The sequence below is a fragment of the Aythya marila genome, assembly GCF_965140915.1.
Source record: "Aythya marila genome assembly, chromosome: 3".
In the NCBI taxonomy this organism is placed as follows: domain Eukaryota; kingdom Metazoa; phylum Chordata; class Aves; order Anseriformes; family Anatidae; genus Aythya; species Aythya marila.
Window position 1 is genome coordinate 21,645,699 of NC_139044.1, and position 142,091 is coordinate 21,787,789.

Below are 142,091 nucleotides of genomic sequence, written 5' to 3' on the forward strand. Positions count from 1 at the left end.
TTGCCTTGCCTTGCCTTGCCTTGCCTTGCCTTGCCTTGCCTTGCCTTGCCTTGCCTTGCCTTGCCTTGCCTTGCCTTGCCTTGCCTTGCCTTGCCTTGCCTTGCCTTGCCTTGCCTTGCCTTGCCTTGCCTTGCCTTGCCTTGCCTTGCCTTGCCTTGCCTTGCCTTGCCTTGCCTTGCCTTGCCTTGCCTTGCCTTGCCTTGCCTTGCCTTGCCTTGCCTTGCCTTGCCTTGCCTTGCCTTGCCTTGCCTTGCCTTGCCTTGCCTTGCCTTGCCTTGCCTTGCCTTGCCTTGCCTTGCCTTGCCTTGCCTTGCCTTGCCTTGCCTTGCCTTGCCTTGCCTTGCCTTGCCTTGCCTTGCCTTGCCTTGCCTTGCCTTGCCTTGCCTTGCCTTGCCTTGCCTTGCCTTGCCTTGCCTTGCCTTGCCTTGCCTTGCCTTGCCTTGCCTTGCCTTGCCTTGCCTTGCCTTGCCTTGCCTTGCCTTGCCTTGCCTTGCCTTGCCTTGCCTTGCCTTGCCTTGCCTTGCCTTGCCTTGCCTTGCCTTGCCTTGCCTTGCCTTGCCTTGCCTTGCCTTGCCTTGCCTTGCCTTGCCTTGCCTTGCCTTGCCTTGCCTTGCCTTGCCTTGCCTTGCCTTGCCTTGCCTTGCCTTGCCTTGCCTTGCCTTTGCCTTGCCTTTGCCTTTGCCTTTGCCTTTGCCTTGCCTTGCCTTGCCTTGCCTTGCCTTCAGAATGCAAGCATTAACCACCCAGTCTTCAGTAATCCATGAGGGCTGTGCCAGCCACAGCAGCCTTTCTCCCCAGGGGTTACTGCTGCTCTGGGCCTAAAGCATGAGATCTGAGGACTGTTACAGAGAAAACAGTCAGGTACCAATGTAAAAGTAGTTGTGTAAGTCCTTGGACAGGATTATATGTTTTCTCACCTCATTAGGGCATTTCCATATTCTTTGATAACATTATTCTGAACCTAAATTAAGGAATAGCCATTTTCCAGTCATTAACATTTTTCTTGTTGCTGGCCACAGTAAATGAGCCTACAGGAAGCAAGTGATTGTTAAATATTAGTTCATGTTGTTGGATCATCCTCCCTAAACCGAACAACCTTTTCTTTGGCTTTGTGCCTTTGTATTTCATCTTCTCCCTGTTACTTGCTATGCCCATTTATTGCATCATTTGCATTTTAGACTGTCCTTCCCTTTGTCCTTCACTTCTTGGCATGCTGTGTACTGGTGATAATAATAACCAAGATCTAGATTCTGAGCCTGTTAGCAGAAGAATAAATCCGAAGCATCTGTGTTGGCCTCAGCTAAGGTTTACAGAGCTTGCAAGGACCAAGATCTTGACACTGAAGTTGCAAACATATAGTACTGTAGCATCAAAGCTTTTGTTTGTACGCAACCTTAAAAACACTAGGCTCCTGATCTCTAAGTGTTAAAACTAATGAGTGTTATAAAGAATTATCAGCACTCCTAATTAGCAACATAGCTACAATGAGAGTGGAACCTATCACCATGCACCACTTTATTATTATTACTGGGAATTAATGCTTGCTTTGGCCTGTAAAATGAGTCACACCAAGGTCTGTCTGCATTAGGGATGACAGGGAGCAGATTGCCTTCTGGTATATACTGGGACAGCCCCACTGGGGTCAACAGAGAGGAGCTGTCTCACAGCCCCAGGGGTGATTGCCTTAGGGACTCTGCCATCAGCCTCACTGGGAGCAGGCTGAAGTCTCCAGCGTGTTTTTCCAAGAGTGAAACAAAATGAATAGCTAACTAGGAACGAAAACTAGGGCAAGAAAAAAAAACACTTCCACAAATGTGCGGTTCACTTTCAGTGATTCAAGTTTACTGTACATGCTACATCAAAACAAACCTTTGCAATTAAATTTTTCTTGGGGGAAGGGAGGTAGTTTTTTCTGAACTCCTACACCCTTGTTAAAAGCTTAAAACAGGCCAAGTTGTGCAAGGATCTGTTGAGACTGATGCGGCAGGAAAGTGCGCTGTGACCACTCCCATCCGTGTGAAAGAAGAAAGGACCAGCTCCTGAAGTGAAGTCTGCCCTTGCGCAGCTTCATCTTCCTCCCACATGCTCGTGTCAGCAGTCCTGATGCGGGAGCAGGAGCCCTATCCAGCCCTTACTCAGCAACAACTGCTATGGAAATCAGAGGGAAGGGCGCGTGCTCAGCTGCTTTTTATCCATCAGGATTAAACTACAGTGAGTTTTGTTTCCAGTAAGAGCTCTGTAACAAATGACCAGAAGGCCTTAAGATTTGGTCGGGTGGACTTGTAATGTGCTGCTGTGGGACAAAATCAGCAATGCAGTAAAAATGCCAAACATTAGGCTTGAGACACAAATCTAACCTGAAAAATGTGTATACCTTTTTTGCAGCTGGAACAAACTCTGGTGTTCTCAAAGCTGGGCTTGCAGACCTTACCGGAAAATTGGTTTAGCACTCCAGTGAGATCTTCTGACCCATGCTTCATGCCAAGCATATCAGATCTCTGTTAAACAAACAAACAAACAAAACTATTTTCTTAGGCAAACCATTAGTTTACTAAACTTACTCTCTTCTATTTTAGTTATTTTTTTTAGCGCTCATAAGATGTGCTGGACTTTATGATACTTCAGCTGGGTGTCTTTCATTTATTTTACATCACTATCACTAGCACTGCTTAGCTGTGTTTTGAACAGGATATTCCAGAACAAAGACTGGCATTTTCCTCCACCCGTGTGATCACTGGCATCACCCCACAGCATTTTCCTGGGGTCTGAATGGAGCTGATGAGTTACAGAGGGGACAACTTCTTCTGTAGCAGCAGAGGCATACTGGGTGTCAGATAGTAATGACTGGCCATGCTCAACCCTGACGGATTTGAGTCGTGACCTAGATGTGGGAAGCAGCAGATCACCTAACAACATGAAATACAAACATAATCCATTACCTTTATTAAATACAGTGTTGCATTTCTTCCTACTACAGATATATAATGACCGTGCTGTGGGCAAAGATGAAAATAGAATGCTTGACATTATGCATTTATATAATACATAATAATGCTTAGCATACATATAGCACTGTTCATTTTCAAAACCCACAAAATCATTGAAAATTAAAAAAAAAAAAAGCAAGATATATCAGTATATTGGTTCATAATCAATTTCCCTCCCCCCTCCCCCCCACTAAAACTCACATGTAAATGCATCACATGAAGGAGTAATAGATCTATGGCCAGATTCTGATCAAATTTTTTTGGTGAAAGTATTAAGCATCTTTGAAGTCAATGGAAAACTCCCAGCAATATAACCAAAATCTGAATCTGGATCCTATTTCTACATGCCATAAAGCTGAGCTGTTATTGGATAGCATGGCACATCTAAAAATAAACTTTTAGGTTTATTTTTAGCTCATTCTGGAATTGTGTTGACATTCTTTCTTTCTTTCTTCTCTGGCTAATTTAAAATGTTAAATCCAATGCTGTGCTTCTTTTCTTGCCTTTCATGTTCTTGTATATGTTTCCATACAGCCTCCCTTCCGAGACTGGGTGAGCAAGATGATGTGTCTGTGCAAGACGATGGCACTGGTTGCAGACTAAAGCCCTGCAGGGTCACTTATCACATCTCAGGGGGGACATTTTAATATGATATTTAATGCACCCTGAAAATGCACAAGATGAGACCTTAAAGTACTTCTGGGCAACAAGGCTCAAGCTAGCAGTACGGTTGCTCGCTAAATGTTGTAAGCTCTTTGAAGGAGACCTCTGGAACCTTTCCTCCTTTATAACCATCACTAAAGCCATGACAGGCAAGGATATTACCAGCTCCGGCTCAGCTGCTGCTACAGGATGTCTGATGGCCTTTCTCTACTCCCGATAACCTCAGAGAAGACTGTACAAATTTCAGTCCAGCCTTCAGTCTGCTGTGAGACGCACTCAGTACAGTTCATGGCAGTAAGCAGTTGTTTGCCATTTTGTTCCCCAATCAAGTTCTGGGAGGGATAAAATTTACTTTCTCTTGTGGGAGTACCTCATTCATTTCAACAGGCCATTGTGGTTTAACTGTTAAAAAGTCCAAGAATGCCTGAGTCAGATATTTCCTTCCAACATTTTATTCCATCCTGTCATTTTGTCAATTATCTTTACAGCTATTCTGCCAATTTAATGCCGTCAGCATAAAACAAAACAGGAGCACTGCAATTTTTTCAGGGGGAGGTAGAAAAAAAAGTACCCAACTTCCCAAGACATTTGAAAATGGCAGAATGACTCAGTAAAAAATTAAACCCAGTCCACTCAGCAAGGTATCTTAACCAAATAAGATATTATAAAAATAAGTAATAATAGTAAAATAAAAGTTCTCCTGAATAGGTAAATAAATAAATTCACTCATGCAGACACACATGCTTAAATCTTTCAGTCAGAAGTTTAGCTAAAACCTTAAAGCAAGAAATAATCTTAAAATCTTCACCTGTGGCACCTCCTTTGGTCAGCTTATAATGGGAGAGAAAAGACTGCTGGAAGTGACACCGGACTCACTGGAGATTGTATAGGGTTTTTGCAGTAGTTAAAGACTTCCCTGCATCAGAATAATTCATTAGATTAATTCTTCCCAAACCCTGAAATTATTCGTAGATAATAATCCATTCTAGTTTGGATCTGAATACACAATGCTACTGCAGGATAGTTTTACACCTTTCTGCATCAACAAGCTCTCGTTGCACTACCACAACATGCATCTTTGGAAAAATCAGATCCTGACAGGGACAGCAGCTCCATTTAGCAGAGTTTCTGTTTCCACAGAAACCACACCACTGATGTCTGCAAAGGGCAGATGCAGAGTGAGAACATCTGTGACCACTTAGGTTAATTGCCTTTCCCAACTCTTCCCCCACTTTCGGTCTCTGATGGCCCTCTGAAGATCAATGGCAGATCACAAGGCTTCTTGTTGCAGGCATTCTGCCATCCTGCCCCATCTCCTGGGGTTATCTAAATCTGGTTTTAAATCTGTATCCTGAGGGTCTCAGAGGACTACTTATAGTCTGCTGTCTCCTTTGTCCCTGGCTTCCTCTCTGCTTGTCAGACCTACAGCTGTAGCAACAGCTAGAGAAGCTTCCCTGATTCACAAGACTAATGCACATTATGTCATATGTGGCAGGCTCAGGCACAGCTTTGATACGAATCACGCAAGTACCTGCTTTAAATAGTTATTTTACTCTTTAACTTACTTTCGTAGCAAATAAATATTTTTAAGATAAAGACACAACAAAGTGTTGCCTTATGTTACAGATGTTTCAAATGCACTATATTACCTAAATTTATCTTTTCATTGTTATTACTTGCTAGATTATGTTGTAGTTTTTTCAAAGAATGTTAATGTTTAAAAAAAAAGAAAAAAGATATAGACAGTGATGATGCATGGAAATGATTCAAGCTTTACCTCCTCTACCATTATACTTAATCTAAATTCAAGCTACAAAAAGAAAAGAAAATGAAACTTCTAAGAAGTGAGTTTGAAACCACCATTGAAACCCACAACAGTCAAAAAAGGGAGAGGAAAATGAAAACAAGTGCTTACATTCGTGCAGTTGTCATTGCCCCAGGTTTTGTTGTGGTTCTACCTCAGTGCTATGGTGGCTTGCTAGCTTCCTTTTTGAAACTCTTCAGATGTGGTAAGAAGTTGGCTGTGGCTGTAGAGACTGGGGGAGTCAAAAGAAAGATGAGATATCAAAGCTGAAGAAAACAATTTCAACTACTTACTTTTAGCAATGATTATTAAGACCCAGTACAAAGCTCTTTAGCAATGCAGGACCCATTTACAACCCTTTTCTGTTTTTCAGAGAAAACTGTTTTTCTGTTCATCAGAGGCACGCCCAGGGACAAGGGGAACCTCTTTACTAATGGTAGGTCCTTCAGACCATTGGCAATGAACTAGGACTGCCCTCACGGCTTGTTCCTCAAGGGTGCAGCTCATTTTTAGGTGCTCTTCCTTCTGTGAAACAGATTTGGTAACACTGTTTTAGAAGCTTTGGAGACTTACAAGTGCAAGAAAGCTCTGTAAATACAAAGTGCTTTTAGGATGTTATTGTATTCCTCACAGCAATCCAGAGCAACCTGTGATAAATGCTGTTTTTATTTACTGTTTTCACATTAAGTTCTTACATGGACATTCTTATAGCAGTTCCTTATAATGGTATGGAAACAATAAAATCTTCAGTTACCTAGAAAATGTGAAGAGACAAACTTAACTATAGTCAAATTTCAGTACAATTGACCTTGAGATGAGTTTTGGCCTGTTAAATCTGTGTAAACTTCTATTTGCATACACACAACAAAATATTTACAATAGGTATGTATTCCTATTAAACTCAAAACTGATCTTTTTTTTTTTTTTTTTTAATTTAATTTATATATACATATTTAAGATTTGTTTGGAGGCTTAAAGTATTAGGGGCAAGTTAAAGTATAACTTTTCACCAACACTGTACTTCCTAATGATTCTTGTGGCAAAAACAGAATCTTGACTGCAACTAATAATGTATTTACAAAGCCTACGTACATATAATTGTCGTCTTTCATGAAAGTAAACAATCCATGGAGCCTTGTATCTGTACTTGGTAATGACCTCAGGAGTTAATGCTATTGCAGACTTATTACATAAAGATAGAAATATATTACTTCTTACAAATTTTATCATAGAATGATTTGGGTTGGAATAGATCTTTAAAGATGATCTAGTCCAACCCCCCTGTCATGGGCAGGGACACCTCCTACTAGACCAGGTTGCTCAAAGCCCCATCCAACCTGGTCTTGAGCACTTACATGGATGGGGCATCCACAGCTTCTATGCGTAACCTGTGCCAGTGCCTCAACATCCTCATAAGCAAGATTTTCTTCCTCATATCTAATCTAAACCTACTTTCTTTTAGTTTAAAACCATTGTCCCTTGTATTAACTCTACACTCCCTCATAAAAAGTCCCTCCCCAGCTTTAATGTAGGTCCCCTTTCAATACTGGAAAGCCACTATAAGGTCCCCCAGAACCTTCCCTTCTCTAGGCTAAATTAACCCAGCTCTCTCAGCTGTCTTCATAGGAGAGGTGCTCCAGCCCTCTGATCACCCTCATGGCCTTTCTCTGGACTTGCTCCAACAGGTCTGTCTTTCTTGTGCTGGGGGCTCTGGAGTTGAATGCAGAACTCCAGGTGGGGTCTCACAAGATCGGAGTAGAGGGGGAGAATCACTTCAATATCTACCTGGATATTGAGCCTTCAAGCATGACTGTAAGAAAGTGCGACCATCCAGCTAATTCCTTACCCACCAAGCGGTCCATCCATCAAATCCATGTCTCTCCAAGTTAGAGGCAACAATGTCGTGCAGGACAGTGTCAAATGCTTTGCACAAGTCCACATAGATGATGTCAGTTGCTCTTCCCCTATTCACCAATGCTGTAACCCCATCATAGAAGACCTCCAGGCATGATCTGCCCTTAGTGAAGCCATGTTGGCTGTCACCAATCACCTCCTTATTTTCTGTGTGCTTTTGTACAGTTTCCTAGAGGAACTGTTTCATGCTCTTGCTGGGCACAGAGGTGACACTGACTGGCCTGTATAGTTCCCTGGGTCTTCCTTTTTTCCCTTTTTAAAAATGGGGGCAATGTTTCCCCTCTTCCACTCAATGGGAACTTCACAGGACTGCCATGACGTCTCAGATACGATGGACAGTGACTTAGCAACTTCACCTGACAATTCCCTCAGGACCTTCCTTTTTCAGGTCTTTCATTTTATTTTTCACTATATAGTAGATGTTCCGGTATAATGAAAGGCAATAAAGACCAAGATTTAGGTCTATTTTGTTCACATTCAAGCGGTCACACAATCACTGTGTTATTTCTGAGCCTCACCCACTTGATATTGAGAATCAGATTTGGAAAATTTGGGGGGAAAAAAAAGTTCATTCAGGTTAGTGCCTGAAATTGCTAGTACAGTTGTGGATAATACTCAGGGTTAAGGTGGTGGAACATCCACCCTCCAACCCTGAAGTTCAACCCAGTTACCTAATGCATTGTAAAAGGCTCCAGGCCATCCCAGGCAGATCCCAAGGCAGTAGGCTCATGCTGGGGAGACATTTCTGTGCTTGCGCTTGCCTGTACGTGGCTCCCAGCCGGCACATCCCTGAGAACACAAAGTAAAGTGGGCCTCAGAAGCAGCCAGCTGGCTTCTTGAAGGACAAGACATTTGGGCTTTGCTTCAACAAGACACAAGGCAATGAGTCCATTTGCCTATAAGCCAAGAAGCTGAAGCTGACTCACTGCTGGAGCTCCCCTTGGGATGGACAAGTGCCTACAGAGCCAACTGACACCTTAATTTCCTTACTAAACAAAGTTGTCTGGTCATAAATAAATGTGATATTTCTGGGAAAAATGTGGAGAATTAGCACTTTTCAGACTAATAACGGTGTAGGAGCTTACATCTTGTACTCTGCCTCCTCTCCCTTTGCCTAACAAGCAGCCAGGAATAAAACAAAAACAGGTACTCACCCAGGCTCGAGTAGGGGCCTATGCAAGTTTCTTAGAGCTTGGGCTAAAAGTTGAGATCCATCCCAAATCTGCCTATTTACACGAGTGTGTTCCTCTCACTTGTGATGAGAGAAGTAAAGACTTCCTCCAGCCTCTCAAAACACGGATCCTAAGAGCAACACTCCTGCTGCCTTCCCACCTTCTCCAAATGATAGCTTTGGGCTTGCAGCGTGCTGCTCGCAGCCCTCCGTCCCTGCAGAGGCTGAGTGCGGAGCTCTGCTGTTGCTGGCATCCCAGCCCTGCCTGCGCTTTGTGACTCACGCTGGGCATGGAGTGGGAGTTAATGCTGCTTGGAGCAGCAATAACTTTCTGCATATTTTAGGGCAGGTCTCTGACAGTTCAGAGCATCCTTCTTGCAGGCTATTTTTGTGCTCAGCCCATTGCCCATGTGGAGCTTTGTCTCTCCAGAGAACAGGTGAGGGATGGCAGCATTACCTCTGTAGCTGCTTGCTCCTCCATACAGCTCCTCAGCTGCCCTCTCTGCATTTTCTCACTGGAGGGTGGAAAGGCCTGTAATGATAACCAAAAAAAATTAGACCAAGCTTTTAAACAAATGGGTGACCTTATTACTGTGAAAGACGCAGGTGATAAGAGTAACAACCATGGCCAAAACAACTGCAAAGCAGGTCTGCAGGTAACAGGAATTATTATGTATTTTTAATTTCTGATGAACCAACATGTTCATATGTCTTACTGGCTGAAACATTCAAGCTGCAAGGCAGGAAGTCTTTCGAAGCTTTCCCTTAGCCAGTGGTGCCATTAAATACATTTAGAAAACATTTGAGTTTACACTGCTTTCTTCGCTGACCACAAGCACACAGACAAATCCATACCACGGCGGGCTGGCATCGGGGGGAGCAGTGACCAAGGAAGGGTTGCAGAGCCAGGCCCCACACACAGCCCTAGACACAGCCTTGTACTTATTTGGGATAAAAGTGAGCGCATTTTGATGAGCTAAGCAACCAAACTGGGTTAATATCCAGTTTGTCAACAAACTTGTTTTGGCTTGCTGGTGAGACCACGGTTGTTTACCCCGAGTAAACCCAATCTTGGCTTATTTTGTTCCCATAAAAATGAAGGGTTGTGAAAGTCTCCTCGCAGTCAGTAGTGCCAGCAATGATCTAGGAGCTTGCTGAGGCGCTCACCAAGATTTCAGAGGCTTTGAGCTGAGGACCAGCTGGGAAGCTCTGCCTTTCCAGACAGACAAATCATGCATGCTCAGAGCAACGTGATGCTGAGTGTGCAAAGAAAGACTGGGCTAACACGGAGATGTCCTCTGTGTGTGCGTGTGTCAGCAGCAGAGGAAGGGCTGTTCTCCCAAACATCTGGAAAACTGGTGTCGGCTGAGCAGTTGCTGAGGCTGTTTTTAGGCTTGGGGTACCTCCTGAATGACACCAGAGGTAAATCAGCCAGAACTAAACACATTTATAGGTAAAAAATAACAAAGTACCTCCTTTCACAAGTGTGTAAGGGCTTCCTGGAGACAGGTGTGCAGTGTATCAAGTGCACTCTGGAATATTTTGTAAATAGTTTTTGAGACTAAGGATTGTTTGCTGAGTTTATTAACACGTTTACAAACTCGGCTATGAAAACCCTGAGTCGTCGCAATGGAAATTCAGGCACACTGTCTTCCTTTTGGTTCTGGCGGTGGGGCGCTTTTTCATTTTCCCGGATTATTTTTAGAGGGGGCTGGCCGGTTTCGTACCAAACGCTGTTGCCGCGTAAACACCACCAACTTCTCCAGGGACCAAAACAAAAACAAAAACAAAAACAAAACAAAAAAAAAAAAAAAAAAAAAAAAAGCGTGCGTGTTTCTAATTTCAAGCCCATGAGCTCACCAGCTGAGCCTCCGAGGGCCCGGCCAGGAGCGGGTGGGCGGATGGCGGCCGGGGGGCACACACACGCCTAGATGCGGGCAGGTGCTGCCAGCCTCCTCGAGGCCGAGGCCGGGCAGCAGGAGGAGGAGGAGGAGGAGGAGGAGAAGGAGGAGGAGGAGGGACGGGGAAGGCCGCGGCGGGAGGAGGAGGAGGAGGAGGAGGAGGAGGAGGAGCCGCTGCCGGATGCTGCGAGGAGGCGCCGTGGCCGCCCTGCGCTGCCGGCCGCTCACCTGAGCGGGCAGCGGGCGGGGAAGGAGGGGCCGTGCGGCCGAGCTGCGCGGAGCCCGGAGCCCGGAGCCCGGAGCCCGGTGGCTGCGGCGGTGAAGGGGGCGGGAGGGCGGGCGCGGCCATGGCGCCGGGCGCCTAGCGGGGCCGGCGGGCGGCAGGAGGCCCGGCCCGCCCGGAGCGCCCGGCTGCCGGCGGGGCTGCGCGGCCTAAGCTGAGCGGGCGGCCCCACCGCCCCCTCCCGGCTCGCAAGATGTCCACCCGCACGCCGCTGCCCACCGTCAACGAGCGGGACGCGGAGAACGTGAGTCCACCCCCACCCCCCGGACCCTGCCCCTGCCCCTGCCCCCAGCCGCACCGGGGAGAGGCCTCCCCGCCCGGCTGCGCTGCGCCGCCCTTTGTTTGGGGCGCACCTTGGCGGTGGGCTGCTGCCGGCCTGTTGCTGCCGGCCTGCCGCTGCCTGGCTTTGTGTGGCGCCGTGGGGAGGCCGTGTGCCGTGTGCCGTGTGCCCGGCCCCGCTCCCTGCCCGCCGGCTTGTTTGGTGCCTGCCTTTGTGCTCGGCTGCACCGTCCCTGCGCCCTTCCTCCGCGCCGCGGTGGGGTGGCGGGCGCTTTGTGGCGGGGTTCCTGCGGGGAACGGCCCCGCTGCCTCGGAGCAGAGCGCCCGAGAAATCCCCCAAAGTCCCGGACTTTGTCTGGCCCTGGCCGCCCGGTGCGATCGCTTACCCAGGCGGTGGGATGGGAGGTGTGAAATGTTCCTCTTAGGTGAGGGAACCGAGATTAAACGAGGTATGCTCGGCATGCGCCCTCGATATCGTTAGTTGCCTTCGGGAAAAGTGGCAGGAGCGGCAGGAGCAGTCATATGAAATTTCACACAGGCAATTTTACCCGGCCTGTAGGTTGACGGAAAGCGATCAGTGAGGAGCGCGGGGAGGCGGGCAGGTGGGCCGCAGCAGAGCGGTCCTGCCAGGGCTGCGGGCTCCAGCCAGCGCCAGGGCCTGGTTGTGTGCAAGGCGAAGAGGCAGCGTCTGCTGAGTAGGTCACTGAATTAGGAGAAATGAAGAGTAAATAGGAGCAGAGACATTAGGAGGTGAAGGTACCAGGAATATAGTTAAAGGAACGAAGGCTTCAGTTTCAGTTGCTCAGTGTAAGTGTAATTGACGAGGCCGTGGCTGTGTGGTTCCCAGTTAAAGCTTAAAGCGAGCAGATAGATCCATTTGGTCTGTCCTTTCTATTCATTCATGGACTGATGAGTCCTCTATTAGTGTCAGAATGGAAGCAAGTCCTTGAGATGAAAATGAATATTTAGATTTAATTAAATGACAAGGCCCAAGTTTGAGTGATGCGTGTTACTTAGGAGTTTCCATTTCAAATGTATATAGGAATGTAGACAAGGGGTAGATGACAGGAAGAGATAAGAAATATTTATGCATGTATCCAGTAATACAGTGCATAAGACTTGCAAAGTGCGTTTACAGAAGGCAAATGGAAATATTTTCAAACATCATCAACTTCTGTAGAATGAAAACTTCAATTAAACTGTTGGTAGTTCATTTAGAAAATGTGCCGGTTTTGAATGCTCTATTTTGACAACCAGATGTAAGTAAGGATATTTTTTTTATTTATTTTAGAGAAGGCAAGGGTGTCTAAAAATCAGGTGTGTACAGGATATCAAAGTCCACAAAATTACACATTTGCTACTGAAAATCTTGCTGTAAGTCTGTAACCTAATACTAACAAATATAATACTTGGTCAGACAGACTGTAAAGAGCTGTGCAGCAGTACGTTCCCAAATCTGCACAAAGTGATTCTTGTGCTGCTGTTAGCAGGGTGTCTGCTGGGTTTTGGGGTAGGGTTCCTCAAGGCTTTTGTCACCTCTGCCCTCTGGGCATTGGGGAAGCCCCCTTGGGTACTGCTGGTTGCCCTTGCCCAAGAGCTTTGGCTAAAGTGGCAGGTGTGGGAAGAAGGAGCTGGCCTGTTGTTGACTTCGGGGACAGCATAATTCCTTGGTTTAAAATGGACTCTGTCAGGGTGAGGTGAGACGCTTAATTTACTCTTAATGTGCTTCCTCCTGTTAATAAGCACTAATGGACGGGCAGAGTGTTTGTGCTGATGGGCCTTGATGCTCAGAGGTTAGCTGGTGAGCTCTGGTAGCTGGGGTGGCAAGGCGCTGCATCTGCCGGGAGAAGTTACTTAAAAGAGAGGGGCTGGGAAAGCAGGAGTTAAATTAGAGCAGGGTAAGTCTGAGTGTTCTTGGCCTGGTGAACTGACTCCCTCTTTGTAGTGCATATCTGCAATTCCCAAGCACATATATTAGCGAAGCTCTCAGAAGTTGTGCAGTTAATGGTGATCTTCTGGGTAGCAATCTTTTCTTCCTTCCTTGTGGCCATCTCTCAGAAATGTTGCTCCATTGTGTGACTCTCAAGGGATAGATTGTAGCTCTGCATCCCGGAGAGAGCTGATTGATGGGTCTGAGTACAAATCTACGTCCGCGTCCAGCTGTGCTTTGCACATGGTGTGAGATCGTTGCATGAAATCATTGGGAGCTACCCTACCACTGCCACCCCCGGGCTCTTGGCAGCTGCTTTCCCTGTTCTGTTTTTTTTTTCTTGTTCTTAAGAAGAAAAGAAAAAGTTATGTGTATTTTTGTATATATTTCAATGTAAACTGTTCTCAATAAGTATGCAAGCGTGTGTTCTGTCATTTGAACGAAATAATAAAATTGGACAGAGCACCTGTCATAAGAATATACTCCCCTTGAAGAATTGTGAGAGTTCCTGGCTGGATGTGTGAAAACAGCGCACGGTTCCGTAACTGGTTGTGCCTTTTACACCGCAGTGCCCTTTGACAGTAGTCCAGAAGGGGTAGGGTCATGCAGCAGGTTACCTGATAAATTCTTATCAGCCAGCTTGAGTGAAAGGAAGGAGGACCAATGGCAATGGACAAACAACAGGTGGAGGGGAGCAGTCATCATGAAACAGTCAGTATGTGTATAACTGATAGGCCTGCATTATACAAATTCACACCCAATCTTTTTTTTCCTTTTTGCTGTTCTTTTCATCTCCCAGTGCGATGTTTAATTTTTCTAACGCATGTGCCCCTCAGTGTTTTGCGCTGGAAATTTTACTTCTGTTTCACCATAGCTATGTTTAAGGAAACAAAATATGGTATGATTGTCAAACATTTTTTCTTATTGAATGGTTTATTGGGAAAGCTGAGGAAAATTGATGGGTAGAGGCAGTGCATTAAACATTATTTTCATGCCTATTATCAGCTTTCTTTTTTTGAAAGGAGGGGTAAGAGTAGTATTGAAAGTAAACACTTTCCTGCGATTTGATTTCGTATGTGTAACTATGGTTTCCTCTTGATAGTGATGTGTAGGCTGCTGTAGGTAATGTTTCAGGGCATTCAGACAGTTGGAGTTGGGGTTAGTTTGGGTGAATGGAGCTTCCCATCTCTGCTGAGGCTGGAGGAGGAGAGGGATAAGAATCTAAAGCTCTGAGCTTGTTGTAGCTCTTTTGTTTTCATTGAGTTGCTATTGAGGCTTTTGTGTTTTCTCCTTCATATTGTACTGTATGAAGTGCTTAAATTGGGGAACATTCTTCATGAATTACAGTAAGAGAAAAGAAGGGTGCAGGTAATACATGATCTTGAATGCTTTCTGAGAGTTCTGTATAAGGAAAGACACGTGGAATTGCAGTGGTAGGCTGTATGCCACTTGCTTTTTAAAATTAATAAAAATGAGAAGGCTGTATTTTGCTTCTTCTGACATAAAGGCCTTGTAGGCTGGTGTATTATTTATTTATTTATTTAAATTTGTTGGTAAATGTCATTCAGTCTTTTGAAGCTCTTACTCTTACTTGTGGAAGTGTGCCGGGACTCTCTTTGTGCTGTGGCGTCACCACTCCCAGCGAAGGCCCAGGGAACTGTTTTGCCTTGTACTTTTCAGGCATGCAGAAGTTGGTACATCCTGCTCCGGAGATGGCGCGTGTTTACTGGAGGAGAAGGAACAAACAAGGCGGGAGAGCCAGCTGATAAGGCTGGCTGGAGCTGAGGAGGAACGTAGGAACTGCAGCGTGCCTTACCCAGCCAGTGCCCTGTCAGAGTGATTCAGAGATGTCATGGCAGGGGGGGGTTAAGGCATGATAACACAGCGACTTACAGTCATGCGATCAACTACATTATCATAGAACTAATTGTGATAATTCTGACACACGCACACCCCGCTGCAGGCTAGCGAGGGCAGGGTGATGTCTGAGATGCCAGCTAAAGCAGGTGTGGTGAAGGATGGCTCGCTGATAGCGGAGGCTGGGAGACAGCTGCATTTTTAGAGGGAAACAAATTGAACGGGGCAAGAGATAAGAGGATGGAATGAAGTGGTGAGGTCAGGGAAATAATAATTATACCATGTTTAATTTTTTTTTTGCCTGGATTTGCTTTTGCACAATAAGAACACATGGTTTTGATTTGGACGGAGGGGGCGTGGGAGAAAGTATCTGACAAGAATTCTTTCTTTCAGTGCCTTAAGCAGAAGAATGGCCTAGTTTCCAGGCCTTGTGGGTTCAAGAGTACAGCTGTATCTTTCTTATCCACAAGAGATGGGCTTTAGCAAAGTGGAGAATGTCTGTGTTTTTTCCATGCAAGATGAGTTTTCTTGATCATAAGAACTCCATTAGGCCATATGTTTGTTTGAATGGTAAGAACAGGGCATGCTCTCCTAATCTCACTTTGAAGGTTTGTGTTTTCTTTCTGCTTTTATTTTTTTTTTTGGTTCAAGTCTTGAGCAAGCTCCTACGTTGTGGGGGAAAACACATGTTTAGCTCCAGCAGTAAGCACAAAGGAGAGAGCAAGGTTCATTTTGTTACAAAGTGTGTTAACCGCTTCGCATTTAACCTTCTGCAGGAATCGCAGCTGGGACAGGTGGTGCACGTGTTTAGTGTCCTTCTTCTCCCTTCCTGTAAAGGCACATATTTTGGAACAGATCTGCCTGTGTACAATCTCATTTCATGCTTCAGTGTTCTTCCTAGGTGTCACAACTGAACGTGCTGTTGCAGTTTAGAAAGAGTTAATGCAGTTTGATTGTACTGCTGATGTCATTTCATACTTCATGGGTTTTTGGAGGTTCATAGGTAAACATAACATTGGATTGTTTGTGGCTGGTCTTCTGAAAACTAGACTTACATGGGCAGGGGAGTGAAATGCGTAACAAGAACAATGAGGTTAAGATCCCCGTAGCCTTGGGAAGGGTGCCTCTGCCATCATCCTTTCTTCATCCTGCAGACTTACTGTGTGTTAGTACAGCTTTTTATTTTCCATCTCTGCACTTAAAATGTTTTAATGATCAGTAAAGACAGGATTTTTTTTTTAATAGTACACAATTCTGTTTGGAAATTAATGTTTTTACTATATATGTGGTACACTGCAACTACATGACAGTTGCTGCTATCAAGCTGAAGGAGCTCCTGCTACATCCTGATACCAATAGCTTAAACCCAAGAAAAGTAGTATTTCATTTTTATTTTAAGTGCATGTTCTTGATCAGTGACTTTTATTTGCACTTGCAGGTTTCTTGTTCTCAGAATTTAGTGTAGATCTACTCTTGAAATCTTACTGATATTTGATAGAACTTCTAAAACTTTTTCAGCAGAGCAGATTTAATGAGAAACTATTGTGTAATTAGGACAGAGATTACTGTTAACGTGGAGCTAGAAATCTGTTTCAGGACTTTATTTGCACCACAAATTGCACTGCTAACAACTTGAGAGGTTGAGCAAACCTTTCAAATGTTTAGTGATATCACAGAGAAAGCATTTTATCACTGGTGTTTAGATATTATCTATTAGTAGCTATGACTCTTTTTCCCCTCTTTTTAAATATACGTTTATGCTCTATGCTGCCCTCCAGGTTAAATATGCTGCGACTAAGTTGCTGCAGACAGTGGTGTGTTTCAAACTTTGCTTATTTGTATTGTGGTCATGATGTGATCTGTTGATTTCTGTTGTTGGAAACAATGCTTGCTTTTTGTATATGATTTTTATCTTTCTGGAATTTCATAATCACCATTTTTTTTAATGACTTCAGTAATTCTTGGTCTTTAGTCTTGAATGTTTGCTCCTCTTTAGGTAGTGGTAAATTAAGAAGAAATGGTGTCCAGTCGAATATTTTTGAAAACAACAAAGAAAGCAGGAAAGTTCCATCGAAACATTCATATCCCGCAGCATAATGAACATAATGCAACTGAATCTGAATCTTAATAATAAGCTCTTTCTCCACAGTTACTAGCAAGCCTTTGCTTGTTAACATTTTTTCACTTTTTTCAGATTGTAAATCAACATTTTTATGTTCTTTCTGCTCAGTTCTGAACTGTGAATTTTAAATGCAGAAGGTAATATTTCATCTAAGAAAGAAGTTTCCTTGCTTTTTTTTTTTTTTTTTTTTTCTGTGACTTAATAGAATAAATAGCTAAAAAAAAAAAAAAAAAAAGTGACATTGAAGGATTGCTGAGATCTGTGTCAGTTTACAGCTCATTGGTGATGATGCAGTTTAGGCAAAGTTCCGGTGGGCATCCTAGTGAAGCTATGGGTAAAAATTCCAATTTCATTTCCAAATTTCATCTTGTTTTACCCAAGTAGTGACCAAACTTGCTTTAACAATCATGGTAAAATAGTTTAAGGCAGGAGCATTGGCAAGTACTCTCTCTGCTTCTTTGTGAACTGACATGACAGTAGAAAAACACACTTTTTTCAGGTGAGCATTTAGTCAGGGGTTTCTTTATGTAAGCTTTCATGGGAAACACCCACTTAGGCTGAAAAATGTGTGTTTACATTCGTAGTAAGGCATCCGCACAGTTAAAAATCAGCCGGGTTACAATTAATCTTTAAGGCAATGGGCTGGACGTGCTCGTGGAGCAGTGCCATGGGTTAGATTGTAATGAGCGATCAATAGAGTGTACTTATGTAAAACCCCAAAGTGCAGGTTTTCTGTGCATCTGTGGAGAACATAGGATCATTGTTATTCTAAAATTCTTAATTTTAACAGGACAGCTGATCTACCAGCACTTCTACATTCACTTAAATCGTTGGTAAGCAGGCTTTCTGTTCTGCTGAAATAAAGGTGGTGTCTGTGTGTTCACGTCTCTTTTGTTTTTTCTTTGCTGTTTTATTTGGATCCAGTAAAAGTCATTTTGCTTCTTTTATCTTGCCATTCCTGTGCTTGTGGAACACTTTAGGTGTAGGCTGTGGGTGAAACCATCAGAAGTGGCCTGCGCTCTGCTTATCTTGTTGGCGTTAATGTGGTTTTCCATCAAAATGACTTCTGTGAAGACTCCTGAGCAGATCAAGATACAAGGGCTCAGTATCCCTGCCTCCTGACCCTTTGTGTGCCAGCTGTTTCAAGTTCATGACATTTTGCAAAAAATGGAGGATGTTACAGAAACCTGCACTCATAATAAAACAATCCAATGTGCCAATGTGCTTTGGAAAACAAAAAGGAGGGGGGCTATGTTTTCAGTTCCAAGGTGTATATCAAATCCAAAGAAGCACATAGAAAAATGAGCAGTAAACCTTTCTTTAAATTAAGTCGTTTTACATGTCCAGTAGCTATATTAGCTGGATACGTGTAGTCACAGTCCCGAGGATTTCTCAGGTAAAGATAGATCAGCAAGGTTGACTTGCACTGAGGAGAGAATGGAAACCCTTCCACAAAACATATTATAGATTCAGCATGAGGAGCTTTTCCTAGTTGTGTTGCAGTACTGTATTTTAAACAAATATAGTTGTAAGGTCGATGGCTTGAAAAATTAGAGGTTACAACTTCTTCGCCTCTGACGGAAAGTGCTGTTGAGCTTACGGAGTTACTGGGTAGCCTATGGCAGTCCTTTGCGAGAGCAGATAATGCTGATATCACTGGTGACAGCCTAATTGTTTTTGTATTATAAAGTAATAGCAGTGCATGATAACTTTAAAATCTCAAGTAGAGACAAAATTAGTCGAGGTTGTTAGGTGCTATCTTGTATTAGCTAGATGTGGTTGGAGAAACCAGATGAGCTTTTGGATAGACGGGGCTCCAGCAGGGCTTGCAGGAAAGGCTCCTGCCCCAGGCTAACCTCGTGGCAGAACCTGTAGTGCTGCTGCCCTTCTGGGGGAGGACCCACGCCTTGCTGGCGGTGCACTGAACACACACACACACACCTTCAGAGTGAAGACGCAGCCTGAGTCACAGTGGTTGAGGGCTATTTTCAGCTGCCGTGGAGCCTTTCCTCCTGGCTTCCTCCTTTTGCTAATGTTGGGTTGCATCTTTTCCATCTCAGCCGTGTACTTAGCAAGAGAGTGAAATAAAAATAAAGAAAAATGCTTTTTACTTGCATTTAAGCAGCTACCTTTTTCAGAGTGGAGAAGGCCTCTTAATTGTCTTCTTAAGGGTTATTACTTGGAGCAGTTTTATTATTTAGTCCCTCAAATATTTGATCAGGGTCATTTTAAACCTAGTGATAGTTGCTAACCTGCTGTCACAGCCCCTTTTTCATGACATATTTCCCAATATCCATCTTTCTGAGATTCCGTCAATCCGTGTTCATTAAGCTGCTGGCCACTTAATACCTGTAATTTCCTATTTTTATCACCTTTTCCCCTCCCCTCTTTGTTTTTCCCTACATTTTGCTTACTTAAGTGCTTTTGTGCTGGAGATTGCATAGCTGTTGCCAACTTCCTTGTGCTTCTCACTCTTTCTGGGACCTTTTCCAGTTTTGCTCGTGACATAACCAAAATCAATAGAGCTTTACTAAAGCCGTGTAGTGTGTCTCCTGGTTATTCTTTGAGCAGCGTCCTTTTGTTTGGATCTCAAGGAGTATGGGAATGATCTGAGTCGCAAAGTTAAAGGGAGAGAATAAATGCTTTGCCTTGGGTTGGTTGGGGGGAGTTGGCTTTGTTTTGGGGGCAATTTCTGAAGGTACTAGCAAAAAAGATTATTACAGCTTTAAATATTTGCCTCTTAGAGGTACTGTATGTTTCCCACTTTACATTTCCTTTTGCCCCCCAGTAGGGTTACTGTGCTTTATTCTCTTAGGTGACAGCTGAGAGTAACCAAGGTTTTGTAATGATAAGTCAGGAAGGATGTACAATTTTATAATGTCCTCTGTGGAGGGAGGTTTCCATTGTGAACTCAGATGATATGTCAGGAATGTATTGTGAGAGAAGTGCAGAGCTAGGGGAGCTAAGTGTAGGAGATACTGCACTATGTGTAGCAGCAGCGTAAATTACTTGCGCTTAAACAGTAAATATCTGAAATTCCTTTCGAGAGTGCATGCTTGGCCTCAGTTGTATATAAGTATCTTTCTAATTCTTAGATGTTTCTGTCATTACTTAAAATAAGCAGAGGCATAGTTCAAAAACTCAGAGACCCTTGCACATTAAGAAGAGTCTGATTTGTGCCATGGAAATTACGGGACTGTGCTAAATGCTATGTTGAGTTTTTACAGAGGATATGGTAGTTTTCCTCAAATGGATTGCATGTGCAATGTACATGTATTTGCTCGTCTCTATTTCAGATAGTAGTATTGATTGAAGGCAATAGAATTCTCTACAGCACTTGGGTTTTTATTTAGAATTATTTATTTTTTTTTCTAACAGTAATCAGGTTTTCTTCCTCATGCAATTACTGTAGTAGGGACTGTCTACTGGTGGTTAAAAAAAAAAAAATCAGGAAAATATTGTTACTTGATGGAGTTAAAATAGCATTTTCTCCATAAGATCAGACTCTAGAAGGAGCGGCAATTGTAGTCATTAAACACAATGAAATTTATACAAAAATTATTAGCAATACTGTCTCCGAGCAGTCTTAACCATGTGTACATACATACAGTAGCTTTTCAAATTTGTTTCTCTTAATTCGGTATTAAACAAGGCTGCCTTCTTTTTAGAGTTCTGTCTTCCAGTGATGGACCATAAGATGCATATAGAAAGTATACAAGAGCACTTCACAATGAAAATCTTGCTCCGTCTGCTGCATAGTCCAGAGCAATCTTATCGATAGAAAGTTGGTATGAGCAATGAGGATCGATCTAATATAGATGCTGGAATTGGCAATTCAAGACCTTGTTATCAGAGTGGCTGCAGTGGTGTTTGTGAACAGGATGAGAGAAACCTGGTGGCTCAACCTCTGCGAAGAAAAGACGGCTGATGAAATAAACTGCATTTAAAGGTCCTTTTTAATAAAGTTATTCTCACTTATCTGATGGCTGCAGAAATATAGTGCTTATATCAAAATCAAGTTACACATTTTTGAAATGCTAGAGGATTTTATTTATTTTTGGTTGTGTGACCTTTTGGGGAAATTCATGTTTTGGTATTGTCTACCAGCTTTTTCAACATTGCTCACTAAATCCTTTTCCTACTGGCATGTAATATCTTGTTTAAAAAGAATTATTTTCAAAGTGAGTGGTGTCAGGAGTAGCACAGAAGAGACAAACTGCACTTCTGTATCCATCTGTTTGTTCTTTTCCCTTTCATATAATAGTTCTTAATCTGGAGAGGCTAAACTAAATGGAACAGTTGACTATCAGACTAAAGTTATGTATAATAAAGTGAAACATGAATGGTGCATGAGCTGTTTTCCTAATATTATCTTGGTTTCATTGGAGGTATTTCCAAGACTAGCTCAGTGGGAGAGCAGCAGAACAAAGAAGGAAGTGAATTGGGAGACTGGAAAGTACATTGACAGGTCGTAGTAAAGTTTTTACCTCCAGATAATTTTTGAGAAAGGACAGAAAGCTCTGCCTAGCTTCATGTCAGGTGGAACATGAACAGCTTCTTTGTTGTCTGCTTGGTGAAAAGAGAAAGATACCTAACATGAGAGCTCACATCCCTGGAAATGGAAGGCTTAGTAGTTAATTCGGTAAATTGAAGGAAGAAAATACAGACTGAGTTCAGTTAGCTTGCAATGATTCAGGCATTGCAACATTGTGATTGCATCTCCCTAGAGGCAAGGAGCATCTTAGGACTGCTGGTGGTAAGAGAGAGCATTACTGACTGACCCATCCCGAGGCTTGGAACAACGCAGTGATAGCCATCTCCAATGTGTGTAAGGACAGCTCTCCTTATAAAGTTTTGAGGATGGATTCCCAGACCCTGAAAGGGGGATTGGTAGTTTCTGTGACCTGCTGACACTGTCCTCAGGTTCCCGGGATTTCTGCTTTCCTCACTTGCCCTTCCTTATGACTGAATTAAATTAATTCCTGCTTTAATATGAGACACCATCTGATCAAGCAAGCCACTTAAACTGGAGAGTCCCAAACTGTAAAATGCAGTGCTGTACTGCTTGCCAAGCTGGTTCAAAGCATGACCAGTTCCAGAGATTGCCAAGAGCTGCCTCTGCTTACAGCGAGCTGGAAGCTGCCATTGCTGCTGCCAGCTATTTGCTGTCCCTCACTGTCCTGATAAAGGAGTCTGGAAATGCCTGACCTTGACATCTTGCAGGCAGGGAGTTAGTGTCAGAAGGCCGTGGCTGGGGATCTGCGATTCCTCACACACAGACTGTCAAGGACTGGAGAGAGAAAGCCATAGCAATTTTTTTGTAAAATATTTTTTTCTGTTGTTGGATTGGGTGTTTCTTTTTATGTCTGCGTTTGCTTTGAATAAGTGTTAGTTTTTGTTTGACCCTTTAATCAGAAATTCTTTATATTCTTAAGCTTCATCCATATATATATATATATATATATATATATATATATATATATATAAACACGCACACATATAACATTTCTTCCAAATTTTCTTACCTATTTATTTTAATGGACAGTAAATCCAGCATATGTTGTTTTCAGTATTTTCTTTGCATCCTGCAGTGTTTTTTCTTTCCCGTCTTTTGGTGAGTTTTGTAACCTGGACTATTTCATTAGTTATGCTCGGTCTTTCTCTTGGGCTTGGCTTTTGCATTTCTTTTCAGTGCTTGCACGTAACTTCTGTTCATGGCTTGAATTCAATACATTGACAGATGTCTGCAGTATATGTGTGCCTGTTAATATTCATAATCTACTGTATTACTGTGTCAGCCTGTTTAAAACATATAAGGAAATACTATTTTTAGCTATAGTACGTACTTTGCAAAATCTTTGTGGTATATTGCTGTTGGCTGCTTTTTTCCTTTTTTTTTTCCTTCCCTAAATTGTGGTAGCCTGTAATGTTAAATAACTGAAGCCCAAAGGTTAAAAGATGCATGATTGCATGAGTGTAGAAACAAGAGGCTCTGAGGAGATTGTTGTCTGAGCACTGCTCAGAGCACGCTCTTGGGTTGTAAGATATAAGCTGGTCCAAGGGGCAGACTGTGTTTGGACAGCTTAAAGTTAAGCGTAAATCTGTGCAAGTCTGGGAAGATATTTGCTAAGCTGAAATATGCTGTAGCATTACCCACATGTAGGTAAATTGTTACTACAGTCCAACTAAGTCCATGTTTTCTGATCTGATATTAACACTGCTATTAAAACAGACTAAATCATCTATCGGGGAGCCTTCTTTTAGAAGGCAGCTGATTTTCCTGAGCCAAAGATACATTATTTGCTCTCCTCAGAAAGTCAAACTTTGTATCAATGCTTACGAAAAAAATGTGTCTGCAGAATGCTGAGTCTGATAAAATCCTGTCTTAAAACTGCATCTTGGTGGCTGAGGGTGTCCAGGAGACACTTTGCACTTCAGTCCTCTGAGGCAAGACTTGCTACTGACATCAGAAGGCCTTGCTGCAGCGAGGTGCACCAGGAAATACTGGCAAGCCTGATGTGTAATGAAGTTAAGCTGGTAACCTCTAGCACAAAGGTCCATGAACATGCTCTCCCGATAAGGAAGGATCCTTTGCCAGTGCCCCGAAAGGCATAAAATACGCCCTATTAGTCCATGCAATGTTTTTCCTCTTCTAACTGTCAAAATTAACAGGTTGCCTAACTACTTTTGGATACGTTTGTATTGTGTTGTTTGAAGGGAAATATTAAGATCAGTCTCCGTACCCTTTAAACTGGATTTTCAAGCTCCTTAAAAGGAATGACAGAATGGTTCAGGTTGGAAGGGGCCTTAAAGATCCCCTAATTCCAACATCCTGCCATGGGTAGGAACACTTCCCACCAGGCCAGGCTGCCCAAAGCCCATCCCGCATGTCCTTGAACACCTCCAGGGATGGGGCATCCACAGCTTCTCTGGGCAACCTGTGCCAGTGCCTTACCTCTCCTTTGAATATCTCAAAGGTGTATTCCGAAATTATTCTAACATCCTCCTCAGTATTGGAGAACTGCAATTGAAATGCTGTGGGACGTGTGCATCAATCACAGAATCACAGAACTGTAGGGGTTGGAAGGGACCTCCACAGGTCATCAGGTCCAACCCCCTGCCAAAGCAGGTTCCTCAGAGCAGGCTGCCCAGGTAGGCGTCCAGACGGGCCTTGAATATCTCCAGAGAAGGAGACCCCACAACATCCCTGGGCAGCCTGTCCCAGGGCTCCATCACCCTCACCGTGAAGAAGTTCCTTTGCGTGTTTGTGCAGAACTTCTGTGCTCCATTTTGTGTCCATTGCCCCTTGTCCTGTCCTCACAAACCACTGAAAAGAGGTTGGCCAAATCCCTCTGTCTCCCACACTTAAAATATTTGGAAATATTAATAAGATCACCTATCAGTCTTCTCAAGGATGAACAGACCCAGGTCGTCTCTCAGCCTTTCATCATAGGGGAGATGCTACAGGCCCCATATCATCTTTGTGGCCATCCTCTAAATTAGCTTATATTGCTTTCAGTTTGGATACTGTAATTGGTCATCATGTCGCTTTTTAGCAGCAGGCTTTATTTTAGAAAGTTAATAAAACCTTGAGGTAAAATGGTCTTTTCATAAAAAGATGGCAACCTGTCTTGATAGATTCATCATTGGTGAATCCAGTAATGGGAGTGTAACGACTAAGGCCTACTGTCCAGCTTGCTGAAGGAATAACTTAATTTTCTCTTTTATGAAGTAGAAAAGTGATATGATAGGTTTTATTTTCCTGTTGTTCCTGCCCAGACAGTGTGATTCCACAAGAGGTTAAAATGGTGCTGGTGTGGTCCCAGGTTGGTGGTGGTGCTGCCTGGGGATTTCTGCGCTCAGGGGCTGGAGGTCACCCCACGTGAGCCTCCTGTGGCACGGATATGTCTTAGGTATCCAATAGACGAGAAAAAAAAATCACATTTTATAAACTCGGAGAGAAAGAGGTGGGATTTGGAGCCTGGCGCTAGTTAGCCGTGCGGATGTTCTTCTGCCTTCTGTCGAAGAAACCTCAGGTGGCCCAGAGGGCTGCTGTTTGATCGTGATCGAGGGAGATGCTTAGCTCTATGAACTGGTCACTCTTTTGTGAGTAAACCTTGCATCTTGCTGTTCTTCTCATCATTTGGAGGCAAGCCTTGGGTTTCCAGACTGTAGTCTGCAGGCTGCAGGAACAGCCCTTTCCCCTCAGTTTTGAAGTTGGATATTCAAGCTTTTTCCATTTCTCGTACTACTGCAAACACTTTGAGAAGCTCCATGTGCTTGACACGATCCTGAACTGTAAGTTGTTTCATGTTTCTTTTCGCCTGCCTTTCATCAGGCCAGCTGAAAAATGACCTGGCTGTGTCCTTTATAAGCACAATAAAAGCTCCTGCCGGCTTCCTTTGCCAGAAGTTTCTCTTTCTGGGTGTGTTCTTGTTTGGTTGGTTCAAATTAACTATCAGCATTAGCTTTTCATTCCTTTTTGTCCAACTGAATGTTTTTGAGCTACCTGTGGGTGCCATGCCACTGAGCAGTAGTGCCCTGTACCTGAGGATGTCTCTGGGCGCTGGCAGGGAGCTGCGAGTGCTCGTCTGGAGCTCAGCACTGGCAGGCTTGAAGATCTCATAAGGTAGGTCAGAAAACACTGGCAAAGCTAAACTGATCACCTCCTGAGGAAAGCTTGCAAGAGGCACTGAATGTTTTAAATGTGTCTAGTAGGCTGCAGCAGCAGCAATAACCTTTCTGCTTCCTTCCCCTTTTCACTTTTGATAAACCCTTTCTGTCAAAAATACGGAAGTCGTGTTAGGTTTCACATGTGAGGAACATTAACCATTTTATTTGAATTTTAAAAGAAAAGGTTTGCTCTTTTGCTTGGTAGGGCCTGATTGTAGCATCTAGGACTACACTGAATGATAAATAATTAGAAACTAGGAAGATTTGAAGAAAAATGGTTTTTTCCTCCCCTCAGCTTTTAGCAGGCTTGTCTTGATTTTCTTTGTGTTTAAGGTGGTGGGCTCTCAGCTGATTTGCTGTAGCAATTAATGGAGGTGATAACGGGCTGACTGTCCTAAATTAGCCCTGGAAAACATTGTTTGTGTGTTCGAGATGAGTCAGGAATGAAAGTGCCAGGTTGAAGTAACTGTGCCAATTCTGAGTGAACTAAAACAAACGCAGGAAGGTGCTGCTCTTCGGCACCTGCATGCCAGGCCGGGGGGTGGCTTCCTGAGGGGGAACGATAAGCTGAGGAAACATGTTAGCTGTTTGCGGGTTATGAGACCTGCTTTGCTGCCACGAAGATAATTGTTTTTCTGCAATGTTTTGACTGGCGTCTTTCCTCAGAGGGGGATGTGTGCATTTTTATTTTTTTTTTTAAACCTTTGAGTAGAAAGTATCTGTGATTGCATTTGATAATGAAGTCCACCCTTCTATATAACACCGTTGTGTTTAGAGAAAAAAAAGGGGAGAAAGCCTGCTGTAACATGGACAGGGTTTGTTAGTGTCACTGTATAAAATTACACGTGTTCTTCAGAGCTCCGTGTGCGCATCAGAAACGTGTTGGGTAGCTGTGCATGGCACCGTGCTCTGTCTGAGGCTGCTTGAAGCGCAGACCTGTAAACACTGCATCCTGTGACTAGAAAAACAACTCAGTCTCAGAGCTGGCAAACGTATTTCTGTCTCATGAAGCTATCTTGAGCATTTAAGACTAAAAAAAAACTGCTGTGGGACTCCGACACCTTCATAATGAGCATAGTGTAAGATGTGTTCTGTGCTCAGCACAAGCTTGCCTGTCACCAGCATATGTGAATGCTTCCAGAAAGCAATCCTTATAGTGTGTGGACATTAATGTATTGTACTTTATCTCACAACAGAAATAAGTTTTCGTATTTTCTTTGAACCTGTGTTTCCGAAATTGAGAAAATTACAATTAGGGAGAAGAGGAAAGATACCCCATCAGTTAATAAAATGCTTGCATATGCTTGACTTATCAGATGAGCTTTATCCAAACTTGTTTCTTATTGCTGATAGCTGCGAGCTCTTTTAAAAGTTCATGCCTGGAATTCCTACGTGTTATGTAAATCAGATATAAACAGAAAGATGCACACGCATGTGTTTGATTATTTTCTTTGTGCACTGCTGGAAAGCCTGTGTGAGCAGGGGGTTTTGTCTGACCCCCTTCTGTCTCTGCCATCCATCGGTCTTGGTCTCCAGTTAAAAACCTGTGTATTCCATTCCCTCACTATGTTTTTATTTGTTTGTTTTGAGCCCAGTCCTGCATATTGTCCTGTTTCAGTGGAATAGGTTGATTGCTTCATTTCTTTTAGTAACAAAATTTCTATACTGCATTCCCAGTCTAGTTTAATTGCTGGTAAGGAATGATGAAAAGAATCACGTGTGCGTACACACATTCTGTCTTTCTAATTGCTCCATCCAAAGTACTTTATGTGTGCCATATGAAAAGTTAGGGTAGAGAGTAGTAATCTTTTGATTGAGATTGGAGGTGGTGCTGTCATTTTGCTGCTGATTTGATTTTTTTCTGCAGCAGAAGGAAAGAGAGGCAGTTTGTGAGAAGCTCTTCGCTACTGAAGAAATAGTGACAGACAGCAAGCAGTTAAAGATGAAAAGAACTGGGCATACAGGACATGACTTCTAATCTTTCTCCCCTTTTCCTCCCTGCCCTGGTGTTGTGAATTAAAGCTGTTACTAATCAAAGCTGTATAGAAGGTCTTCTAAACCATTTAGACTCCTCTATCTGGGCTAGTTATTTTGATTACCTTGCAAAATATGACAGGTGTTACAAATGCTCATGTGTATGGCAGGTGCTTGAAAATGTTTGGGGTTATGAATATTAAAAACTTCTGCAAGGAACTTGAATTCAGAGCAGGAGATAACACGGAGCGAGGAAATGGGATGCTGTACCTTATCCAGCAATGAGTGTACTTTGATTCTGAGGGTTGGCTGTACCGAGGGGTTGACTTGCAGTAATGTGAGAAGGGGCAATTCAGGACTAAGAAGTTTGCTTAATCAAATGAGGCGTGAGGGTAGGCACCTTGATATGTCAAAGTTACCATGTAACTCAGAAGGACTTTCAAGCCTTACGTGTTTGCTTGAAAGAGAGTGTGGTTTGGTGGCCAGAGTATAGTTCTGGGGACTTCTTAAGACTAAGCTATAAGAACAGGTAATATAGCTGATGATATTTATGTTTATATTTGAAGATTAATTCAAGCGTGCAATTAGTGAGAATACCACCCCAGTGGCTAGCGAAGTGGCTAAAAGATGCTGAGTAGGTAAAGCAGAGGAGCACCCATTTGGCAGCTGCTTCGTGGTGTTAGCTCTTCGGCACTGCCCCAGAGGTGGTGTTGCTGAGCGTGGCATCGTCTTGCCTTTGCAAAGCTGCCTTGGGTAGAGAAGGGCAACGACAGCTTTGGGTCTTGGCAGCGGGACGTGGGGAGCAAGGGATGGGACTCGTGCAATGTGAGTTAAGATTGGCTTGCTGCAGTAATCCTAATGTGACTTGTCAGAAACAAACCCAGCTAGGAGCAGTAAGAGTTAATCAGCTCTCTTCAGTAGTAATGATCTAAAATTGAATGCCAGAATTACTACTTTTCTGTTTATATTTCTGAAAAGGTTGTTTTTAAATACTTGGCTAATGCCAAATACCTAAATGGCTACCTTACTCTGTACCGTTTAAGCTCTCAACATTTAGTACTGCCACAACTTTTTGTTTAAAATTGTTGTATGAAACATCTAATTTTGTGTTGATTTTTAGACATTTTACTGAACACTGACATAAACTGAACGTACAGGGAGCCTTGTTTGTGATGTACTGGGAAACAGTGCATTACTAGTACATGATACACGTCAAGGCAAATTAAAAGATATCTCCAGAAATGTGAGAACCCCTAATTAAAGCCCTGTGCAGGAAGCGCAGGTTATTAGCTAGAATTGTTATTAGGTGGCAGGTGTATCTTAAAGGGGAGTGGTGGTGTGGTGGATTTTTTTTTTTTTTTTTACAGCCCATTTGTTTCCACCATCCTAAAATTCTCAGAATTTAGTGGTGGTTCTTCTGAAATAGCGTTTTAAAATAGCCTCCTAGTACCTGATGCATAATGAATGAACGTGTAATGGACCAGCAAGGGCTTAAAACGATGTAGGCTCCCTTAGTCTGCCCAGTCCCGTAGTCTGCCACAAAAAGCCCAGCATCCAGACTCATCATGGCCATGAACCTGTGGTTGTTGTTTTTTTCTTCTTCAGACAGGTTATGTTGTGTTGTCTTCATGATTAAATATGATTAAATAAGTGATTTTGATGTTAAATGATCTCTGTGGGAAGCTGCCTTTATCAACGCCAGTGGCGTTGGTTTTCCTTGCCTGTCCAACTGCTTGGCTAAAAGATCCTTTCCAGTGCCCAGTGGAAGTAGGCTAACCCTATGAAACTGGCGATTGGTACTACGGGTAAATGCTTTTGGGAGGCATTATATTTCATGTCGGGGAGGTCTAATTGTGTGCAGAAATAGGCTTGGAGGCTTCTTAAAACTTGCTTGTCTAATACAGTGCGGGAGCTCTGGATGGGCTTCTACGTACAGCTCTAATATTCATGGTCAGCGTTGTACAAATATTATTAATAAAATATAAATTACCTTGCAGGGTGTTTTCTTAGGCAAGATTTTCATTTGGGCTCTGTTTTATCGCGTGTAGGGCTGGTGTCCTACCTTGAAGGAATGTTTCAAAGCCTCTTAGCCTGGAGCTGTCCTTCTGATCCTCTGAGTCCACAGAAAGTATTTTAATTACGCGCTTCTAAGGGATAAACACTACTGGCAGCGTGGTGCTTCGTGGCTGAACATATTCATCCGATACACAGCACCCGAACACGCCTGACTTCCTTGGTTCTGTGACAACTTGGGAAATGCTTTAGCTCTATATTAAGCAGCGGGGGAAAAGTAGTGTTTTGCAGAGACGCTCAGGTAATGAAAAGAGAAGCAGGAAATGATATTTAGGAGCGCTGTCCTGGCCACGGTGAATCATTACTGCTGATGGAGGTGATGTAAGCAGAGCTGTGCTGCCTTTTGGGAGGAACATTTGGGCTGTGCTGTGCTCCCTGCTTGTGCCGGCTTCATTGCAGCTCTTTGCTGGTTTTCCCAGTCCTCGTGGTGACCAAAGCGCTGCCTCCTGGCTCCGCGCTCAGCCCTTGGTCTGTGTCGGGCTCAGTGCTCTGCTCAGAGGAATGGAGACACCACTTCTTGATTGAAGCAGTGAATAACAGAGACAATACTAATGGATGTGGAGTTATGCTGTGCTTTATGCTTACTGAAAACTTGAGTCTTGGGAGGAGGCGGCATGCCTTGCTGTCGCAGATCTACACGTTCTTCTGGGAAGACGCTGTTTCTGCCTGCAGTACTTGCCATACTTAAAATCTGTATCTTAAAAGATTGGAGGCTAAATTTCACGTGTTAAAAGTCTGTGCCCGTTTGCTGCCAATACTATAATGCACCTGAAATACAGAAACTTTTACCCCACTTTGACACCTTCTGTTCTTTTGCTTTCTACTGGGAAGGTTTCCAGGACTCCTCTGTACCTTGCCCCATGTCCTTGGAAGTTGAGGAGTACAGAAGCAGTGCAAACTTCAGTTACTAACATTGAACGTTGGGTGCTGTATTGTATTAAATCTTGTATTAAAAATAACATCCTTTTAGTTCTTCAGACCTTTGAAGTTTAAAATATATTTATGAGCTTTATGGAGGTTTGTTTTTTCTTTGATAATAGATGACTTTTTAAATAAATACGTGGACTGTTAATGACTTGACTAAGAAATCCTATGGCTTACAGAAAGATGCAAACAGGTTTTGGGAACAAAGCTTGCTTGAAAAATACATATTTTCTCCTACTGTTACTTGAGATGAAGGAAGTTGGGGAAAAAATGAGTGAAATCTTGTTTCCTGATATGCCAAAATAAATTTCTTTTGGTATTATGTATTTATAAGAGATTAAATTTGGTTATGATTGTACCAATGTATCCGCAACAGTGGTGCGTAGTATGTAGCTTGGCATAGTTTCACATTAGAAAACAAATCTGTAATGGCTTAATGATTAGCATGTAGATGTCTGCAGTTTTACTTCTGGAGCTAGTAAAATCTTTGTGCAGACCTTTTTCTTGAGACATGCATCAAACCCCATGCAAAGGCAGCATGCTCTGCTTAGACTACTATCTAAAATTATCACTTATACTTGTGAAAAGCAAGTAAGTTACTCCTCTTCACACTTACTTTGTTTTTAGTCTATTCAGCTGCAACAGTCTAAAATCCAAGTGAGTTAATTACTAAATATTTTATTTGCCTTACAGCATACCTCTGTGGATGGATACACTGAACCACACGTCCAGCCTATCAAGTCCAGTAGCAGACAGAACATCCCCCGATGTAGAAACTCAATTACATCTACCAATGAAGAGCATCCTCACATTGGAAACTATCGCTTACTGAAAACAATAGGAAAAGGAAATTTTGCCAAAGTGAAACTGGCAAGGCATGTTCTTACTGGAAGAGAGGTAAGCCTTTGCAAAAACTAAGATAATAAAAGGCTGACATAATATTTTATATTCTCTTTGGCTATCTTTATATTAAGTATCTCTGCTCTTTTTTTACTTTTCTCTTCTGAATATAAAAATCCCAGTTTCTGTCATCGCAAAGGAAGATGGAGAGAGGCTGTTGCAGGCTGTATGAAAAATTATCCAGTGTACCTAAACTTTTTCTCCTAACCACACTCCTCTTTTGAGAATGTAAATTCTTGGAGAAGAGATGAGAAAGTCTGCCCATCAGAGAGGGTATTTTAGGTTTGGGAGGAAGTCCATTTCATCCCTCTATTTCCAAAGCCAAATTCAGAGAAATTGATAAAGTACCTCTGGGATGGGGTGGCTTTCTAGTGGACAAGATAACATTGTTCTGTCCAAATGCTGACAGAGGTATAAAATGATTCCTTTGTGATACCATCAAGTGGCAAAGTCCTGAACTCCTGCTGGTAGATCCTGATAGGTGAGAAATTTTGCTTGCAGAAATGCATAAAAGCAGACGTGCGCTTGTATGTGGCTTATAGGCACTTATGACATATATATGTTTTATACATAGACATATATGTGTCTTAGGCACATATATGGCTTTGCTCATAGATGTGCAATATACTGTTGTTCAGACTTTTTTTTTCTGAGATTAGTAATCCATGATTGCTGTTTTGTTTTTTTCCTGAAGGTTGCTGTGAAAATAATAGATAAAACCCAGCTAAACCCTACTAGTCTGCAAAAGGTAAGCAAACCATAATGTCTGAAACTCTGTAAACAGTTGAACTATGATCTTTTATTTCCTTTGCGAAAATATTTGGTCCCTTTATCTTGCTAAACAAGCATCTCTGTGTATCTGTGACCTTGGGGGACAGTGGTATCCTACTGTCTTTGCTATAACACGTGTGTGTGATTTGTTTGCTGGCAGTTACTCTATATGGTTTCTAACTAAGCACTGCTTCTTTGCTCTTCCTTCTTCCTCCAGCTTTAGATTCTGCTGACAATAAAGTTCATGTCTAATTATATACACAAATAACTTGTCTACATACTAAATCAAAATGAAATGCTATAAAGGACAGTGTTTTTCTTGGATTTTTCTTTAATGTAGTAATTGGTTTTTGTGGAGCTGTAAGAGTGCCAATTTCTGCTGCTCTAATGTTTTTTTTACCTTTGTCTTTGTTCTTTCAACTTTAATAAAATATTTGTTAACTCAAGGGACCTTAGACAATTACTTTTTGTGTATAGAATTGAAGAAATGGCTGAAGGTAATCAGAACATTCTGATTGGGTTTATTGCACTGTTGGTACCTGTAGATTGAAATTCAGAATCCCTTTGTAGGCATTGTGATGTTGTGTTCAATGTTTTTACCAAAACCCTGGATTGTATTTTTGTTTGTTTGTATGATTTAACCATGCATATGTTTGGTTGTCAGCTGAAGCATGGAAATCTTGTATTGTCCTGCTGGAGGTTACTTGTTTACAAACAAAAATATATGTATTTTTTTTTAAGTACTTGACTCCTGTTTGTAGCTGTAGAATAAGAGAAGCTCAGGCTTATTACTGCTCTTTTATCTCTGGCTGCTGTTACATTAATTTTATTGTGTAGCTTTGGTTATGGGGAGTTATGAACAGCTTTGTTTTATCTTCCTTTATCTTTAATTTCTTTGAGCTCTTTAATTTGTTTACTTTAATTTCTCTTCCGTGGTAGTTTTGTTTGTGTGTGGGTTCTTGAGGATTTTCTTTAATTCAACCTGTTGTGCAGGGTCCATGCAAAAGCTTTGCTGTCCTTGAGTCCTGTCCTGTATTAAGCAAATCTCTTTGCTAACAATGAGCTGGTGGAAAGGGACCCACTGAGGCTGACAGAGCATATTGGGGAAATCCTGTGCTGCTTGTGTAGCTTCCTACATAGCCTGGAATTTGTGCTGGGAGAGTTAGATGACCTTGTCTCATTGTTCAGCAATAAGAGGGTGAAAGACATACTTTCCCAGTGTGTTTTAATTGAGTTGCCTTTTAGGGTTGGGTGGTTCATCAGCATGCTCCAAATTACTAATTCTACTACTGGTTTGATATGTCATCTGTGTGTATATATGAAAGGTATGAGTTCTGTTCTATGAAGTCTCCAAGTTTCACAGGACAAAAATAAAAATACAAAAGTTTGTTTCTTTGTGCATTATGTAGTGTCAGTGTAATGGGAATTTTCAGAATTCTATCGTTGGAGTTGTACTGTGCATAAGACTTCAGCAGTCAATTTTTCTTCAAGATATGTTAGAAATGGGGAATGGTGATGAGTGCTATGGTTTTAATTGGAACAGGCACTTTTCTAATGAATATTCATTGATGAATGCTGAAGTAAGTTATAAGTAGGGTACAGAACTACCACTCCTGAGTTTTTACTCACTTAAGGTAGTGGTTGAGACTACCATCTCTAGAACCTTAATGCTGATGAACGGTATGCAGGTCGGCAAAACTGGTAGGCCGTCAATAACTTTTTGACATGCATTATTCATCAGACATTACAAATACATGGTGATGTTTTTAGGTTTTGTGAATGACCCTGTGCCTTTCTATTTCCATTCGCTACAGTAAAAGGGATACAAAGGGGAAGTAGGTCTCACATGTCCTGTTCTGTTATAAACAGAAATATTTGAGCATATAACCTCAGTTGCTAACCTCAGTCACAAAAGCTGGGTCTGTTGTTAGTGATGGGTATGAAAGCAGAGAAAGTTTACAGTGTCCTTAGCCACTTTCTGATGTTATTTATGCTATATAGTATGGACAGGCTACTTTGCAGGCATAGTAGCTACTTGAACTTAAAACATCAGATGTTAGGAGATGACAAAAAAAAAATGAATCTTTTGTTTGGCATCACTGAACATACAATGTGAAAATTTGTCTTAAACTATAATATCCTTCCATCTTCAGGACCTCTCCTTCATTAAATAGATAAGCAATATTGAATTACGGGCACTGCCTTTTACTTGGTTTTCTAGTTGTTCAGTGTGTGGTTCCCATCTTACTCTATGAGCACCTGGTTAAGAGTTAGAACTGTGTTTTTTTTTGTTGTTGTTTTTTTTTTTTTTTTTTTTTTTTTTTGTTTGTTTGTTTGTTTTTGGTAGACTTTTGTCCTGATGGTAGTGTATTGTACTGACAGCTTTTTCCACTGTCATGATGGTAATTTTTTCCCAAATGTAAGAAATAACTCTTCTATTTTCTGCATGTCTACTACATAAAGGTGTCTTCTTGTATTGACTTCACTGATGACGTTTCTGAAATAGCATTGTGCTGCTCTTATCTAAAAACACTGATGAAACAGAAGGTGCTCTTTTTTTTAATTGGTTTGATTACTGAGTGACATTTCCATGTTTTCAGGATGGTCAGTGGGGCCTTTTTTCTTTTTTTTTTTTTTTTTTTTTTACTCGCCAAGCATATCCTAGGCCTAGAACTTAGGTTGTGTTATTATTAAAACTAGAACAAAAGTAGTAGAAGTGGAACAATTTCAGTGTTTTACCTATTCAAAGCTCTGGGTTGTTGTTGTTGTTTTTTTTTTTTCTTTTTTTTGTGCATGCAACATCTCAGTAGTTAATTAGGGACTAGATTGACTCAATTAACTTAAGATTTCTAGTGATTTTTTTAGTGACTTATGGTAATAAATGTAGACGTCAACCTTACATCAAGCAGATGTGGTAGCAATAGTGTGACAGAAGATCTTTTGTATTTTCTGCAGCCTGTACCCTGAAAAATGAAACTGCAAAAGCAGGAGTCAAATTTTCAGGCCTTCTGCCTTTTCCACAGGTACAAGTACTACAAATTGAGTTTGATGTTGGCTGTCCTCTTCTATAAGTAAAGCTATAACCCGTATGCAACAAGGAGATGCTTGTTTGAGAGCTTTTTTAATGGTAACACTCTAAGACTGAAGAGCAGTTTTATACATGTGTGGCAAGCAGGGGAAAGGAAGTCAGAAAGCACTCTCACCTTTTGAGACAGTAGTATGCTGGTGCTCAAGAAAATCTGGTTATGCTTGAATTCTGAAAGAGTTTTTTTTCTTTTGACAGTAAAATAGATCATTGTATAATCCTGTAACTCAGTTTATAAGTGAAAGGAGACTTAATTGCATTATTTTGTCCAAATTTCTGTAAAATCAACAAACGTAGCTTTGTAGAAAATAATTATGGTCTGGTTGCTTTAACACATCTCTTTGCGTATACAAGAATGCTAGGTATTACTGAGGGGTGTGGTGGCTGTTGTTCAAAGATATATCTGTAAATACTTCAGTATTGACGTAAGTAATGCTAATGACCAACATACTTCTGCAAGGGGAGGTGAGAAAAATACAAGATTATACTCCGTGGAGCACTAATTTGGGATAAGATTTGCAATATAAATTAATCTACCCTAATACGTGTTTACAGTTTTATTCAGCTGTTATTTATTGTTCAAAGATTTTCTAGATTGTTTACTTCTTGGGAGAGAAAGCTGGAGGGTGGAGGAGTACGTGTTGGCATTTTCTTAGTTTGTATAAATGTTCATTTATACTGGACCACATCGAATCCTGAATATACACCAGGAATGTAGGAACAGGGTTGTGGGTTTTTTTTGCATGACTTCCATCCCACTCCCCTCTGTTTTTTTTTTTTTGAATATCTGTATTCAAATAAGGTTCTCTGCTCTTCCTTCCAAGTTCTTGAGACACCTTCCCATGTCCACTTGGGTCATATGGGCCAGGAACTATGCAAGCTGTAGCGTGGCTGTGTTTGTTGTCCTTTTTGTAGTACTCTTCCCTGATTTCAGTTGTTTGTCCTGGTTGGAAGGTATCTGTCAGGCCAAGCAACTTTAACAAAGCCATGTGGCTTAGTTGTCTGGCAGTATTACAGAATAATAAATACGGTGATCTGAGGTTCTGTAGTTTCAGTAGTGGACAGTTGTTTAGGTGGGAAGTCTTAGGAGAAGTACAACCACCAAGGTGTTCTTCATCTTTTCTCAGAGTGAAGAATTTAGTTATTAGATACCTGCAGATAGGTTCCAAGATCTGAGTTGCATATTTCTAATAATAAATGTTTTTAATTTTATCAATGATGTGACTCATGTTTCCTAAGAAATGTGAAGCATTTCTAGCTTCCCTCTCTAGGACTCTGCCGGTAATACTACAAATGACTTACATTCTAGTGAAACTGTCCTGGTTCACAAGATTCCTTTTCCTTTTGTTTATTCAGTAGCTGCCAACTTGACATTACTTACATTATTTTCTTTTCGAGCTAGTTAGATTATTTTCTTAACTAAGTTTTTCACATTATAACTGTGACCAGAAAGAATGAATGGATGCAGGTAGCTAGAGCCATGCACAGAAGATGATGTCAAGTTGTTGGTCAGAGAGATAAGCAGTGGTTTTGTTTCAACAGCAGGTTAACCTTTTCCATTTTTTTTCAGCCATAAAAAAATTGTTTTCGAGGTAGCTTTATAAATATCAGCAGCAAAGTGAGGCAGAAGAACATCAGAAACTGTACACACAAGTTTGAAAACTTGTCCCTTTCTGTTGTGTGCAGGCAGGCCCTAATTTTGGCCAGGTCAGAGTGGTGCAACGGGGAATATGATTATAAGGAAAAGTCATGAAAATATTTGAAAATAAATAGTTTAACAGAAGGGAAATTAGTTGCATGTGCAACAAGAGGATTAGTATGCAAGTACCATGTTGGGAAAATGTCTGTGTAGCAGCAGTGGGCTGAAGATAAAAGCAGAACAGAATTTCCTTAGCCTAAGAAAATGTCAGTAACTGAGACACCATCATTTCCCATGGGTCATGGAAATCTCATGGCCAATAAATTACCCTTTTTCAATTCTTACTCTGCTGATTTCTCGCTTTACCTGCTTTCATACAATTGTAGGGTGGCAGACACCATCCCAACTGTGAAATAAAATATCCAGTTTCTCTTCAGCTTGTGCTTGGCCTAATTTGTGTGAATGAGTATCATCCAAGATAACTTCTGCTGTTTCAGTCTCATCTAGTTATTGCTGTAAGCATGCACACACATCTCAACCAGCAGGAGAAATGCTTTTGAGTCACAAAAACAAACAATGAAAGCACCAAAACAAAACAACAACAACAAACCCACCCAGAAGTGCCCTCCCTGCCAAAACCCAACTCAGAGACATTCTCCAAGAAGGCATTACTCAAATTCACTTTGAGTTCATTCAGTTCATTTAGAATTTGCCTTAGAACAGCTCATTACTTTTAAAAGGATTGAAACTATACTATCCCTACTTCTTGACGTGTTCTTGGTGACTACCAGGCTTGCTTACCAGCTTTGATATGAGAACATTTGCTTTAGTTTTCTGAAAAATGTCTGTCAACAGGACATCTAATGCATGAAGTTGGGGGTGGTGGTGGTGAATCTGTTGGAGTTTGTATGGAATAAACGTAGGCCCATTCTTTGGGTCTTGGTGATGTCTTCTAATCAGAACCTGAGCAAGTCAGTGTTTCACATGACAAAGTGTATGCATCAGGCTAGTTGTCAGTAATGTTCTGTATAGAGGAAAACAGACTTTTATGTCCATTTCCTTTCTGGATGAAAAAATTGCATATGTAAAATGAAAGCTGTCGTCACTATGAAATCAATTTGAATCTTAAACCAATTAGTAAACTTTTAAATCCAGTGAAAGTATTGAATAGAATAATTCCATGTAAAATTGTGTTTCTTTAATGGTGTTTTTTGTAGATCTGAAATTATTTATAGAAATTTAATATTTTAATCCTACTTATTAAGACGTGTTCATTGCTATAACTTTTATATCAACTGTAGCACTGCTAAGGTGCAAAATAAGTCTTCTGGCAGGGATTGCAATTTTGCATATATCTGCTTAGTATTTCTTCTGAAGCTGTCGTATTGTGCAGTCTGTCGGTTTAGATTTGTTAGCTTCTGATGAATTCATTTACCTGAAGAACCTTTTTATTTTTTGTGCAACAAATTCAAGTACTTAGAAAAAAATAATGCTCAAAGATCAGCCTGATGTGATGTTTTTTTAACTGGCTTTGTGAACAGGGAAGAATATTTGCTAAGGTTCGTTCTAGTGCATTGCATTACATTTTGAATATGAGTGAACTGCATCATATTGCTCGTGTTGTCCCAGAGGAGTGCCTTTGTAGGCATTACAATATACAAACTAAAGTGCTACTCTTTCAGGAGGTGTTCGGTCTGCAGCTTGCATCATCGTGCCCTTTTGCAAAGGTAGCATCTGAATCAACGAGACTAGTCTTGAAACCGAGAGGTGTCCTCTGAGACATCAGACGAGCATAACAGCCACAACACACTTCTCCGTTGAGCCAAGTTTCTGTGTAAGAAGAACTGTAGTGCTAATACGTTTGCAAAATAGCTAAACATTATGCTGAAGACAGTGAGCTTTTGTCCCTGCATTTCAGCATCCTACTGGGATTAGAGAGCGTGCAGCATAGTGAGTGACTTAGACAGTGGGGATATGCTGTTCACTGAAGTAAAACAGTGCAGAGTCGCCAGTGTTTACAGCTTCAAATACAGGGTAGCAGAAATATGTTGCTGCTTTCGGGTTGCTTCTGTCTTCCCTTTGAGCCCCTCGGTTACTCTTGCTCCGTGTCTTCTTTAATTGGTAAAACCAAACTCAAAAATGCTAAAAATGCAAGAGCAGAAACCTCTTAATGCTCTATCTTCTTTCTGGTCTTAAATGTATATATTCAGGGCTGTAAGTTTTTCCAGTTGTTTTTAATTATGTGACTCAAGATCATCAAGCAGACTTCAATAAAAAAAAACCTTCCTGCCTTGGCAGGAAAGAGAAGGGAAAGGAAAGATGTCTGTGACCCAGTGTAGGATCGGGCACTTGTGAGGAAACGGAATTTGCTCGCTTCACCTCTGGAGCGTAAGGACTGGGATGTCAGGGTTCCCAGTCTATAATTCTGTTGTAACATTGATGTATGAGACTTCGTAGCTGTAGTAGTACACCTTGTACGTGCACCCACACTTATGTATGTACTCAGGGTAGTTAACTGGGCTTGCCAGCAACCAAAACTATCGGTGCAAAATTCAGTTATTTTTGGTCAATGGAAACTCTAAAAATTGTTACTCCAGGAAGGGCTATAAAATTTATCTGTGTCTGTGTAAAGCTTAAAAATTAGTGTGGCTTTGGTATAGATCTGGTAGTAATTTATGGTCCTAGCTATTACTGGTTATTACATAATTTATAATATGTGGATTTCATTTTTTGGACTTCAGTGCATTATATTTATGTACCCATTGGAATAGAACATTTTATGCTAATGTTAATCCCTATGGTTTATGCTTTTTCTTTTTAACATATGGAACATATGGTTTATGCCGTTCCTTATAAAATTGCTTATCTTGAGTAACTTTTCCCTAATAAACACTCTTTAAGAATGTTGTCTTGCTTCCTTAACAGTTGTTTCGAGAAGTACGAATAATGAAGATACTGAATCATCCCAATATTGGTAGGAGTCCTGCATTTCTGCAGACTTTTTTATTCTTACGCTGTTTATACTTTACTCTTTTGGCTTTATTTTGAGTATACTTCACAGCTATGCTTTTTTTTTTTTCCTTAAAGTTTTTTGAGATAATAGGACAGTAAGTGTTCATTGCCTCACCTACCTCATTGTCCCTGTTTGAAACAAGAGTTTTGATGTGAGGAGATAAGTTGTTCAGTCAAGGGAAACAGCATCACAGAGCACTCTGGTCCACTGAGGGCCCAAATTCCCCTCTTTACACTGAAATCACATGAGTTCCTTAGGTGAAACAAGGAAAGCTCCACTATTTCAGCCTAGGAAAGACTCCTACCGCCTGATATTTCCAGAAAATTAGAATTGCCAAGTATGTAATTTTCCCTTTCTGCTTTAGTTCTTTCACCTGCCCCACAGCTTCAGGGCCTTACTTTGTGATGACAATTCTTCTGGCTGAGGAGGGCTGGACAGTCTTGTTCCAGAGACACTTAATGCTCCTGAATCGGCCAGAGGGCTTGTTGCATACAAGGTATGGACAAGGCATACAAGTTCCTACATGCTAGGCACTCCCCTTTCATCCCTTGAGTCGTTTGTTGCTTTTCCAGCATTCTCAGCTTCTGCTGGTTTTTGTGGGGGGTGGTGATGAGGTTGTGTTTGTTTTAAAAGAGTGGTTACTGGTTGGCATCTGAGGAGAGACTGAGAACTCCTAACAGTTCTGGTACCTATTCAGCTTTTAGTTGGTCAGCATCTCAAGTTTCTAACTGGGAGCAGTTTACTAGTGGAACAGAGAAGGCTTGTATGATCTTGCAGAAGTCTGTCAAATTAAACACTAATTCCAGCATGAACTTGTTTGTATAGTGTGCATAAACTTCTGAGGAAATTGTAAATTAATATGCTTTATTATCAACCCTGAAATTAATTTTGCTTTTTTTTTTTTTTTTTTTCCCTCAAAAGAATGCTAACCTAAAGGTTATAAAGTTTTCTTATAGTGCAGTGTTCTCACTGGCAATAAATTATACTCACTTCATGAATAAGGCTTTTTTGTTTGTTTGCATTGTGCGTTTACTCCCTGCTGCAATCTCTCTCTCATTCATTTTTCTTGCAGTAAAATTATTTGAAGTTATTGAAACAGAAAAGACATTGTATTTGGTAATGGAATATGCCAGTGGGGGTAAGTGGATTCTTAATTCTGCTTTAAGGATAAACTGAAATACAGAAAGCCATGCCGGTTGCATGCCTAGGAACAATTTAAGGATTTTATGATTAATGGGCTATTCCAGTTTGCCCTTCACAACGATCCTAGCAGACCTCCCAGGGCAAAATCTTTTTTGCTTGCATAATGTTCTGTAAAGCAGCCTGTTAGTTTTGTGCTTAAGGGTAGTTACTGATCTGAGGTTTACTGCAGAAAACTTGGTGCCTATTCTGGGTGAAAACTTGACTTGGTACTGATGTGCTATATTTAGGCAAGCAGTAGTCCTCATTTTACCTTGAAAATGCATGCTAAAGCATTTGGAGAGGCAGGTCCAGGGGATGGAAATAAGGAACGAGAGAAAGGGATCATAGATAGCATTATGGACAGTGGGTGCATGCTTGGGAAGCTGCTTATCATCTGAATGGGAATTGTTTGAATGTGCGGAGGGAGTCCAGCACAAGACTAGTGACGTTAGGAAAAGCTGTGTTGGTCACATAGTGCAAAGATGAGGATCTGAAAGGAATTTGAGCAGCTTTATTGGAAAGAGAACAATGAGGAAGAAAAAAAGGAAGTAATATGTACACTGTGAAGTGAGATGGCTAGAGACAGGTGAAACAAATCTGATATATAAGAAGTGATTTGTTTCCTGGATTATTTTATATCTGACAAATATTTTTCATGATCACTTTTTTATGTTTTGCAGTGTTTTTAAAATAAATTAATTTTGAAAAGTTGAGGAAGTTTTAGTATGAAATTTTCAATTTTTGTATTTCTTGACTCATACATGTGTGAAAAAAGCAAATGAATGCAAACAGTAAAAAGGATTTTTTTCCTGGCTGCTTCCATTTCTCTCCTCTCTGGAAAAGGGAAGGGTTTGTTTTCAAGCATTGCTTGATTGTGCTTGACAGTCAAAAATAAAACCTGAGCACTAGAACTGATGTTTTGTCCTTCTCATGTTTAGGAGAAGTGTTTGACTACTTAGTTGCACATGGAAGAATGAAAGAGAAAGAGGCTCGTGCAAAATTCAGGCAGGTATGAAATTAACATTCACTCTTTCTTTTGTTTCTATTTATGGTATTTTTAGATAGACATGAGTGTGTGCGTACTTCTTTTGCTTAAAGAGAAGTTCATTGTTGTGGTAATGTTTATTAAAGCTGGAGTGGAAAAAATCCCTGAAGAGAAAAAATATCTGCTTCCTACGTAGTATCTAAAAATAGTAATAGACTGTTTTACATTCTTTTTAGTGGATGTTCCTAGGAGCCACATCTTTTATTGTGACTCATTTGAGGCTTTAATTCTTTTCTGAATATTTTAGTATTTAACAGACACTTTATCTAGAGGTGTTGATATTATTGCACGTATATTGCTGTATTATGTCACATTGTTTTGTATGACAGATATTCCATAACAAGGTTTTAGATTCTTACTTCCAAACGTTCTCATCCTAATCTTTTTTCTTGAACTGTTTTTAGTGATTAAAACACTTTTTGTGAAAAGCTTTAAGAAAGAAACAAACAAAATTTGGTATTTTTCAGAATTAACGTATATGGTTTACATGTAAAGAACCTGCTTTTAACTTGCTGTTTCAGACTTGTTTATATTATACATGTGTAAATATATATATATGTACACATATATGTATGCAAAAGATATGTATGAAAATGTGTAACAAACTATTTTGCTAACAGTTTAATGCACAGGTATGCTGCTATTTTGGAGTACAAAATGTAAGGTGGAATATACATCTCTCGTATTTCAGAAAAGAGAATTTTGATTTCCCTTTATAGCTATTGGTATGGTGTGATCAGCGTTTAAAATAGATGTTTTTCTTGTTACTTTGAGGAGTATATATGGAACTTTTTAATAACAAGATGAGCTGCTCTTAGGGATTTTCTAGTCTTTATATTTGAACTGTAAAGAAACTTTATGTATTAACTTTATTATGTTTTGCTGAATCATATCGGGAGCTAAAATTACTTGCTGATACTTAAAAACTGATGCTGAGGTTGAGCTAAAATATTTCACTGATCATCTTGTTTCAGATTGTATCTGCTGTGCAGTACTGTCATCAGAAATGCATAGTTCATCGTGATCTTAAGGTAGGCTGTTATTCATTCTTAGTTTTACTGATTGACAGTGTAGACTTAATTTCATCCTATATGCTTCTCCTTGCCATAGACTCTGAACATGTGAATGTTCTATCGCTTGTTTGTGTTTTATTCCTGATTTTCTAAAGCACAAATGTAATGTAGTTTGCCTGCTGAAACAGGCAATACAAGAATAGAACATGTGTTACTTTCATCCCAGTTTTGGCTCTAGGAGAAAAACGTGTTCTCTAAAGTATTATACCTGCTGGCGTAGATATCTACACATTGAAGCTGCAGAATTTCAATGACAGCAGTCAACACCACTTAATTAAAATATTTTCAATTAAAAAATATATCGCAAGATATGTAGACCATACATTTCTTAGTGATTAATAAGAAATATATTAGGTTTTTAATCAAAATCAATTTGAACTTCTGGTTTATACTTTATTGCTTAATTCAGGCCAAAAAATAAATTGAAGGTAAACCAAAATTACTGCTACTGCATGTGCAACCTAAGCCTTTAGTCTGAAGTTGTCTTCATGCCAAACTTAGATATGATAGGACTTGGACACAAGATCTTCGCCCATTTAAAAGTTTGTTTGTACTCTTGCTTTAATGACTCTGTGTTTAAAAAGAAAACACTGGTATAGTTGGTTTTTGTTTTTTTGTTTGTTTTTGCTAATAAATCTAAATATTTGTGAAAAGCTGAGCTTGAGTTATTCCTAAGTTTTTATTTCACCAGTGTATTTTCTCTAAATTCCTTACAGTACACTGCAGCATGCTTTCAACCTCTTTCTTACAAATCTCTTGTTGAGTTGTCTTCTTCTGCATGTGCATATGGTGCTGGGTAATGCATCGCTTTCTGCTGAGTCCTCCTTTCCTGGGACTGTTAGTATGTGGCATTGGAGGTACTATTGAATGGCCAGTGCTTCTAAGTGAGAATGGAAGGAAAGGGATGGATCTTATTAAAAGAGGTTTTTTTTTTTTTGTTTTTTTTTAATTAATTAAAAAACATCAAAGTTTTTAATTAATTAAAAAAAAAAAGTACTCTTCTTGCATGGGGGTTTAGCATCTGCAAATATTTTGTCAGCTCTCTGGAGCTTGCTGCCACCATTGCTTTTGGGCTTTCTAGAAGACTGTACTTGGAGATGTGTTGGTTGAGCTGAAGAAGCCCCTTTTCGCTGGCGATCTCTTACTACTTGTGACTGTGGGTAGGAGGGAGGAACCGGCCATCTCCTCGCCCTTATGTGGCACTTGTTTGTTCTGCCCAGCTATGTAATTAACTCTTGCTGCATTTATTTAGCATCCTGCATCTTGCTCTTTCTCATAGAGCCCGTTACAGCTTCCACTCTTCATTCATTTCTTAGTTGCACAGCACGCATACGCTTCTCTGCAGAGCTCACAAGACTATAGAAAACTGCTCTGCAGTATTCACATGATATCCCGTTTACCATCTGTCCTAAGTGCCCTGCTGCTGGTCTTCTTCCTTGTTGCAGAGCAGGCAGGCAGGCTCCAAAATAATTTCTTTGTTTGCTTTCCTCTCTCCACTTTCTCTTGGATGGAGTTATGCTAGACTCATTTGAAAAGTTCAGCGCTAGGTGTGATTAAGAGCTAGTCAGCCTAGCCAACGGAAAATACATTATCCAGAGTAAAAGAACTATACGTATGGTTTTGAGGATGTGCTCTCACTTCCTCTCTCCTTTCCAAACATTGTGTGTCATCTCTGTCTCACTTAAAACTCTTTGCATAGAGCTGGAGAGAAGGAGGAGGCAACTTTAAAGTTATCTGCTTCTGTTGCTTTTCTCCAAGTTACAAGCATGATTGACCAGTTTACTTCATTAGCACCGTCATGACTGAGGTCTAGTACCATGCTGGAGATTTGATAAGCTTTTTTTTTCGTTTTTATAAGAGAAGGGGTAAACTCTAATAAATGTAAGTTACTTCAGACTAAAGTGGGAAGAAGCATAAGAAAATCTGCAATTTTGTCCAGCCTATTCCGGCAGAAGAGGAGTGCAAGGCCCCTTGCTACTTAACCTGTCTCCCTTCAATTTGTTTCAGTGATCCTAAACAGCTTGCGTAGAAAGTGCTATAAATGAACCCAGCTTTGCTCGTACTGTGACGGACAAAGCTTATTGTGCCCTTTCTGTGTTAACGCTTTTGCTCTGAACATGTAACCAACAAGAGCATAGTCTTGTTATTTGGCCTATTAATAAGGGTTCTTTTTGGCTGGTTGTTTTTGATGTTTTTGTTTAAGAAAGAAACCTAAAAGTGCAGGGTGTTTGAGTAACAGACTACTGTTGAACTAGGAGGGCTATTGTAATCGCAGAGCAGCTGCACTGACAGTAATGTTTTCACCACAAGGAAAATGAAGTCTTTGTGCAGTAATGTAGAAGGCTGTCAAATCTGGAAAATAGCTCTGTGGGTCTGTCTGCAGGCATATCAGCTGGAACCAGCTGAGATTACAGGTCATGAATTGGGAAAATAAAATATTTTTTAGGAAAGTTGGTTGGAATTTAACCTTTTACAGGAATAAAATATAACTTGTTCTGTTTCATGTCTACTGGCTTGATATGCTGGTTGTTGATTCTCCTTTCCTTTTTATTTTTAGTAAAGTAAGCAACAAATTGTCTGCTGCTTCAGTGATCCTAAACTAAGATATTTGCGGAATTTGTTTTCTTGTCTTTGTTTTGTTTGTTTGTTTTTCCCTTCTCTGAGTAGAATGAAAGAACAGTTTTCCATCTGTTTCAAAGAGGGCTCAACTCTGAACACAATATCCAATGAGAGACTTCCGTGTTTGCTATAAAGCTGATGTTTGCCAATTAAGAGAATCCTGCACTTTGGCTAATGTCTGTCCTCCTATTGAAAGAGAAGGATTCTTGCACTTCTCAGTTACTGAGAAGTAATTGTGCTGTTGATATGTACATCTGGAGCCTGGACACGTCAGGAGCCTGGATACAGTTAGATGAACAAACATTATCCAGTTCTGCTGTGCACGTTGCATTCTTGTATCTTAAGAAATGCACTTTATTCTTTTCCAGTAAAGTATTAGTACGTCTCTAACCACGCTCTTTTTTATCTTCTGATGTTAAGTATAAGATGCGGTTCACTGATTGTCCAGGTTCTTGAGTGATTGCATAGATGTATATGTGATGCATTCCATGCACATGGTGGTTGCTGAATAGCCATTAATATGACGAGATGTATAATACATGCATTTTTCATATGCAATGTAATAGAGTATTAAATACCTTGGTGATGTTATTGCTAAAGCAAATGCTAGCAATAAAGGAGGGAGAATTTTTTTGGCACAGGATGCTAAGTTAAGGCATGTGGTGTGAAGTGTTTCATCTTGCAAGCAGAAGAGATCTTCTTTTAAATGCCTTTTATCATTTATCCCACCAAAATGGAAGAGATCTGAAATTTAGTACATGCTTCTTGGTGTCAGAAGTTGGCATGAACCTTTCAAAAGCTGAAATTGCTGTTCTGAGATGTCTAGATGCTTCAGTCTTAAACTGAACAGTTCTATTTTCCTGGGTAAATATAGTCAATTTTCAGTCTTAGCCGTGTATTAAGGAGGATTAGTTCCTTTCTTTCTGCAGGAAAGATACAGAAAATGAAACACTTTTGCATTTATTGATTAAATGATGTACTGTAGTGTATTGATCTTATACATAGCTTGTCCTTTTCCTCTTTCATTTTCCTTTTAGGCAGAAAACCTTCTACTTGATGCAGATATGAACATTAAGATTGCAGACTTTGGTTTTAGTAATGAATTTACAGTTGGTAATAAACTGGACACATTTTGTGGAAGCCCGCCTTATGCTGCTCCTGAACTTTTCCAAGGAAAGAAATACGATGGTCCTGAAGTGGACGTATGGAGCCTTGGGGTGATTTTGTACACACTAGTAAGCGGATCATTGCCGTTTGATGGTCAGAACCTAAAGGTAGGGTTACAATATGAAATCTTGACTTTTATTGTCTTTAAAATCTTCAATATCGTTTATAAGTTCATCTTTTAAAACTTTATTTTACAGGAATTGAGGGAGCGAGTACTGAGGGGGAAGTACCGTATTCCGTTCTATATGTCCACAGACTGTGAAAATCTACTTAAGAAGCTACTAGTACTGAATCCAATAAAACGAGGCAGCTTGGAAGTAAGTAATTTCGTCTTTAAGAAAAAAAGGTTTTGAAATTTAATAATGAGCAAAATGCAGTAATTGCTTAATGTTTCTATATTTACTCATGATCGGTATTTCCTGTTTTAAGGGCTGAAAGTTTTATTTGTGTTAACAAAACAAACAAACAAACACAAAACTTAGGAAACATCCCAGAAACAATGCAGCTTGAATATAAAGGTGTCAATTAAGGTATCTTTATTGCAGCTGACTAAAGACTGTCATTTCAGAGTGTTTCAAAGCGCAAAGTGCTCACGCTTGTTTGGATCAGATAATAGACTCGAAATGTGGGGAAAACAGGACAAGATTGTAAATATCTTTATCTTTGAGGAGTTTTTCAGAAACAGAAAAATAGCACCCAGCTGTACCATAAGCATTTCTGAGAATAACACCTACTTACCATAGAGATGAAAGTAGAGCAGGAGATAAACAGAATGCTTTTAAAATAGTATTTGCATGAGTTAATCACCAGTGACCTTTGTTTCTTCTTTCTGAGTACAGTTGTGCAGCAGTGGATAGTGTTCCAGAGATTAAATCCCATTTAAGCAGCTTTATATTTGTTTTGGTGTGACTTCTGCTTCCTGGCATGGATGCTACCTACCTGTTCAAGGAAGCATGCATTTACTGAGCTCTGTCTGCATGCAACTTTGAAGCTGACAACTCTTTTGTGACTTGATATAAATAGTTTTAAATTGAAAATAATCTGTATTGAAGAGAGTAGAGTTATGACGTGTGTTTGATGGATATTTATTAATTATGCTGTACTTATTACCGTCTAGAGGAAAGAGTGATAAGAGTTAGATCACTGCAAGATGGTGAAATATTTTATTTTTTTTCCCCATGTTGTTTTTCAGTTTTAGGAAAGAAATTTTCTTTTTCTCAAACTTCTCTGGACTTTCAGCTGTTTTTCTTCGGCTCTAATTTCACGTTCATTCTGGATACTATGGTGTCTTCCAATTCTTTTAAATTTCCCTTTTATCCCTGGAGAGAGGTGTTACACAGCAGCCTTACATGAAACTATAGTTGTCAGATTGTATGGAAGAGAGTAAGTAAATATTATGTGGCTCAAGGGTATCTTGAGTCAGCACTGGAAGTAGTGATGATAATTGTCAGTACACTAATGCAAGGGAAAGAGATATCACAAACTTGTTTTAAATGAGTGCTCATGAACTCACATTTGTTAAAGTAGAAAGCTATGGTACATGGTTTAGAAAGAAATGGTTATTCCTTCTGTATAAGCACTTTTAAAAATACATAGAATGTATTATATATATTTATTTGAAACTTTTGAGATAGAACAGGCAAGATTTTTATTAGCCTTGAAAGTCAAGGAAATCTTCATCAATAACATCTAGTTGGATGGAATACGGTTTGGTTTGATGATAGTCAGATCTTTAAATACCCTGACCAAGGCTGCTGTTCTGTAATCAGCTAACTAGAAGCCAAGTTGAACTTACATAGATGTAATATTGATCCCAGAATGGGATCATTTGTGTAATTTCCAAATGCTTGCTTGTAAGAACCTGTTTGAACAGTTGCACAATAACTCGGAATGTCTGTGAAATCTTGTGTTTCAAAGACAGAAGATAGCAAGAAGATAATGTTTAAGAAATGTAAACCTAGAGTAGCTTACACTGAACTGTAGAACCATATACCTGAGACATGAAATACAGTAAATGGGAATTGCTGGGTTTGCCTACTCAAGAAGGATGAAGAAAAGGAAGTAGGATTTGAGCAGTGTGATTTGTCATCCAAAAATCCCATTGTGCTTCACTCTAGATTTAATTAACAGTATTTAAAAACAAATAAAAATTGCCAATCGTGTAGTATTACTCTGGGAGCTTATCATGTTGCCACAAGGCTACAAGTAAATAACAGAATCTATTGTCAAGTAAGCTCGTGATATATGTACCAGAAATGCAATATAGCAATAAACATTCACAGTCCCTTCCCTCTGGCCCCCTCAAAAGCCCCCAAATCAGTTCTGTGGCAGAACTTTGAACAAATCTTTGTCATCTTGTAAGCAAAACGCTAACTGGCTCCAGTACAAAGTTTTGTATTGTACTTGTAAGGATACAGCTATTTGGGTCTGTAATTTGGCAGCAGCACTGCATACAAAGAATTTGGTTATATCAGTGGAAAATTGAGTCTTTCTCTCTTTGTGAGAGATAACTTAATTCGGTGTTTGCGAGGCATATTTGGAGCCTGTGGGAAACTTGACTTGTTGGCACTTGTTTCTCTCTTCTGTCAGTCTGGTGAGTGATATTAGCATCCGTCCCTGAAGAGACATGTATGCCTGTTGCTGTAGGAGGAAAATTGTTTTTAGCTGTGTGTTTTTTTTTTTTTTTTTTTAAGAAAAAAAAAAAAAGATGAATATGTTCTTAAGGAGAAATTGTAGTGGTGGTTAGATGTTCCAGCTGCTCAATGTTGCAGGCATACAAAAGGTCCAGGCCACAGTAGGAAATTTTCCAAGGAATGCAGGAGAAATTTTTAAAGTAAATATCTGCGTGGCACAGAGAGAGTTAAGAGGCATTTTCCCCACAGGCTGAACTGTGAAAGTCTTTAGTTCAAGTGCAGTGAGAAGATGCATAAGAAAAACACGAGCAGTTGGGATCAGGGTCTTGAAATGAATGACTCTGGGAAGCGTAGGCGTGCTTCTGAAATAGTCCTTAGTTTCTAAAATCTCAAAATCTCACTTTGTTATTACTTGAAGAAATTATTTATTGTGATATAGTTTTTATTGTAGTAATGTCCAGAGGCCTTAACCACGATTAGGGCATAAGTGTGTCAGTCTCTAAACTAGGCAAGATTAAGGGACCAATGGAAGTGAAATGAACAAAATGAAAGACTTGTGTTTGTTGGAAGTGCAGTCTTCTCATCGTTTTTTTCTGATGTTTCAGCTGGTTGCTTCTGTTTTAAATGGTAAACAAACAGTATAGAGAATGAATTAATGGGGAAAAAAAAAAAAAAAGAATGTGAAAGATCAAAGGAGAGACTGTAAGATGTTAAGGGGGAAAAGGTGGGAGGGAAAGAGCAGCACTCAAATTATTATGAATTTCAAGTTATCTTATTTCTCATTGTCTAGCACAGTTTTAATTGGGTACAGTAAATGGCATATTGAACCGATGCTTATTTCTTTACTTAGCAAATTATGAAGGATCGGTGGATGAATGTTGGCCACGAAGAAGAAGAGTTAAAGCCATATACTGAGCCTGAACCAGACTTCAATGACACCAAGAGAATAGGTAAGACTTCATCAAGGATGTTATGCATGGCTTACATAGGCAATTTTATCTTGTAAGTCAAGCTAAATTCTTATACAGAATTTCAGATACAAGCTCATCATACAAGTAATATGTTTTCTTTTTATTTAAATGAGAAACTTTATTATAACGCCTTCCTTATAGCTAGTCTTGTGACTGAGCTGACATGAATTTATATGCTCAGGAAAGAACAAATAAGATTACAGAATTCAAAAGGCAAAAGCAAACAGGCTTTTTTATGAGGGCAACAATTTTTTATCTGCCATGGTCAGAGAAAGATACTTTGGCACTATAGCTGTCATGGTTTCTATTTGCCAGTGCTTTATTTGTTGAATTACATTTAATAATGTTGAGATTTTTCAAGAAGCAGAAAAAAAAAACAAAAAACAAGGAGTTGTAACTTTTTTGATTTTGCACAGCAAAGATGCTCAATGATTTGAATTTTAGTTACCTTTTACGTCATAAGTTTGTTGATTTACTGTTTGTTTATTTTTAATGTTCTTAAAACTGAAATGTAATCCCAAATGCATAATTCTGCTAATGTCCCTAACTCTCTTTCTAGACATTATGGTCACTATGGGTTTTTCAAGAGAAGAAATCCATGAATCTTTAGTAAATCAAAAGTACGATGAAGTCATGGCTACTTACTTGCTTCTGGGTAGAAAACCACCTGAAGTAAGTGCTTGCATTTTGCATCTTAGCCTTAAAATATGTCTGGTTTGAATATTCTGATTGTCAATTATTTCATCAACTATTGTGGAAAAATATATATAAAAATAGTAATTTGGAATTGGTAACTTCAGTAATTTGTTTACCTTGTTTTTAATATCCTCTTGGATATCTAGTTAGTTCCCATCTGAAGGAATAGTCTGAACATAGTATCTTGGCATTTGCTTTTAAACATGTTGAACTGCTTTTTAAGGAAGTTAGCTGTTAATCTGGAGTGGTGTGACTTTTAAGTGCTGAGCCTTCCTGTTATGTCATAATTTACAGTTAAAATCTGAAATAGTTAAGAATATGACTAAATCACTTATTTTTCTAAGTTGTGTCATCCTTTTTTCTCAGAAATGTACTCATCCTTTCTCACTTTTTTATATATATATATATATATATATATTGCAACAGTATATAATTTCATTATAGCAATTAATACATAAGCGATAGAAAATCATTTGGCTTTTTGGAACTAGAGGTATCTGCAGATCTTTTTGGACCACAGGTATATTCAAGGAATCCAAGCTGAGACCAAGGGTTTCTTTTTTTTGAAGGATTTTTCTTTCTGCTGCTTCATTGACCTTCCTTCATTTCTAAGATAGTGTAGTTATGATATGAGTACGTTTTTCCCACAACATCTGTGAACCGGAATTCCCTTGTGATAGCAGAGCATGGGGAGAATAGGTCTAAAATGATTTTAACTTTAACTGCGTGGAAGAAGAGATTTCTTTTCCACTGCTCTTACAATTTATACTTCTTAGGTATCATCAAACCAGCACCTGAGTTATGTACCTTATAAAGACATTTCAAAGGCTATAAAGAATCCCTGGATCGATAATACTGGCTTTTTTAGACGCTGTGACTCAGTCCTACAAATTCTCTTTGAACTTATTAAAAAAAAAAAGTGGGGGGGGAGGGCAGGGAGAGCAATACTTTGGCTTAAGTTTTGAAGCAACACAACTTTTGCTACTGTCAAGATTCTTCTAATTATTTATTTAGACCATTTATTAACTTAGCTTTAGATACGTTTTCTAAAATACACAAAACACTGAAGTGATGAAATTCATCTTGAAGAAAGCTGAACTCCAAATACAATTTTAAATTTAAAAGATAGCATTTTTGATTGGAACTCTTCAACTTATTATGCTGTAAAAGTACTGGTAACAATGAATTCTGTTTATGCTTTGAAAAAATGTTTTTGTCGTAGTTTGAAGGAGGTGATTCCCTCTCCAGCAGCAACTTGGGTCAAAGGTCTCGTCCCAGCAGTGACCTCAACAACAGTTCTGTGCAGTCTCCTGCTCACTTGAAGGTCCAACGGAGCATATCGACTAATCAGAAACAACGGCGGTTCAGTGATCATGGTGGGGATGACATTCCAACAAGTAAAGTAACATACACAATTTAAGTCTGAATGTGCAGTGTTTTGTGAACCTGGCAGGTCCACCACTCTGTGCATTTGTTGTCTTCTTGTCATGCTCCGCTGTGATGCTTTTATCTGTATGAACGTTTCTATGGTAAATCTAGGTCAATGTAATTTATGGATTTAGTTTTTTTGGATTTGTAATTCGGTTGACTCACTAAATAAGAGTTTGAGGATGTTTCCTGTTTAGTAGGTAGTGGCAAAATACTGATCTGAACCAACTCAAACTTGAAAACCACTATGTTTAGCAGTACATTTGGAGTTTGTTTGTTACTCAAGACAACAATTTGACCAAGTGTTCAGGAAGCATTTTCAGATGAAAGTGGTTACATCAAAAGTGAGTGCATTATATATAAAACATTAAATGAAAATTTTCTTTCTCATAGAGAGAACTGTCAGATACTAGAAACATTTTAAAATTGTTTGGCCCTTCTTTTTGCCTAATTTATATTGTTCTAATTTTTCCAGTATTTTCCCTCTGCGTTAGTGTGGCATTTAAAAAAAAAAAAAAAAAAAAGTAAAATAACCAATATTGTGGAAGAGATCATCAGCTGATGTGAAAGTACTAATGCAAAATCAATTTCCTCTGATTTCTCTTTAAAAATGATACTGCAGGAATTGCATTGGTTTAAGGTTGAGAATTAAAACTATTCTAAGTTTTACATATTGATATGAAATGTGAACTAATTCTGAACTGCACATCAGTAATGTAGAGAGTGGATAAAAAGAACTTAGACTGTCAAAGCTCAGTCTAATAGGTTGGCATATGTTCTGAGTTTACAGTCATGGTTGTTCAGATAGGGGATTATATTTAGACTGAATCAAAAAAAAAAAAAAAAAAACAACTATTTTGGGCAAGAGATTATTTTTAGGTATTATTAATATTGTTTTTCTTTGGCAGTTGGTCCATCAATTCCTCCTGCTGTGTCATACACAAAAAGGGCTCAGGCAAACAGTGTGGAAAGTGAACAGAAAGAAGACTGGGACAAAGATGTGTCACGCAAACTTAGCAGCACTACAGTGGGATCCAAAGGAGAGATGGCTGCAAGTCCACTTGTGGGTCCAGAAAGAAAGAAATCAACCACGGTTCCCAGTGTGAGTGTGTGCACGTTTGGTTTGTTGTGTTTATTTTTCTCTATTTAAACAGAATCTGCAGCATAATGTTACTATAGACATAATGGTTACTGAATAAGCTACTAAGCCTATTTCTGGTAACTTCTGGCAGACAGAAGTAGGCTACAGTGAATGTGTCTTAAAATAAACCTTTCCCTTCCCCCCTGCAACTTTTTGTAATGCTAACATAACAGTAAGCATGAGAACGTCTGGATTTGGGTAAAATGAAGGTCTGTCAAGACAAACTGTGAATATTTAGGAAAATAATGTAAGATCAGAGCCAATATTGAGTGTCCCTGGTTTCTAATGCTTGTGTTATCCACAAGGAAGGGACTTTCTGAATTGGAGATTTCATCTGAATGATCTTTTCTAATAATATGCCTGTTTGTCTTTGTGAAACCACTTTATTTTGGACTTCAGAAATGAGATGAGGTGAGGGGGAACAACGCATTTGTTCCCTTATTTGTGTGCCTGCTGATGTCATAGAATCATAGAATATCCCAAAATAGAAGGGACCCAGAAGGATCATCACATGCAACGTCTGGCTCCACGCAGGACTACATTAAACCAAATATATGAGAGCGTTGTCCAAACGCTTCTTGAACTCCAGCAGGCTTGGTGCCGCTTTTCTCGGGAGTCTGTCCCAGTGCCCGACCACCCTCTGGGTGCAGACCCTTTCCCTAACCCCCAGCCTGACCCTCCCCTGTCCCAGCTCCATGCCGTCCCCTCGGGTCCTGTCGCTGTCCCCAGAGAGCAGAGCTCAGCGCCTGCCCTTCCACTCCCCTCGTGAGGGCCTTGAGGCCTCCTCTCAGCCTGCTCTGCTCTGGGCTGAGCAAACCCAGGGACATCAGCTGCTCCTCGTACATCTTCCCCTCCTGACCCTTCACCATCTTTGTAGCCGTCCTTTGGACATGGTCTAATAGTTTTATGTCCTCCTTATCTATTGTGGCACCCAAAACTGCACACAGTACTTGTGGTGAGGCTGCACCAGTGCAGAGCCGAGCAGGACAATCCCTGCCCCTGACCGACCAGCAATGCTGTGTCTGATGCACCCCACGGTACACCTGGCCCTTTTGGCTGCCAGGGCACACTGCTCGCTCATATTCAACTTGCTGTCAACCAGAACCCCTAGATTCCTTTTGGTGCGGCTGCTCTGATGTCTTGTTCTTTTCTTTATACTTTTATTAGGAAATGATCAATTTGCTAATTCAGAATTTATCATATCGTGTGTTGTTTCATAAACCACTGTCATATAGTTGCCTTAGACATCTTTGTTCTAAGTAGGAGAGTCTCTCTCTCCTAATGTGAAAGCATTTACTTTGTCTTTTGGAAGTTCATACATAGTATTATAAGTGTTTGGAACGCAAATGATGAAATGCTGCATAGGAGCAGGTATTCATGTTCAAAAAAAAAAAAGGATGCACGGGCTATAATGTTAAGTAAGATTGAAGTACAGCTTTTGCTATTTAAGACAAGTTCTACTAAATACAAAAGTTTTGGCCACCTTTTAGTACAGTAGGCAGGAAGCAGGAATTCTCATTACCTTTGGGATTGTACTTGCTGTCTTCTATCTTGGATATTCTGTGAAGATCATACGCATTTCTACTAGGATTCTCTTTAAACAAAACAAATACTGAAGTTCATTTGATATCCTGCAGGCTTTGTATTCAGTGCATCCAGAGATGCTTTAAGTATTTTTTTACAAATTTTTACCATTTTTTTCCTGCACAGAGCCTTTGACATAAAGGCTGCATAGATTGCGTGCAGAAATTTTGCATCTTCTAAGTTTAGATTTCATATCTGAACTTTCCCAAAACTATATTGCCCCAAAGCTTATTAGTCATGTTTGTTACAACTTGGTATGTCAAAAGCATTTCTCTCCTTTGTGAGATCTGGTTAAATAGAATATCTTTGCTATGAAGATTGAGAAATTGATTTTCTTACAAATACCGAAATTTATATTAGTATAATTTACATCTATTACTATTTTGAGGGCTTTGTGCTAAGCTTTGTGATGGGCAAGATTAAGGAATAAAGATGTTTGATTTTGCAACAGTAGTTACGGTTGAGCAGCTTACACAGAAAGAAGTTATTTTATTCTTTGAAAAATGCTTAAAGTTAACATATAGTTATTATAACATGGAAAATCTGTACTCTTTTGTGTGCAGCTTTGAGGGTAGTATAGTGTAGGGAAGGCAAGCTTTCTCAACATATTTATCACCTTCAGTCATATTAACAGTCATATTAGTCTATGATTCTAGTCTGACTTCAATTTCAAAAATATTTATTGTCTTTGTTAATTTTCCTTATGAAATGGCTTTGAAACAGTTTATTCAAGAATCTCTGTGGGAAGATACTAAAGCAGAAAAGCTGTTGATGAGGGTGTCATAAATCCACAATAGATCTTGCAGTTTTTGATGTTCTATCAAAACTAGTGTATTTTGGAATCACACGAGTCTTCAGCAGCTATTTTGTGATTAACAGGAGGAGGAGGAGAATGTTTGCAGGTATTTTATGAAATACACACGAACTAAAATTAGTAGTGGAGGGAGAGAAGGTCCCATCATTGTTCATTACTACAAGACATTTACCACATCTTATGTAAATTCTTACAGTAAAATTCCTCTGTGTTCTGCATGATAATTTCAGGGTTGACTGACATAGATTAATATTATTTTATTTTTTCTCTTGAAAACCCTTTTGACAGAGTAACAACAAACCATAAGAGTAGAGCTCTAGTTAGCAACTTAATTTGCACAGGAAAGCCTTGAAAAGAGCCAGGTGCACGTGTTCTCAAGGATTTCAGTTAGTTGCTTCAGCTCTTGATCGCAGAGTGGAATAATTCAGCAGTGCAGGATGTGGGAATTGGATAGTAATACTCAGAGAAACTTAGTTGTGTTGACATTTGTTTCACTATGCTTTCTCTTAGTGTTCTTTCAATGGCATAGTAAGGAGGTGGTGAATGAGGTATGGGGTGGGGAGGAATACCTGTTGATGCAACTGATTTGTGTTGACAGATTAGTACATTTGAAAGCATTAGAGGTGGCTGAAATTCTGTTTTAATTTCGGAGGCTCAGGTTTGTTGTTTTTGTATTTATTTTTTTTTAACATAATACGTAGTAGAAGACAACAAAGTAATTTAATTTTGGTCTTAATTTTCTTCTAGAACAATGTATTTTCTGGCAGTGGAATGACAAGAAGGAACACTTATGTTTGTGAACGTTCTTCAGATCGCTATTCTGCAATACAGAATGGGAAGGACAACAGGTATTCCTCAACTTTTCTTGCATTGTTAATTGGGATATGCAGACTAAGGCATAGAAGTAGGTTATATAATAAATCAACACAAGTGTGAAGCATGGTGTAAAATACAAAGTTTACTGTGTGTTTTCATCTTTGCTTCCACCACAGCTTCTAGATTTGTGATGAAATTTAAAATTGTAAGTGTAGATCTGCCTTTGTCTTGTTTTTTTTTGGATCCTCTTTCAGTTCCCCATTTAATTGCTCAAAAAGTGCTTTTTTTTTTTTTTTAAAAAAAAAAAAAAGACTGCAGTGCTTTCCACTGTGGGTTTTTTTGTTTTGTTTTGTTTTGTTGTTGTTGTTTTTCTTTTCATCAGTGGAATGAATATACTCAGTTCTTTTTGAAAAATGAGGAAGAATTTTTGTTTCAGTTGTTTGGTGTAGCTGAACATCTTGTGCCATCATCAGAATAGTCTGAATCTGAAACCTTTACTTGTTTGCTACAGATATGGTTTAGCTTTGGGACTGTTGTTGCTAATACATTATTCATGCAACTTCACTTATGTTTATGGAGGCAAAGCTGTAGTTTGGCTGAAGTCATTTGACTTTGTTTTTAAAAATTCATAACAGAAGAGTTCTGCTACTTTCATCCTTTCCTTGCCACTTAGGCAAAGCAGAAATAAAAATACTGATGGAAGGAACTGTTATTGTGAAAGGTTCAGCTCAGTTTAGCAGTGGCTGGGGGAAAGAGCTGATGCAGAAGGTGAATATTTTGCTTGAAGCAGAGTAGCCTGTTCTGTTCTCTGTGGAAGGCAGCTGCAGGTGCTGCTCTGTGAGACTTGGGAAGAGCCTTTCTGTGCCTGAGGGATTCTGCAGCCCCAGGGGGCAATGCAGCTTTCTTCATGGGGATTTAAACTAGCATACTCAGATCTTGTTTCAGTCAGACCAGTAAGCTCCCGAGTGAGCTTTTACAGCTTTTTAAAATTTTATTTCACTTACAATACTTATTTAACGGTAGGTTTGGGGGTTTTAGTTATCATTTGTCTGTAGGGTTTTCATCTCTTGGAAGATAGCCAGCACAGCAGCCCTGGTACTGATCACCAGAGGGTTTTGCAAATTCCAGTGCTGTCGTTGTCAGAGGCGTTTTCGTGGCATATTGATATTCTCCAAGGTATTGAAGATGTCTTTCAGAAATAATACATTTTTGTGTTGCTTGAGAAGTGTAGTACCAAACATTATGGTACGCATAATTCCAAATGCATAGCTTTCCAGAGTGTGTTACCATGACAGAAAGCAAAGTGATAAAAAATATGGACATGAGGCTAACAGTGTCTTAATTGCTCCATACAAATGTAATGCCTTTGTTTAATGGCTAAAGACATTTTGGCTAAAGACACTTTCGAATACTTAATCAGAGTTAAAGGGAACAACTTTCTCTCCTGAGAAAGTTGCAGAAAATTTTTTGCATTTTTGCAGAAAATGCAAAATTTGGAACTTTTTGGTAAACAAGTTGGGGGGGGGGGTGCATAATTCAGAATTGCTTTCATGGCTGCTGGGTGGTTGCTGCAGGTTGCTGTGAGTTGATTTCTTCCATAGGTCACCTTTTCCTTAATGCGCCATGCAGAAGTCCAGAGGAAAAGTAAACTTGGAAGTGACTGTGTTTTTAAAGAACCAAGTGACAATGTAACAGCAATTCCAAGTAAAACATGCTTTGAGTTTTAGGTTTTTGAGTTTTAACTGAAAATAAGGTATTCACTTGGCAAAAGAGATTCCATTTAAGCCTTTTATGATATTTTTTCAGCATTTTTTGACTATTTCCATGTAGCTGGCATAGTCTTTCTTCATCACTTCAAATAACACGTGTGTAAAGCTTTAATTGCGGGAGGAATGAAAAGGCCCAATTTAACATACACAGTAGCTTGATTTACACTTTCTTGTGTACAATACTGATGAACATTTAATGGTTTACTCACAATTCCATATTCTTTACTACAGCTGAAGGAGGCAGCTTAGTCACGCTGTCTTATGATTACTTAAACAGCACTTGCTATGTTTTAAATGAAAAAAATGACTAATCACTTTCCATAGGGTTTTACTCTAACTATTCTTTTCCCCTTTCGTTTATCTGGCCCTCCTGCCTTGCTGCTGTGATAAAAGTCTAACAGAAATGTCTGCAAGTAGCACATCTTCTGCAGGCTCTGCAGTAGCTTCGTCTGTATCAACACGGCCTCGACATCAAAAGTCTATGTCTGCCTCTGGTCATCCTATAAAAGTTACACTGCCAACCATCAAAGATGGCACTGAAGCTTACCGGCCAAGGTAACAGATTGTTATTTCTTTAATGCTTAAAAAATTGTGTTCCTCAGTTCATTATATACTCCCAATATGTTTGTAATCAATTTAAACCTGCCTTGTTGCATTCTGTTTTGAAACAGTAGGTTTCTTAAGTAATATGGTGTGTTACAGATGATTTAAAACTGATTTTGATCATCACACTGTTTGTGTACATTTAAAGAAGTTCCTTGACTGCCTCCCTCTGGAAGCTCCTGGAAAACTTTTCTAGTTTTAAATTTAGCTAATTTGGACAGGACCATACAACATAGACCACTGTAAATTCATATGAAATACTGAAATGTTAACCATTTGGTTTTGGAGATTACTAAGCTTATTTCTATCTGAAAGCACCATAATGTAGCTGCTCTTGCTATTAACTGCCCAAATAGCTTTAAAAATTTATTTGTGCCAGCTGGTTACTTCTTCAGAAATATTGAAGTTTTTGGAATACTTGTATGTTAAAGGTTTTGATTAACATGTTTTTCAGGAAGAGGGCTGGGAAATAGTTTCAAATCTCACTAAAGACTTTAACCTTTCTCCTTTGTACTATTACTTGTGTGTACTTTTCTAATTGCTCTCAATACATGAGATAGGTGGATTCTACACTGAAAATCTCTCTTGATTTTTTTTCCAAGCATGAATCTTAACAATCAATAGTGGGTTCAGTTTTGAAAAAAGGGGAAAAAATTGAGAGCAGGTTTTTTTTTCTATCTTTGAGAAATGGTTGTCATGTAGGAGGGTTTCTAGCATAGTCTTTCTCTTTATTTATGCTTCTGTTTTCCCAGCAGTGCAACTCAAAGAGTGCCTGCTGCTTCCCCGTCTGCTCATAGTATTAGCACTACTACTCCAGACCGAACCCGCTTTCCTCGGGGGAGTTCAAGTCGAAGCACTTTCCATGGTGAGCAGCTAAGGGAGCGGCGTAATGCCACTTACAATGGACCACCTGCCTCACCATCACATGAAACCGGTGCTTTTGCACATGCTAGAAGAGGGACATCAACTGGTATAATAAGCAAGATAACTTCCAAGTTTGTTCGCAGGTTAGTACCTCGATTTCTAAGAAAAAAAAGTGCCCAGCCTATAACTAGGGCCATATTTGCAAAGTCATTGAGAATTTCCAGTTTAACAGTCTGAATTAAATGTAAATTTAGTCAGAATACTGCTTGTTTTGTGTTCCTTCCAGAACCTGCCTTGTACTTCTGTGTCTACAGTTACCATTCATGTTTGACCAGCTATTCTCCTGTTCCTTTATATTAAAAGAGCAAGAGAATGCTTCTCAAATGTTTTTTTTTCTTCATGTTTTATAGATAAAAGATGCTACTTTTAAGTTAAAATGAAATGAACTTAAATACTGAAAGCAGTGACTTAAAAATGAGTCATTAATGTTAATGATGCTTTACTTTTTAATGATTAACTAGTGAGTCTGGGTGCAGTTTGCTGCAAGGGCTGTATTTGCAATGAATTTATTGCTGTGCTTAGAGGGATTTAGTGTTTACAAATTATTTCAGGGAATTACATTTCTGTGAATAAATGAGAAGCTTAGAAGTGGGCAGAAATCTGGATATCTGGAAATACCAATATTTCAGTGTCATGCAGCCTCTCATATCATGTTATTGTGATGCAATAAGAAGTCTTCGAAACTAAGTTCAGGATTCTGAAAGAAGAAAAAGGACACATGCAGTGGAGGCTCCTGGAACCACATTCATTCCAGTGATGATGCTGACAGTAATAATAATGTGAGGAGAGGTGCTGGGGAAGATTTCTAAATACACTGTTTGATTTCAAGTGACTGTTCACTTAGCAGTCATAATAGCTTTCCCAAAAGAAGATTTAATTTTCAGTTTTCCTGTGACAGCAATTTACCTATAATTCTTAAGCCTATTCATGGATGTGTCCTTACTGCTCTGCTGTCAGTTTTGCAACAGAATTGTGTTTTGGAAGCATCTGTTTTCTTTGCAGAATCATACTGCTATGTACTGAATTCTCTAGTTTGTGCATAAAAGAAGGATAAATTCAAAGCTAGTTTAAGCTTGTAGTTGCAAATCCATACGTACAAGAACATGAATTGCTTAAGGTGATGTTACACAGGGAAAAAAAGAAGAGCAAAAGCTAGGAATGCAGAGATGTTCCTTGTAAAAGTAACTTAACCTGGTCTGCAGAAATCATGTCAATTACGTCTGAAGTAATACCTCCTATGATGACGCTTCCCCTCCCCCCCCCCCCCCCCCAAAAAAAAAAAAAAAGATAAAAACAGTATGTGAATAATTTTCTTGTTTCAGAAACCTGAAGATACAGAACTATGATTCTCCACTGTTGGTATCTCCAGCACTCACATAGTTGCTGGGAGAGGGTCTGTTCTATGAAAGATGCAGTAAAGTTACTTAACTGCGTTATCAGTTGTAGATTTCCAGATATGAAGAAAGGTATTTTCTGATAAGTAACTCATCAGTTTCATGAGCAGAGGCTGGTTTTTATGTTAGACTTCATTGCTTTCTTGTGAAGAATAATATCTTAATTTTTTTTTTGAAGAGGGATGGAAGGATTAACACAGTCATTACGTTAAACTGCAACATTGCAATATTATTGTAAACTGCATATTTAAAATTAGCATAAAATTAGCATACGATAAATTGTGTTTTTTGATTGAAACAATCTGTTCTATAGAACTCTATGCAATTTACTGGTGTGCTACTGCTAAAAATGTCAAATGACAAATATGTTTGCTTATAGTGAAGGCCTCAGTATTCTGCTTTGTTTTTAAATTTGCTGTTTGAGACTTACAATGTCTGGGATTACATACATGGAGGTTTTGTTCTTTCAGTTGGCATCACGTAACTTGCATGCCTTTAACATCTGTACTGTTTAGGAAATAATGATTTAAAGCATATTTTGATTAGAAAGTGTCATGAAATATTTTTTTTACTTTATTTTTTGACAAATGTAAATGTGTTTTCTGGTAAGTATGTAAAATAAATGCATAATGGGGATGTTTAATGGATATTGAAAATATTTTGTATCAGTGTTTTATAACAAATGATACTTCTCTGATGTTAGTTCCTAAGGTATTTGTTTTGAAGGTATTAAATTAATAAGCTAATTATAATTGTGTTCTCAAAATGTTTGCACTGCAGCATTAGGAGCGTACCTAGGTTGCTTGTACAGCCTGTGAATGTTTTTCAAGCTGCTCCAGACTAAAAAGGCACAATACAAAGTAGTTCCTTTATACAGTACAACCTGTAATTCAACAAGATGGAAAAGATATGTTTAACTTACAGCTCACCAGTAATCCTACTGAAATCAGTATAACAGCTGATGTGCTTAAAGTTGAGCAGATATTGAAGTAACCTTTCTGAACTGGGCCCCAAACATTTGGTCTTGCAAACTCTTAGGCATGCCTTATCTTTAATGATGTGAGTCTATTTAAGCGTGGGCATGCACCTAAGTGCTTTCAGGACTGAAAAGCCTGGCTCAAAAGGGTACAGAGCGGAGCCCCCCTGGACCACCCTGGCTGACTGCTGTTCGTGCTTGCTGGACTTACGTGTGGCAATTGCTCTGTCTGCAGTAGGTTGAGAACAACATGTTAATTTTACCACAAGTTTAAAAAAAAAAAAAGGAAAATTAAAATCTTAACTATTATGTGTCAGAGCTGAAAGAGGTGAAGGTATCATAAAGGGAAATTAAAATTACAGATGTGAAAAAATACTATTAAACAGTATTAGGTTTGACATTATTATGCTGATTTTTTTTTTTTTGTTCAGTAGCTATTTAACATTGTACTAGATGTAGGTTATTCTTAACTTTTTATTTTTCACCTTTATCATTGAATCTCAACCTTAACTTTGTTTTGAGGGATCCAAGTGAAGGCGAAGCCAGTGGCAGAACTGACACCTCAAGGTGAGGAGCCACTATTAATACTTCGCTCCTAGATCTTTTGCATCAAGCTTTAAGTGATTTCTTAAAGATTTTAAATCAGGATGTAAAATAGAATAGAACTCAAGTAATCTGCATTTTAAAAATGTTATGGATTGGGGTGGGAGGGGTTTTGGTGAGGGCCTTTACCCATCATTCTTGCTTTTTTGCAAAGTACGTTAATATTAAACCTAATTTAAGTATATTCTTTTGAATAATAATGCCCCCTGTAAGAGTAAACTAATTATTTAGGCACTTAAAATCATGCTTTGGCTTATAAATATTTCATGGTGTTTACTTCTGGTTTCAGTAGAAAACATAGTATAATTTGTGTGTGTGTTTGTATATATGTGTATATTAAATTTTTACTGTAGTTACATATTTTGTTTATTACTAAAGCTGCTGGTTGCCAGAAGTAAAGATCCTACAGTGCCTGAGAAATGAATGCCACTTTGCACTGAGAAACTAAGTGACATTCAGACAAAAAAGGGTGGTGATTGCTAAACATTGAATTTGTATGGCAACTGCCTAACACAAATCTGTAGGTGATTCCTTCATATGCTCATTTTCCAATATATCTGCTCCTTTGCCATCTTTCAGCATTTTATTCTGCATTTTTGGTGCGCTTAGCATAGTGCGTAACCTTTTTCTTTTTATGCTATCTGAAGAACAGGCATTGCAGTTCGCATTCTAAACTGGTCAAGTACGCAAAGTCGTTGACTTAATTTTCAAAACAGAGCCAGTAAATGTTTATTTAAAAAAATAAAAGCAGATTGTTAATGGGATACATTATTTAATGCACAGCATGTTTTACCTACATTAAAGTCTACTAGCTGTATAGTCTTGAAATAGAAAGGGAAAAGAGATCAATCAAATGTTGAAATGAAATTAAGTGTGAAGTTGCTTTCAGTTCTTGCTTTCATTCTCTAGCTTCCTCTACTTTTTCTCATCCTACATTGTCTGTTTTGGGCTAAAAGTTGTTTGAGATCCTATCCCTATCATGCTCTATCCCATAGTGTTGATGTGGTTCTCAGGGGTTCACGATGAAAGTTAAATTAAAAATGTTTATTTTGGCTCCTCTCTGAATAGCAACAGCTTATAGACAAAATGAGAGCAGCACCTTTCCCCCCTCACTTTTCCCAGTGATGGATGGGGAGGTATCAGGCATCTGAAATACCTGGGACAAGAACAGAAATAGTTGGCTGTAGAATAACTTGAAACTCTAAAATAATTAGTGCTGTTTCTCAAAATACTTTTTACAATGGTAAGGAAGTGTTATTGCAAGAACACTTACTGGGAGTTACGTACTTGGAATTTTGTCCAAGTCATTTTATCAGCTAAAAAACTGTCTACAAGCCACTGTTCCTTCTGCGGGGGTGGAAAAAAAAAAAAAAAAAAAGCTGTTGGCTGGGTTTCTCAGTCGGTGACAAGCAAAGTGTGTTTGTGGTGAAGCACAAAATTCTGCTTCATCAGTTGAAATAAAGCACATCATGATAAGGTTTCTGAACCAGAGAGAGGTCAAAAATAGACAAATGAGAAAAGGGGGAAGAGTGAAAAAAGGTGAGGGGAAATTAAGTGAAGACTTGTGAATTGCAGGGTGGGGTTATTTCCTCTGCTGCTTTTACAGTATGATTTATGCCTCGGGATTGTGTCCCTCAACTTCAGTTTTGTTGGTGTATGGCATGCTGCAGATCATGAAATCAGCAGAACTTCAGTCATGCTTTACATAGATTCCACTTTCTTTGGAGCAGTATGGAGTAATGTTTGTCTGCAGTTATCATTACATATGTTGTCATCAGAATGCTTTAGAGCAGGGGTTTCCAAACTCGTGTGTGTGCCATTTGCTCGCGTGCCACCACTGGTAGCTGAACCAGTGCTGGCAGCAGCTCCCAGTGCTGTGCCAAATTGCACTTGAGTGCAGGAGATGGTGCACAACTCTTCCAATAGTACCCATTTAATGCTTTGGATTAGCTTGCATGTGACTAGTGTAGTGGTGTGTCAGTTGCAGTTTAGAAACCCCTGTTCAAGAACTGTTTTTCTCTTCTTTCTCTTTGTTGTACTGCTTTCACTTTTGACTGTTCTATATGTCACTTCTTCCAGGAGTGTTTCTGGAGAGCCAAAAGACAGGGAAAAGGAGGATAGCAAAGATTCGAAGCCACGTTCCTTGCGGTTCACGTGGAGTATGAAGACCACTAGTTCTATGGACCCGAACGATATGATGAGAGAGATTCGGAAAGTGTTAGATGCTAATAACTGTGATTATGAACAAAAAGAGAGGTTCTTGCTCTTCTGCGTTCATGGTGATGCACGACAAGATAGCCTTGTTCAGTGGGAGATGGAGGTCTGCAAACTGCCACGATTGTCACTCAATGGAGTTCGTTTCAAGAGAATATCTGGGACTTCTATTGCATTTAAGAACATTGCATCCAAGATAGCAAACGAGCTTAAGCTGTAAAGAGAAACTAAATTTTCTGGGATCAGGGAAGATTCATACATGATCTACACTTTGAATGTACTGGTTACGCCTAATGTGATTGGCCTGTGAAACTCCCCATGTAGAAATTGCCCTTATTGCAATAAGGTTATACATAGTTATTCAGAATTGTAAAGTTAAATCCAGTATGACCTATATTAAAAAACTGTAGCTGAAGAAGTTATGTTCACATGTACAGGTAAGTATATAGAGCATTCTGTTCATTTTATGTTCATAGAGTTGTATAATAAAAAGATGACTGCTTAAATTCAGATCTTGTATAGTTGTCTAGATTTCTGCACAGAAATGTATGTTTGATGCTTTGAGTTGGAAAAGTTCTTCTCTATCATTTACATTTTTGGTGGTTTTATAAGTCTTACCTTTATCATGCGTTTGTTTTTTTAAAAAGAAAACAACAAAAAAAGAAAACAAAAAAACAAACTTGTGTCCTGAGTCAAATGCACAAAAATAGTTTTCACAACTGTAGCATGACCATTTTTAATTATTTAAAGATTGTTCGTGATTTGAACCAAAAGTCGATGAATAAATCGGCTTTTGTTCTACACAAGACTGTTCCTGCTTATCTTTGGCTCTTATCCTTGTTATTGGACAGTGTTTAGTTGAAATACAAACGTTTACAGTGTTGGCACTTACAGTTTAAAAACTTTGGTTTGCCTTGGGCCAGCTCAGAGCTCTGGGGGAACAGAAACCAGGCGTAAGTGATGTTCTGTCTGCAAATTACAGTGCTTACTCCCATGGCCCATTAACAAATGTAGCACCAAAATGCAGAACCGTAATAATTTCATTTGAATATCATGGTGTAAAATATCACTTGTTTGCTGCCTTCAGAATACTATAAATTCCATTTTATGGAAGTATATTAATATTGGGACTGTTTAATAGCACAAGATAATCTGAAATGTTGACCAATTGTATAAGTTAATAATACCACCTCAGGAATTAGCTTGGCTTTTGGAATATGTGCCCCCAAAGAGTACATGCAATTCCACATAATATTTTACAGCTAAACATACATTGTTTATAATGATAAATTGTTGATTTATGCTTTTGTGGTTGTACAGTTTGTTCCCATGTAACCTGTTTGTGTTTAATATTTTACCAGATTTCTTGTATTTATTCCACATCATTATGCCTGTAATGTGCAGCTTTGTAATTAGGCATTTGCCTACAGAAAAGAGAAAAAAAAAAAAAACACATTTTTTTCCTTCATAATTAACGATTATAAACTATGTAAAACCACTAGTACTGGTACATTTTAATACTTGTTATTTTGTACTGAATTAACCATAGAGGTTGGTTGTGCAATGTTATTTAATGTCGTAATTACTGTAATATCAACATATGGGCCCCATCTGCACACTCTTGTGAAGAATAGAAAGTTCATTAAGAAATTGTCACTTTAAAAAATAAAAATTAAAAAAAAACTGTGGTAAACTCTGTAACCCTAAGTTAGAAGGCTGTAAGTGTAGTAAGTGTGCCATTCAGTAATGGCTTCTTGACCGAGATGGACTTTACATACTGTACTGTGATGTAGCTTTCCTCTGTAACAGTTATGTTCTGAAATGGACGTGTATTGTTGCCTTAGAAAAAGGGTGATGTTTGGAAAGAAAGAACTGTAGCCCCCTTTTTTTATTTTATCTGATGTTCATTGAAACAAAATCCAATGCAAGTCATCTTGATTCACTGGTGCACTCTATTAAAACTTACTTGAACAGTTCTCATACTAAAGTACTTGGTGTTGGCCCTTTATAAAAGTGCAATATTTACTACAGTTAGCCAGTGTAGTCTAAAGGTTTCTGATTGCAGGTGCGCATTATGTCTGCGAGCGTTTTAGTGTGAAGACTGCCTACCCTCCATGGTATTAGTGCCTGACGTGATGGAGGAGGTGAGCCCGAGCCTCAGGGCTTCCTACCGAGCTCAGACTTCCTACCCTCCATGGTAATTCAGGATTAGCATTGCCTCAGTTCTGTGCTTCTGCAGTCTCCTGAAAATGTCAGTGGCTTACTGCTGCTTAGAAAGGGATGTCTGGGAGCCTTTCCAGAAATTCATCAGAAGTCGGTCTCAGGAAGGGTTTATGTATCTGCTCAGTTGACCCGCAAATGTCCATTTATCCTTGAAAATACACCACTAGGGTATAACCATGAAATGAATCAGAGATCATGCCTGGACTTAGTAATGAAACAAAACCCTCTGCCTTTTCAGAAGGTTCAGTGGAAAAAAAATGTAGGTCATACTCTGAGACGGTAGATTAAGTGCTTACGACAGCTTCCTGCTTTGCAGGCTGTGTTTTCACCAGGCTGACTTGGCCCCAGATTGTTACTGGCGTTCATCGCTTCATGTAACAGGAGATGGATTGATGTTCCTTACAATACAGGTAGCACTTCAAGAGGACAGGGATTACAGATCTTAGTTCTGCTCTCCCGTGAAACGCTTACAGCATCCCACTGCCAATTTAATATTTCTGTATGGAAAGGGACAGTTTTGCAAATAGTGTTATAGCCAGTAACTGCCAGCAGCATGAAATTGTGCTGATTCCCAAATCCCGTTAAATACCATCTTTTTTTTTTGTGCCTTGTTGGAAGTTACTACTTTGGTCGTGAGCCAAGTTATGTTCTCTACAGCATTTTGTCATGAAATGCCTCAGCAAGGGCACAATCTGAGTGCAGAAGTTGTGGCTGTGCTGCACCCAGACGCGTCATTCAGCTTGTCCTGTTACTGGCAGGAATGAGATGCAAAGGTCCAAGGAAGAGAATTATCAGAACTGCTGGTTTTATTGGCAAGCAGCGTGTACTTAAGTGTGGAAATCAGTAAGGCACTGCATATTGTGTCCTCAGTGCCTGATTTTTGAGCCCCTCAACAGCTGCTTTGTTACGTAGCTACTACACGAGTTACTCTTTGGGTGTGGGAGGGGGGCTAAGACCACCGGGATCTGAAATGTAGCTTGACTTTCCTGGGAGAGAGGATCAGTGTGGCATTTTATCAGCGTGGCTTTGACTTGAGAAATCTGGAAGTTAAATGCCACCTTGTTCTGCAGATCTAGGAGGGTGTTGCGAGTAGATACTGCACACACAACTTTCATTTACTGGCAATTTATTAATATTTTATGGTAAATCACAAGATTAGATTACACTTAATCATTAGTCAATTTAACACAATGATTCAACATAAGTAACAATTGGAAGAGTAACTTAGTTAAAGATGGGAGAATGGCAAGGTTCACATGAGACTTACTGGAGGGTATTGGGGGGGGGTTCAAAATTTGATTACACACTTTCGGCTTCCCTCACATTCTGGTGAATTCCTCACCCCTCTTCCTCTGTGTTTGTAAGCAGATGATCCTGATCCTCACGAAATATACCCTGAGAGGCATCCCAGCTCAGGGGGAGACCGAGGGTCACAGCCTACTGTGATCCCTGGAGAGCTCAAGGGGCTCTTTGCTTAGCACCACTATTTATAGGACCGCAAGACGATTGCTGGTCAGTACTTTTCCGCCCTGGCCATGGTTCAGATAAGGCAATTTTGCTGTTTTCCTCCAACTGCGCCATTCCCCTACCTTCCAGAATGTACGGTTCTGGTACTTCCCAGACCCCTGGCTGCAAAGGGAGATCGGGGAGCCCCTGTTTGTACTCACCTGTTATGGCTGTTGCCCACTGGTGATAGAAGGGGGATGTGGTATCAGTTAATCTTGGACCACAGCCGAGCTGGGGTAAGAGCCACTCCACCACAGAGGGGATAGGGATCTCTCAGCTTCTCAGATGTCTTTGATTGTACTTGTGTTTTGGGGGGCAGGTTTGGCTTGGGGAGAGTATGGGGATTTGAGCAGTTAGACTACAGTGTGGTTCCACTCTTCTGTTTTGGGGTTGCTTTTTTGCTTGCTTTCTTGATGTAAGGCATGCAGATACTTTCAAACTGCATATGTCCTTTTTCATGCAGCCCAGTTGAAAACATCAAAATTTCTGCAGGTCCATAAAAGGACTCCTGCTTCTGTGGACAAAAAATAATGCTTGAGAACTAAGTGCCATCAGTAACGCCACCTAGTTACAATGAAACCCTAGGAGCTGTTGGATAGGAGACTGGATACCCAGTGGCCTACACCCAAGAGGTGCCTTGGAGCTCCTAATCTTGGAGAACATGATGTTGGGTTTCCTCTGCTGCCAAGCAACCTGAGACAGCAGACCCTCATTGAGAGGTGATCATTCTCTGAGTTTTTGATGCCTGAATTCAGGATAATGAAACAAACACGTTGGGTGCAGATGTGTGGAAGGGCCTTCCCCTCTTGAGAAAGTAGGTGATCTTTTGCTATCTTTGCTCAGTAACAGGTCTATGAATAATAATAGATGCAAACACTTTTAAAATCCCCAGAAATATAATCAATGCTTTTTTAATTTGTTTGTTTTTCCCTGGAGAATATTCAAGGTAGCTTGAGGTTAGCAAGACGACAGATCCCGTTCAACAGCTGCTTCTGGGTTTTTGATATTTTATTTCTCAGCGCTGGCACTTCAGCATCAAACCTTACTTCATCCTTCAAGCTACGTCAGGATGCCCAGAAGCACATTAAACGCTAAAGTGCTGCATCAAAGCATGCGGTAGCCAAGTTTCAGGCTCTCTGCCACGTGAAAGCTGTTGAAGCTGGCACTCGGGAGGGAAGCTGCGGTGCCACTGTGCCTCACTGCCCGCAGCGCCGGGGCTGTCCGGGCACACACACAACCCCAGCACCTGGCTGCAGGCCCGGCGGGGAGCGAGGTGGCCTCAACGGGCCCTGGTGGCACCGACACGGGGCCGGGGCCGGGTCCTGGGCCGGGTCCCGCCCCGGGAGGGGCAGCGGCCGCCTCGGGCCACACCTGCGCGGCGGCAGCGGCAGCACCATGACGGTGGGGGTGCGGGGCCGCTTCTCCCGGCGGGGGCCCGGCGATGACCGGGTCCGCATCCTGAGCGGCCCGGAGGAGGACGAGGAGCCGGCGGGGGTGGCAGCGGGGCCCCCGCGGGACCCGGAGCGGGACGCGGAGCTGGCCGGGGCGGGCGGCAGGACGGTGCGCTTCGCCCTCCTGCCCGACGCCTACCAGCCGCTGCGGCCGCCGGCCCCCGCGGGGAAGCGGCCCTACAGCAAGCGGCTGAAGAAGTACGGCAAGGTGAGGGCGGTCTGGGGAGCCTGGGGGCCGGGGGAGGGCAAATCCAAGCCAAAAACACGCGAGGTGTTGCCGTCTCCCGGCCGCCGTTTGGTCGGGGTTGTTGCTGCCTTCCTGCGTGGAAGGGCGGCCGGCGGCCCCGCAGCCTCCGCTCCGCAGGCTGTGGTTAGGAAAGGGCTGATCAGAAGAGCTTGTTTTGATTATTAATTTGGTTATTTTCCCTTGTTCGTGTTACTTGAATACTTCTATGTCTTGTGCAGTTGTAGCAACAAATAGTTTCAGTGTGCGCAGGAAGGTCCTGTCCCGGTGTCTGGGACCATTTCCCACCTGAGGGAGTGCAGACGTCTGTCTGACAACAGGCTTTCTGCCCCATTCTTAAAAAAAAACACATGATTTTGTTAAAGATATGCTTGTGAAGTGTGGCATCCAAAGCACTCCAGTCAGCTTGGCAAAGTTACTTAGCTCTGAATCTCCTCAGACTTTACAGACGGCAGCATAGTAGCGAGCTGCTCTGCAAGTATTTCAGCTTCACGGAGCGGGGACGGATGGGAACCGCTTACTTCAGCCTCTGGTGATGGATTTGCTGCTCCAAGTTTGGCTTCCCAGTTGCAGGAAGCACGCTTCGAGAAGCAGCCTTAGCTCAGGAGGGCTCACAGCACGCACCTGGTTCCCGCAGAGGGGCTTTGGGAGCGTGCGGCCGTGCTGCGGTGCTCTGGTGTGAAGGAGCTGGTAAAAGTGCTCAGGGCACACGGCAGCTCTGGGGTGCTGCCTCTGTACTGCCCAGGCTCCAGCTTTGCCGGGAGGGTTTGCAGGGCTTGGCTTTGCCAGGAAAGAACAAGTTGTGTAAGCACGGGTGAGGCCGGGGTAAGTCAGTTGTGTGCGGTGCGGGAAGGAGGAAAGGAGCCTGCGGTGCGACACAGCAGGGCAGGGGCGGGTGGAGATGGGAACAGCCCCACGTCTCCTCCTCCAGTCCCCTCCATTTTGCTGTCTTGACTCCCAGTAAGTTTCCAGAGGTGCAAATACAATGGCATTTGGCATAGCGGAAGGCTTTCCTGTGTCAGTACCATTGTACAAGCTTCAAGAAATCTTGGGGACATAACAGATACTGAGTGGATTTCACTGATTTCATGATGTGTGAAAATAATCCCCCATTGCAGTGTTTTTCAGGTTACAAGAGGCAATTCTGATCTAGTCCCAGGCAACCACAAAGTGGAACTGACTAACAGTTAGATTGGATTTCTCCCCAAACTGACTCAGCTTGTATTAATTCCCCAGTCATGAGTAAAAACCATTGAAAGTGAAACTTAAATTAATCAGGTTTATAGTTTTAATAATCCGTTGCAAGTTTTCTCTCAGGCACACATGACTTTTTAAACACAGAGGTGAAGGTGGGTCAAAACATTCTTGTTTTGGCACATTGTTTGTAACTTAAAGCATACAAAGTTACTCAGGGCATGTGTTTGTGGGACACACGTACTAGGTAGGAACTTAAACTTTTTATATTCCTGAATAGAAATCCACATAAAAGCCTCACTTCCTGTGGAGGCTGCATCCGCTCTGCTCTGTGGGTGTGTATTTATATGTAAAAATAGATGGTAAAACATTGCTCCATGCTGAAGCCCTCATCAGCTGTGAGAGAAGTCTATTTTGGGGTTGGGGACACTGTGTGAAGGAGGCTGTTGCAACAATTTTATGGCAAGCTATTTTCCATTACCTGTCCTTTTTTTCCCCCCCTGTTCCCACACCTCTCCCTGCAGAACGTCGGCAAAGCCCTGCAGAAAGGATGTCGCTACTTGGTGGTCGGCTTGCAAGGACTGGCAGCAGCCTACTCCGCTCCCTTCGGGGTGGCCGTGCAGGTGGCATCGCTCGTCCGCTAGAGCACAGGGTGAGCACGAGCCTTTTCCAGAAGACTGCGGCTGTTTTGGCTTTTTTAGGATTAAATCATCTAAGACTGTATCTGAGAAACCTCTTGGACATGCACAGCCCCGACCCCCTCCTGCAACCCAATTCCCTGGACCCGGTGCTCTTTCCTGCAAAAATCTCCAGTGCTTTTCAACCTTTAAAATTGGATGGGGTCAAAGAAATGCAAGGACACGGAAGTAATTGTGGACTAACTGAGCTGAAGAGTGGTGACAGACATGCACTGGTTGTCTAAAGTTACGTGTGAAAAGGAGCCAAGGATGGATGGAAAAGCAGGTAGATGAGGGACAGAGAAGTGAAGAGAAGTAGAGGATGAGGGTGGTGGTTGGGGGGTGCATGAGAGTTGAGTCTGACAGGGGGAGCTGAGTTGAATCTCAACATGAGAGTTGAGTCTGACAGTCAAAGCTGTGGGGGAAACAGGTAAGGAAGGATCAGTAAGAGGTAGCCTTTGGCTTCTTGTGTCTTTTTCTGAGATGGTTAAAATTGAGTGAATTTATATGTGAATATAAATGGGCTGTGATCTGAGACATGGTGAGCTTTGCTGCATCACTGTTGTTCATCTCAAACACTGGCAATCATGAGCCCTTAAGTCTTAGCACTGCTGTAAAAATCCAGAAAGGAAACAAGGTGTGTTTGTCTTCTGATTTTGGGGCATTAGAGGTTCACTGTGATTAATATGTTAAAACTTCCCTCTGCTGCTGTGAAATACACATAGTGTTTTTTTAGACATGGTTTATATCTAATGTACCTGACTCTAGAAACTGAGGCTTTAAGAACACCCAGCTCTGTGGTGTTCATTGGGAGGGGAAAAAAAAAATAAATCACAAGCTGCATCTGAAAAAACTACACATGCCGTTTAGGGCAGCGTGTTTTGTATAAGAGTGGGGCCAAGTAACCTGCTGGCTCCGTTTCCATATGTGGAAGTTGTAGCCAGAGGATGTCAGCGCTGGATGGAACAGCTTCCATGTCACACCCCGAGGGATATAAATCTCCTGTTGATGATACAGGAACAAGTATTTTTAAGGGCCTTCAGGATTCTGTGAATTGTTGTTGTATTTTTTTTTTTTTTTTTTTTTTTTTTTTAATTCCCTCCCACATCAGTCTTTCATGGTAGCAGTAAATGATTTCCCCGCTAGCACTTTCTCTGTATTATAGATCTTTGTAGTCTTGATAGTGTTTTTGTAATCAAGGAATTGAGATGTAACAAATGCTGCTCGGTTGATTTCTTTGCCTTTTCTGAATGGAGGGGAACTGCATGTCTTAGCACACTGGACTGTATTTCTTTTAAATGTAGCAAATGGAATGGATTTGGAAAAGAAGGATGGAAAAGTATTTTTTTAGTGCTCTTTTCTAACTGGACTGTAAATAAAAGTATGTGATCCTTGTGCTGTGATTAACTAGGCACATAAGCGTGCACACAAGCGAGGAGCTTCTCAGCCGTGGCCCAAGCAGAGAGGGGAAGCTGCCGTGTAAACTTCCCTGCATTGTTCTGCTTGTGGCCTCAGCCCTCTCCTAGGGGGACAGGGCTGGAGTCCAGGCTATGAGGAAACAAACGCTCAGGAAAGACAAGGTATAGAAAGCTGACTGCAGAGGACAGTGGTGGCTTCTAGTTGCAACTTTCTTGAGCTTCCCTGTGTGGGCAGACCTGTGCCTTTGATCTGCCCCACCAGTGTGCCAGAGGGTATGGATAACTGCTCCATATTCTGCAGTGGGAACAGAGCGGTCCTAAAACCCACAGGTAACAACAGTCAGCATGTTTGGGGATTAATTTTGAACTTTGTTATACCACTATATGTTTTGTAGTTGTCTTTAAAAAAATATAACTGATTCATATTTTATGAATAAAGCAATGTTGGAGGGATCACAGAATGCTTTGAGTTGTAAGGAGCCTTAAAGATCCCATAATTCCAACCCCCTGCCATGGGCAGGGACACCTCCCACTAGACCAAGTTGCTCAGAGGCCCATCCAGCCTGGCCTTGAGCACCTCCAGGGATGGGGCATCCACAGCTTCTCTGAACAACCTGTTCCAGCACCTTACCCCCCCTCTGAATAAAGATTTTCACCCTAATATCTCTCCAGCCTGACAAGGTCGCTCTGGATGCCATCCTTTCGCTCCAGTATCCAGCTTGGTGTCATCAGCAAACTTGCTGAGAGTGCACTTGATCCCACTGTCTGTGACATTACTAAAGATACTAAACAGCGTCAGTCCCAGTACGGACCCCTGAGGAACACCACTCATCACTGGGCTCCACCTGAACACTGAGCTGTTGTCTGCAACTCTCTGGATGCACCCATACATCCAGGATGCATCTCCATTTTCTTTGTGATGTGCATGCCCACCTGTTCGTCCACATGTCATCACAGAATCATAGAATGACAGAATGGCTTGGGGTGGAAGGGACCTTAAAGATCATCTAGTTCCACCCCCCCTGCCATGGGCATGGATACTTTCTACTAGACTGGGCTGCCCAAAGCCCCATCCAGCCTGGCCTTGAACACCTGCAGGGATGGGGCATCCACAGCTTCTCTGGGCAGCCTGTGCCAGTGCCTCACCACCTTCTGAACAGAGATTTTCTTCCTAGTACCTAATCTAAATCTACACTCTCAGTTTAAAGCCATTCACCCTTGTCTTATCCCTATGCTCCCTGGCATGAGTCCCTCCCCAGCTTTTCTGCAGGCCCCCTTCAGATACTGGAACGCCGTTATAAGGTCTCCCTGGAGCCTTCTTCAGGCTGAGCAGCCCCAACTCAGCTTGTCTTCATAGGAGAGGTGCTCCAGCACTTTGTGGCCCTCCTCTGGACTCACTCCAACAGGTCCCTGTCCTTGTGCTGGAGGCCCCAGAGCTGAGCGCAGTGCTCCATGTGCCCTCTACACAGAAAGAACCCCCCCTCACTGCCCCATGCAGGGTCCAACCCATTCAGGGCAGGGACTTTCCACAAAGGTAAACATGAACTTTAGCTCGTAAATTGCTCAGCACAGAGCTTACCACTGACTTTTTTTCTGCTGACGTATGGCCTCTGCTCACATGGTGCAACTTTAAGGGAATAGTTTTGTTGCCATCCATGCAGGCCCAGAATGATAGGTAAAAGTAGTGAGCCTGAGGAAAGGAAAACTTGGTGCATATTGGTGAGCCACCTGCAGAACACTGTCTCTAAAATAGATCAAAAACGAAGAAAGAGAATCACAGAATTAGAGAATCATTAAGGTTGGAAAAGCCCTCCAAGGTCATCTGGTCCAATAATCCCCTTACCACAAATGTCACCCACCAAACCATTTCCCTAAGCACCACGTCCAACCTTTCCTTGAACACCCCCAGGGACGGTGACTCCACCTCCTCCTCAGGCAACCTGTCCCAGTGCCTGACTGCACTTTCTGAGGAGAAATGTCTCCTCATTCCCAACCTGAACCTCCCCTGCTTCAACTTGAGGCCATTCCCTCTAGTCCTATCACTAGTTACCTGTGAGATGAGGCCAACCCCCAGCTCCCCACTCCTTCCTTTCAGGCAGTTGTAGAGAGCAATGAGGTCTCCCCTGAGCCTCCTCTTCTTCAGACCAAACAACCCCAGTTCCCTCAGCCGCTCCTCACAGGACTTGTGCTCCAGGCCCTTCACCAGCTTCGTAGCCCTTCTCTGGACACACTCCACTCCAGGCCCTCGATGTCCTTCTTGTAGTGAGGGGCCCAAAACTGAACACAGCACTCGAGGTGCGGCCTCACCAGAGCAGAGTACAGGGGGACGATCACCTCCCTGTTCCTGCTGGCTGCACCATTCCTGACACAGCCAGGATGCTGTTGGCCTTCTTGGCCACCTGGGCACACTGCTGGCTCATGTTCAGGTGGGCATCAATCAGCACCTCCAGATCCTTTTCCTCTGCACAGCTTTCCAGCCACTCTGCCCCAAGCCTGTAGCACTGCATGGGGTTGTTGTGGCCAAAGTGCAGGACCCGGCACTTGGCCATGTTGAACCTCATCCCATTGGCCTCTGCCCCTTGACCCATCCTGTCCAGGTCTCTCTGAAGGGCCTTCCTACCCTCTGGCAGATTGATACTTCCCCACAACTTGGTATTGTCTGCAAACTTACTGAGGGTACACTGAAGAGAAAGAAAAAGAAAAAGTAAGCTGTGGCAATAAAACATGGTGATTCATGCAAGACTATTTTCTTCCTCAAAGTGAACTCTGTCTCACTGAGGCTACCAATTACTGCTGCTTATCGGTGCTGCTTAATCAGTAATTCACTCCTCAGTGAGTGCAGTGCATTTGTGAAGCCAAGCTGAGGCCTGAGGGCTTGCTACTCCCTTCACCAGCCCAGCTCCAACAGCAGAACCCAGAAAATCTGTCTCACCAAGGAGCTTTTGGGCATAGGCAGGCTATTTTATTAATGGGGGTTGCCCTCAGCCTTGTTCTCCAAGATCCTTTTAGCCTCTCAAATGGGTGTTGGACCCTCTCATAGAAAAAGGTGGGACGTGGTGGCTCTGGGGAAGATTTGCTTTGACGCTGGAGCTGGATGAAGTGCATGCCTACCTTTAGGCCCTCGCTTTGCAACTCTACCCATTGCTGCACCAAGCAGGTGTAGGTTTTCAGGGGTATGGTATGGTATGGTGCTATCTGGTTCCCTTCACATTTCTACCCCTTTCACCATGTTTTATAATGCATGGCAACATAAATAAGTTCAGGAAGTTGGATATATATATACAGGAGTGGCAAGGAGCACCCACCTCTCCCAAGTTTCTCTCAGAAATGGACTCCACTTCCCGACAGCCCAGCAGGTCGCTTGTAAAATGAAAATCCCCAGTGCTGCTCAGTGAGTCACGGAGCAGAACAAAGCTCATTTCTGCTGGTTTTTTTTTGCCAGAGCATTTAATTACTGCTTCAGCTTACCATAGGTTCTGAGGAAATGGCAGAGGCCTAACAGCTATTGTCCTTTGTCCCGCAATGCTAGCAGTGAGGAAGTGCTCTGGCATGGCCTGCTTTTGAAGTGCCATGACCAGGGAAATCTGTACCACACAGCACCACCTCACTCAGGTGCTCCCAGGACTTTGCCAGCCACAAGCCAAGGTTCACTGCAGGGATGAATGGCCTTTCTGTCCTACACTCTTCCATGGGACTGGCAGGGGGGCAGGTTTTGTCAGCCACCTCTTTTCTTTGCATCCCAAGCCCCCTTCCTCTCATGAGGTAAGACTGGTCTTAAAATCTGTGCAAAGCTGCTGCAGTTACCTGTACATGGAGAGCTTTGGAAATTTTTTTTCTTCAAGGAGCAATAGAGAGCCTAGATAGCACGTAGAATAATGGAGATGATTAAAAGAAGAAAATGAAAGAAAAATCTCCCTTTCCTTGTCCTTGCAGGAGGTGGTATCAGGCTGCCAGAGCTGTTTTGGAGTAAAGTGCAGGCTGAGCTCAGCAAGGGTGATACTCCTTCCTGGATCCTGCATCTCTGATGAAAAGCTCAGGGCTCTGGGCTTGTCAAGCTGGAGGAGAGAAGGCTCAGGAGAGACTCACCAGCATCAATACCAAACCCCATCAATACCAAAGATGGGGTTGCACACAAGATGGAGCCAGGGTCTTTACTGAGGTGCATAGCTGGACAACAAGGGACAATGGTCATCAGCTGGATAAAAGAAAACAAATTAACGAATATGATAATTAAGCATGAGAAGAGGCTGTCCTGGGAGGCTCGGGGGTCTCTATCTCATGAGACTTTCTAGGCATGACTACAAAGAGCAGAGCAACCCAGTCTAAATTCCATGTTGACCCCACTGTGAGCAGGTTGGACTAGAGGAGACCTGGCACCTCTCACAGCTTATATTTACCTCCTGTATGGAGATGTAGAGGAAAGGTATCCTCACCCTTCACTATCCCTTCCTAAAAACGCAGAATGAAATTTTGCTTCGGATAACAGGGAGGAACTCGCAAAGATGTCAGCACAAACTGCACGAAAGTTTGGCCCTCAGCAAGGTTTCCGCTGAACTGAACGCTGCTGGTTGAAAGGCAATTGTCCTTTAGTGCCATCTCCTGGGAAAAAAGAGATTTCCACCCTTGTTAGCCTCACTCATTGTTCTGCCTCACCTCCTCCCGGGGGGGGTTCCTGCTCTCCCCTAAGCAGGCCACACAGTTTGACAACAGCGATCATCAGGATTTTCGGTCCCAGCAGTGCAATGTGCATCTCTGCATATCAGCGTTTTCCACCCCGTTGAATACCGAGGCTCTGAGTCCCGTTTGCAACTGCTTCAAATGTAAAGACATGGGAACGTTGTTCTTGGGTTTTGTTTTGTTTTTCTTTCAAAACCCCCAAACACATTACATTTTCCTCTGTGATTCTTGCAGTACCTTAAAAACACTTATGAAAGATGCCTCACTGGAGGAAGGGGGATGAGCCCCAGCCACTTTTTGTTTCTGAATCTCATCCTCCACTGGAGAGATCCCAGCTGCTGAAGACAGGACATGTAATTTCAAACACAGGAGGAGCAAAGCCCAGCAGACTGGAAGGACCTGCCCCAGGAGTCGCCAGCTCCAGTATTCATGCATAAGTAGCCCACATTAGTGGGATTATCTTCCTATACAACTGGCCAGTGAACAAAGCACCCCACTGACCTGCCTGGTTTTATGTATTTATGATTCCTTGTGTAGGAAAAGCCTCACAAAAAAGCCCCCCTTACCTCATTGCTCTGAGTCCATTAAAAGGCATCTCTCATTAGTGAGACTATTTTTAATTCTATCATTGCCAATTATTCACCTGAGATTTTTCCCTACATTTGATTTCAGTGAGCTCATTTCTAATGCATGACTCACCAAACTCTGATTTTCTTGATTATTGTAAGAGGAAACAGCAACACTTTTATCCTCCCCTCTTCTCTATGAAGGAATCTTCTGAATTTATTTATTTTTTGTTCTGACTTTGGAAAAAGGACACAATTTGTGTGTGGGTGTGAGTGTAACATCATTTTTATCGTATTTGGCTTAAACCATTGTTAGATGACTGCATACTCAGCTGTGTCACCCCCTCATCCCCACCTTTTGTGGAATTAGCAGTCACTGGAAAAATACCTGGCATGTCCCTGGTGTGGGACAGTTAACTCCTTCACTGGGACAAGCCTAGCTTCCACTCAGCTCTACCCTAACACCCTTTCTCCTCATCTAGGCCAATGTTTTGCTGTCTTTGTCATTACAAATTTATTTGTAATGTCCACCCAAATCTCCCAAGTTCAGCATTTCCAAATGTGTATGTCAGGTCTATGCCTTTCCATATACTGCACTGTTCACATATCTGAAGACCTACAGCATCCCCAGTCACTTGTAATTTTTCACTTGAAACAAGCAAAATCCTTTAAATATTTCCTCACAATTCACCTTTCTTAGACTTCTGACTGATCCATTGCTACAAGAGAGTCTAGATTTGCCTCTAGAAGAACGGTCAGTGCATCTAAATGCACTTTTACTTTTTCATTTGACTTTATCAATTTGTCTCATGGATGCTTCTGAGCTGACCACACTCCTTTGCAAGATCCATTGCCTGCTTGTACAACCAAGAAAGCCCCAGTTTGCCATGGGATCGACACCACAAATCCTCCAACTGAGCAGTCACGTTTTAAGCAAATTCAGATCCCTGAGGCAAGGATCTGGTGCAGAGAATTTCAGCACAGACGTCCTGCAGTTTGAAGAAGTTATAAGCAACTGAAAACAAGGTTGTTTCCTGTTGAATACAGGCTTACAGTACCCACTCTGGCTATGACAATTCTGCTGCATGAAATGTTTGGATTTTAACAAAAACATATATATATATATTATTTATTTTTTGATTCTTTTATTCTTTATTCACAATGCTTTATAGCAGGAATTAGTTGCTCCTAGGTAAGCACAGGTGCACCTGATGTGGAAGATAAGACAAGCCTGCTGATAAAACAACTTACAAGAGGTTTTTGAGAGAGCCTGTTGTATGGGTGAAGAGAGCTTTTCTCAAAGGCTGCAGTCTTAGACCTGAAACACTATGCCATGACGATGCTCTCTGCAGCCAGATCTAAATTTACATCCCCTGCATCACAACAGGAGAGATTATGCAGATGCTGCCACCTTCTGTTATTCCTCCTTAAGCTCCTCCATGTCATAGTCTTCAGGAAGAGTCAGGGCTGAATGTGACAGCTGCTTGTCAGAGCTGGTCTGAACAAAATCTCTCTAGGGACCAGGTTGGCAGATTTAGAGAACAAGTTTAAAGTCCTTATTGGACTTAGACATATATATATATATATTTCAGATTCATATGCAACCTCTAGGAAAGGCTAGCTACATCTGCTGCTGCTGTTTCACGTGGGCACCAGTGATACAGCCCAGAGCAGTCTGAGGAGTATCAAGAACAGTTACAGTGGCAAGGGACTGGGGAGCAGGGGTAGTTTTTTCATCAGTCCTCACCGTTAAAGGGAAGGGGTTTGCAAGGACCATTTAAACCTGGCAAACCAACAAATGGCTACAGGACTGGTGCTGCAGCCGGGGTCTGACTACTTAGACCATGGGACTTGCTTTGAGAAACCCGGTCTGCTGGGGGCCACCTGTCAAGGAAGGGGAAGAGCATTTTTGGTCACAGGCTTGGCAAGCTGGTGAAGAGGACTTTGCAGAAAAGCTGCCGGGGCAGGGCAACCTTTAACCATCCCACTCCTCACTGCCAGTGTCAGCGATAGGTGCCCAGAGCCTGGAGGAGGGTCACGGGTCAGCAGGACAGCACTGAAGAGCAGCACAAAGGAGCTCCATCGGTGGTCGGACTTTAAACGTCCCTATGGAGAACCAACATCCTCACAGAGGGTTCTGCAGGGACCAATTCCCTCAGCGAAGCACTGCGAGAAGGACTTTCAAGGGATTTGGCAGAGCCCTGGGAAGGGCACACACAGCAAGGGGACGCAGCCCCCAGCGGGAGCAGCGGGCCGGGGAGGCGCTGTGAGGGCTGAGCGGCCCCGTGGCGGAAGGGGGCGGCCCCGCGCCTCCCCTCACCGCCCCCATCCCGTCCCCGTCCTCGTCCCGTCCCTGCGTGCGGCCCGGGCGCCATGAGCGGGCCGTGGGGGGCTGCGGGCCCGGCGCTGCGGGGGCCCCGTGCGGGCTGGCTGTGGGCGGCGGCGGCGGCCCTGGCGCTGGGCGCCCTGCTGGGGGCTTGGCGCTGGGCCGCGGGGCGCAGCCGCCGCCGCCAGCGCCGCCCAGCTCGGCTGCAGCGTGTGGGGACGGTGTCGAGCCTCTTCGTGTACCCCGTGAAGTCGTGCCGGGGGGTGGCCGTGCCGCGGGCGCAGGTGACGCCGATGGGGCTGCAGAGCGGGGAGCTGCGGGACAGGTAGGGGGGAGCGGGGCGGTGCGGGGCAGGGAGCCGCCAGGGCAGCCCGGTCCTGAGGCTCTGCGCGCCCCCCGCGCTGCAGGTTCTGGCTGGTGACCAAGGAGGACGGGCACATGGTCACCGCCCGCCAGGAGCCCCGGCTCGTCCTCGTCTCGGTCGGCTGCGAGAATGGCTGCCTGGCCCTCAGCGCCCCCGGCATGGAGCCGCTGCGGCTGCCCGTCAGGCTCCCCAGGAAAAACCCGGTGCGGAACTGCAGGTACGGCGGGTAGGGAGGCTGGGGGGGCTCCTGCTTCGTCCCCTCTCCCTGGTTATAGCCTGCCCCTCTCTTGTACGCCTTGCTTTTCAAGTCTGGGGAACAGCCGGTGTTTTCTTATTCAGGAATTTGCAGGTGCTGCGTGTTACACCAAAGGCTAACTGCTGTAACAAACGCTTTAATTTTAATCTGCTGCATGGCGGCACAAATAAATATTGGGAGAGATAACGCAGTAGCCACAGACCATAAATCGTGATCTCCAGTCTCCGCGCCGCGTCGTGTTTACTCACCGATGTTGACTTCCCGCTTGGGTGATTGCACCTCAGAGCCTCGGTCACGCGTTACCTCTGTAACATGCGTGTGCCAGGCGGTGACACGCATGTCAAACGCATACACAACTTTCTAAAACTTGTTAGGAAAAGATTTAAGTAGGCTAAATATATTTCAGCAAGGAAAAACTGCCAGGCCTTGGTATGGGTGCTGGCTCGTGCCCAGGAGTTTGGAGCTGGGGCAACGCGACAGGGCGTCCGGCTGCAAAAGGCTGTGTAGGCTTTATCTGTAGCCTGTAAGTCCAGCTGCAGGTTTTACTTGGGTGTTTAAAAGCCCTGTGTTTGGGGGAGTCGAGTGTAGGACTGAATCCACTGAGTAGGCACAGTTTTTATTCATGGAGATAACGCGTTAGGGATATTTTTCAGCTCTCTTGTTAAGAAGCCTCTGTGTTCTTCATCCGTGCCTGTTGGTATGTGGCGTGATACTTAAAGCTGTGATCGCACAGTGTTCCCATGGATCCCTAAACCCCTGAGTTAATCAGTATAGATCTGCTTCTGAGGTGGAAAACAGTGCTGTTGGAAGCTGCTTCGTGCCAGTGCCCAGGCAGGCAGTGACTGAGAGAAGGGAGGGCAGCAAAAGGCAGCCAGGTGCTCTCTTGGGCAGTGGCATTTCACCGCCACCTGTGTCACGGAGCCCGTGTGAGGATTCCAGCAAACAGAGCAGGGATGTGGCTGTTGGAGTTAGTGGGTGAGAACAGATGTCATGCAGACACTGCTGAGTGACAGGGCTGCCTTACAGCACTGTGCTGAGAGTTTGTGACAGCCACAGGAGTACCCCAAAGAGCTGGGGGCTTGGCTGAGCAGGGCACAGCCACTTCAAGTGTTTGGGTGCATGCACACACCTGGGTGTTTCTGAAAAGACAGAAAATAACTAGGAGAGAGCTGTCAGTAGCTCCTTTTGCAGGGGCAGTTATACTGTGCGTGAAATAAAATTAATCTTTCTGGCAGCAGGAGCCCACTGCTAGCTGTCACTGCATGAAGCCTGCAGCCTGCCCATGGGCGAGGAGGGCATGCCCATGAGATGCGAGCAGAGAGAAGATGTACCCTAGGAGCTGGGCCAAGCTAGATGAGCTGCCTGGGCATCTACGTGCTTTAATCCATGCAGCACGTAGTCGCACAGGTAGAAGAAACTGCAGTGTAGTTGGGTCAAAATCACTACTGCGAAGACCGTATTAACTTATCCATAACTGTTGTGGAAGTTTAGTGGAAGATTGAGCTGAGGTTTACCTTGTGTGCCAGGAAAGTGTTCCTGGCGTAAACTTGTTTTGCATTGTGCTGCCAGTGGATTTTTGTGCACCATGGACTTTGCTTCCATTATAAATCCTTAACCTCTCCTAGTGTATAGCTCAGTGTCTTAGGCTTGAGCTTTGCTTGTTGGATTAGTTGCTTGTTGCCAGTTCTCACTGGGGTGAGGTCTTGCCAGCAGCCTTATGCAAAGCTGACATACATCCTTTTGTTATTCTTAACATAGATTTGTGTGGTGTGGGAAAAAAAACAAAACAACACCTTCCAGAGACTTTTCAGGGGACAGCTAGTTTCTGGGGAAGCGTCTTGCTGAGAACAAGGGCTGAAATTTACATTGCTCTTTGTGCTCTGCCTCATGTGCTGACAGGCTGATCCTCAAGTGGTCTAGATGTAGTGTGTGATTTGGTTTGGTTGGATTTTTTTTGAGGAATGTGTGAACACCAGGTTTTAACATCCTATTTTGCAGCCTCAGCAATAAGGTGTTCATTGCTGCTTTATAGTAAAAAAATAATTACAGCACATGCAAATTTATTAATCGGTGTCAGAATGTAAGCCGAAGCAGTCTGTTAGGCAGCAGAGTTTCACTCAGCTCTGGGTAAATTTTTACAGCACTAAAATTTGAACAAAAGCTTCCTTAACAGTCAGGGACATCAGCAAGTGCTAATTACAGTGACTAACCGCACCACAGTGTTCATTTTTGCAAATTAATTACATTTCAGTTGATTTCTGGGCCAAGATCTTTTGTTGTTAGTCACACGCAAATGCAAGAATAGACTTTTTTTTTTAAGCTCTGAGCACCTAGTCTGTTCATGGCTCATTCTTTCACCAACTGTTGCTGTCTGGCCATGTCCACGCTACCTAGCTTCCAAAACAAGTTGCCACAAGATTGCACGCTGGAAATGATCCTTGTGCCAAATCCAGAAACCAGCTTCTGCCTCGCTAATTCAGGTGGTTTGTTAAATGTATTTAGCTTCTACTATTAAAATGAGATGCTTACTTTTAAATAATAAGCATGCTTGAGTCTTTGGTTTTACAACTAGATTGCTGATATGTCTTATCCTTCAGGTTGTTTGGACTGGATATTCAAGGCAGGGACTGTGGAGATGAAGTGGCTCGGTGGATCACCACTTTCCTGAATTCGGAGCCCTATCGACTGGTGCACTTTGAGCCTTCCATGGTGCCAAGAAAGTCAAAGGATGTAATAGACCTTTTCCGAACCACAGATGAGGTACATGAACATTCTTGTTCTCAGAATTACTTTCTTCTCATTGTTTCTTTCCCCAGCCACCAAATCCGCACATTCAGTTGTTTGTGATGAGCCCATTTTAGCAAGGTTTATATCATGTACTTAAACCATGTGAATGTTTTCCTTTTTTATGATGAAATTACTTGCTTTAATTTTACCTTAGATTTCTTCTAAGCTGTTGACCACTCACAGCTAGAGTTTGACACCAACATTTAGAGAAGAGCTGCAGATTTAAATACCATTCCTTTTGTGACTCAGAGAATGGAAGAAAATTATGTTTTTAAAGGTGTTTTGGAGTTATAACCTGTATTGTATAGAAAACTTCCATTTAGTATCCCTTGTGAGATCTAGGAATTTACTGATACGAGTTGTATTACCTCATAGTTTATTTAAAGGGACAACATTCAATCCCGGTGTCTATAGTTACAGTCCTAGGAATTACCATCCAGAAAGGGTTACAGAGGTTTCATCTCCCTCTTTCTGTGGTAAGAAGCTTGAAGAAGTGATATTAGATAATGATAATATAGGAAGGGAAGGGAGTTGCCATGCTCAGATGTCTTTATATCATCGGAGCTACTGATGTCCTTCTTGTCTGAACACAGCTCCTGTATGAGGATGGAGTGAATTCTCCCTGATGAGTGCATACTTTTTAAGGAAGTACAATTTGTGAATGCCTTACATTATTCTCGTGATGTTTTTATCTATAGGACGTTGGTGTAGTGCTTGTTGCACAAAGAACAGGAAGTATATAGTTTGTTCTGAATTCTCATGCATATGCATTTATCATGTAACTGAGACTGGTGCAAAGACTAATGGTTTCAGCATATGGTGTGTCAGGTTAGGAGGGGTGGCATTCAGGAATCCTAGCATGAAGAATAGAAGAAGCATAGAAGAATTCAGTTAGTCAATTATAGTCGACCATGTAAGTTTAGCAGATCCATAAACAAATCGGTATACTTCAAAGCTTGCCACAGCATGCTGTACTGATATATTTAGCTCTGTCTGTAACACCTAGCATAAATGTCTGGGGTGTGCATACAATATCAGTTTGTAAGAAGTTGCAGCAGCTTATATAATTTCAGCTTCATTCTATAAATAGAAGTTTAATTTTACAGTTTGAGCAAAGGAAAGTGGTGGCAGTTACTGAAATAGGAAAAGGGCAGGTGTTTTACTTGCTAATGTCCTTCCATCAAAATTAAAATCTGAATGCAGCAGCCTAACACTGCCAGGCTAATATGTGGTCACCAGTTCCAACATATCAGTCCTTTTGCTGTTCAGTAGTTCTGCCAACTTCACACCCATGCTCTTACAGCAGCCTTACATTTTTTGGTGTTTATTTATGTAGGTTGCCTATCCTGACTGTAGCCCGGTCTTGATCATCTCAGAAGCTTCACTGGACGACTTAAATACCAGACTGGAGAAGAAAGTTAAGATACAGAACTTCAGACCGAATATTTTCGTGACAGGTTGCAGTGCGTTTGAGGAGGTAAAATAACTCTTAAATGTCTTTTTGAAGGCTTGTGTGTGTGTTTTTTTTTTTTTTTTTTTTTTAATGGTTTCCTTGGGGGATGGTGCCAACAAGGATGAGGAAAGCTGCTGTTTGGTGATATACAGCTGGATTCCAGAGAGATACTTCTGCTCACTTGCATGCGAAGCACAGAGGGAGGAAACAGGTCTGTGAATACTTAATTAGCTTAGCAAAGGAAGAAACAAGTGGCGGACTGCTAATGAAAGCTCACTTTCAAGTGTGAAGTAAGGAAAGCTATGCATGCTGTCATTAATCAGATTAAAGATACAAATGAACAGTTAGTAAATTGTGAGTGTGATGTCCGATAGTCTTTGGCACAAGAGTAAAACTAACCATTGTGATTCTGCAGCACCAACACTACAACTCTGACTATATTCTGGTAGTTCAAAAGGTACCATCTATGAAGGTATCTGGTGATGAAGTGAACAGATGACGATGGCATTTAAGTGTTTTGACATCATGTTCCCTTTTTCCAAAGAGCTTGCTCTGGATAGATCTGGTAATTCCCCAATCTGTGAAGTTCCTAAAAATGAAAATGGGTCTTCCAAGAAGGGTTACAATGTTAAGCTTGTGCAGAGAAGTGAAAACTTAATTTCACTAAAAAAATTTCTTACTGCCGAAGTAGTGACTTGCAGAAGTCACAGATCAGATTATCACATGCACAGTTTCAATAAACTTGCTTTAAGTTCAGGCAAGTGCATGCTGCAGAATGGGATTTGTTACCTACATATCTCTCTTTCCAGATGTAATTACTGGTGGGTCATGGATTGGATGAATGTAGGGACAACATTGTATGTAGATTTTCATTAAAATTGTACCATAATATAACAGCACTTCCTTGAAGATGCAAGTAAAGGTAACCATCTGGAATGGTACAGCCTCTTTAAGAATGACTGTGCCACTCCTAGAAGAATGGTTGTATGTGCATGTGTCTAATCTGTGCTTAATATTTTCCTTCCCTCAGGACACGTGGGAGGAAATTCTTATTGGCAGTGTGGAAATGAAGGGGACAGTGTGCTGTGCAAGGTAAATATTTGAGACCGTTACTTTATGTAGGTGGACAGAGATTTATAATCAGAAGCTGTTACTGATGTGGTGCTGTCTGTAATTGCAGGTGTATTTTAACAACTGTTAACCCAGACACTGGGGTCCTGGACAGGAAGGAGCCCCTGGAAACATTGAAAAGGTTGTAAAAATACCAGTGTGTCTCAGGCTGTGGGATTGGATTTAGGTTAGATCCAACAGATGCTGGGCTGATGTTTTAAAAGTGCTTTAAAGTATGTGCAGGATGTAATAATGCAGTGTAAAGTTACGTGTGTATTGGCTTCTGTTCTACTTTATGCAATTCTATATAGTAAGAACATTCAGGAAGTTATCTCTTCTTACTTGCAAACTTTACATTCTCTGCCTCTTTCGTCAATGCTAGTGAGAATGCTTGGTGTAACAGAAATTTAAGGTATTTAAAGGTCTAACTTAGCAACTTCAGCATTTCTTTTTAAAATATCTTCTGTATGTGTATTATATACGTGGACCCGTGAATTCAATGAGGTTCTTTCTCTCTATTTGAACTGCTTAGTTCTCTATAATTATAGTATTTATTTAGTTTGTAGTATAATATGGTGACTGTTCATATGTCCTCACTCTCAGCACTGATACCTTGATATTTAGGATTTGCTACCATTGATTCTAAAAACAAGTGTTCTCTCTCTGCAGTTACCGCTTATGTGATCCATCTGAGCGACACATTTACAAATCCAGCCCTCTCTTTGGAAGATACTTTGCTGTTGACAAAACTGGAACAATTCAAGTTGGAGACCCTGTGTACAAGATGGTCCAGTAGCGAGGGATGTTTTTATCAGAAGATGACTTTTCACTTCAACATATTTTTCTTTTTCTATGTGAACACAGTCACTGACATAACTTTTTCTTATCTCTTGCAATATTTTTAATACTATGTTCCTTTGTAAGGTGCGGGAGGTCTTTGAGGCTATGAGCTGTCAGGCACTTCAGATCATTATCATCTAGTAGCACGCATGTAGCAAACAAATTTTTATTTTTTCTGCAGGATGTGTTAGAGAAGAGTCTAATCCAAGACAGACTTGACAGCACTACTTTATTACACCTCATAAAATTTTGTGTTAAGCTTGATGTCAGAATCCAAAGTTATTTACAAGGGCTTTGCATCATGTATTAGATACAATCAGTGCCTACAAAGAACCACAAAAACAGTCATGCCAAGCATAAAATGCATATGTTGATCATGGAGCTCCCTTGTCAATTGAACTGTAAGTGCTGATGGCAAGGCTGTGTCTTAAATTCTACCCTTCTTTGGTCCTAAGTATCTTTATCTTTGTATGGAGTTACTTTACTGCAGTGTTACTTACTCTGCAGTTGTTTCCAGAAGATTGCTTTTGTTTTTTGAGATTGGAGCAATATCAGAAGGAGAAGCTTTGTGAGCTGACTGAATGCTCCTCTTGTCTATAGGTGGGAAAACTGTAAGACTATAGGCTCATTTATTTTATGACTTGTGCTTGAAAGAATTTGAATGATTTTTTTTTTTTTTTTCTCCTGTGAAGCATACTGTATCGGCTCAGCTGTAAAGTAGTGATTTGTTTGACTAAGTGAGCCACTTTCTATAGAAAGGTAGGCTGCTTCCGCAAGATTTAGACCAAAGGGATCTGGATGTGTAGAGAAGTAAAGCTTTATACATCAGGGGAGAGGAAAAAAATAGATTTCCAGTGCCAAATAGCACTGAGCAGACATTTGGGAAGCTGCAGTTTTAGACGGAGTGTGTTAACGTTATGCATAATGCATTTGGATTTCTCCCTCCCTGTTCTAACCAAATGTCAAATAATTATGTTTTTTTACTGTATTTTATGTTGCATAAAACAAATAGGGGTTGGTGAAGAGGGAAGAAACTAGTAGGGTGATGGCAGTAGGATCTTTTCTTTAAATATAATCATGAAGAAAAAAAAAATCCAAGCCTGCCGTTTTTCAAATGCTTGGATGCCTGTTGCTTTGTTATGGGTTGCTAGGTCTAGAAAGATTGTTGAACTAGCAAAAAAGAGGAATTTAATGGAGTGTGAAGGACAAATAATGACATAATTTGGTGTTTAGAATCTTTGTTTTGTACTGTGAATATGAAATGGGAATTTTGCTGCATGTTCACAGCTCAGACCTGTAATAAAATGAAGAGTCCTTGTGCCTTTGAGCAAATTCAGATGGGTGTATGTGGTAAAAGCACGAAGCAAGCATATGGGGAAGGTACTTTTCTATTATTCGTGAACTCAGAGTTATTCCAAATAGCCTTTTATTAGCAGTGGACATACAAATGCCCAGCTAGGTCTACATGTTGCATACCTGTGTGTTGTTATGCCTAATGTAGCAGCTAATGGGAGAAGTAAGAGAACAAGCATCGTCTTATAAAAGGAAAGTAATCCTGAGGTTCATTTAAAAAAAAAAAAAAAAGCATATATTGAAAATCATGAATATTAGAGGCTGAAACATTGTGGAATTCCAAATAATATTATTAAGCAAAGACAGCCTGCTGGCCTGCAATTAGTTAAGAATGTGTCTTTTTCATTAAGTCAAAAAAGTGGAAGGAACAAGAGCTGAATATAGCCTCTAGCCAAGGGTACTTCTTCGTTGTGGTTCTATCATCACTTCAGAAGTTATATAATGCATTTTGTGGTATATATTGCGTTGCATCCTGTTGATTGGATTTTAATTGTTCATTGATTAGACTAATTTTCAAAGGGGGCTGTTTTTTTCAATGAGAAACTGCATCTGTGTTTCTGTTGACATTTAAATCCATTATGCGATGAAAGAGGGCCCTGTATGGGAGCTGGAGAGGGTAACTAATTAATGTTGCAACATAAACATCTTCATATGAATGTTGTACTGTTGTAACTTTAGAAATTGTATTTGATTTCGCTAAAGCCATTCAGAAATTTGAAAAACATGTAAATCATAAAACTATTTTTTTTTAATTGTGCACTTAAAGATGTTTAATTATTTTTTAACTCTAGAGAAAAAAAACACAAGTATAAACTTCTATTGAATTGTAACCATTGTAAGGTGTGAAATTTGTGAATGTTTTTTCTGTGTTTTTCTTTTTCATATTTTATTTCTGGTGCTGTTTACCGGATCTCATACATAATTGTTTTTTCTTTCAATCTTTATTTTTTTAATCTTACTGCAAAGTTCAAGAAAATACCCAGTTAATCAGAGGAAGCCACCCCCATGCATAAGAAAGCAGAACCATGAGATGTGAGTAGTCAGCAGGCTCAGCTTCACAGCCCTGTGATTTTAGATGATGGAAAAGATGTTTACAGACCATCATCTTTTCTCCACAGACATACAAAAACAGGGCCAATTCATTTGAAAGCAGGAAAGTAGTATACTCAAGTCAAGAGATGTGAAATAGGAAATACGCCTGAAGCATGAAGTCAAGTCCTGGTTTACAGCATTTTTTGGGCTAGTGTAATTCTTGCAGAAAACTGAGATTGGAGAACATTCCTTGCAGGCAGAAATTTCATGGTTGCTTAGGATTCGATTTGGGTACATCTTAAGTTAAAACTTGACCAGGAAAAGAGAAAGAACTCTATTTCTGCATCTTAAGGAGGGAAAAAAAAGGTCCTTTAAAGAGGTTCCTGGCTTTTGCCACTCTTAAGTAGCAAAGGTTTTAAAAGGGATTGCCAGAAGGTGTTCATTCCTTATCTTTTCTAGCACCTTAAATTGTCTTATTCTCACTTGGAAATCTGTAAGAAGTTCCTTGTACTAGGCGGCTGCAGGGCTGAAGACTAACTTCAGACTTAGCTAAATGAATTTTCTCCTACCTGTTCAGACTATAGACTCAATGAAGGCTGTGGCATGTCTTTGTGAAGAGCTGGGGTAGGAATCAAATTTTTGTGACTATGTAAGGCTAGAGCATCTCTGCTTTTGGACCACATGCGTTAGGCTCCTAGCTGACTGAAATCTCGCTTTTCATACAGCATTGCAGAGCAGTGCTGGTACTGTGCTTCATCGAAGCACTAACCCTCATAGCCTCTTTGCTGTTGAACTCCAAAAACAATAGCTCTGTTTATTATTGATTGAGATACGTCTTCCAAAGCTTCTGAAGGATGATGCATGTTGTGGTTTAACCCAGCAGGCAGCTAAACACCACACAGCCGCTCTCTCTTCAGTCCCTGTCCATGCAGTGGGATGGGGGAAGGAATCAGGGAAAAGAACAGTGAAACTCACGGGTTGAGTTAAAAACAGTTTAATAGGACAGAAAAGAAAGGGAAAATAATGGTAATAAAGGATGATACAAAACAAGTGATGAATACCACAATTGCTAACCACTTGGCCAGTCCCCAAAAAGCAACTGCCCTTTGCTCCCATATTAATTGTTCAGCATGATATCATATGGTATGGAATACCCCTTGGGCCAGTTGGGGTCAGGTGTCCTGGTTCTGTTCCCTCACAGCTTCTTGTGCACCCCTGGTCTCTCTGACCAGGGCAGTATGAGAAGCTCAAAAGCCTTTGACTTAGTGTAAGCGCTGCTCTGTAACAACTAAAACACTGGTGTGTTAGCAATGTTATTTTTCTCCTAAACACAAAACACAGCACCATACCAGCCACTCCAAAGAAAATTATCTCAGCTGAAACCAGGATAACGCCTCAGTCACAGCGAGCACAATTATATGGACTGACTCATGGGTAGTTATTTTTGACAGACCTCCCTCTCCTGCCTCGGCATAAATCAAAAGTGATGGCTGAATCTCTTAACTTCATTTTACCAAGATTTCACTCATAGAAGTGTAGGGCTGAATTAAAATCAGCTGGGTCACAAAGTATATTTTTCTCTGTCAGAAACAAAGCAATAGGTATTAAATTCAGACTCGGGGAATGCGTGCTTCATCTGTGTCCACATACCACTGGGCACTGCCCATTATGCTATGAAAACTTCAGGTTTGTAGTAAAAGATCAAAGGCCACAATGAAAAAGATCATGGGAGAGATCAAGAGTGCCAACAGCATCCAAAGGTAAAGCTGGAGCTCCTGATCTGGTCCCAGAATAGGAATCTTTCACTGTGATTACACTTGTGTGGTTTGGTGGTCAATATTAACTCCATGCTCCTTGGACAGAGCAGAGTAAGGCAGAGCAGAATATCACTTTAATTCCAATTAGCTCAAGTGACAGGAGACATGAACTTTCTCTCAGCTCTCCTTTATTCCTACATTTGATAGGCCTAAAGCTGTCAGACAATGGTTTACCACATCGCAAGCCACCTGGCCTTTAGCAGAACTTACTCTCCAGCTCATGCTCTCATGTTCAGAAATGTACCCTGGTGAGTCACAAACACCCTAATGGGGTGGCGTGAGAGCTGCTATGTGAGAGCTACTCCTGGAAGAGTACCAGGAAGCCAGATAGGTCCATCAAGCTAAACTTCGCTGTAGAAAGTCTGGAAAAACATCTGATCCTTTCAGACTTCTGAGAAAAGTATCTGCACAGCCCCAGAAGTGATTGCTGGAAGAGGCTGCATTTGCTGTCTCCAGCTGCACCAGAGGACATTTAGGTTGGACATTACAAAAAAAATGATTCACAGGAAGGGTCAAGTACTGGAACAGGCTGCTCAGGGAGGTGGTGGAGTTCCCATCTCCAGAGGTGTTTAAGAGGTGTGCAGATACGGCACTAAGGGACATGGTTTAATGAAGGAACTCAAAAGGTCAGGTTGATGGTAGGACCTGGTGATCTTGAAGATTTTTTCCAACCTAGATGGTTCTGTGATTCTGTGATCTCCCTCCTTGCGAAGGAACCCTCCATCTGCTAAACAAGGTGGCAATGCTGGCTGCGCCTTTAGGGAGTACCTGTTCTGGGAGCAACTGTGTTTTGTTTGGTTTATTATGAAAAAATTCCTAATGCCTCCAAGCAGTAGAAAAGCCTCATTGCTGATCAAAAAGTTGAGACCTATCCTTAGTATATGTAATTATAACAGCCATATACCAGCATCTTTGTACCAAAATTATGCTTTCCTAAAAAGTTCTGAGCATCTTCTGCGGTCCTTGGGATACCAGTGCTTGTCTTGCATTCCTCTGACTGTCCCCCTCCACTGAACTTTCTACATAAATAAATATAGTTGATGCCAACTACTTCTAAAGGGAAGAGACTATATTTAAAGCTATTAGCTACTATAATAATTTCTGCCCTCACTGGTCCCAGTGGGATTGTTTGCCCTTTTTAAGTGCAGTACATTTGGATAAAGTATACATGTATGTCTCTGCCCTTTCTGAAGGGTGTTCTGACAGATGCTATTTAATATATCCTCCATAAATCCAAGTGGGAGAGGTCAGTGTATTTTAACCAGTCATCTAGAGGGATCTGTCAAAGTGGATTTGGAGCCAGATTAGAAGACATCAAGATGCATAAATTGGAAAGAGGGGTAAGCATGCCCAAAAGTGAGTCTGAATATAACTGCAGTTATACTAAGTGTGTTTATTCTAAATAAAAATAAAATAATAATAATAAAAAATTATATTGCAGTGTTTATAATAGGCCTCAGACAATGTTTTTGGATTTGTCTGGGGTTTACTTGCAAAGTGTCAATGTGTAGTCTACATGATCTCCCATAAATGACAGAATCAAAAAATTCTCCACAAAATGCATTTTTGAAAAAGCAATTCGATTACCCCCCATCCTTTTTTCTTTCTTCGTCAGGGGTAATGTAATAGGGACATTGTATTTCCTTCACTCTTAAACCCTTGTTGTAGTTAGCTGTTTATACAGTATGTGCCTACTTACATACGTATGTATGCGTATTTAGCATTGCATGCACAAGCAATCAACTTTTATATCAAGATGGCATGGTTTGCATTTATAATCAGGTACTTTGTTTTTGTCAGGCTTGCCAGCCCCAAACAAATCTCAAGTTGGCAACATAATAATAATTTCTACTTTATTTCCATTCCTGATTGCTTACTTTTTCCCATGAGAAAATCCTTTTGAATGATGTTTAACTTGTGTAAGGACTGGAAGCTCCATTCCTGCAAAATGTGAAGGTTCCCTAGCTTGCTATTATTTGATTCTCACCACAACCTATTATAGATGCCTCCATGGATTTTTTATTTATTTATTTATTTATTTATTTATTTATTTATTTATTTTAATCTTCCCTGGCAGATTTCCACTCAAAATGGAGTCATCACTTTTGGTCAGTCTCTGGGACTAAAAGTGTGCTGGCGTCAGTGAAATACAGCACAATGGTACGTTTTGTCCCAGCCCTGTATGAAGTTGTTTCCTTGTAATAATTAGCTTTTGAAACTTTAGAACAAGTCTTTTATTTTTCTTTCTTATATTTTTCTTGGCTTAATTTTCCCTTTAATTTGTTTCTCCGGCCTTAGTAACCAGAAAACATCTGGTGCAAAGGACCTTAAAAGAAGCTTTTTCTAAATGTCCAGCCTCAGACACACTAACGCATCCCTTAGTGCATCTGAGTATTCAGTCATCTTTTTTGCAGGTTGAATACATGCTTTGGACCTGTGGTGGCTCTCCATCCAGTTGCTTGTGTAGCTCCCAGGGCAGTGGGATGTCACGGGGACCCTCAGCTCTCCTGTGTGGCCCTTCTGCCCCAGCTGTGCTTCAGCTGCAGCTGCCTGAGCAGTCTGGGAGAGGAGCTGGAGATACAGTGCTGGTGCAGTTTTAGGCTGAGCATGCTAAAACAGCCAAACTTTTAGCATATATTATCACTGTTAAGACACCTGTTTCTCAACAAAGACCTTTGTGAACCAAAGGGTGAGGCCATGGTCATAAACGCAGCCCTGTCCTGAAATGCCAGCCACCAGTGGTTTTCCACCAGGCTCCTGCAGGGACCTCCCCTGGCATAACCTGAGACCACTGAATTTCATTGTTACAGTCTGTGGTCCAGGAGATCATTAACAAATGGGAAAGTGCTGCATGATGTACTCTTCAAGCAGACCTGTACATGCAGCAGCCTTGTATGTGGGTAGCCATTTGTCCAGGTTCAGCATCAGTCGGGAAAACCATTGAGTGGCAAAGACAGGGAAGAAGCTGGAACGGATTGCACAGGCTTTGGGAGAGGTTTTGCTGTTGGGGATATTTAAGGACAAGCTGGACAAGCCATGCTCTGAAACAACATATTCCCTTGCTGCAGGCAGTAAATTGGATGATTTATCATGGTCCTTTCCAGCCTCCTTGTTCTGTTCCTTTTGTTTGTTTGCTTGCTTGCTTGTTTGTTTGCTAATTTAGCCTATAAGCTTGCAGTGTGCAGCACCTCCTGTCATGATGTCCTTTCCCATGGGTGCTGGCAGAACAGACATGGGAGCCTCCTAGAGAACATCCCTCTTCCCTGATTATAAAAACATGTCATCCTGTGCTAATGCATCCACCCACATAGAAATGGTCTTCAGGGGATGTAAGTAAAATGCAAACATGGGTATTGCACAGTGGGCATGGCCTGGAACGGTGCTTAAAGCATTGTACCCTATAGGTTCAGCCATTTACATGATACATCTGACATTTTACATCATTAAAGCATGCTAATTCCTGCCTATGCTGGAATAGATAACTTTGGATACAACATTCTGTGCAAAGAATGGACAGGCAAAAGCAATTTAGATTGTTGTTGAAATCTTCTTTCACCTTCTGGAAACAACAAAACACAAACAAACAAACAAAGATACTAGGGCATTTGTGGTCTGTGGAAACAATGAAAAACTGAATTAGTCTGACATATTCAGAGAGCACAACAAACACATATTGATTCATTGCAGTTTTCATTTGTACTTGTCAAAACTCGCAGCACAATATGGTACATTTTCACCCTCAGTTTTCACTGGAAATTGCTTTTAGAGTGACTCACTCCTTGTTTGTGTTTTCTGTGATTCCTGAGATGTTCCACATTTCAGTAGCTCTTCATTTGTCTACTCTCTGCCTTAACCACTGGCATTTTTAGTTATCTTCTTTGAACCATGTCATTTAAAGTTTTGTTAGCCCTAAGAAACCCTATGTCTAATATATGCAAGAGACCTGGAACTAAAGAAACATTTCACTTGAATAAGGCGAGTAGAATTTGACTTGAGATCTCTGTGTGCTGCTACAGGTATTCTTTGCCTTTCTCCTTTCTTCAGCATCTTTAATGTGAACACTGCAGGGATTTGTCACCTTAAGCCTGGTTGCTTCCTCTTCAGATCTCTGTTTTTGTTGTTGTTGTTGTTGTTGTTGTAGTTTTTTTGTGTTTTTTTTTTTGTTTGTTTGTTTTTTAATATGAGCTTTTTAGTCTAAAATTTTATGATAAACTTTTCTTTCAGGAGCATCCCTGTTTTTATTAATATGTTGTGTATGTATGCAAATGCAGCACTGGAAGAAAAATTTGCTGCAAGACCTATTCCAGCTGAGGTCTGCATCCACAAAGCATCGCTATGGTCTGCTGTCACTTACTATAAGGGTCTTATACATGTCTTTGAGGGACTCTAATACAAATCAGCTGAATTCTGCCCATTTTTGAACATCTTAAAAAAATCAAAAATTGAAAGAATTCAGCATGAACTCTCCAGCCAGTGTTAGGACTCTGTGCATGAAGTTCAAGCTACCATAAATATAACAAAATGTAGGTTTCCAGGAAAGGGAGTCATTAATTTGAGAGACGGGTGTCCTTTGTAGCATCCCAGAGGACAGATCCAGCTGAGCATCCTTCAGTCTTGCCTGGAGAGGCTTTGCATTTGGCAGCACTGGGTCCAAAATCTGTGCTAGCTCTACGGTTGTCAGCAAACTATTCTCCTACCCCTATGATTTTCCAGATGTTCAATAAGTAAAGCTGCATTTTATTCTTATTGTCAGCTGTTTGACAGTGCTTCTGCTTTTTAAATAAATACAAGAGTTAAGATCTTAAATCAGTGATGCAGTATAAATACACTTTAAAACCACATTTGAATAGAGTTGCTGTTGCTCACCTGTTAGGACTCTGGCCATTGCTGGAGCTCAGATCACCCTTGGCTGAATGTTTCAGGGAGCTTTGCCACCCTTGCTATTTAGGTGGAAGTACAACTCTTTCAGCTGGGATCCTGGGGGAGAACTCCCTCTCCCTTGTGTTTGGAGAATCTTTTACTGTGGAATTGCCTACCCCATGTATCAATGGAAGTTGTGCCATTGTTCTCTTTAGAAAGAGGACCAGACCTTGAATGGTTTAAGAATTTATGTACTTCTCCTATTTAAGAGCATTTTAGTCAACCATAGAAAAAACATACGAAATGTCTGTTGAAAGAGGCCACCCATACTAGGCAGCCTGTAGACATACAAAATTTCCCAAACACACCCCAAAAGCACCCAGCTCTTTTGCTACCAAGTGTGTGGTTTCTAATGATGAGCTGCATATCCCCAAACAGGCACGGCACACACATTGTACTGCAACATATGTTGCCCTCCTTTGTTGCAGGGGGAAAAAAAAGGGCTGTCATAAATCTGTGTTTTCGAAACAGTACTTCTGCTTTTCTGATGGTGAGCCTAATTTTTGCTGGTGCTTGAGGCACAACTTAAATGATCCTGCTCTGATTCATTTCAACAAATGGGTTTTGCTTTCAGTGAGAGTTTTTCTTATAGCATCAGCTGAGACACAATCCTGAAAGCTTCATCCCTGGCTGCAGGCATCTAGCAGAGGATCCTGCTGTTTGCTGGGCCAAATCACCCCCAGGAGATGCTTCTGTCTTTCCCCTAGCTACGGAGGAAACTAAGGTAGACAATCTGGTACCGGGAGCTGGGAGAGAAGCATCCAGGATCCCATTCACAAACTGAGCAAGGGAATGCATTTTCTCATACAGCTGTCTGATTTATTTTTTTTTTTTCCTGAATACAATTTTATGAAACAACTGCTGTATCCCCTTCTTATTTGGGTTATGCATGGCATAGATCTCCAGAAAAACATTATCTCTATAGAGATCTTAACAACTAGCCAAATTTTATTTATTCTTTCCTCTCGTGTCACCAGGTGATAGATTGAAGTTCAGCCTCAAAGTTTTCTTTACAGAATGAGTTTACTCCTCCTAATAGCAAAACAGTCCCAAAAGGAATATGAAGTATATTTTAGAACATATGTTTTATGTTGTCAGTAGAGTAGTGAGAGAGAAGGAATATGACATGCAAGACTGCTCTGTTGTACTGTATTTTTTCTAGCAGGCCAATGTAACTCACACAAAGTTAGTTTAGATGAGAGGGATAGGATGTCTTCTATTTCTTTTCTGTGCAATTACAGCTTAGGCAATGACCCTGAGAAACTAGTCTCAAGCAAAAGGAATGCTGTAAGATGGTAAAGGCAAGCCATCTACTAATGGGCATCACTAGCTGTATTGTGATAGTCTATATTCGTGTTCTTCCTTCACCTGTCTGCTCTCTCCAGTCCGTCCCTGTGGCTTTACTTGCCTTTGCTCACCGGTGCTCATGTGATTATTCCATGCCCTTGCTCTCTTTCCTAATCACACCCATGAGTTCTCATGCCTGGTGATGTATATAACTCCTGGTCAGACTCCCACTGGCTTCAACAAGACCTTGCTTTCACCTGTTTTTCCTAAAGGAACAGATCCACCATAAGTGCTAAGGTGATAGAGAGCAAACGCCGCACCACTGGGCTCTGCCGTGCTCTTAGCAGCACCAAGACACTTTGCCTGGTAGCTGCCCCTCTGCAAAACCCTAAAGCAATGAAAGTGCCTCTACCTGTGAGCATGACCATGTGAAGGTGACAGGAGGGAAAAGGCAGCGTGATTTATCAACAGGAATTTTAAATAGGCTGCACCCACATTTGAAATCTAGTTGTTCTGCTAGGAACAGCTTTTAGCAAAAAAGGGCTGCAAATTGTTCTGGGGAGGAAATTCAAAATTAGGGATCATGCATTTAGGATCTCCTAGTTAAGATCTAGCACACAATGCAGTAACAGGTGCCAGAGTTGGTTTCCATAAATGAAGAAAATGTTGGCCAGCAACTGTCTGCTGCTGTATTACTGCTGTGCCGTGTATCACTGGCACTTTCTGACACTGGGCTGCAGGAAAAGAGTGCATTCAAAGTACCAGAGAAAGTTTAATACTATGGGGTTTATTTATCTAGGACAAACACTGGGTATAGGAAGGTGAAAGAAATCAAAATTCAATTTGCATTAAGTTTTAGTTGCATTAATTTGCAAAATTTAATTTGCGTTACTCTCAGTCAGCATTTTTGGGCAAAGATAGTGGAGGCAGCAACTTTACCTTCGTATTACTGTAGCTACATTGGTGTAGCACTATTAGTTTTCATTAACTTATTAGAATTGTATTAGAAATAATATTGTCCAGTCTTTATTACCCTTGAGAATGGATTAATATATGGGGCCAATTTTCCAGCTGCATGAAATGTTCTACTGTCTGTTGCAGATGGGACCGGGACAGTAAAAGAAGCAGGCATTGTTTTAGGATACATGGCCTTGGAAAGGTTCAACCTGTTGGGAGTGATAGCTCTTACTTTTTACTCACAGCTGCTTCATTCTTTCATTGGAATAAGCACTCAGAGCTTGTGCAAATGAACCATGCTTCCAATAAATCTGTATATTTACAGCACAGTTCATACTGGAGAGATTAAATCAACTGAAGTGCTAAAAAGTTTACTTAAAGCAGTTATATTTATTTTTCTGAAGGAGTCTAAATATATATGACTTCACGTTATGGGTTTTCATTTTGATAAGCTCCTGGACTTTATTTTGTGTATTTTGTGTACCTCTACCCTTAAACTCATGTGTGTAACCACACGCACACACATGCACAACATCAAAGATGTCAAAGCCATACACTTGAACGAAGAGATGATTGCTTTTAGAAGCAAGTATCAAGAGCAACATTGACTGGATTCCTTCTACAGACTTTTTTATTAGATGATTGAGTATCTTGAGAAGTAGCTCATGGTTATAGAAACAAAAGTAACATTGAAAGGTGGTGATACACTTTTTATTCATGCGTTTTGTGGCTGTAGATGAGTGATGGGAATCAGGATTTCCCTGTTATTCCAAATTTCCTCTTTGCAGCAGCTGTTGTAGGAGAGGTGATACTCTCAGTCACTTTTTGCTTTGTTAATGGTTATCTCTTCATTGGTCTGTCAGTGAAAGTACATAGGTGGGATTTCGCCTATAGGCAGCCTATAGCTTATAGGACTGGTATGATATTCAGAGGTGAACAGCGGAGTGAAATGGATGAGACTTTTGTTTAGATGGGGTCTGCTCCTAGCTGTGCCTGAAGTGACCCCACGCAGCCTTCCTGAGCCTCATGCATTTTATCTCTGAGATGAGTGATTGATATATGCTTTCCTCATAAAGGAGGAAGATGGAGCTGTACTTAGCAATAACCTTTCTGAAGAGTCAGCATTGTTCGATGAAGTCAGTGTCAGAAGTAAAGGAGGAAGTAAAGGGTCCCCTACCAGCCCTTCCCTGGCTGCCAAGGCATTGGAGCAAGCCCAGGTTTTCTTACACTGAGTGGAGGGGTTGGCTGCTGCTCATTTGGTTGTTTTTATAAACAACAGAGGAGGGACAGTGGGTTTAATAAACATGCTCAGAGTGGGTAGATAAAGCCTCTTTAGAAGTGCTAAAAAACATAAAAAGAGTGAGATACATTTTTTTCACGGTACATGGATTTCACAACGTTCCCCAACACCTCTCAAATCTTGTTGGGCTCTTTTCTTGTCAGAAAGTGAATTCTTATTACAAACCCTAGAAATAGCAAACCTTTAAAAAGCTTATGTTATTGTAAAACAATGTAGCTTTTACTGCCCTTATTTCTAGAAGTAGACACACTGCACTGTCTGAAAGAGAAAACAAAATTAAACCTAGGCTGATTGACTAGAGTAAGTGTCAAAACATTACTGTAGGGATTTTGATTTGCCCCTAATTGTGAAAAATTAAAATCTCTTTAACTCCATAATCACTTTTTTTTGGTATTGCAGATGGCATCTTGAGAATCTAGCCTGAACACAATGGGAATGTCAGCATGAAATATTTTACTGTTTCAGGTTTTTCTCAATTTTGTTTCATCTAAAAATATTAATGGAGTTCAGATGTAAATTGATGGATTCCCATGTATAAACATCTTTCTGCTGTCTGCATTTATTTTAAGCTTTAGTGTTCCTCTCCAGCTTTATCATGTAGAAGAAACTGTTTGAGAAACAAGTTTTTAGCTCCACTCAGATCAGCTCATTTTATGTGCTTGTTTTGCACTTGGTTGCACTGTGTTTATACACAGTCTTTCTCAGTTTCATTTGTGTGGTGATTTTCTCTAGTTTTAATGGATCTTTTAAAAAAACAAACAAACAAAAAAGGCAAAAAAAAAAAAAAAAAAAAGAGCATAGGTTAAAGTGGGCTGGAGATGTGCTATTTAAACCTCTTTAAGTCTTATTCATTTATGGTTGAAGAAGATTTCAGTGCAACATCTTCATTAGGACCTAGGGTAATCCATCACTACAGAATGAGAAGAATGTAATTGAATCAGTTAGAGCAGATTATTTCCATGTATTAATATGCCCAAATGTGTATATGTATCTGCAGTAAGTCATGTACAGAAAAGCTTACTGGGGTTTTGGAATGTCATGTACTGAATTTTGAGCAAGAGCTGGCTCTTGGTTGCTTGATTGCCCTTTTCCCTGCCCCAGTATCCCATCTTATCATCACCCCAGCCCTGGGTCTTTGCTATTTTGACACCTGCTGGGTCTCAGGTTGAACCCAGTTAATTAGTCCATGTGTTGTTGTTTATTTCAATAAAAATACTAGATTATTTACGGAGAAATTAAGCAATCTTTTCAGCCTCTGAGCACAGCCTCATGGGACATCCTAGGACAGCTGTAAAGTTCTTCTTTTTAAGAAGTTCTGGTTAATGTCAGCTGAGAAAGCTCTTGGTAAACAAACGAATAATTGATTGCTCGGCTTTCACATAGCTACTGCGTTTCTGGGCTCACATGACTCATTTGTGAACCATTCCTGTCGTCCTAATGCCATAACATTGGAGAAATGATGATTGTTTCTTGGAGGATTCTTCTGTGGACATAGTTGCCAAGACCAAAGCTGTAATGGTTTGTTATTATGACCTTTGTTATTCCATTAGGCTCAATAGCTTTAAAAAAATGATGTGTGCATACTTTAGGAAAGTTTTTACCCTTTACATTGACCTGACATCATAGTTTATACTACAAAATGTATTAATGACAAAGTAGTGTTTTCATGTCAGGAGGACAAATTTTAACAACTATAATCTGCCCTTACTCATCATAAATATAAATGTATTGGTAAAACAGACCTTGTTAATGCAGCCAAGACAAATGCTAGACTATATTTCAACTCAATTGAAACACTAGTCTATACACTTCATGATTTTTTTGTGAGGCTTCAAATACATTATTGTCAAACTGAAGTTAACGTGCATTTTCCAGTGGGTATTGCAGAACAGTAATGACCCATCAGACGCAAACAATCTAGGTCATTTTTCTCTATTACTCAAAGATGTGTAAAAGTCTTTGAGGATATAGAAGGGCATAGGGAGCATTCAATTAATATTGTTTTGATGGGGTTTTAATACTTGAAAAAATCAACAGTAAAAAAACTTGTGAGCATGACAGTCTTTGCAAATTGCTTTGCACAGTAAACAGTTTAATTTGCAATAAATTCTGTGCATTATGGTTAACTGAAGCACGCCCTGCTCAGTACGCTCACAGCAGAGATGATATAAAGTAGGCTTGCTGTTTGTGATTGCTGTAGGTTGCTCTGTGTTCTTCTCATATGGATGAAGCTGCTCTGAGAGGTCCTGAGGAAACTGGCAAGACATTCTTGGTCTCTGTTTTTGCAGCATCTTTCTGGAGGGGACATGCCCATCACTGTAACTATCTCTGATGTCTGTGTGCTACCAATGCTATCTACTCTCTTCTCATGGAGACTTTGCTATAAGCAACTCCTGCAGAGGGAGAAAGTACTGAACTTTCAAGTCTTTCATGGGATTGGAAAGGAAGCTGAATTGAAACAAATCTGGCTCTTCTTATACGGGGTTTGGGTAAAGTTTCTTCACAGTTAAAATTTGTTTGCAGGAGATACTGAACTGATGAAGGAGATGCTTACAGGAGAAATGCACCAGAAGGTCTCACTTCAGCTAAAAATGGTACTGAAGAAATCCTTCTGCCACTTAAATATGACTGGGCATTAAGCAAATTTAAGAATTCTTGTCCTGTCCAGAACGTAAGCTGACAAGTAGGATCAGGTATTTACTGCTACAAAAACTGCTAAGTAATTTTTAATGTCAGAGAGCAAAGTAAGACTTTGCTCAGCTTATCTCCCTGAAGGAGAAAATGTGCAGTGCATGGTGTTACCCCATGCAAATGGATAAGCACATATTTAGAGACTCATCTTTCTGGTTTTAGACCTAAATCCTCATGGAAAACGGTATGCCTCTCAGGAATCCTGTATGCAAAGCTGTCGTGCTTCTGCTTGGTGCTGTTTAACTGCAGAGTTAATCAAGTACAATTGCTTAAGGCCCTGAAGGGAAGGATGTAATAAATCTTGGAGTATTTGTTCTGGTTTATGGCTGAGAGAAGCTGCATAACATTAAATCAGATGTTATAAACATTCGCAGTGGCACATTTTCCTTACTTAGGGCATTGTGGCATGAGTCTTGAGAAACTAGAGAGGGTATGTCCTAAGGGCTGGATGCATTTCTTTTCTTTCTTTCTTTCTTTTTATTTATTTATTTTTTAATAATTGAAGGCATTGGTTGCTGAGGGGAGGGATTGGGTCCCATCACACAGTGAGCTGCTGGCTGTGCATCCCGCTCTGTCGGGTAGAGGGCAGTCGGACACAGGGGACGGGCTGAGCCTGCTCCTGCTTCCCAGGCCTGCCTGCAAAGAAATGCTCGCTTCATCTGGGAGAAAAAGATGTGGATTTGTTGTACCTGGGCTTTGTATTCCTCTGGAATTGGAGGCATCCCATGTGCAGTTTGGAAGAGATTTGATGCTGCACGTGGTGCCTATATGGACAGTGAGCAGACACGTGGTTAGCAGGATCAAAGCAACCACTGAAGCAGCCTTTCTGCAAAACACAAGTCTCTGATGATTAGATATCTTGCCAATATCACACAGCCCTTCTGAATCTGCAAAGCCTGCCTCAGATCAGAGGATGTATGTTGTCTCTCTCAAGATGTTCTACCCCTGGGGCTGAGAGGACTGAGGGTGGTTTTGCTGGTCTTATGTAGAGCTTCCCTTTTGAGGTGGAAGCAGAGAGATGAAACAGATGAAAAACCATCCTCAGATATGAATCCTCCTGGGTTTAAAATTGAGCTGCCCCAAGTTGCTTTGCTGCTGTATTTGGGGACAGTCCCAGCACACTGCCCTGCAGAGCCTGCACTACTCATACAGGTGGCACATTGTGCCCTTTGGGACTTTGGTTGCTGGAAGCAGAGCTAAGAGCTCAGTCATGTTCCCCCAGCAAGGACACGTGTCTGCCATTCCTGTTTTGCCTCCTCTAGGGGACAATGTCCTGATGCAGTTGAGTTGCTTTTCTCCTCATTTACAAGCACCTGAACTTTGGACCTTTGGAAAGTGTAAATGTTGTCAAACTTGATGAGGGGCCAAGACCAGACACTCTTGTTCCAGGGAGGGAAGGGTGTGCTTACAGCTGAAAGGCATCAGGCTTCAAGTGCTTCATTGTTTCATGGCCACGTTGTGAGCCGTGAGGCAGACAATGGGCTGAGCAGCCAGGGATGGGTGCTGCTGAGCAGGTACCTGTCACCCTTCCCCTCTAATTTAAAAATCCAGCAGGGGCTGCAGCCATACATATTGCCTTGCTGGTGCCAACCCTGCCTACTAGTGTGCCCTTGCACTGGCCTCAGCTTTCTGCTCGCTGGTGCCTGACCTCCCCATGCCGGGACGTTTGGGATGCCTGAAACATGTGGGGCCATGGGATTGGGCTCTGCCTGCCTCACACACAGTCCTGACAGCTCAAAGACACAGGTTGTTGGGTTTTCTTCCACAGTTGTAGAGAGCTACAAGGTGACACCAAGAAGTATAATCATTTGGGAAGATGGGAAGGAAAATAGTAATAGTCTAGAGAAAATAGATTGGCAGGACGGTGTCATATAATGATGGAACAAGAGGCATTCAAAGAAATTAAAAGGTGGCAAATCTGAAACAGGTTGGAGGAAACAGTTTTATATGATATGTGCTTGGGCAGAGGAGCTCCCTGCTGCAGGCAATAGGATCCAAAACAGGATGTTTACTTCAGTGTCTTGAGCTCTAGGAGCTGGTCTGAACATCCCAGAGAGAAACCAGTGATGGGGAGGTGGCCAGCAGCATGGAGAAACAGCAGAGAGCTTCTGCAGGGAGCTTTTGGCAGTGCCAAAACTTGAGCCCAGATCTCCTGCATGTCATCCTTCCTCCTGGAGCGGAGTTCTGGCTTTCTAAGGTGTCGTTCGTGGGAGCAAGGTGAGCAGGGCTTGGCTGCAGACCCTGGTGAGAAATTGTAATTTTGAGTGTCAAGAAAATTGGCTTTTATTCCTTTGCTCCAATGTTGTTATAAAAATAAATCTCTTTGGAGATATTCATAAAAGTTAATGGAAGTCTTGAATAGGGCTTTTTTCCTCCTACCAACCTAATAAAGTGTATTGCTTTTTCTCCTAAGTATTTTTATATTAGCAGGCGGTGGCTGCCGCTGGAGGAGAACCACTCCAATGCCATAAAATGACTCCAGATGGAGACCTTCTTGCCATCCGCTGACTTCAGGCCGAGCAAAGCTGAAACGTAATGCTTGTCCTGATGGTCACCATCCTCGACCAGGAAATACGGGAATGTGTTTGGCTCAGGGAGCGGCAGCGTGCTCCCCTTACAATATCTGATTTATGGCATGTCTGTTAAAACAATAGTTTTGGAATAATTTTTAGATTTTCTGGAAGCAAAAGCAGAAAATGAAGATGAATGAAATGGGACTGGTGCTCTGGGCTTGACAGAAATCGGTCCCCAAAGACCTGGCGCTAAAAGTCACACTAGCAGCCTGGACACAGGGCTCCTGGCAGATTGTTTTTCCAGCTGCTTGGGAAAGTCACCGCCGCCGTCTCCCAACAGCTGATGTGGGGATGCAGCCAAAGTCTCCTCCCTTGGGACCATGACCAGGCACTCCCCGACGGGGCCATCGCAGCCACCCCACCCCAGCCGGCAGCTCCGGCACTGGGGAAGACCTGGGGATGTGCATCCAGCCTGCTGCTGGGTTGCTGGAAGCTGGGAAGGGTGATCGAGCCCACCAACACTGGGACAAAACGATGTTCAAAATAGTTAAAAATAAGAAAGACTAGTGGTGCCCCCTGTTCAGGGAAGGAAAAGAAACCTTTTCACTGTTCTTGGAGGTACATCACTGCTATGGTAATGGCAAGGCAAGGCAGCTAAGCAAGCCCAGGGTGAGCTCAGCCCTGTTCAGGACATCTCTGCAGAGCACCCAGTGCCCGAACATGCTGTTGCAGCACCAGGAGGGCACCAAGGCTTGGACACGGTGCCACCGCCCAGAGGCATTAGGATTTGCTGTGTCTTCATGCTGAAATGTTTCAGGGTTTACCTGTTGCAGCCTCAAACCTCAAAAAAAGAAATTCTGGCTCTGTTGAGGCTCACGTTCCTCCTGTGAAGGCGAAGGAGGTTATCTATAAGGTGAGCTGAGCTAAGGCATGCAGTACAAAGGAGCTTTGCATCATCCAGGATTTTCACTCTTGTAGACAGAAGAAACACTGCCCTGTCTTGCCTAGCAGACAATGTATTTTCTTTTGAAATTATTTGTGTGATGCTAAATTTTGATTCTCTTTTTCTGTCTCCCGCCAGGTTTCCTTTGCCTAAGTGATCTGCACTGTAACACCTCCTACCTGCTGTGCCATTGTCCTGCACACTGGTGGCACCACTGCCCAACTGTTCACCTCATAATTATGTGGGGCTTTGATAATAAGACTCAGTGAGCCAGCACTGAGAGGATCTCACAAGTTTTCCCCTTCTGCAGTAGCACAACGCGGCAGGTGACCTGGGCATCGTGCAGTGCGTGGCTGCCTGCACACAGAGGAAGTTCATGGGAGAGGTTTTCCAAGCTTTCCTTTCCTGGCGAGTGATCCATGAACACGTTCTCCAAGCCAAGCACTCGACTTTCTGTTGTCTTTGTGGCAGCACACCGCAGATCAGCTGTGCACCACGTTTTTCCCCCTTCAGAAAACTCGGAGGCTTCAAGGAGGTGACTCGTAGTCCATTGTTGGATACCAGCTCTGGCGGGTTTCCTTCTCTGCTGAAAACAGCCAGCAGGAAAGTAATTACAGGAGCAGATGTGATTTGTGACGTAAATGTTCCTTCTGACTTTTTTTTTTTTTTCTTTTGCCTTTTTTTTTTTTCTTTTCTTTTTTTTTTTTAATTTGAGGAAGTCCAACAGGGTGATTCCAAAGCAGCAGTCAGCTGGTACAGGAGATGTATGGGCCTGTGGTGGTGATTTCAAGCTTTCCCTTGACAGAATCAGGTCTGGGGACAATTTGCAATACTGTACAAGTCACTTTTTAAAAGGAAATGAGCAAGTAAGGCAATTTTTCAGAGCAGATTCAATACATGTATCCTGCATAACCCTGTGTGAATCCCAGTGCTCCATTTGCTGACTTACTGGTGTCTGTCCTGAGCAAGACGTAGGAGCATTGCCTGTAATTCCTCTGCAGTGATAAATCAGTCAGTATTTTGCATCTCACATTTCTCTTGCAGACAAGTTAATTCCACAGTTGGATTAACTTATTTAGGCCCTTAAATCACTTCATTTTCAGGATGCCATGTAATTTCAGCTGAATCAGATGCAGACATACAACGTATAGCTGTAACCTTTCTAGATGCTCGCTTGCCTAGTGTTTTGTAAGGATGAGGCCAGTGATTTACCATGTGTTTGGTCCTACAACACGGGGCTATGAATGGTACCCGGGTAAAGTCTGCAGTCCCAGTGCTTGCAGCTTCATACACAAACAGCTGACTGTGCCTCCGAGCCTCCTCAGAGTAAGTGTGGCAGCCTCTTGATGCTGGCCTCGAACTGTGTGCCAGAAATTGGTCACCATCACTGCTGGTGCCCAATGAGCAGCTCCAAGGATGCTCGACTCTCTGCGCACAAGGCTCACTCTTCCAAAACTCACCTGGCAACATTTGACCAAAGCAAGGTCTCAGGGACAGAGCTTTCCATGGCTCTGCAACCAAAGCCTAGTCAAGACTAAGATCCAAGGAAAAATGTGATTTTTGCTGACAGGGTCTAGTTTCCATCCAAACAGATACAACTTTGGTGATCCCAGACATCAGGAATAGCAAACATTATTCCTTCCCCTGAAGTGTGTCGCTGTTAAGCTTAATTTATTTCATGATCTTTGAGGGGTGGCAGAGAGCAGGGGGTGGCTAGCTGGCCTGGGGCACAAGACTGTTGGACCCGCAGGCAAGTGGCAAAGCTGGCCAAGTGGCACCTGTTTAAATGAGGGCTGGCTTCGTCTCATAGAAGTTATTTATATGCTCTTATTTCTGGCGAGAAAAGCGCTCCTCCAAACGGTGCCCTGCCTCATTACCGATCCCCACCCAGAGACCTCTTTTCAACTCGGCCAGGCTTCCCAGCAGCTCGCCGCAGGATCTGCTCAGACACAATAGCTCCAGCGGGTTTTATTGCATTTCACTTTTCCTCTCTGCTTGGCCAGCTGCCAGCAGAGATGTTCTATGCAAAGATAATGGCTTCGACTTAATCATTCACCTCTCATGTGTCTAAAAGGAGTTAAGGACACTGGAAGCTTCCAAGAAAAATAAATGAACAGTGCTTGTTCAAGGGGGCCTCTTTAAGGCTGTTTCACTGACTTGAAAAAAAAAAAAAAAAAAAGAAAAAGAGAAGCAGCAAGCTATTCCTGCACATCACCCATGCCCTATTTATTTTTTAAATGTGTGTTTAAATTTGGCGGAGCAGACATGAATAGAAGGGTTATAAAGTGTTTCTCGTTTTCTTGTTACGGAGAGATTTGCAGTGTGTTTGGAGAGATGGGTCCAAAGTGAAATTCTAGTCAGGCTCATTTCTGGGGCTGTAAATCTAGATCCCAGCCTTGGGGGACTCCATCATATGCCTGCGTATGGGTGACATGCAAACAAACAAACAAAAAAAAACTGGACACCTCCCAGTTTTGCTGAAAACCCCCGAAATGGGATGTTCTCAGGGAAAATCTTTGTAGTGAAGAAGCAAAATAAATCCTTGCTTGCTTGTAGTTGGGGTGGATCAAGACACCAGCATTGATCCTGAACCTGAGGAACGAGCTCCTAAATTGTGCAATGTCAGGAGAATCTGACCTCATTTATCCATGTAACTAAAAGCAACATTATGGTTGATCATACATCATATGACTGCCCTGAGAAGTGGATGCTATCTAGAAGGGCATGGGGCTGCTTTTTTCCCTTCTCAGGTATCCTGGAGCAAGATACAGGTGGCTTCTCTGGAGCATCGCCTAGAGGGCGAGCTCTTGCCGTGACTGTTGCTTCCTCCAGAGATGGGAGAATCCACAGTGGGATCTAGAGTAATCCACTCAAACAGGTAATGCAGACAGATCCCTTCTTCCGTATGGCATTGCTCTGTGTTGTTCCCAACCTTCAAAGAAGCTCATTTCTGGAAAAGAGAAAAATATCTGAATCCATTCCTCCCTATTCCTTGTCCCCCTTCCGTTTTCCAGGCAGCGTGTGCATGCCTGTGTGGTGCTGCTTTGTGCCCACACGTGCACGTAGGTATGTGCATGTGCATGTACATATATGTGCACCTAGCCCACCCTCCCCACAGGTATGGGAGGGTCTCTGCCTGCACCCATCTTTGCAAAGCAACCTTTCTGTGAGTAGTACAGATTAGGACACTCACTTAAATCTCCTTAAAATTGTGGAAAAAGGAATAAAGTTGTAACTGTCATCACCTATTCAGAAAAATTCCTGCAGTGCAGACACCCATTTTCCAGCCTTTGAAGGCTAGGGGAAAAAATTATCTTGCCAGGTGGAGTGTGATGTCTAGTTCTTCCCTTCGGCAAATGCAGGGGTGAATTTAGCAAGTTTGGAGTGAGTTGGAGGTGAAATGTCCCTTCCTCTCCTCCCCTTATATTCCCTCTCCTCCTGGGCAAGCAGCACTCATCTCATTAGAGAACACATTTCCAAAGACATGCTAATTTTGATGAGGTTCTGATGAGACACTAGACGAGGAGCTTGTTTCCCCTCCCCAGCCATGAGTTCCCTGAGCTGAGCGCTCTCTGCATGACTCAGATTTTTTTTAAGAACTGGAGCCCAATAGACGTTGTCCTTACTGATACCATTGGGACCAGAAGGTCTTTTTTTTCCCACCAACCTTAAAAACATGCTGATATACTGCAGTTTTTTTCTCAATATTTTGTTTTTATTATTATTAAAACAGCACCAAGTCCCAAAGCACCAAAGGATGGGATCTCTCCTGCATTTTCTCCCTTCATCACTAGCTAAGAAAAAAAAATAGGGCAATTATGCATAGGAGAAAACATTAAAGGACACTTCAAGCATCCCTGGTTTCTGGCTGGCTGAGAAGTTGATGGTGATGATGAATTTGGGGTGCAGGATGGGGCCACATCATTGGTGTCCCACCACCACCACCATCCTGACAGTGGGCTGTGCTGGACAGAACCTGCACTCCCCTTCGACCAGAGGTGTCCAGCCGAGGCCGTGTGTTTTCTCGTGTGAATCCTCCAGAGTTCAAAGGAGCAGGTTTGGGGCCAGGGTTCCTGCTTGCCCCCAATGGCACCGCCCTGCTCCGCGATATTATTCAACCCCGAATTCCTTCAATTGACAGCCGCACTATTTCCAGTCTCTTAGTCAGCATACACTGCTCTGCTTCCCAGTCTGATGAGACCTGGATTTTCCCACACTCCTCCGTAAATGGAAACACATTGTTCATCTTCACTTTATTTATTTATTTGGTACAGAAAAACAAGATACTGCTATAACTTTGAAGTGCTGTCTCTACAATGGTTGGTTCCTTTTCAGAGCAATGGGTTTTCCTAAAAGCCGCTCTCAGCAAGATCCTTATCAAAATTGCCTTAGCGGGAGACAATGAACATTTCACAGCATGAAGAGGAAAAAAATAAAAAGGTCGGTGAGAAGACAAATGCTCCATGTGAGGAGATAGCCAGGGTGCAGATGAGCTCCCCCAGCCTTGTAAACACAGATTATTTTCTGCCTGACCTCCGGTTTGTGAACGTTTTGCTTGTTGAGTCAGCTCCGGAGCTTGTTGCGGGGTGGATGTTGTTGGAGCAGCTATGAAAACAGGGACCCGAGCTCCATCTGAACACCTCTCTCAGACACCCACAAGCCTCACCTCAACGTGCCCAGGGGGGCTGGCTGCTGGGGCTGGCAAAACCACGGGGTCTGGGGAGGTGCACGCTTTTCTGCAGGCTGCTGGGGTGGTTTTCCTGATGGAGCAGCTCCAGGCAGGCAGGTAGGGGAGCAGCTTTGTGTGGAGGAAGCATGTTGGCTGCTGTCTGCTGTATTTTTAATTATTCGGTGGATGGTTCGAAGCCAAGGCTCTGCAATCAGTCAGTGTTTGTGGGTTAAAATAGAAACAAACAATAGGTTAATGTAAACCAAAGAGCACTCTGGTTTAGAGCCCGATGATAACTCTGCATTGTGGAGTGGATCCTTGTCCAAAGGCTTTGAAGATTGTTCGCTGTAGTTATTTTCCTAAAGATGGGTAACTTTGTTCTACTTGCTCAGCTTCTTATGGGTTTGAATAGACAAGGGTCCGGTAAAGGTGGGTCTGGCTCTGAGCTCTGAAGGAGCCTGGAGGGAAAATGTGTTTTTGGATCCTGATCTCATCCAAAAAATGTACCGCATTTCACTACCCTTAGATAGCTTACAAGTTGGAAATGCCAAGTAACCGGAAACTTTTGCTCCAAAGTCAACTCTGCTTTCATTAATAATTATTTTAAGACTGCATTCATAGAACAAAACAGTACTATATGGAGGAAAAATAGACCTGGGGGGAGTTCAGGGCTGAGCAAGAGTTCACTCTGCCATCTCCACTCCCACACTGGTGTTCAAGGAGCGGCAGCCTGAGATGCAGGGGAGGTCATGGTGAGGGATCCAGAAGAGGAAAGGAAGGAGTGAAGGGGATGAAGGTTGCCTTGGTGGGGTGAAGACCCCAGCACCCACCATGACAGGGTACAGAGAGTGTGTTCTCCAAAATCCTTTGGGTAGCTGAGATGTGCTCTTGACCCCATTTTACAGATGAGAAAATGGAGCTGCAGGAGATGAAGATGCATATTATATTGATAAATGTGGTCTCAGCCTTTTTCTTTGGGATCTGATCTGGCACCCCTTGGCTTATTTTCCTGTCATAATGATGCAGCCTGTGCCTGTAAACCACTTCTCCAAGTCATGTAAATCATTATAAATATTATTAGACTTATCACCTCTGTGCCTAATATACCAATACTGGCAGCAATTTTTGAAAACACAAGAGCAACAAGAAACGTATGTTCTGAGAGTCAAGTTAGTGGGATTTTTTTTCTGCCAAGGACAATAATTTTTTTCCTTTTTTTTTTTTTTTTTTTTTTTTTTCAAAATAAACATCACGCTGGAATGTGCTGCAGCAAATGGCTTGGGCTCTATTATATTTCATGCAGCTTTCTAAACAATTTTCAACCCCACTGGCACGGTGTCAAACAGAAGGCAACCAACAATAGCAAAATCCCATTAAAGCTGAGAAGGTTCCTTCCTGAGGTGAACACGGCCAGAAATAGTAATCTTGGCTCTCTTTTCAATTTGGCATTGGGGACTAATAATGCATGTTCTACTAATGGAAATTATCTAATTTCATCCAAGTGCAGCTCCAGAGAGAGCTGGGCTGACGCACAAACAGTCAATATAACAACATTCTTCTTGAAGAGCTGAACAATAGGGCTTTGGTGGGACTGTGATTAACAACGTCAAACTAAGAACAAACAGAAGGTGTAAAAATAGGCATCTGAGGAGTCGACACAACGGACTATTTTTCATCTGTAAGGCCAGAGGAGAATAGCTTGTTAAATTGTATGCTCGGAGCACTTCATCAGATGTGTGGGGAAGGACAAAAAAAAAAAAAAAATAGAAAAGAATCCTATTTCCCATCTGGGTCTGAATGTACTAAGGAACTGCACATGCCTTATTAATATAAATCATGCTAGGAGCATAATTCCCATTAGCATTAAAGAACCATTTTTCAATGAAATACTCCTGCACCAGGAACACCTAACGGGAAATAATGGTGTTTGCTTCATTTGAAGAGAATAGTAAAACACAGTGTAGAGAGACCGAGAAGGTGGAGAGCTGTTTCTTCTCTCCAACACTATGGGTTTGGGGGTTTTTACTTTTTACAGACACCGTAAGCCCTCCCCTTCCCACTCCAGCAGGGCCGTATCCAGATGTGGTGCAGAGAAAGGGCTGCCCAGCCCATGGAGGTGGCAGGGAGCGGAGCTGGGCTGCTCCGCTGTGTTGGGGCAGTGCTACAGCCCTGGGCACAGCCTTGCTGCCTTATTCCCATGATGCCATGGGTGTGCGAGGGATGGTGCCTGGTGCATTAAAGCACAGAAGCGTTAGGGGTAGGTGAAACCGCTGCATAGCTCATTAGCCCTGGTGCCTCGCCGGCTTTTCCCAAGGCTGTGGCTCTTGGCTGTCGCAGCGCATGGGGCCAGCGCTCTCACCCCAGGGTTTGCGTGGGCGCACGCTGGCTCCTCAGCCCCAGCGTCACCTTGGAGGGATTAATTCCCTTTCCTCGGCTAAGTGCCACAGCCCAGTCCGAGGTCTCAACGAAAGGAAGCACTAGCCTTGAAACGCTAGACAAAATTTCCACCTCTGGTTAAGCAGGTATGTTTATTTTTAATTTTTCCAAAATCTCAAGCAGCTGCTTACTCACGGTTATTTTTAGCGTGAGAGGGGAGCTCTGTGTTTTCATAAAATCCCTCGATGTACGTTTGGTCACTGGGATCTGGGGCATGACACAGCACTGCTACTTTGCCTCTGCATCCAGGAACGGACAAACCCCCTGCTGGGGGTCTGCCACAAGCGTGTCCTTCGTGTTCTCCCTCCTTCTAACACCCCCAAAAAAATGATGCGAACCATGGAAATTAATAATGAAAGAAAAGCCGCCTGGGTTTGCTGGGGACCCAGCTAACATCCAGCATCTCACGGGCACACGGAGGTGATCCTAGAGAAGGAAACCTGGGAAAGCTGGGAAGAGAAAACCCCTGCAGCTGATCTCCCCCCCAGCAGCCACACACGGAGGCTGATCGTAGCCCCAGGGTCTGCTGTTGCTGCAGATCTCGTTGTCGGCGTGCACTAGAGGGTGCTGCTCGGTTAGCGATGGGCAGGGCTCGCCGCCCGTGCTGGCGCTGCTCGGCTGGGCTGTGCGTGGCGGGGCTCGCGTTAGCGCTGGCCTCAGTGAAACGGATGGTTTAGCTGGGAAAAGGAGAATTTCTTGGCCTGGAAAAGCTTCTATACATCTGGGGTCAAGGGTAAACATTTGGGTTAGTCACGGTGACAAATGAAAGGAAAAACTGGCCAGACTTTCCTTTTTCTTTTTTCTTTTTTTTTTTTTTTCTTTTTTTTTTTTCTTCACTCTCTGTTTCACAGTTGCAGGATGAGCGAGTGCTTTGAGAAGCCAGCTGAGACATGAGACAGCAAAACAAGAAGAGGACAGTGACCATAGACGCCGAAGATAACAAACCTTTGGAATTCACCGCTGCAGGACAAATAGCCAAAACCCCGTGGCAATGTTTTTGTGCAGGAGTAAAAGCGAAGTATGCTTTATGACTGCTACAGTGTTTTGGCTAAGATAAGGCTAACCAGACCACAGGCATCGAGTTATAAAATGATGTGTTAGAGGTATCAGTAGGAAATGACTTCCCTCGTGTGCTGCCATGCTCCATCGACCATGCCTGCTCCGGTTTTGTTTCCATTCGCTGAATGTGCAGAGCAAGGGCTCTTTCTGCAGGCAGCATCCCAGGGCTATGGCGGTGCCTGCCATGGGAAAGAAAGCATCTCCCTTGGGCCAAAGGGATTAAATTGGGATTTTTGTTATTATTTTTTTAAGGGTTGTGACGGCTTTGTTCTGCTGGGATTTTATATATGCTCCTAATAAAGAATGAATTGGCTTTAAGCTCACCAGGCTGGTACCCACTGTGTTCAAGCCCACTCAGAACATGAAAGGAGGGCTGGAAGAAGCATAGTAACTATTCTCAGATCCAGGTGAATTTCACAGAGTTCTTCTAGAACATTGTGTTCCTTCATTAGTTGACTTTGCTTTTTATATGCCTGAATTCTGATAGCTTTATTTCCAGTTTCCCCACATTTTTGACCGATGTTGTCAGGAAGGTGGAAACTGTTTCTTATTTAAAGCATTTCTATGCAGTTATTAGTGTTTCCTTCTTAGATGCTGACTGGCTTTTCTGCACAGTGACTTTAAGGTACTGTTGCTGCAGGGGCCATCGGCCTAATGCATTACTGCACAACCCAGCTTGGGTCTGGGGAAAAATGGATGGGGTTCCTCTGACAAAACCATCAGGGGATGACCCTCTATGGGAATGGAAATTCTCCGGTTAGACCTAGACATGGGTGTGCATGCAAACGCTTCTCTCCCCAGCAGCTGCACAGGAGCACAGTAAGTCAGCACTGCTGCACATTGTGTCACCTTTAATCAGCTACCAGAGGTTAATTGCAGAATGGCTCTCTTCAGACCTCTACGCTTGTGTGGCCTGGAAAATCGCTGTGAAAATTTTCAGGCAGTTTATGGTCTGGCTGCAGTGTAAAGGTGGAGAAACCTATGGTATCTGTGATGCCAAAGAAGAGAGTTTGGGAAATGTGACAGCAGAAGGCCTTTTCTTCCAGGTAGAGTTAATCTTCCGCAGATTGACATCCCCAGGGATGGGAGCAGGCAGGCAGGGATGAAGCAAGTGCAAGTGTTTGGCACTTCAACCTCAAGCAGCTTAAACCATTACAGCACTGCAAGCTCGCAGTGCCCAGCTGCCTGCCCAGCATCAGATGCCTAAAAATGGGCTTCCCAAAAAACAACAAGAAAAAAAACAGCAAGATCTGCCTGATCTAACCCCAAGGAAACCCCAAAGAAGGGACTGTCCTGACCCTGCTGCTCCTCAGAACACAGCCTCCTTTCCTGTGGCTGCAGAGTGATTCTGCTTTCCAGCTGCTATTTATTACCCTGGCTTTTTTTTTTTTTTTCCCAAAGATTTATGTATCTGCAGCTTTTCATGGAAAAAAGGAAAAAAAGAAAAAAAAAAAAAAAGGAAGGAAAGGAAAGGAAGGAAAGGTCACTCCTTTCCCTGTAAACATGGTTGTGGAAAGATGCAGTGCCCTCTTACATGTCAGGACTTTGAGCTAGGCAGATGGGGGGAGAGGGAAGTGAGGGTTTGTGAGTGCTCCCTCCATCTGAAGGGACCTTTGGGACTACACAGTGTTTTGGGCGAATGTGATTTTGCTTCAGAGCACCTCTATCATGCCCAATGGATTGAATTCCAACCAAGGATCCCTGCTGGTGCGCCCCGAGACCTCTCCCCGGTGCTGCAAGCGCTCAGGCCCAGCTGATCCCCCCCGTGGCCCTCCGGACGAAACCCGGCCACCGGTGCGAGGCTCCCGGCTGTCCCCGAAGTGCTGTCCGCCTCGGCAGGTGGCGACAGAGCCCGGCCTTTGGGGCCCGGGGCCCGCGGGCGCTCGGCGCTGCACAGAGCGGGGTCCCCGCAGCATCGGGGCGGCCGCACCGGGAACAGCGCTACAACGAGATGGAGGCGATTAAAAAAAGCTCCTACGTATAGGGAGAGTGGTGTTTTATATATTAGAGATGCGCATAAATATACTTTAATATAAAATGTATAGGTAGAGGTAGAAACAGAACGACCTCTATGAACATAAAAGCTGTATGGGGAGAGCCAGGGAGAGCCAGGGATGGGCCGAGGAGCTCCGAGGGGCAGGAGCAGCCCGTGGGCAGCCTAGCCAGGCCCCTCCGCAGCCGCCCCCCTCTCCGGGATGCTCCCGGCCCGGGGCCGGCGGGCTGCAGCAGCGCCTCGGGGTTAGCCCGTCTATCTCCGCAAGAAACTCGAATAACTCTTTTCCACCTCTCCTTTGTCGGCCTCGTAGGGAGAGAAAAAAAAAAAAAAAAAAAAGTCCTTCGAGACTCTATTCAAAAAAAAAAAAAGCATCTCTCCAGCCTGCACAGTTCATTCGCCTCCTTCTCGAGTCCCTCGGAAAGCAAGATTAAAGGGGAAAGTCGCAGCTGTATATTTATGTTTTCATTGCTAGAAGGGAATTGATTTCCTTGCATTTATTTTTGTAGTTGCAATACACAAGGGCGGATTTGCGTCACCAAAGCAACTTGCTGGTCGAGATAAAGTTGCACAAATATTGAAAAGGGAAGTGCTCGCGCTCATTATGAAGTTTTTCTCCGGAAGAAATAAGGATTTCTGCTGTATCCTAAAATACTGAAGCCGCTTCTATTTTAGGACAAATCTCGCAGGCACATCCGCTCATTTAGTCCGGGTTGGAACCTCTCAAAAAAAACAGGAGATGACCTGGGCTGCAGCGAGCCCCGGGTTTCCTGCAGCCTTCTCGCTCCTTGCTCGGGGAGGAGGCGCCGCCGTTGTCATTGCCGCGGAGCCCTGCGAGCCCCGGGCCCGGGGAAGGGAGCGGGAAGGCCCTCGGGGCCTCCGGGGAGAAGGCTCGGCCCTGCCCGGGGAGGCCGCGGGGGGAGCAAGACGGGGCCGCGGAAGATGCGCGGGTCCCGAGGCGGCGCGCACCTGCCCGCGGGGGGCTCTGAAATAAACTCTTGGGAAAAAAAACGAGGGGAAAAATATAAAAATACCACCCGAACACCTTTTTTTTCCCGCCCTGGAGAGCATCCCCGGGGTGGTGTGACAGCGACAGCAGCAGCGGTGGCACCGGCAATGGGAATTTGGCGAGGCGCAGCTGGGGCGCGGTGGGAACGGCGCAGTTCGTTGCCCTTCCGTGCAGCGGGCCGGTGGCACGGCTTCGCCTCGCCGTGGAAACGCAAGTGAAAGCGGAGTCGTTTGATCCGGTTTGAAACCAGCAGAGCCGCTTTGGGGTCATCTGCACAAGGGGAGTAAGGGGAGATGGGATGGGAGACGCAAGGAAAAGTGGCTTCCCCTGTCGAGGCAGGAAAAGTTCAAAGCTAACCTACCCTTTCTTTCACCTTGTTTTCGGACACGTCTTGGCAAGCCGTCGCCTCGTTATTTTTCGGTTTAATATTGCTAACAAAAAACAAACCAAACCAAAGCCGTGCCTGGGCTTTCCTGAGGGACGGGCTTCGCCTTTACACGTGCCCACGGACACGCTGGCATTTGGCTTAGAAATGTGCTCACGCTCGATTACAGGTGGTTTCAATATCCCCCCAAAATCTACATCTTCATACCTGGCGAAAGGAAAATAGTTTGGCTTTCTGGCGGTTCCTTGGAAAAGGCTCCGAATTTTAGAAGCCATGTAAAAAAAAAAAAAAGTATTTTTTGAAACAAAACCAAAACAAACCTGCAATCTTCTGACCCAGGAGCTTGTTCACAACGGCAGCAATGGGCTTACACGGCCCCAGCTGGGGAAACTACGACTTAAAAAAAAGGTTTTGTTGTGTTTTGTTTTGTTTTGTTTTCTTCTTCTTTTCCCGGAGTCAGGTAGGGACAGATATGGATGTTGGAGGGAAGAAAAAGCACGAAATAAGCATTGATATGTTTGTCCCTAAAACATTCTAGCGAATATAGTTCATGGTCGTATTCTTAAAAAATATATATATAAATAAATAAAAATAAAAAATTGGGGTAATTCGGTTGTCAAAGTTGCACAAAATTACGAACTGGTCTTTACGGTGGAAGGGGTGTGCGAACAGATCGGGTGGAGAGCATAGAAAAAAATCAATAAAAGGTGGTTGCCGACACGACACAATTTATTAGCCACTGCTAACGCAGGACCCAACGCGCCCTGGGCCCCGAGCAGCCCAGGAGCTCCCCCAAATCCGTCCGTTGCGAGCATGATCACTGCACACCCACTTCGCTGCCGCCCGGCCGAGGCTCATTTATGCCGGGAGGAAACGTGGTGCACCGGGAAGCATTTCCAGCCTCCGGCTGCGGCTCCGTTTCTCCGCGCTGGGAACCACGGCGCGGGGGGCAGGCGCTGCGCGGAGCAGCGGGGGGGCTCCCCCTCGGGGCGCTCCCCGACGGGCGCACACCTTGCGGGCCGGGGGCACACGGAGCGCGGCACTTGCGGGAGTCGGCCCGGCTCGGCCCGGCTCGGCACGGCCCAGCAGGGCTCGGCACGGCTCGGCCCGGCCCGGCCCGGCCCGGGGCGTGTCTGCGGGCGGCGCGTCTCGGCCCCGCGGAGCGCGGATTGGGCGCGTTGTGCCGGGGGGCGGCGGGAGCGAGGGCTGCGGCGCGGCCGGGAGCGGCTGCCAGAGAAAGTTTGGGGAGGGGTGGATTTTTTCCCCAGTGCGAGGAAGGGGGTTTGTTTTGTTTTGTTTGCGCCGCTCCTCTCCCGCGCTCGCCCGCTCGCTCTCCCTCTCGCCGTTGGTTTTGAGGACTTCTTCCTTTTTTTTTTTTTTTTCAGCTCTTTTTGACTTTTTTATTTTTTTAGATTTTTTTTTTTTCTCCTGCCCCTTCGGCAAGTGCTCCGGCCGCCGCCGCCGCCTCCCGCCCCGCCATCCCTCCCCATGCTCCCGGGGCGGCGGGCAGCTCCGCGCCGCGCTCCCGGCAGCTGAGCGGCGTCCCCCGGCGGGGAGAAGAGCCCGTGCTCGGCGGCCGCCAGGATGTACACGGCCGGCCTGGCCCCCTTCTACGCCTCCAACTTCAGCCTCTGGTCAGCGGCGTACTGCTCGGCGTCGGGGCCCGGCGCGGGCGGCTGCTTCCCTCTGGACGCCGCCGCGGCCAAGAAGCCGTCCTTCTGCATCGCCGACATCCTCCACGCCGGCGGCGAGGCGGCGGCCGGCCCTGCCGAGAGCCTGCCCGGCGGCCCCGGGGCCGGGCTGCCGGCGGCGCTGGGCGCCGTCCACCACGGCGGCCCCTTCCACGCCGCCGCCTCGCCGCTGCGGCCCACGCCCGTCGTGGCCCCCGACGCCCCATCCGCCGCCGCCTTCCCGCAGCGCCTCTCGCCGCTCTCGGCCGCCTTCCACCCCCCGCACCACCACCACCGGCCCCCGCAGCACCGCTCCCCGGCGGCGGCGGCGGCGGCGGCGGCGGGGGGCGGCGGGGCTCCGGCCCCTGGCCGGGTGCCGGGGGGCCACACGCACGGCTCGGCGCCGGCGCCCGCCAGCAAGGACCTGAAATTCGGCATCGACCGCATCTTGTCGGCGGAGTTCGACCCCAAAGTGAAGGAAGGCAACACGCTGAGAGGTAGAGAAATCGGCTCGGCGCGGCTTTTGGGGGGGCTTTAAGCGGCCGCGGGGCCCCGTGGCTCGCCCCCCTTTGCGAACCGGCCGAGAGAATCGTCAGCGGTGTGAGGACGAGTTTTTAATGCCCCCCCCAAACCCCCCGAAACAGCCCCCGGCCCCGCGCTGCGCCGCTCCGCAAAATAGCGATAGCGTAAAAATAGCTGAACCGGCGGGTGCCGGCCTCCCCGGCCCGGCCGGGGCTTTTCGTGGGCCGCCAGGGCCGGTTTTAAAGGCTTTCGCTGCCATCCATCTCCCCTCGCAGCGCGTAAACATCCTGACAGAGCAGCCACCGGAGGGGAGGATGTCCGAGCGCCGGGGCCCCGCCGCGCCCCCCGAGCCGAGGCAGGGCGAGCCCCGCCGGGGTCCCGCGGCGTGCCGGGCTGGGGGGCTCGACCGCGGTGTAACGGAGCTGTGCTTGTTCTGTGCTCGCAGATCTCACCTCCTTATTAACCGCCAGCCGCCAAAGCGGGGTTCATCTCCCCAGCTTGCAGCCTTCCGCCAGCCAGTTCTTCGCGTCTCTAGACCCCATTAACGAGGCCTCTGCTCTTCTGGGTCCCTTAAACACAACCCCAAGGAGCTCAGTTCAGCACCAGTTTCAAGACACTTTTCCAGGTACATCCCGTCCCCCCCCGTCCGTCCCGGAGCGGCCCCCGGGCCCGAAGGGACTCGCCGGGCGCTTGGAAACGCCAGGACTTTTTCTTTTTCTTTTTTTCTTTTTCTTTTTCTTTTTTTATTTTTTTTTCCACGATTTTATTTTTTCTAGCGAGGCTCAGGCTTGGTGCATTTCGTGGGGGGAGGCAGAGCGGCTAGGGCCTGACACAGAGGTTCCCCCCGGCCAGTCAGAAAAAATACCTGGGCCTGGAGAGAAGGGGCTGGGGAGGGGGGAGGGGGAAGGAAACACGGACTAAAATCCGTGCTGTTCGTGTCGGAGGGACCACAGGCCTGCTTGTAGGACTCGTAGGCTCGGGCCTTCCCTGCCCCTGTCTCCTTCGAGCCCCTCGTCCCGGCGTCGGTGCTAACCGGGCCTCCCCCCGGCCCGTGTCTCCTTGCCCCCGCAGGTCCGTACGCGGTGCTAACCAAGGACACGCTGCCTCAGACCTACAAGAGGAAGCGCTCCTGGTCCAGGGCTGTTTTTTCCAACCTGCAGAGGAAAGGTTTAGAAAAGCGCTTCGAAATCCAGAAGTACGTCACCAAACCCGACAGAAAGCAACTGGCGGCGATGCTGGGGCTGACGGATGCTCAAGTAAGGGCGGCTTCGCTTGTGTTTCGTGCGTTCCCCGGTTCCTAACTTCCAGTTTTGTTCAGGGGAACACTGTGGGGGCGGGGGGGGGTGTGTGTGCAGAAAAGCTTTTTGCCTTCCTTGCTCTTTTACGGGCCTGCTCGGGGGCAGGGCCCGGGGCCGAGCATCAGGATGCGCTTTGGTGCAGTGCAACTCGCGGCAGGAGGCAGCTTGGGTCAAAGGAAGTAGAGGCGAACACACTATTTTTAATGCCTCTCGCTCTTGTTTTTTTTTTTTTTTTTTTTTTTTTCTCTCTCTAAATCTCTCCCCGCATTGTGAAATCCTCGGTTCAGGGGAAGTGAAAACTCTTCTTCAAACGGAATCATTAAACGCCACTCTGCGATGATTCCACTATTGAGGGCCGGCAGCGCACGGAGTTGTATAACGCTGTGGTTTCTTGAGCAAGATTTGGTTTCCTGGAAGAAGAAGTAGAAGGGGAGAGAGAGAGAAAAAAAAAATATATCAAAGCAAAAAGGGGGGCCCTTTTGTATTGAAACACGCAAATAATAAGGAAAAAGCCACCTTAGTCGCCTAAGGGCGGGGGCAGAGGAGGACGAGGAGGGCCGGGTGGACCTTTTTTTTTTTTTCTTTTTCTATCTCGGGCCGGCCTGCGGGGAGGACGAGAGGGCCGGGCGGTGCGGTGCGGGGTTGTGCGGGGTTGTGCGGGGCGGTGCGGGGCGCGTCCCGTGCTGCCCGTCTGAGGGCGGCCTGGCCGCAGGTGAAGGTGTGGTTCCAGAACCGCCGGATGAAGTGGCGGCACTCCAAGGAGGCGCAGGCCCAGAAGGACAAGGAGCCGCCGCCGGAGCCGGAGCCGGCGGCCCCGCGCTCCGCCCCGCCGCCCGCCGCCGCGGGGGAGCCCGAGCGCAGCCCCAGCCGCTCCGACGGCGACAGCGACAGCAGCGACGCCGACTCCCTCGACATGGCCCCCAGCGACACGGAAAGGACTGAGGGCGCCGAGCAGAGCCTGCCCCCCGCCGGGGCCGCCAAGCCCCCCGGCAGCCCCGGCCTCCCGTCCCCGCCGCCCGCCGCCAGCCCCGAGCCGCGGGGCGCGCTATAGACGGGGCGGCCCGGCCCCGCCGCCGGCCCCCCGCGCTAATTTATGTCCTCCTCCTCCTCCTCTCCGCCGCCCGGCCGCGGCGCCGCAGCGCTGCACGGGGGCCCGCCGGGCCCCGCACCCGCACCCGGAGCGGCTGCGGAGCGGGAGCTCCGGCCCCGGGACGATGGGCGAGAGGCGAGCTGCGGCGCTGCTGCTCGCAGGAGAGCGGGACTCATTTTTTTTTTTTTTTAATTTTTATTATTTTTTTAATTTTATTCTCCGTCTCCCGCCCCTCGCCCTCTCCAGGAAGGTCCGAGCGAGGGACTCCGAGAACGTGGCTCTGAACTCCCTCCTCCCTCTCCCCCCGACCAATTTACAATGTGAAGTATTTTGCCAGCATCCTCGTGGGTTGCGACGTGTTGCTTCGAATAATCCGGCCAAGAAATACTGCACTGACAAAATATATAAATATATATATATATATATCCTGTAAATAAAATGTTTGCTATGGTTTGTAACCACGTCAGTCTGTTGACCAGGGGAGAGGGCTGGTGAAGCTGACCCAGCTTCCTATGCCTCGCTCAAAGGCAGCCACTGTCTGCTCCTCACCGGGAAGGACTCCCGGTGCAGTCTTCGCCTTTTTTTTTTTTTTTTTAATTATTTTTTCACCTTCTTTTTCGAACGGAGGCGAGGACGAGAACAGGATTTGACTACGCAAAATAGCAACTGGGCAAGAAAGCAGCCGATCGCACTTTATCGATGTATTGTGTATTTACCTATGGGCGGCTCTTGGTTTTAACGCACGATCGGACGGGGCTGCCCAGCTGCCCGCGAGGGTCGGGGCTGCGGGGCGCGGCTTTGCGCCGATTTCGCTCCGCTTCGCCTCCAGTGGCCAAACCCCCCCCAGGCCCGAAGGGGTGGAGGGGGGACGACAGTGCCCCGTGACGTCACGGGGGAGCCCACGGTGACGTCATACCCGCGGGGGTGGGGGGGACGGACATGAGCGCAGCCCCTGAGGGGCGACGTGCTGGTGGGGCGGGCGAAAAGGGGCCGATAGGAGTGGAAACCGAGGGGTAAAGGAGTGCGCAGAGCCACAGCGGGCAGGGCGATTTTCAGAAGCCTGCGCACAAAACTCTGCTGCGCCCGCGAAGGGGAGCGCGCTCGGGGAGCCCTGATGCGGCAGGGAAGCGGGCGGCATCGGGGAAAGGAGCTGGAGGGGATTTGTAGCTTGAGTCCCCCTTGAAGGCTTTTCAGGGGGTATCATGACCTTTTGGGGGTCCGCGAGGCGCGCAGTGGGCCCTGCTGCTTGCCTCCAGCCCCAGCAAGCGGCTGTTTGTGGGGCCGCTGCCATGCACATCAGTGCAGGGTTTGCTGCAAGGGATTTGTAACTTCCGCCAAGAGCGAGGGAAGCCGTGGGACAGATGTCCAGCGAAAGGCTGCTATTTCTGTCCCGTCACACCAGCGCGATGCGCCTCACGGACGCGCGGGGCTTTGTTTCCTCGAGGCTCAGCCGTGCGGAGCGGGCACGGGGCAAATCACGGCTCGGGAGTCGGGGAGAGAGGGGCTGGGGTGGCTCTGCTCACACGGGGAAGGAAAGGCGAGTCGGGAGAGTTTCTCTTCCCTTGGGCTAGGGGAGTCTGCGCCTCCTCTAAGAGCGGGGCTGGCTGTGCGAAGGCCGCCTCCAAATAACGCCCTGGTCTCCCCAAATGACGGGAGGGACCCCCTTCCTGGACCCCGCGGCCGGGAGAGAGCAGGGAGAGTCATTCTACGATAACACGGCAAAAAGGGGGGAAAAATAACACTATAACAACTAAGTAACGGGGAAAGATGCTCAGATCCAAATGAACGAGCTAAAAATCCCTCCGGCTCGGGCCGGAGGACTGGAGGTGAAGGCGAGTGGGGCTCCCCTGCCCCTCCAGGCTTAGGGCCCCGCGGCCAAATGGCAAGGCTGGGAGCAATTTTGTTCCTCTCCCCCCCTGCAAAAGGAAAAAGACATAAAAAAAATCTCTGTCCCGCATTGCTTCCGTTGTACATGTCCTCGGGCAAAAACCACGACAACGAGCTGTGGGAAAGATGCGCTGCTGGGGAGATTTGTGCCCATCTCGATTGGGAAGGGAGCTCGCCTGGTCCCGCGGGGCTGCTGGTAAAGAAGCTGAACCTCCGCGGAAAAAGGCGAACCAGCAACGGAACTGCAGCCAGCTCCACTGCTAGCCATCGCCGAAGTCGACCTGTCCGTACCTCCATACAATAACCACCCAAAATCAGGTCCGAAAAAGGCCGGGGAGTCCCTTTTTTGTTTGCTTTATTTCTTCCACGTCTGATAACACGAAAGAATTTTGATGCTGGTTATTTCTGAATGAGAAATGCCGAGCATCACGCTGTGAGAGTCTCCCATTACCCCACTGACCCGATTCTTAAAATCGGTGGTCACCGCCTTCGAGCCGATTCCTTTCTCCCCCCTAAATCCCTTGTGACTTTGCAGACCTGTGCCTGCCGATCCCAAATCCCTGGGGCTGCGCCCACCCGCCGCAACGGGGCCGTCTCGGAGCGGCTCTCCCCTGCCCGGGTTGGGGCCGGACACCCCCATGTCCCCCGGGAGGGGTCGGATGGGGCTTCCCTTGGCACTGCCCAGTGCTGTCCCGGCCGGGCTCTCGGGATTTTCACTTCCGAGTGCTCAGCGGAACTTCTTCGGGCTTATTTCGGATATGCGATTGTAGGGAGAGCAAGGAACGGGAGCGGTACACTCTGCCGAACGGAGAACAGAGGTTTCCCTGCCTCCTCCCTGCCTCGCATGTGTGGGAAATCGAATAAATAACGAACCGGGAGGCCTTTTCGGGCCGCCTCGTCATCTGAGCCCCTTCTGCGAGCTTTGGGTCCACAGCCGCACAGATGCGCAGCCGGGCTCGTCTGAGTCAGGTCCTGCCGACTCCTTCTCGGGGAGAAGCTTCCCAATAATCCCACATTTCCCACATTACCAAGTGCAACGACATCTTGTTCTTCTTGCCCTATTTCTTACCAGAAACCTCCCACCTTCGAAAAGACTCGAGGCAGCCTCGGAAATAAGAATAGTCACGTTAACAGGAAAAAAGAAAAAAGAAAAAAAAAAAAAGATGCAATATTTTAAGCAAGAGATTTACTGGAAGGGTGAAGAAAGGGCTAGGCGGGGCCGGACAACGAGCTGGCGTTGGGGTCCCACTCGGAAAGGAGGGGTCCCACCGTGCCCCCAGGTCGGGGCCGCTTTCCCCCCCCCCGCCCCAGAGCCCCACGGGCTCGGGGCTGGCGGCGGCGGCAGCGAAACCTGAGTTCGGCTCCCTCCTCGTTAGCTCGGCGAGAGCAGCCCCGCTCCTTAGGAAAATATTTTTATTTTATTTTAACGTCGGGCTTAAGCTGATGTCTTAAAAAATAATTGTTTTCAGACCCCGGTTCGCTCGGCATCGCCGTTTCACACTCACACGCACACACAGCTTTCCCTGCAGTTCATGCCTCGGGACTGCCTGGCGTCGGCAAGACAAACTGCAATCTCCGAAATGTCAACTTTTGCCACAATCTCGACTAAAAAAACCACCCCCTTCTTATTGCTGTTGAGCGCTCATCAGAAATAATGGCTGTTTACACAAAACCTTTATTCACTTTCTTAAATAAACACCAGTGAATTCAAATAAAGCAAACCCTCAGCTATAATTCAAGCACAACGTTTGCTGTGTGTATTCTCGGCTGCGGACCTGGAGAGACTCCTAGGAGAGAAATATGAAGTCTCCTTTCACAGTCCACCTCCATTAGCTAAATATTCTAGCTCACCTCGGCCGGGCTTATCCCACCCCAGCTTTTCTTTTTTTGCTTTTTGCTTTTTTTCCTAGCTGAAGCGGAAATAGTTCCTCCCCTGTCGCATTACAGAGGTGAGGACCGGGCGCTTTTATTTTTACATCAATTTGCAAAAAAAAAATCCCCCAAACAACCCTTCACTCCCGTCCCGGAGCCCTGCCTCGGGGGCGCGCTTCGGGTCGGACCGGGACCGCACTTCTCCGCCGCCCCCCTGCGACCCCCGGCCGCACACAGACGGTGATGCTCCGGGCTCGGCGGGCCGGGGGCGCTCGGGTCCGGGCACACACAGGCGCTGGGGAAGGGGGGTCGAGGCTGGGGGAGCTGAGCCCGGCGAGGCGATGCCATGGTCCCCTCGATTGGAAAGCAACACAAGCGAGTTTGTGCAAAACCAAGCGCTTGCAAGTGCAGCGCGAAGCGGCGAGCTCGGCCGGGGAGCGGGGAGCGCTTGGTACCTGCGCGGGGAGCGGCGGCAGAGCCCCCCCTCGGGGCGGGGAGGGCAGCCGGGGAGCCCCGAGACCCGGGGAGGGCGCTGGGCACCGGGCATCGCTCCCCAGGGTGGGAGGGGAGCCCTTGGTCCGCGGCGGGGCCGGGGGGCTCGGGCCGTGCGCTGCCCCCCGCTCCCCTCGCCGCCCCTGCTCCCAGGCCGGGACTCGCGGCCCCGGCCCTAATGAGATCCATTAAGCGTATTATTGATGTGGAGGTTTGCTGTGAGGTCCTGGCTGGAGGGAAGCGGAGCTCTGCTCTGCAGATACAGGCGCTCTGATCTGCACCACCTGGCTGAAACCAGAGAGCCGCCACTTCATTAATGGGTTTAGCCTTTGCTAATTGGTGTCTTTAGGAGCCCTGCCAAATTCTGCTCTGGGAGCCTTGGAGGCAGCTTTTGTTTTTCCTTCTGCCGGTGACATTCGTTGACGGCAATTAGACCCCATTCCACTCCTGCGCCGGCGGGCCGCCAGGCAGCGCCAAGCCCCCGAGGGGGCGGGCTGCGTCCCCGGCCCGGGCACCCCCTACCCACCGCCGGCAGCACCAGCAGAGCTCGAAGCGCCACACGTAACCCCGGCGGTGGGGTTAGCGAGTCCCCCGACCCCCACTGCCGCGGCTGCAGCAGGTGACACGGGCGGAGGGGGACCGAGGGGCCCGGGTGCCGCGGACCCCGCCGAGAGCGAGCGCAGGGGCCGGGCACGATCCGGCCTCTCCTCCTGCGGGCCGGTGGCCTGCGGGCTGCGAGGGGAGCCGAGCCCCGGGCGTCCCGGAGCAGCCCCCGCGGCCGTGCCAGTCCCGCGGCCGCCGCAGCCCGGAGCCGCCGGCGCCTCCGCCGAGCCCCTTTCGCCGCCCGCCCTCGGGGTCAGCTTCGTCCCCGGCCCCGCGGGCCCAAGCGGGTTTTCCGGGACTCAAACGGCCGTAGTTAATGAAATCCGCTCACCGCAAATCACAGAGCTCTGCCGTACGCTATAATCAAATTTCTGCTTGCCTTAAAAAACCCAGGCCACCCTCCTCCACCCCCCCCCTTCTCCAGGCAAACCCCAAATCAAAGGTTTCCAGCCATCACACCCCTCCAGCTACGCCTGGTCCCAGGCCGCCTCTCCGTTACCGTCGGCTCTTCTTCCCCAGCACTGCCGTGCCCAGCCCCTGCCTGCCCTCGGCGGCCCGAACCGGGACGGGTCTGTCCGGCCGGGTCACCCGTGCGGGGATGGGGGCGAGGGGATGGGGGCGCTGGGGGTGCGGAGGGGGTGTTGGAGGGGGTGTGGAGGGGCTGATGGAGGGGATGGAGGGCTTCCTGAGCCAAGCAGTCAAAAAGAGGGGTCGGGGGGACAAACAGGCTCCACAAATCACGCTAGCCCCGTTTCTCCGCTAATGTGTCACCAGCCGCGGAAGTCAGCTATTCACGGGTCAGAGAAAGCTGGTAAATCACACCGAGCTGGGGTTTTACCCTCCTCACGGCCCCGTTGTCACCGGGCTCTGCTGTCCCGCCTGGCGGGCCCTGCCCCGGTACCGGGCCGTGCCGGGCCGTGCGGGCGGCGAGGCGGCGGCGCAGACGCGCTTCGGTGCGTGCCAAATGAAGAAGCACTTTCTGCCCCCCCCCCCCCCCCACCCTCTTTTCCTCTCCTCTTTACGTTTGCTGACTTGAGCGGCAGCCGAGAGCAGTTTCCCCTGGAAAAACTGCTCCACACCGGAGCCCGCCGGGGCCCGGCGCTGCCCAGCTGCCCCGGGCGGGGAGGCGAGGGCTGGGGCTCTCCTTGCTGTTCTCTGCCCTTCTCGCCTTGGCTCCCGCACTCCCTCCCTTAATCCTTCGGCGGGAGAGCTGCGTGCTCTGACCCGTGCGGGACCGGGACAGCCCCGCCGGGAGCCCCGAGCCTCCAGCCGGTGCCTGACCCCGGTGCCGGGAAGCGGGAGAGGAAGAAGAGCTGCGGCACGGAACCAGCCCCTTCTCCCCGAAGGCATCCCGGTGCCATTCCCCTCGCCACCCTGCTTTGCAAGGGCAGATCCCCGTGGGGAGGAGTTGGCCTGGGTGGCCCCCTCTACAGCTCCGGAGAGCCCCTCTCCGCCCCCACCCACTGGTGTCCGTGACCGTCCGAGCCGTGGCCGGTCACCAGCCGGCGGGTGAGGGGGGTCTCCTCTTTCTGGGGACAGCACCCCCTGGGGACAGGGCCGGGTGGGACGGGAAGGGCACGGCCCCGGGGGGTGCGAGGTGCCCCGGTCCCGGGAGCGGCCCCGGCCGGATCGGGCCCCTCGCTCCGGCTACAGTAGACGTGTTTATTTGTGAGCGCACCCCTCGCCGTAAATCCCGCCATCTATAATCATTATCTACATGGAAACTTTTGCCCCCTGCAGCCCCCAGCACTCTCTCCCCCTCTAGTTAGCGGTGATGATTTTAAAAGCATGCGATGATCTAAGCCCTAATACTAATATTATGCATCATTTGGACAGGATAACCATGCCACCTTGTCAAACGCTGCCTCTTTACACAACCCATTTGCTGCATCGCAGAGTCATAACGGCGGTGATGGATGGGCCGGGAGCCCCCCCGGCGCCCCCCGGCGCGGGGAGGAATGCGGGCGGGCGGAGCCCCCGCGCCCGCGCCCGGCCCGCACCCCGCCGGCGACAATTTATAGTCTGTATATGTTTGCTGGCTCCAGATATCGGCAACGTAATGGATGGTTATATTTTATGAACCCGAGCCTCAGATCTAGGGGATCGGGAGTCCCTTCCTTGTATGGTGCACTCCTGTCTCTCCCTTAATCCGCCCGGCAGGCAATAAACCTCCCCGCTAAATGCGCCGGGAGATAACGGCCAACTTTTATTGATTGCGAGAAAATGTTTGAAACTAAATAAAGGGCTTTTATGAGGATCCCTGCGAAGAGCCTTATTCTCCGCGACCATTAGAGAGATATTGACGTTTTACTGCGTGTAAACTGTGAACTTGTTGGGCTATAAACGGCGCAGGGAGGCGACTGGGAGCGGAGCGCAGGGGCAGTGATTGCGGGAGGCGGAGGTGCCGCCGAGCTGCGGCCACCCCCGGGCTTCTCCCTTCGCCCCTCTCCTCTCCCAGTCTAAACTTAGGGAGCCCTGGGGCTCCTCCACAGAGATGCTGAGCACAGCGGGGCCGAAAGGAAACGCAGACGAGCGTTGGAAGGGGGGACACTGGGGAAGGACCGGGGGACTGCCCCCGGGATGGCTGGGGAAGGGTGAAGTTTGGAGCTGGAAAAGGGACGATGTCGAGGGGTCCAGCCCGGGGGGGCTGCGCCGCAACCCGCTCCCCTCCCGGGGCAGGGAGCCCTCGGAGGGACCTTTCTGCTGCGGCCGTAGCACGGAGCGGCGCTCGGCAGAGCTCTGTCAAAAGCACCACGAAAAATAACCCCTTCCAGGATCGAGCCGGAATTTGAAACAGCAGAGAGATCACTTTTTTTTTTTTTTTTTTTTTTTTTTTTTTTTTGGTGTGTGTGTTTGTGTGGCGGCGCCTTAATATTTCGAGCACGATCCTCTCGTAAATTGCTCAAGATGCTCCGTGGTTTCATGATGGTTGTTGCTGGCTGCAGGCGGCCGGCTCGGGAATCTCAGCCACGTTATTTTCTCCTGCAACCTTCTGGGCAACTTTCGAGAGAGAGGCGCAAGCGTTTTTTAGTTGCTTCTTGTTGTTGTTCTGTTTGCCACGCTTTGGAAAGGTAACTGTAAAATCACTCAGTGCCTGCGAGTTGTATCGCACTTTACTAGAAAGCTATAAAACTGTCTTATTCCCTGATGCTCCTTGATTAACTTATGAGCATAAAGGAAATGCTTGAATGGTGTTCCCTCTGTGGTTTTATTTCGGCAAGGGGAAGCCAAGGGAAGATGCTAATATTGTCATCTTATTTTACAATTTATGCCGTCTGCCCAAACGCTATGTATATACAAACGAAGGCTCAGCGGGGTTCAGTTTCTTAAATACAGCCCATATATTTCCGAGACCGTACTTGCCTTGATAGCCGGACCGGCAAATTATTTAGCCTGCCTCCTTAATGCTGTTAACATGTTGGCTCCCATTTAAACAAACAAAGCGACCCGGAGCAATCCATCAGCTGGGCAGAGGTGCAGCCAGCGGCGTGCCCCGGTGGGGTGTGCTGAGCCCCTCGGCTCGCACCAGGCAGGATCCCCCCTCGCTAATAACCTGCACATGGTCCCTTGGCTTCTCCACGCAAACGCCATGTGCTTGCACTTAGCTTTATCTCTAATACATGTGGATCTCTATGCACACATATATGCTGGAAACACATGGCCGGCCTTTTTTTTAATTAAGATTTTTTTTTTTTTTTTCCAAGCCCACAGCCGGTGAAGCGTTGTGAGGAATATTTAGCCCGTTAGCTGAACTAGCTGGTGAGAAGCAAAGTCGAACAGAAAGGATACGAGCACTGCTGCTCACGGAACTGGAAAGCATTTGGAGAGTTGTTATATACACTTCAGGTCATAAATTAATAGTTGATTTATTCTTCAATCAGGAAAAAGCCATTAAGGTTTTCTCAGCCCTGGTCTGTGGGAAAATAATTTCTTTGATTGAGTTCCCCCTAAAGACCCCCAGAAGTTTTCTCTCCTCTGTCATGAACAGTCTGCTCTTTCCTGTCTTCCGGATGGAGGGAAGAGTAGGACCTCCGGAGAAATGCAGCTTTCCAGCATCTTGAATTTCACTTTGCATCTTTCTTCCTACCTGCTGATTTAATTTTTCTTTGCATTCGGGACCTTTCTAAATCCATCGAGAGAAAACTATGGAATAATGAGAGCGGTGCATCATCTTTTATCAGCTTTTTCTGCCTTGCTGGTGGCCAATATTGCAGCTCTGAAGGAAACGGATGGGGGGGGAAGGTGGAGGGGGGGTGCTGAGCAGTGGGAAAGCATGGCATGGAAAGAAATTCAATCTAAGGAATGAGAGGAATGGATAAAAAAAAGCAAGGCTGATGACTTTTTCATTGCATAGATTTCCTATTGGAGTGGTGGTTACCAGTCCCTCGTCCGCATGTTTATTTAGTGTGTTTCTGAAGTGCTGGAGCTCCTCAGCCAGCCCGTGTCACTGCAGCAGCACTCCACGTTTCCATGGCCCATCCCCAGACCTAGCCACCCCTTTGGCACGACAAAAAGGAACCTCTCCAGCCTGTCCTCCCCATGGCAGCGATGCCAGGTTGCTGTGCATGGCTTAGTGACTTGCTGCCCCCCTGTCTGGTGTCACACTGAACCCAGAGACTGTCAGGCTGCCACTGCAAGGTAGGGAGTTGGATATCACATGGCCATTTGCCTTGACATAATCAGGTTTTCTCCTTCCCTCTCCCCATCCAATTTACAGGGAGCTGTTTTAGGGTTTCCCATGCTTCATTTGACACTGACACAGGTTGGAGGACCCTCTGCTGTACAGGAACTGGCAGTGCACAGACGGGGACCCATACTGGTGGATGTTGATCCCCATGAAGCTGGGGGGAGGGTGAGCTGGATGATGCCAGGAGCAGATATGCTGCTGCAACGTTGAGCCCTGCCAGGATCTTGTTCAGTAAGTACTCCATGGACTGCTCCAAACTCAACCCTCACTGACTGAATTCCTATAGAGCCCCAAACTCCAGTCAGTCTTGTTAGTTTAGGACTGGGGTTGGGTTACAGTACAACGTGGTCAAGCGCAAGCTCACAAAGTTCCCACTGATAAAACCAGGCACTGTCCTGAGAGATACAGAGCACTCTTCCCTTCTGTCTTTTGCTTTTTGTAAAGGTTGAGGCAAGTCCACCAGATGGGATTTGTGCTTTTGTGTAGACCCCTGCCCTTGTGATGAGACTTACCAAAGCCAACAGCCCAGGAATCTGCAGTAATGAGAACTGTCAGGACCAGCCCTGCCAACTGCCTTGCCAAGGCTGGTAACTGAAGTCTGGGGGTTTCTACTAGGGAACTTTCAACACTGGACCAGTTTTACTGCACTAATGCACCATGGGCAAGACTTACTGAGGCCTAAGTCTCTCCCAAATTATTTGCCAGTTCTGCTATTTGTATTGCAAAGAATGAGGCAGAATAGGAAACAGAGCAAAAAAATGAAAAGCAATAGCAATAAGCCTGCTGGGGGGAAATATTGTATTTGCTTAATCGATTTTTAACTTTTTTTTTTTTTTTTTCCAGTTTGGCATGATAGATTATTTTAAGGGCAATTTACACAAGGCACAGCAGGTGAGATTCCTTGCATGACATTCTTTAAAAAGGCTAATGTGGAATAGTAATCAGAAAAATGAGTCAGAGCCTAGGCTCCTCCCTGTAGGAAAGAAAGGTTAAGTGGGTATTTTTCGTCCATAGGTGTCTTTTTTTTTTTATTTTTTTTAAGCATCTTCCTAAAATATTCCTTGTGATATCAATCGTGCCTCTTTTTATGCATATTCTGGAGCAATTATTTAATCTTCGTCTTTCTTATGTCTGTCTCTTCTGGCTGATGGGTGACGTGCTCCCTTTCAAATGGCCTTACTAAAGGGCAGGAGGCATCTTTGTTAAACAACTATTTCTGGGAACAGAGATATATATATATATGTATGCATATATATGTGTATATACATATGTTTAATATAATATGTATAATATATTACTTTTTCAGATCTATTTTGTCCCTTGAGATGTGAGATTGATCTGAAACACCTACAAAGATGCTGTAGAAAGTTTATGTGAGGTAACGAGCTCATCCTTGTGTTCCTTGGTGAGATGGTGTTGGCTGAATAAGGTCAGGATGATGAAATGACACATACATTCTGTTGCACATTTTAGGATTGATTTTATTTTCTCTTGCCACTTGGGAACATGAAATATGGATAGGTATCCTGTGCTTGACTGAGATGAAACCTGTCTGCAGCAGAGCTCAGCATTCTTAAGAGACAAATGTTCCTAGTTCCCATCTGCTGATGGACAGATTCAGTTTGTTTTCACTTCAGCATGGGAAACAAATCTCCCTAGCTTTCAGCCACTACATTTGTTTGTTTGTTTCCTGTGTCAATCCGTTTGCTTGGTATCATTTTACCAAAACTTTGATTTCAGGATTGCACTGTCAACATTAATATATGAGGGCTGAGCTTACTCTGCTCAGAGACGCCTTGCTCCAAGACTGCAATGAAGCCTTGCTCAGCATACAGAGCACATTACAGTGAAAAGCCACCTGTTGAAATAACAGAGATCGTGCCATTTTTTACACATGCATAGTAAAAAATGGAAAGATCGGCTGCGTGAGAAGTTTCCAAACCCAAAGTTTGTTGAAACCTCACTGGAAGAACACACTCCTTCACTTCTATGCCTCTGAAATACAAAGCATCCGTTAAAAGTGATAGACTAGAAGCCAAGGCAAACAATATTATAAGCTAAACTTGAACACTTTCACTTCCAAATACTGATCTTGTGATGACAGATTCATTTTTCCAGCTCTGGCAAATTTGTTTCTACCCTGCTGGAAATTATCCTGCGAGTGTTTATAAACTTGTCCTACCATTGAAGGACTCCATGTAGGACACATTATTCAGATGAAGGGAAGATCTCATGGCTGTTGGCAAGGTGGATTTATGTAAATAGTTTTGATGTTTGCCTTTTGCTATCGAAAGCCCTGCAGATCTGTTTGCTAGGTGCCTGTGACTCTTTATTTTTACACTAGCCATCAGCTGCTAGGGGTCCGAGGTTAGGAGATAGGGTGGAAGCTGGGAACAGAGGTCACAACCTTGGATACTCTATTGGCTGGTCAAGGCTTTAGTAAGTCATGGCATGTCTCAGCCTGCCCATCTGGTCAATGTGTGGCTGCAGCCTTCCTGCAGGCTGCTCTTGCTGGACTAGATAGGTGTGAGGTGTGAACCACAGGGGACATTGCCTCCTGCAGGGTGCCTCACTGGTAGTTGTTGCACTTCCTGCTGTAGCAGTGCACTGATAGTACACAATGGATGTCTGCAGAAAGGCTGAGCAAGGAACATCAAGGGCTGTTAGCAGGGACAGAAGCCAAGAGAAGCCCTGCCAGTCTGAGTTTCCTACAGACCAGCAGATGTACCCTTTTGTATTTTTCCCTCCTTGCCTGCTCAGTCCATATGCAGCGTTTCCCTCTGGTAACCTACTTTCTGCTCCAAACAGGGGCTGACCTGTTCAGATGTTGGTCTCACTGACTGTGACAGGTGTGTGGGGGTGGATGGTCCAGAAAGCATCTTGTGTCCCATGTTTGGAGGAAGGTCTTTAGCTATCTGACTGGTGAGGATAGTCTTGCAGGCATGGAACATCTTCATAGGCCAAGAGGATGTGATGGTGAAGAGTGGTTACTGCCTTAAGTTGTAGGGCAACTACAGGTGGAAGAAAACCACAACTCTTTTTTTTTTTTTTCTTTTTCTGAAGGAGTAGACAAGCAGAAACAGAGTCTTAGGAGGGATGGTGCACAGAGGACAAGAGGAGAAGTGTGTGCCTTGCTGTGAAATGTCCCATATAGACATATAGGGTCTCAGGGGAACCCTGAAGCTGAGTGCAGACCAGCAATAAAGCTCACCTCAAGGCTATGTGTACATCAGCAATGTGTACTTGCATTAGAAGTCCCAGGCTTCTGCCTTCTGCATTTGAAAACCCTTCAGATCTCTCTGGCTAGGAGCAAGTGCTTATTTCTTGCTATGTAAACAAACTGCTAGAGGCCCAAAGATGCACATTTGTTCCTTGGAAACATTTTCACCAGTGCTGGGTCTGATCGACATTTGGTTAGTCACTAAAATATGAAATAACTGTCCTCCTCACTGCCCACCAGCCACAAAACCCCACTGCTGTTGCTGATGTGCTCTCTCTCTGAAAGCCTTCCAGGCTCTTGAGCAACACAGTGCAATAAATATTAAGAAACAACTTACTGCAGTGTTATCAGGTGGTAATTTCCCTCCTACATCCCTCACCCAGAGCTGTCTTGCTACCCCTGCTCTTTGATTATCTTTGTCACATGGAACTTTCTATTAAAAACGGCCACTGAAAATAAGGGTGGCTTTTTTACTTAGCCCCCTTCAGTCTGAAAAAGACCAGCAATCCAGATAACCAGATGAAACTTCAAACAAAAACAGATGTGGAAACCAACAGAAGGAGGAGGAGGAGGAATACTCTTTCCTTCCCTGAATATCATGTTTTATTATATCTGTGTATGTATGAGTGCTTCACAACAAGGTCATTTTCATTAGGTAGGTAATTACATTTTTAATTCCCTCACTGGGAGCCGAGAAAGTCCCTTCAAAAACCTCAGGGTTACCTTTAGCCATGGGGTGATGGGTTCATGGCCATGCTGCTCAGTGTCCCCACCTCCACCTCTTCCCCAGGGCCATTTGTTCCTTTGTCTCTCCTGTCCTGTCCTGTCCTGTCCTCTCCCCTCTCCTCCTCCTTTTCCTCTTCTCTTCGTCTATTTCCCCTTCAAGAGGGCTGGTGCAAGGGTTGAGATTTGAGAGAGATCCTGTGTTAACGCCTTCTTCTACCACAGCCAACCTGCCCTGCAGCTCCAAACCTCAGTTTCCTACTATTAGGTGCGGTGGAAAAAAAAGGGCTATTTAAATACCGGTGAAGACTGGACTCAGGATGCGGGTATGGTTTAAATTAAGGTGTGATTTTAAACTAATAAAACTAAACCTTACCAAAAAGCTTGGATGTGTACTTACTTCAGTTTAAATTTGGTCCATTTAGGTTGCTCTTAAATCATACTATACATATAACTGTATTTTGACTCAGTTTTAAACTAAAATAAAAATATCCAGACAGTGCTTTGCACAGCTGTTTAACAACTGTTAAATACATAAATAGCTATCACATACTAAAATACTGTGTTGATATGAGCCATATAAACAGAAGAGAACAGAAATACAGTAGTCTTTTTAACCTGATCTAATTTTGTGTCTAGACAAGCTTTACTCAGCATCAGAGTCTGCATCGAGGCTGCTTACTGGTACTCAGAAAGAACACGGTTTTGGTAGGTCCGACATGGTCTTGCTTCCCAATGGTGTTCTTTTTCTTCAAAGACTGATGTTTATAAGACAAATGGCAAAAGCATTTCCAAGACTGCCATTGGAACTGCCTGATGAAAACATCTCTGTAAGCCTCTGTTAACTACACATGTTGCTGGACCAAGTCAGGAGTTTGCAGTCCTTTTGGTGCCATCAATACGGTGGTTCTGCTTGAGGCTGGTGGGATGCTTTGAAGGTGAAGGGAAGGGTAAAAGGTGACAAAGAGATGGAAGAAAGGTATTAGGTTTTCCATTTTATCTGTATTTTTCTGTGCGAAAGAATAGGACTTCTGCCAATGCTTTTATTTATCCGTTGCTATGAAAATCACTTTTGTGTCCTAGTTTCAGCAGTGTTAATATTTTTTTTCAGTAAGTGATTATGTTTTATGACCAGTTTAGACTTATATGGAGGTGCAGTAATATGCTATATAACTCTACCCTGTAAGCTGTATACAGGACATATCAAGTAGTCTAAAGTGATTACATTAATAAGCGAAGAGACAATCCTTCTTACAATTTCATGTTAGAGCAGATGAGCTCACTGCTCCCGAGGAAGACATTAAATCACGTTTGTGTAGAAGGTAGAGGGACCCTCTATGCGACTACTGTTTCAAGAAAATATGATGCAGATACAGACCCAGATCCAAGTATGGAAATGAGCTGGTGGGCCCCTCCGGCTTTCTGGCAATCCACATGCTACTGAGGAAGAAGAAACAGCTGCTCCAGCTATCAGTGGAAAAGATGACAGCAGAGGGAATTAAGCCTCATGGAGGGGTCCGGCTCCCTGTGAAGGAGCCCGGGGCCAGGGGGAGCACACACGGATATCCCCACGCAAACGAATATCTGCACAGGGCTGAGAACTCCTCGGGCAAGGCACAAGCCTTTGCGCTCAGGCTGGTTGTGACAAAGCTGCGTTGATACAATAAATAAATGGGGCCGAGGTTTACAGTTCAAACAAGCTATGAGGAGCCACCACAAATCAGCCTGTCATGTTGCCACCAACTTTACAATCAATCTCACATAAAGGGCTTAGGCTCTGACTCCTTTCTTCAGTTTGCTTATTTTTGTGGGCTAACTGGCTGCAAGGGAGTCACTAGGAGATGACTGGGCTCAGACCTTTCTGTTTTAAAAGGAGTGAAGCACTTTAGCAACAGAGCCTACTTGAAAAAAAAAAGGGATCAGGAGAAAAGCAAACAAAAGCCAACCGCCTATGCACTAATGGTTTGGGTCTAGCCTGGCCAGCCAGAAAGGCTTATTGGAAAATGCTGCTGAAGATGGGGGATACTGTGGCCAGCTAGGGATAGAGTGGTTGCACTATAATGAATGAGACCTTGGTGTGTACCCTTTGCATGGTGTGTAATTAATCCCCATCACACAGTTAAAATGAACTTTTGAATTCCCTTGCACTTACCTCTTTGTCTTCTGGCCTTAGCCCCATGTCCTACTCCCTCGTGAGGATGTTTGCATGGAGAGAGCTTCATCCACCCCTCTGGACAGGCCTGGCTCAAAAACAAAGCATCCCCATCCAGTGAAGCAGGTTCCTGGCTCCTGGTGGGCACAATAAAAACAACAGGAAGAACTCAGAAATAAGGGATCCACCAAAAACATTGTACAGGAACAACGTTACTTCTTTTGCTTTTAGTTTTGCTTCTACTCTGAACTGGACTAATGGTTTCCATGTTTTTTTCCACAATGACTCCCAAATGTTTTTTCCTGATCAGCATGCTGAATGGTTGTTTCATTTCGCACATCATCATTAGCTTCACTCCTTGCTACCAGGCATACTATTTTGCCTCTGCCTTCACTGAAAGGCATTTGCCATCTGCTGATTCACTCACAACCATATTGGTGCAGTAATATTGCTTATAACAATAATAATCATTATACGCTTGGCTCCTATCTCCTGCTTTTCATCGGATCTCAAAGTGCTCAAAAGTCCAAATTGCTCTGAATCCTGTTACAAAACTCATTGTCACCAACTTTATCCACCAGCGCATCAGTCCTGTTTCAGCCATCCAGTTTCAGGCTGTTTACCAGAGGCTCTGGCATATTGGGAATGAAATGCTCCTGTGCTAAATTAATCTCTTTGATTTTGTGAAGAAGCTTTCTATCCATCAATATTCCTGTACTGCTAATTTTCCATAACTCTCCCCTTTAGCCATAACTCTCTTGTGTAGCATTTTGTCAGGTTTTCTGTGTGGCCAATCCCCCCCCTGCAACACACACTCCCAGCTATCCTCCAGGGTGCTTAAGTTACAGAATATCTGAACCACTTATATTTGTTTAAACTCATATTTACTGCAAATGACTCAAAGGGAATCAACCTACATTTTAGTAGGTGTAGCTTTCTTGCTAATGTGGTCAGAAATGAACGTAAACAAAATCAGCTTTCTAATTGTGTTTTTCCAACTTGGCTAAGCTGAATTTCTACTCTTTCTTTCTCATACAATAATCTACTTTAAGATATCAAGGAGTGTGAAACTCATCTGAGATAAACTCTTGATCTCTCACACCTGAAGCCTTCCAGTCACCTTTAACTATTCACACACCTTTCCTTATTTTATTTTATTTTATTTTATTTTATTTTATTTTATTTTATTTTATTTTATTTTATTATTTTATTTTAGTAAAGGTATTAAAGCAACTGCTCTGAAGATGTTTTGCCTCTTCTGCCTCATTTTGAAGTCTCATTGCAATTCTAGTCTGAGGCTGGAGAGACCAAGTTAGCAGAGATAATGTTGAGTGTATGCAGAACAAAGCAAAAAGTGAAGAAAACGAGAGAAGTAATACAAAGGGATTTTCCAACTCTGTCAATAAATTTACCACAATAATTACTTCCTTCAACATGTTTGTTGCTAATGGACCTGCATACAGAACTACTTACAACGTAATACTTTCAGCGATTACAATTCCCTTTTTTGTTTGCAGGATATCCATGAATGGGTCTGAATTTCTGCAGTTTTCTGATTTAGAAGTGATTCTTCAGCTCACTGCAGAGCTGAGCATACACATAGCACATGACATGTGCAGGTGTTCACTAGGATCATCATTGCTCAGCAGTCATTCCTTCTTTCATTAAAACCTGTTAGAGGGTCTGAACATCACCTGAGTCTGATTAAAACCACCCTCTAGTGCTCCCAGCTTGATACAGCAGAAGAGTGGAGTACTCAAAGGTCAAAGGAAAGGGGAAGATAGGTGGACAATGCCTTTGTAAGGTGTAGTGGATATCACACTCAAGGCGAGACAATCAATTGTGGTAAGAAATCCCTGAAGGGTCATGAAGTATGTGAACACATCAGATGTAGGAGGTCTTAGAAGTGGTATGGGTAGGGGTAGGCTGCTCTTGTGGAATCTTGTATCATTTGCCCAGCTTTCATACTCAGCCCAGGCATAGCATGGGTTCTGGTCCTCTTCAGAAGGCCCTGAGAAAATTTTAGGGGGTGAATGCTTTGGGGTGAATTTTACTTCCAATGTCCAATATGAATGTATGTATAATTGTGAAAATTATGTCTCTAATACTATTGTCAGCCAAGTGGTATTTCAACCGAGAGAGCTGAAGCGCATGGAAAAGAAACCACAGAAAGCAAATGTCATCGAACGCACAAATTTACACTGGGGCAAATGTTTGCAGGACACTTTACTAGGTGTTTACACAATGCTCACAGCTTAACTTTACTATTGCAGAAATAAAGAAAACAGATACTTCCCACAGGAACAGGAAAAGCCTCTGTTACTTGCCATGTTGCAAGGTCATTAAAAAAGAGGATTCTTGAAAGCCCTCCACCTTCTCTATTAGAAAATTAATTTTTATGCAATTTAACAACTTACTGTGATTATCAATGAAAAAAGAACCAAAGGATTGCCCCAAGCTGGAGGCAGGCTCATCCCAATCATCCTTTTCTTCTTTTTATTTTTAATTTATTATTATTATTATTATTATTATTTTTTACTGAAGAATATTCCTGAGGAAGCATTATAGCCATTGAGCAGGGGTCTGGTGCTTGTTATTGCAGATGGTACTGAGGTGAAGATGAATACCAGACACATTAGGCTTAACAGGATGGGTTTTAGCAACTTGAACATGTTGATGAAAACAGAAAAGCTAATAAATCAGCCACCAAGGACCAGACTCAGAAATGCAGTCTTTAGGATTTTTTTTTTTTTTTTTTTTTTTTTTTTTTTTTAATGTGGGAAGCTTCTGAGGTACAAACAAAT

General features: G+C 43.8%; 4 protein-coding genes and 1 long non-coding RNA gene across 13 annotated transcripts; 4 read left to right on the forward strand and 1 right to left on the reverse strand.

Annotated features, from left to right (window-relative positions):
* Positions 1-8,040: 8,040 nt before the first annotated feature.
* Positions 8,041-11,462, reverse strand: LOC309877137. Its single transcript, XR_014317316.1, has 3 exons — positions 11,389-11,462; positions 8,997-9,071; positions 8,041-8,157 (listed from the first exon to the last, which is right to left on the reverse strand). It is a non-coding gene; the product is annotated as an uncharacterized lncRNA (long non-coding RNA).
* On the forward strand, positions 10,741-67,596 carry MARK1 (microtubule affinity regulating kinase 1). Of its 8 annotated transcripts, none has more exons than XM_082758266.1 (18): positions 10,741-10,967; positions 31,249-31,452; positions 32,150-32,203; positions 39,876-39,924; positions 41,036-41,101; positions 42,084-42,154; positions 43,165-43,221; positions 46,920-47,156; positions 47,247-47,366; positions 50,533-50,632; positions 51,213-51,325; positions 52,572-52,746; positions 53,686-53,879; positions 57,064-57,164; positions 59,295-59,456; positions 60,257-60,511; positions 63,321-63,365; positions 65,481-67,596. In XM_082758266.1, exons 1-18 carry the CDS (start codon positions 10,917-10,919, stop codon positions 65,833-65,835), a joined length of 2,409 nt encoding a protein of 802 aa, XP_082614392.1. In that variant the 5' UTR covers positions 10,741-10,916; the 3' UTR covers positions 65,836-67,596. The 8 variants fall into 8 exon arrangements, with proteins under 8 accessions (XP_082614392.1, XP_082614396.1, XP_082614398.1 ...); XM_082758268.1 differs by having other exon boundaries at positions 10,754-10,967; positions 52,572-52,725; XM_082758267.1 differs by having other exon boundaries at positions 10,755-10,967; positions 60,260-60,511.
* A 2,964-nt stretch (positions 67,597-70,560) lies between these two features.
* Positions 70,561-74,779, forward strand: LOC309876941 (required for drug-induced death protein 1). The gene is made up of 2 exons (XM_082757859.1): positions 70,561-71,003; positions 72,758-74,779. The coding sequence occupies exons 1-2, from the start codon at positions 70,740-70,742 to the stop codon at positions 72,875-72,877; spliced, it is 384 nt and encodes a 127-aa protein (XP_082613985.1). The 5' UTR covers positions 70,561-70,739; the 3' UTR covers positions 72,878-74,779.
* Positions 74,780-81,902: 7,123 nt separating this feature from the next.
* Positions 81,903-94,176, forward strand: MTARC2 (mitochondrial amidoxime reducing component 2). The gene is made up of 7 exons (XM_082756561.1): positions 81,903-82,222; positions 82,305-82,478; positions 85,115-85,277; positions 86,641-86,781; positions 87,788-87,849; positions 87,938-88,009; positions 88,537-94,176. Exons 1-7 carry the CDS (start codon positions 81,945-81,947, stop codon positions 88,661-88,663), a joined length of 1,017 nt encoding a protein of 338 aa, XP_082612687.1. The 5' UTR covers positions 81,903-81,944; the 3' UTR covers positions 88,664-94,176.
* A 25,934-nt stretch (positions 94,177-120,110) lies between these two features.
* Positions 120,111-123,742, forward strand: HLX (H2.0 like homeobox). 2 transcript variants are annotated; one of them, XM_082755625.1, is made up of 4 exons: positions 120,111-121,238; positions 121,709-121,888; positions 122,335-122,519; positions 123,274-123,742. In XM_082755625.1, exons 1-4 carry the CDS (start codon positions 120,656-120,658, stop codon positions 123,610-123,612), a joined length of 1,287 nt encoding a protein of 428 aa, XP_082611751.1. In that variant the 5' UTR covers positions 120,111-120,655; the 3' UTR covers positions 123,613-123,742. The 2 variants fall into 2 exon arrangements, with proteins under 2 accessions (XP_082611751.1, XP_082611752.1); XM_082755626.1 differs by lacking the exon at positions 121,709-121,888.
* The last annotated feature ends 18,349 nt before the right edge of the window (positions 123,743-142,091 follow it).

Excerpts from the sequence above, each read along its gene's own strand:
- MARK1 (XM_082758266.1), top strand. The coding sequence starts at position 10,917 with ATGTCCACCCGCACGCCGCTGCCCACCGTCAACGAGCGGGACGCGGAG. Across the intron at positions 32,204-39,875 it reads ACCCTACTAGTCTGCAAAAG|TTGTTTCGAGAAGTACGAAT; the intron begins GTAAGCAAACCA and ends CTTCCTTAACAG. Across the intron at positions 42,155-43,164 it reads CTCGTGCAAAATTCAGGCAG|ATTGTATCTGCTGTGCAGTA; the intron begins GTATGAAATTAA and ends ATCTTGTTTCAG.
- LOC309876941 (XM_082757859.1), top strand. The coding sequence starts at position 70,740 with ATGACGGTGGGGGTGCGGGGCCGCTTCTCCCGGCGGGGGCCCGGCGAT. Across the intron at positions 71,004-72,757 it reads GGCTGAAGAAGTACGGCAAG|AACGTCGGCAAAGCCCTGCA; the intron begins GTGAGGGCGGTC and ends CTCTCCCTGCAG.
- MTARC2 (XM_082756561.1), top strand. The coding sequence starts at position 81,945 with ATGAGCGGGCCGTGGGGGGCTGCGGGCCCGGCGCTGCGGGGGCCCCGT. Across the intron at positions 87,850-87,937 it reads GGGACAGTGTGCTGTGCAAG|GTGTATTTTAACAACTGTTA; the intron begins GTAAATATTTGA and ends CTGTAATTGCAG. Across the intron at positions 88,010-88,536 it reads CCCCTGGAAACATTGAAAAG|TTACCGCTTATGTGATCCAT; the intron begins GTTGTAAAAATA and ends CTCTCTCTGCAG.
- HLX (XM_082755625.1), top strand. The coding sequence starts at position 120,656 with ATGTACACGGCCGGCCTGGCCCCCTTCTACGCCTCCAACTTCAGCCTC. Across the intron at positions 121,239-121,708 it reads GGAAGGCAACACGCTGAGAG|ATCTCACCTCCTTATTAACC; the intron begins GTAGAGAAATCG and ends CTGTGCTCGCAG. Across the intron at positions 122,520-123,273 it reads TGGGGCTGACGGATGCTCAA|GTGAAGGTGTGGTTCCAGAA; the intron begins GTAAGGGCGGCT and ends GCCTGGCCGCAG.